At 40.4% G+C, this 144,179-nt stretch overlaps 5 protein-coding genes across 7 annotated transcripts; 3 read left to right on the top strand and 2 right to left on the bottom strand.

Moving 5' to 3' along the window:
• The first annotated feature begins 41,109 nt into the window (after nucleotides 1-41,109).
• Nucleotides 41,110-59,409, top strand: LOC139920323 (snake venom 5'-nucleotidase). Its single transcript, XM_071910320.2, has 9 exons — nucleotides 41,110-41,687; nucleotides 44,362-44,584; nucleotides 47,597-47,785; nucleotides 51,248-51,445; nucleotides 52,295-52,449; nucleotides 52,616-52,724; nucleotides 55,091-55,240; nucleotides 55,984-56,184; nucleotides 56,730-59,409. Exons 1-9 carry the CDS (start codon nucleotides 41,334-41,336, stop codon nucleotides 56,903-56,905), a joined length of 1,755 nt encoding a protein of 584 aa, XP_071766421.1. The 5' UTR covers nucleotides 41,110-41,333; the 3' UTR covers nucleotides 56,906-59,409.
• A 1,983-nt stretch (nucleotides 59,410-61,392) lies between these two features.
• On the bottom strand, nucleotides 61,393-94,767 carry snx14 (sorting nexin 14). 3 transcript variants are annotated; one of them, XM_071910312.2, is made up of 30 exons: nucleotides 94,608-94,767; nucleotides 94,238-94,388; nucleotides 93,152-93,272; nucleotides 91,644-91,720; nucleotides 90,662-90,740; nucleotides 90,278-90,321; nucleotides 90,109-90,196; nucleotides 89,795-89,879; nucleotides 88,912-89,068; nucleotides 87,929-88,004; nucleotides 87,306-87,350; nucleotides 86,801-86,881; nucleotides 86,372-86,486; nucleotides 84,634-84,789; nucleotides 83,874-83,998; nucleotides 80,799-80,857; nucleotides 80,049-80,075; nucleotides 78,824-78,956; nucleotides 78,552-78,738; nucleotides 75,925-76,008; nucleotides 75,669-75,769; nucleotides 74,915-75,026; nucleotides 74,332-74,372; nucleotides 72,820-72,939; nucleotides 69,102-69,225; nucleotides 68,593-68,757; nucleotides 67,661-67,756; nucleotides 64,881-64,972; nucleotides 64,079-64,135; nucleotides 61,393-61,567 (listed from the first exon to the last, which is right to left on the bottom strand). In XM_071910312.2, the coding sequence occupies exons 2-30, from the start codon at nucleotides 94,372-94,374 to the stop codon at nucleotides 61,547-61,549; spliced, it is 2,805 nt and encodes a 934-aa protein (XP_071766413.2). In that variant the 5' UTR covers nucleotides 94,375-94,388; nucleotides 94,608-94,767; the 3' UTR covers nucleotides 61,393-61,546. The 3 variants fall into 3 exon arrangements, with proteins under 3 accessions (XP_071766413.2, XP_078145941.1, XP_071766415.2); XM_078289815.1 differs by having other exon boundaries at nucleotides 61,393-61,564; XM_071910314.2 differs by lacking the exon at nucleotides 80,049-80,075.
• A 5,342-nt stretch (nucleotides 94,768-100,109) lies between these two features.
• On the bottom strand, nucleotides 100,110-106,993 carry syncrip (synaptotagmin binding, cytoplasmic RNA interacting protein). Its single transcript, XM_071910317.2, has 10 exons — nucleotides 106,873-106,993; nucleotides 106,041-106,200; nucleotides 104,416-104,534; nucleotides 103,886-104,107; nucleotides 103,347-103,523; nucleotides 102,788-102,923; nucleotides 102,343-102,548; nucleotides 101,527-101,676; nucleotides 101,079-101,200; nucleotides 100,110-100,831 (listed from the first exon to the last, which is right to left on the bottom strand). The coding sequence occupies exons 2-10, from the start codon at nucleotides 106,198-106,200 to the stop codon at nucleotides 100,222-100,224; spliced, it is 1,902 nt and encodes a 633-aa protein (XP_071766418.1). The 5' UTR covers nucleotides 106,873-106,993; the 3' UTR covers nucleotides 100,110-100,221.
• Nucleotides 106,994-112,264: 5,271 nt separating this feature from the next.
• Nucleotides 112,265-131,467, top strand: bub1 (BUB1 mitotic checkpoint serine/threonine kinase). The gene is made up of 24 exons (XM_078289778.1): nucleotides 112,265-112,338; nucleotides 112,523-112,582; nucleotides 113,829-113,970; nucleotides 114,495-114,691; nucleotides 115,359-115,402; nucleotides 115,508-115,587; nucleotides 115,708-115,757; nucleotides 116,268-116,467; nucleotides 117,159-117,307; nucleotides 118,061-118,542; nucleotides 119,286-119,332; nucleotides 119,438-119,557; nucleotides 120,050-120,160; nucleotides 121,030-121,114; nucleotides 121,508-121,607; nucleotides 122,292-122,469; nucleotides 122,913-122,985; nucleotides 123,527-124,377; nucleotides 125,676-125,776; nucleotides 126,694-126,855; nucleotides 128,100-128,257; nucleotides 129,136-129,313; nucleotides 129,775-129,881; nucleotides 131,144-131,467. Exons 1-24 carry the CDS (start codon nucleotides 112,316-112,318, stop codon nucleotides 131,340-131,342), a joined length of 3,897 nt encoding a protein of 1,298 aa, XP_078145904.1. The 5' UTR covers nucleotides 112,265-112,315; the 3' UTR covers nucleotides 131,343-131,467.
• Nucleotides 131,468-135,184: 3,717 nt separating this feature from the next.
• On the top strand, nucleotides 135,185-143,006 carry LOC139920324 (lactoylglutathione lyase-like). The gene is made up of 7 exons (XM_071910322.2): nucleotides 135,185-135,312; nucleotides 137,016-137,098; nucleotides 138,818-138,958; nucleotides 139,601-139,668; nucleotides 140,018-140,107; nucleotides 141,324-141,559; nucleotides 142,315-143,006. The coding sequence occupies exons 1-6, from the start codon at nucleotides 135,244-135,246 to the stop codon at nucleotides 141,416-141,418; spliced, it is 546 nt and encodes a 181-aa protein (XP_071766423.1). The 5' UTR covers nucleotides 135,185-135,243; the 3' UTR covers nucleotides 141,419-141,559; nucleotides 142,315-143,006.
• Nucleotides 143,007-144,179: the final 1,173 nt, after the last annotated feature.

Genomic DNA, 144,179 nt, shown 5'->3' with positions numbered 1-144,179 from the left:
TGTCTTATTTTTGCATTTATTAAATAGATGTGATGTGGAGAATTGACTAACAAGTAGAGCTGAACATTTAATAAAAAAAGAAAAAAAACAAAAAACAAAATTGTAATATGAATTTCTGCAATTTCCAAATCGCAGAGGCTGCAATTAATTGCTTCAGAGAGAGTTTGGTCCAAAATGGATTTCTGTGTTTTAGAGCTGCAGGTAATCTTTGGTCCATGAGTCAAGTACGAAATTGGTGAAAACCTTTCATCTTACTCAAACTCAGTAAATCCTGCACACTGACATCTATTTTTTTTGTAACAAAATCACTTTTCTGTAAACAATTTTATAGTTCTAAAAAGTTTATGACAAGAAAAACTTGTGATGATATGAATCGCAGGTTAAATCACAATTGCAATATTCTGTCAAATAATTGCAATTTGAGTTTTTGTCAATATCTTTCAGCCCTACTAACAAGGTGAAAATGTCATTTTTTATTTCATTGTGGCGTTAATTGCATGACTCATAAACATCTGCTGAATGGATTAACGGGGGCAGCGCTGCACGTGCATCCTGCCCTCCTGAATGTTTTATGAGCCAATTTTCTAAGCACACATCAGCGTCATAATTAGAAGAACCAATTTTCCTGAAACCTTAATAGTGTATTCCTGCTGTCGGATGAAAACCACATATCTGTAGAGGGTGCATTTCTCAGGAAGGAGGAGGAGAATGTTTATGTTCTGATTGATGACTGTATTTTGTTGTGACAGTTTTCAAAGGCCAAAGGGTCATGAAACTCACTTGGCACATAAATGACCGTGTGAGCCTCCAATTTGAGCAAGAAAAATAAAAACAGGAAAACTGCTGTTACGTGCTTTTTCCACCACAGCAGAATTAGATAAACCACCTGGAGCACTGAGCAAAATGTAATGGAAATCCTCCTTGGATTCACTAGCAGTGGTCCACTCTGGCTCGACCCCAGTTTCACTGCGCCTCTCAGGCAGCTCCTCAGCCGACTAAATGAGGACCTGGACTTTGCAATCAAACTATAGCTTGAGGGAAAGAGGAATAAACACTGTATAATTAAAAGGATTTGCATGCTATTAGTATTCCCTGACATTGTCAGCGATGACCCCGGAGGCTGAGGGAGCAACAACAATGTTCGCAGATACATAAATTAGACTTTCAGAATAAAAACAGCTGCTTGGGAGAGGAACACAGGGGTACGTGTGAGAGTACTGTGATGCCGAGTGGGACTGTGCCTCCCGGGGGGGTCAAAGGTCATCAGATTGCTAAATGAGGTTGGCAATTGCGGCAGAACTCGTTTGTTGTGTTTAGTTTGGAAATAAAGAAATGGGTGCAACAACTTACAATGTTTACCACGCTGTCTGTTGCTGTTTCCCTTTTTTCAGGTCTTAACAAGTAAGGGCTACAGAGGAGACTGTCTTAATTAGATTGTAATCAGCTGTGTGTGTTTTTTGTTAAATATTTATTCATCCATTTAAAAGTTGCGGACAACATACAACAATGTACAAAAGCAAAGTACAATCAAAGATACATGAAAGAGAGAGTAAAGTAAAATTTCTATAAGCGCTCCAAAAGGCCGTAACCTAATATCAAACCAGCAGGGTCTTGGACCAAACCTTTTTTTTTTTATCGTGACTGAACAGAGCAAAGAAAACTCCTTATTCAGTCAGCCACAAGATCCCTCATTACCACTATCAGATTAAACTCACCGAGAGAGACCGGCTCTTTCAGCTGAGAATCGCTTGGATTCATACAGTTACACACACTCACACTGGGAGCTGCCCAGCACAAACACAGCCTTCTATTATTGACCACTGAGTAGATCCACTAGAAGAGTAGCTGTGTGTGTGTGTATGTATGTGCATGCGTGTGTGTGTGGGTGTGGGTGGGGGATGTGGGTTTACTCACTATGGGCTAACACAGGTTTACAGGGCAAGGGTAATTTCCCAATCTCCAACTTTAAAGAATAACTAAACATCTATTGGCTGATCTTTGCTGCCAGGTGATGTCACCACCTGTGCTTTATAAAAGGTGACATCACCTGGCACCAAAGATCAGCCAATAGCAGATGGCAATTTCAGTAGCATGCTTTTTACCATTAGATGTCAGGCTTTACACAGATGTGGGTTTGGGGTTCAGATACTCTTTAACGTGAATTAAGCAGTGCTCTCCTGTAATGGGATGATATTCTGCTCGGACAAGAAGAATCAGACGATGACCACAGAGTAGCTTCTTTATGCAGGTTTAATACGAGCTCGGTTCAAGTCGTTGTTACAGACAAGCAAATAGCAATGAAATGACAAAGAAAAGATTGTAAGGCCACTTATATAGACCCAAGTAAACAGCCTCTGTTCCCTCTCTCAGTTCCAGAGTCTATTCATTAACCTTACATGATGTCCAAACACATATAGATAGTGTAAGCAGTCCCCAGATAAAGAGAGTTCATCATAACAAGGTCCCAGACTTTCTGGCGCCCTAACGCATGTCCTCTTTACATTTCCTAACAACAGAGATAAGACAGGAACGTGGTCAACATGGGAATCTCAGGACCCTATGACCTCGGGAAACTCCTGTCCACATAGATGCATACATGCATGAATGTAAAAACATAATATCATCTCCCAGCCCTCAGCAATCACTGATGCGGTGCCCTTGAGCAAGGCATGTAACCCCCCAACTGCTCCAGTGGAGTGGCCCAGCAGGCTGCCAGCAGTAGATGACTGGTTTTGGTTGTACTGGGCGGCTTCCGTCTGCAATTATAAGTGTGAAGCAGCCTGTCGCTAAAAAAGAACATGCCAGCTCAGCTACAACATCCTTGGATGAATAAAGGCTGAAAAGAAATCATTACAACATTTAAGACGATCGAGGCAAAAACATACTCTTATGTGGAGTGTAAACCACAACAAGGCGTTAATCATTTCTTTGACGTGTGCCATGAAAGCCGCTGTAGTCATCGCGCTGAGTCATCCGCTTGTAATTTCTCTGACATTTTTTTTTGCGTGATGAAAATCGGGAGTCGGAGCAGTTGATTGACTCGGTGAAGTTTCTCGCATCTCATGCAGATTGACAAGTCTTTTGTGCGTGGAGTTGCATGCTAAATCAGAGCCTGGAGTCACACATCACTGCTGTACCACCGGTATCTAAACTGGACCAAGAGAATAAAACCATGCATTCCTACAAGTGTGAATTCATGCTGAACGAGGATTTAATTTGACTGGATTTAAAAATCACTACGGACCCGCAGAATTGACCAGAGCAGCAGAAATGACTGACTACAGATTGATTGGGACAGAGAGATCAGGGGATTGCGGTCTTTATAGCCTGGTTAAACACTTTATTAACACCATCTGACACTGAAGTGGACCTAAGGAATACAATAATGAATTCCTGTATGTGCTATTTCTCTAGAGTGAGGCTGGCTCGTACAGTAGATGCAGAGTAGTCCCTGATGGAGTTTAGCATGTATATTAGTGTCTCCTCTGTATTGATTCAGCAGCGGTGTTGCAACACAGTAAGAAATGTACTACCACTGCGACAAAATGTAAAATGAACAGTACAATACAGCCTTATTTTCCTCAAAAACACAAAGAAGTGCAATGTGCCAGTGTTTACCATTAAACAATAAAGCATCATGTCAAAATGCGCGCACAGTGTGTACAATGCAGTTGTCAGACATACAAAATAACACAAACAACTCAACCTGCTCTTTTAAAAGAACAATTTGTTGCTTTTCTTGAAGGACAATTCAGCCTGATTGGAGTTTCTGCTCATTTGCTGCATTCTTTGCTGCCTTAGCGTTTTACATCACTGCAGTTTTCCAGTGCTTTTATCACGTTATGAAATATTTGCTATTCCTCCCTCGTCTTAGTTGTTTTTCAATGTTAATATTTTGAAATAAATGTCTAAATATTATGAGAAGTTCCAAGTAAAGAAGAGGGCACCAATTTTAAGCCGTAACTGTGTGAAATGAAATTCAAATCATGCTGGAATTGTGCTTTAATGTTACAATAGGCAACTTTGCACACTGGCAACTCCAAATTGCAGGAAGAGGTAAATTTGAACTTCCATACCCAGAAATCCGGTCTGTGATGCTTTATACCAAAGGAAACCAAAGAGACGAGAGGAAAAGATCTAACGTTGGTGAGTCCAGCTTTCTCTGCTGCTGTTTAGGAGACAGTTTGGGTTTCACACTTAAGTTCTGATTTGTCACTTTGTGTAGGCGGAGAAGCGTCCATACCTGACACCAGTAATTTATTAGGGAGAATAGGGTGAATCTGTGGGGTTTCGATAGAGGTGGATGGGATGCTCTTCTCTGTTGCAGCCCCACTTTGTGACATGAAATGATAAGACAGGTGTATTTCTGCATAAAAGTCTTGCCTAGTGTAGTGTTGAACACCTGTAAAAAGCTCTGACTAGTGGCCCTGCTACAGCTACCTGTTCAGACCACTGATATACATAAGAAACAGATGCAGCCTCTGTTGTTTGGGTTTAAAGTAAAGCCTGAGGCCAATTTTCTTCACTACATCTGTATTCATGCAGCTGTTCTGCTGTGGCTTGGTCCTGCTCATTTTGGTATGCAATTTCCAAAAGCCTATAGTCACTTCCACCAATGGCAAGTAATGTAACACTAGTCTGTAGTCAGCTCCACCAATCAGAACTAATGTATTAACACAAGAGTCCTGGCTCAGCTGGCTTGGTCCAGATTATTGGCTGTTGCCTGATTTTGAATCATCCAATAATTGAATTGAGACGTTGAAACGTAAAACCCCAAATAGGATCAAATCAATACAGGTAAATTTAAGAAATGAATCATTCTTCATTAAAACTTCAGCTTCAAAGACACGCCCCCTTCCTGACCCCCTGGTTTGGGACGAATGAGGGACCTGGGTTTGACAAAGAGAGGAAATGTCTGATGTTGCATATAAAATTAAAAAGAGACTGTAAAGCCTCATAAAATTGAAAGCAAACTCTTCAACAGTTTATCAACATATGTCCCTGGTTGATATTGAAAAATAAAACATTAAAGATTTTTTTTTTCCCCATAAAAGGATATAGAACATTTTGGAAATAAATGTTTAGTTTATGATTAATCTGTCCACTCAGTTTAGATCTTTAGGCTTTACAAGCCCATTACACAATCCATCATATTCTGACACATCTCCTCTCAGCATCCGAGCTGTCAGCTAATTGAGACATTTGTACCACAAGGCCTCTGTGAGAATTGGCCTGCGAGTTCCTGTGATGAAGGCCCATTAGGACACAAATGCTGTCATTTGTCGGTGTTGTCTGTATTATATAAACAGTGTTTTGCAACACCGCTTTGTCTCTCATGTTGGTTTCCTCAACCCAACACCTCAGACTGGATGGGTGTAATTACTTTCTTTCTGAATTTAAAGGGGCACTAAAGTAATAATCTGCAACTTTTTCATAGAAGTGTCTGTTTCATTACTCTGTATTGCCGATTGATACCATACAGCAGTGATCCAACCTACAGTATATCCACTTCATTAAAGCTTATACATTTGATGTGCCTATGAGGCGGTCCCTCTTTCTCTGGGAAAAGTGCTTGACGTTAACGGAAGCAACAACAACAGTTTGTTCGGAATAAATATAAGAAGGTAGAAGAAATATAAGAAGCAACAGTCTACATTCAGTGTCTGTATTATTACAGTTTCTTGGGCCAGCGCCTACATTGAGTACAAAACACCAAAGTAATGACCGCTTATCACCAAAGGCGTTGCCAAAATCAACAATTGTGCGGATTATGGGCCACAAAGGGAGTTTTGAAAGCCAGAAATCCCAGCAGCTGGCCAAGTAATCGTTGAGTCGGGTATCGATCAGAAGCCCTTACTTATTGCCCCAGTAAAAGAGGAAGGGTGGTAAGGTGATCCTTGCCATAAAGGGTGGAACAAAAGATGAATGTAGTCAGAATGTCATGTCATTAATCAAGGCAATTATAAGCTTCCAGAAAACACTTTACAACCTCTGCGTGGATATGGGTGAGCACTTTCCTGAATCCCTTTTTTTTGCTGCCATCGTGTTAGGGTGGGGAAAAAAAACAACAACATAATTGTAGTTTTGGCATTTTTCTCTGTCTGAGAGAGACTCCTGTGTCTGGCTGTATTGATCCAGACATCAGTCAAACTCAGAAGCTGGCCCTCCACCTCTACGCTTCACCTCAATATACTGCTGCTGTCACGGAGGAAAACACGTACTGTAACTGCAATTTTAGGGGGGTTTTCTTTTCCTTACTTGAAATGAAAGTTTACACGGTCATATATGTGTTGAGTGAGTTTCATGACCCATGGGCCTTTGACATCTGGTAAAACCCCAGTGTATAGCTTTGAAAGAACGCCTGGGCATCAACAAGAACATAAGCATTCTTTTCTTAATTGCTTTCTGTGCGTATGTTGTTGTAGGAGCCATTTTCCGTTTTTTTGTGCAGAGAATTACAAAGGCCTTGATTATTGTTGATCATGTTTACACACTTCAATGGCCTATTATAGTCTCTACGTTGGAGTACAATGTATTTCTTACTTCATTATTCTGTTGATTCTGGAGGCAAAGTAATCCAAATGTATTTAAGAGTAATCTGATTACATTACTAACATAAGTCGATTATGTCACTGATTACAGTTTTGAGCAGGTCATTTGTAATGGATTAGATTTTGAACAGAACAGAACCTTCCCAATCTTAATCAATGTTGTGCTGTGTAGGAACACTTTGCCGATTTTCAACCATATCTCTTTCTATCCGAAATTGAGATATAGTGTGAAAAACAACAACAGGTTTTTTTTAATGTTCTCTGTATCTCTGGTGCGCAGCTTCAAAATCTGTTGTACTTCCGCGAACCAGTGACGTCATCGGTTCTCGGAAGAACATGCACCGGCTCGCATGGCTGTTATTCGAACTACAGATTGTACTTACTCATTTTTGTACGCCCGCATCCACGGACAGTCGGATCGAGAGCCATACGAGCTGGCAAAACTCTGACAGCAAATGAACGGGGAGCTCTCGGTGCAGGCAACATGGAGGGAAGGTCAACATTGTTCATTTGCATATACTACCAACATTGTAATGATACAAAGCTGGTTGAAAATCGGCAAAGTGTTCCTTTAAATGTCCTTTAATCAAGCACATTTCTTATACTGTTGCAGAGCATTTATTATTCACTGTCCCCATCCAGATTTTCCCAGCTGGTCCGGGATTCAAATCGGCATCTCAAGCCCACTCCTCTAACCTCGAGGCCACACGCCCCAATCTGCTCGATGCACAAGAAAAGCAGTGGCAGTGGTACTTATCTCCCATGCGTTTTTTTTTCCTCTCAAAACCATGGCAACATGGGAGTTATTTTGAAACAAAGTGTGTGTCTGTGTTTTTGTAGGTGGAATATGAAGTTTAGAGCAGCAGGGTCAAAGCTTATAGGCCAGCCATTGCAGGCTGAAGATACAAACAGCACTAATTTAACATTTTTGGTTGACGTGTTTATCCAAAGAGCTTGAGAGTATCATGAGCGCATCGATCTTTGTAGCACGGTCGCCCCAGTGGGAATTGAACCCCTAACTGAGGCAGTGTTAGTGTCTCGTTTTAACCGTTGAGCTACGCAGGAGAGCAATTTCAGTTTGGATTGGGAGTGTCTTTAAATTCCAATGGTGGGGAGTTTTTGTTCCAAAAGAGAGTACGGGCCTGAAAGTGAGTTTTGAAAGCTAGAGATCTCAGCAGCTGGAACTCTTCAGCTCCACTACCAGCGTTGCGTCGTGTTGCCATCAGTGTAGCGCCAATCTGACGTGACACTGTGAATGGATACACCACAAAACAACCAATATCAACTTTATTTTTCTTTATTTCAGTGAGGGAGAACGCGTGCATCAGCATTGAACCTTGGCGATTTTTTTAGCTTGGACGCAAAGCAACGTCAACGCAAGCAGTGGAGCGTCTTTCGGTGCTTTTAAAGGAATCTTTCCTTCGATGGCTGACGGCCGATAGCTGTAGTGGAGCAGGGCCGTAATCTTTCAGTCACTGAAATTGATCAACAACCCTATAGAACCCCCGCAGATATATTATGGCCGTTTGGTGCTATAGGGTAGTACAAATCTTACTTATTATTGCCCCTTTGAATCTCTCAACGCTTTCTGTGGCGTGGAGAGAGCAGGGTGAGAAATCTCTGCATTCTTCTCCCACCAAGACAAATGTAACAATAAATTAGCGGCTGCAGTTTTTCTGTCACGGCATGCATCTCCTCCGCTCCGGAATTACAGAGGACTGATGACAAATCATCGCAATCATCCCATGTCCGCCGCGCCAGGGATCCCACATTCTCCACAGCCTTCACATCATAATGTCCGCCCGCTCGGCTGCCAGGCGGCGGTCTCCATGCATACGGAGCCTCATTGTAGATGTGCCGTTTCATCTGTATAACGTGACTGATGAGGGATATCAAGAAGTCATCCCTCTCTCCCCGCCGCGGAACGACAAAAAGCCGTCGGGCCGGCGCCGGCTTCAAGCGACAAGAGATGAAAGCAGGGAAGTGTAGCGTGGCTCAACAGAGTGGCAGAGACAGATACACAAACCGCCGTTGTCAAACTAGAACCACATCGGCAAAAAGTACATTTATCAGCAAGGAAGAGCGCTTATTTTCTCCTCTACACACTCATGTTTTTTGGAGAACATACAATGGGGCTTTTTTTAACAAGTTTCAAGGGCCCAAGGGTCAGAAAACTCATTCCACACATAAATCACCATGTTAACTTTCAATTCAGCTAATTAAAAAATTACAAAATTACACCAGCATGGTTTTTCCTCAATAGCAGCTTAAAGGATAAGGCCGGTGTTTTTTAATGCATTGCTTACCGTCAACAAATCCTATGAAAATCAACAATGCGTTTGCTCTACTCCCGTTACTTTCTGACTTCCCACGTACCGTTTTTAGCCGTCAACCCGGAAGTCATTGGCTCCAATTGTAAGCTAAAAACCTTTAAATACAGCTCACAAAGACATAGTTTACATTTTAAAACTCGCTAACTGTTACCATGAAAAGTCAGGCTGTTGTAGTTATTACCAAATCAAATTCAAATGGGAACAAATTCTTCATTACGCCGGGGACTATTTTCTGTGCTACGGAACTACTTTCCTGAGATGGAAAACGTGTTTACGGTCGGCTTATTAAGTTGTTTGAGGAAAAAGTCGGCCGGCCCGGTGCATCGTGATGATGAAATATGTTGCCCAGAGCAACGGCATGGCTCTGTGACGGGTTTTTAATAGTTTTTTAATACAATGGAGTTCTATGGCTGCTGGGACATGAGGCTGCATTGGGCACCGGCTGCATGGACGAGACTTGTTGGCAAAACAAAATCATTGCTGATTTTGTTATTTTCATAGGATTTGTTGACGGTAAGCAATGCATGAAAAAAACACCAGCCTTATCCTTTAATACTGTCCTTCACCGTTTTGTTACTACAAAAGGCCCAATCCTTGATCCAAACAGAAATAAAACATCGGCAGTCTGAAGGCCAGTAGAGGAAGTAGAGGGTAAAGGTACGCTGAGATGAGTTTAAATTGGATTTACAACTATTAAAATGAAAAACTGAATGAGATGAAAAAGTACCAAAAAGATTCACGTGACAAATCGAGGGCGCAAGTTACATTTTTACAGTATACATCAGGAAAGAACAGAAACCTGGCATAATTTTAGATTAAAAAAAACACACAAATCATTCCATTCCACAATTGCATGATGCACATAATTAATTATGATATTTACACAATGTTAATAAGTCTCAGTGTCCCCTTTGGTTATGCCATTGCGATGCCAATGCATGTAATTCCATGTCTAAGTAGACCTGAATCCTGCTCCATAGCTGCTGCCTGTAACTGTTTGCCAGCTGGTATTTACTGCAGGATGCTGGGCATCCAAACATGGTAGTGTTATGAAGGGAACTGTTACATACTGTATTTGCATCCAACAATTTTCAGTTCTAGCAAAGGGACAACAAGGTTCAAGAGACACAGGGATATTTGGCCGCACTTCAAGAGCTGCTTTAGAAAGCATAATGAGGTATCCTAAGTGCAGTATGAGCACATTGTGAGTGCTGGATAAACATTATAATCAGATATATAAATATATTGATATATAAACAATGTGCAAAAAATTTGGGCGGTTGAATACTTTGTAGGGCAAGTTGGCATGATATTAAATTGACTGTAATTTTCAGATATTTGATGATTATATTTTAAGAACATTTTACCTCTGCTCTCCACTGGTCTCATAATCTGCTTGTTATGCATCTCAATACACTTCAAGTAAAGCATTACCGGATATTTTGTTACAAGTATTGTGTGGGAGCTGTAACTTTGACCCTTGCACTCTTAGTGTTGGCTCTTGGTAATGATGCAATGTTGATCTAATTTTAATCCCTAATTAAGCTCATTTGACTGGTCCGCTCATTGCAGGTTTTTCTGGATAAGAGTTTATACTAAATGTAAATGTTAGTCCAATGGTGCGATCACACCTACAGTTTGTTTTCTTTGGTGTGAACCATGTTTTTGTAATTGGTTTGTTTAGATTCATGCTGACCAATCAAAACAAATCTAATTTGAGTCCCTTTTAACTTTAGCTAAGCATGATGCGCTCTTCTTCTCTGGTGTTCATACCAGTTAAGAACACAAGAAGAAACAGCTGAATATGAGCATTTTGTTCTGCTAGGCTTTCCAAGCAAGAGGAACTGCTGGCTATCAGATGTCAACATCCGTCTCCTTCTACCCATAATCCTTTGCGTTTTGGGGTGCTTTACTCTAGTTGGTTGGATTACATTCTCACTCCTAACGTACCGCACCACAGTTCTCTTGTTAGAGGACTGAGACGCTGGTTTGCCGTTATTTGGTGCCACCAGAGTTTGAATGGCATCGTTCTCACCTGCAGAAACCAACCAACTAAAGGAGGAAGAGTTTGAATAAACTGCTCAAAACATGCTTGTTGTGAACGCACCCTAAGAGGGCAACAGCCTGACCAAAACCACCATCTTTATCACAGACGGGGTGCCATTTCAGCACAGTACGACTGAAGTTAATATTCCAGATACAGGGGATTTTGTATTGCTGTGAATTTGCTCGGTCTACCAAGACCTTCATCACGCTGCAGTAGAGAGTCCATGTTGAATTTGATTTTGTCAAACGGCAATAAGCCTTCAGTTTCATCACTCCTCTTGTTCTGACTCCCTACACTGCATGTCCTTTTTGATCCAGTCTGCAGAGGCATAGCATGATCGCTTTTCAGAGAGAAAAAATAGTCCCTTCATCTCCAAGGTAACTAGCAGTGTTGAGTGTGTGTGTGTGTGTGTGTGTGTGTGCATTTGTTTGTTTGAGTGTGTATGTGTGTGCTTGTCTACGTGTTTGAGTGTCTGTGTGCGTGTGTGGGTATATCTAATTGTGTGTGTGTGTGAGTGTGAGTGAGAGAGAGAGAGAGAGAGAGCAATGCATGTACGTGTGTGTTTTACCAATGGGCCCGTTGCCCGGTGGAGTAGCTGACATTTTATCCAAAAAAAAAGGCTGTTGTAGTATTTCCCTTTGGAAATGTCTGTGATTGAAAAGCACAGAGTCTGATTTCAATGAGAAGCTCCCTGCAGCTTCATCACATTTCCTTAATCTTGATTATTGATTCACTGCTAATTGGCGCACTGTGGCGGTACTTAGTGAGAGAACATGAACTGAAGAGGTTTGTTCCAAATTGAGATATATTTGAAAAAAAATTACACTTACTGTGACAAAATTAGCGACAGCACAAAATTAAAACAAATAATGAGATTCTTTATTGTCCCCTGTAGGGTAATTCTTTTTATTTTTTAGCCTTTATTTTACCAGGATTCAAAATCTCTTTTCCAAGGGAGACCGGGCCAAGAAATGGCAGCAGGGGTTACACAATAAAACACACAATACAGTAGAAAATACAAAAATAGTAAAATGTGTACAATAAAAAAGAAAAGGTCAGAAACAGGAGCACACAACTTGCACAAGTCTGAACTGATTTAGGAGAATAAAATGGTCGAGCTGGAGCTTTGATTGGAGATTGTTCGAGGACCAGGGTGCAAAATAATCAATCATTGTTTTGTTTGACCCCTCTACAGGGAGGTCAAAGGTCAAGGTCAGAGACACTCAAAGACATTTCAGCAGGGCAGATACTTGCTGACCGTTGCTTGAACCCAGGTTCATCCAACTGAAGGATTCTCTCTCTGACCACTGGGCCACCTGCTGCCTCTAAAATGCATATGTAACGTTTTGGAAATGAACACCACAAGCAAAATAAGCGCTGACAGGGTGAGTGAAGACACAAAGTGTACATTATCTGGCTTATTACACCGCTACTTACCAAAGACATTCATCTTTTGGCATGAAATATTGATTTTTCAAATGGTTTTCTCACATCCTTAAGTAGTCTAAAAGCTTCTGCGAAGAAACTGATTCAGCAGCTGTCTGCAGCGACCAAGGAGTACTGTCTTTCTGTCATAAGGTGGCGCCAGTTAATTTGATTAGAAATCAACAAAAACAGCAGGACTTCTTGACTGCGGAGTGATAGGATTGGATGTGAAACAGAGATCTGTGATTCAGAAGCAGCAGTTGAATTTGAAAATCACTGCTGTTGGGTGAAAACCTTGTATCTCCAAAACATCAACTTTAAAAGGAACTAAGAAAATGAGCTGTTTTTAGCTTGACGGCCATTTGTTTTTTTGAGTTTATCTAATCGTTTTCAAAAGGATTACATAAGTAATGTAGTGGACTGCGTAATCTTTCAGTTGAAGTGAAAACGCGAAAATGTCCAGAATTTGAGGTAGAAGGTTTTTGCATGACAGCAGCGATATGCTGTGTTGAAAAGTAACACGAAAGCATGTTGAAAAAGACAGATCCTGGTCTAAGACGCGTACCATGTAAACACAGTGTCCTGGGTTCGAATCTGGCTCAGGACCTTTGTCACATTTCATCCCCGTCTCATAATAATAAAGGCAACAAATGTCCCCAAAATAATCTTAAGAAAATGCCAGATCCTTTTTAAGAGTGCAGCAACACAGTTTCAGTAATCATTCTGTGGTTTCATGGACGTTGTTGACGACGTCTTGTTTACTCAAAGTGCATCCATCCTGACCAGTGTGTCCCGTCGCTCCGTACTGCCTGCCGGTCCTGATAGGCCGTCATTGGCGGGGTGGGATTGGACTCAGCGGGGACTGATTGACACAGATACCCACTGAGCTGCGGCAGAAAGAAGACTCGCTCACAATCAGCAGCCAGGAAATTGCAGTCAATCAGAGCGTAGCTTAGGTGTCGATCCTAATGAGCGTGGGACTGTCGCATCAGCGCCGTCCCGCCGGCTGCTCCTGGCGGACTTCTCCTCCGCTGCTGTCGGCACCCAGTAAAGCAGAGAGGGAGGTTTGTCTCGGAGGTAGAGGAGTGTTGGAAATGAGGACAGCAGCACTGATCCTGCTGTTGTGTTTTGGTTTGTTTTTTATTGTATTTTCATCTAATTTTGCCTGGTGTCTTTCCAGGGTCCTGCTATAAGGGTTAATTGGATGTTTGCAGGTCCTCAAAAAGTAGGAAATAATATTGTCTAAACTCAAGGCCTTAAAAGGGCTTGAATACAGTTAAATATAGCATTTTAAGTGTTAAATTCAGTTTTAGAGGTCCTAAAAATCTCAAGGTTTCTTGTGCATTGTTTTTCCCAATGAGAAATCATCTCAGTCATGTTCATGCAACAAAACATCTCAAAATGCCCCCAAATTTGACATGCTGCTTCTTAACAAAAATAGCTGGTACTTTACAGACTGTTTTTGATATCTTTTGTCATTTCTATTTTATGGGATATTTTACATGAAATAATGAAAATCTGACATTTTCACCATATACATTGTATTGTGTAAATAATTGATCAAAAAAGACAAAACTTTTACAAATCCCTTTGTAAATTACAAACTGCACAGTCAGTCATCAGAAAGAAACAGGAAAGGAAACTCTCTTTCCACTTGAGAGAAAGTGTTGTGATGTGCAAAATGACTCTTAACGACACTTAATGACATTTCGAATATTAACTAATTTGAATATGTTAATGACAAAATGAATAAAAGTGTTTCTATCTATGCCCGTATTCAACATATAAATTGTCATTCTGATGTGAAAGTATGGGCATCACAGTGTGACAGGCATACTCAGACTGAACAGGCTTTGAGTAACTTTACAGGACAGACACTCCCTTCTTATAAATTCACCGTTTAATACTTCAGATATTTTGCCGATTAATTCAATTTGGGTGAGGATTGCAACACTTTGCGTCCTGCAGTGTGAAAAAACGCATTTTCACCCTCTTGACTCATTGAAGCAGCCTGTTAGTATTCCGGCAGCGTCCCGGCCGAGGAGGCGGCGTCTGCAGCCGGTCGACCGGGGCGGCGCCGGCTCCTCTGATGAGCGTCTGAACTACGAAATCTGGGCTAAATCTCTGGCCCTCCTCCACAGGTCAGCTCCCGGCCCGCAGCACAGTAGAACGCAGCTGAGGGGAGAGAAAAAAAAAAAAAAGAGAGACTTTTGAAGTTCACATCGGGCTTTGAAAAAGCAGAGAAAATCATTAGGATGCGGTTTTCAGTGGCTAAAAGGTAAAGCGGGACGGATGGAGATGGAAAGCGCTCTGCCTTTGTGTCTGCCCTAAACTTCATCTCGACCTCTGACCCGTGGATTCGTGGGAGTTCTGAGCGCCCGTCCTCTGGGAGCCGCGCGGTCGATCTGTATTAACTTCAGAATCGCTCTGCAGAGGGAGACTTTGGATTTCAGTCACGTATTTTATCTTTATTTTCTCACTTGTGATGTCCATTTACAGGATTTATGCTATAGCAAACAGATGCATTTGCTCATTTTAGTTTCCTGCTTTCTTTTCTACCTGGTATATATTATTATATTATTATTATTTTTCTCCAGTTGTTAATTAGCCCGTGTGCTGCTTGCCAAAATGGCCGGCATCCATCTCCATTCATACACTGTGACATTGAGACACATTTGCATAAATATCTTCTTTGTTTGAGTACGTGTTAATGACACACACACACACACACACACACACCACCACACAACAAATCATACAAAACCTTATGTAGGGTCTTTGTGTTTATAATTTAACACACATACACACACACACATAATAAAACATGAATAGATAAAAAAAACCCATCCTTCTGCAGTGTTGTGCTTACAATTTAATGGCTTTATCTCTCTGTCCCACCCCAACACACACACACACTTACATACAAACACACACACTCACGCAGACATAGATACGAACACACACACACACACACACACACACACACACATACGCAACTCGATACAAAACCCCTTTGTGCTTTTATTTTTGTGTTTCTAAGTTAATGGTTGATCCACCACCCCTCTCCCACCTGCCCACCCCAACACACACACACACACACACACACACACACAGAACCATATGCAGTGTTTTTTACATATACACTACCAGTCAAAAGTTTGGACACACCACATTTTTCTTTATTTTTACTATTTTCCACATTTTAGAATAACAGTAAAGTCATCAAAACTATGAAATAACACAAATGGAATTATGCAGTGACCAAAAAAGTGTTAAACAAATGAAAACTATCTTATATTTTAGATTCTTTAAAGCAGCCGCCCTTTGCCTTGATGGAAAGACAAAGGCTTTGGAAAGAAATTCATACATAGGATCAACTTCACTATTTATATTTGTCTAAGAAACACATTTCAAGCATTTAAGCAGAAGCCTTTAGATCAAAATGTCTTTAAGAGAATGAAACACAGAACATTCAGTCAGGTGGGTGCAGACTGGTGACAGGTGGAGTGTGATGTGCTGTCCGGCCCTGCAGCAGCGTCACAGGGAGGAGGGAGGAGTGGAACGAGCGTTGCCGTGGTAAAATGTGGCGCTGGCGGCTCAGACAGGCTGATCGCCAGGCTGGCTGTCTCTCTCACCAGCTGCACCCGCGGGCTCCAACAACCAGTGTGTGTGTGACAGCCTGTGACAATGTGTGTGTGTGTGTGTGTGTGTGCACGTGTGGTGGCGCTGTTAGTGCTGGTATGTGACACTGACTACGTGCACGAATGACTGTGAGACTGTGTGTGTTTGTGTGCATGAATGGATGACTCGGTGTGTGTGACTGTGCAACAGTGTTGTGTGTGAGTAGTCTTTGACTATTTGTGTGTGTGTGTGTGTGCATAAATTGGTGATGTGTGTGTGGCTGTGCGTGACTCTATGACTGATATGACTGTCAGTGTGTGTGTGTGTGTGTGTGTGCATGACACACCCTATCACTGTATACGTGCATCAGCAAGTGTGTGTGTGTACATGTGTATATGGGTGACTCTTACTGTGATGCATATGTGACTGTGCTGCACGTGTGTGGGTGACCGTTACTGTGTGTGTGTGTGTGTGTGTGTGAGATTGTGAGAATATACACATCAAGTCAAATTAGATTCATAAAGCTCTTTTAGCGAACAGGTTGATCATAAAGTTCTTCACAAACAAACAACACAAACACATAAAAACAAGATGATAAAACAACGGAAAATAACAAACTCAAAGAAATAGAGCCAAACCTTTGTTTGTGTGTGTGTGTGTGTGTGTGTGTGTGTGTGTGTTTTGTGTATTTTGTGGCCAAAAAAACAGGAACACTATAACAGAAATGTGAATGTTTTGAAAGGGGGCTTGGTTTGTGATCAGTGGGGGAAATACTGAATTGAATTTTATATTAACTTCCAACTTTTCATAACAGCACGTACTCTGTGTGTGTGTGTGTGTGTGTGTGTGTGTGTGTGTGTGTGCGTGTGCTGGATGACTGTGCATGTGCATGTTTGTCTGACTCCATGGGTGTTTTTGTGTGTTTTGCTCCTAATTACAGCTCGGGCCAAGCGATCTGACTGCGGCGCGGCGCTCTATGAGCCTCACAGCACACCATACAATATGCTTATGAATCATTGTTGAGCTAGCGAGTGGTAACCAGGGAGCTAATTAGCCTTCTCTCTAGCTTCCTCCTGTTTTTTTTATCCCCGTGCATGTTGAGGACAACTTTTCAGAGAATACATATGCATTGCAGAAAAGCAGCAACACCATTGGCATATGTTAAAAATATTGTTTTTAACCAGAAATCAATACCCTACCCACATTTTTCCTCGATTTTCTTGGGGTTTTCGTGCAATGCATAAAACAGGGCTTGTTTGTGGTTTTCAGAGGCTTTTTGGTGTTTTCAGGGGCATGTTGGTGGTTTTTAGAGCCATATTCAGGGGGTTTCAGAGACTTTTTGGTGTTTTCAGACGCTTGTTGGTGGTTTTTAGAGCCATATTCAGAGTTTTTAGAGCCATATTCAGAGTTTTTAGAGCCATATTCGGGGGGTTTCAGAGCCCGGGGGATTTCAGAGCCTTTTTGGTGTTTTCAGACGCTTGTTGGTGGTTTTTAGAGCCATATTCAGAGTTTTTAGAGCCATATTCAGGGGATTTCAGCCTTTTTGGTGTTTACAGAGCCTTGTTGGAGGTTTTCAGAGCCTTGTTCGTGGTTTTCAGAGGCTTTTTGGAAGTTTTCAGAGCCTTCTTTGTGGTTTTCAGAGCCTTTTTGATGTTTTCAGAGACTTGTTGGAGGTTTTCAGTGTTATTTGTGGTTTTCAGAGGCTTGTTGTTTTTTTCAGAGCCTTTTTGGTGTTTTCAGAGCCTTGTTCATGGTTTTCAGAGCCTTGTTCGTGGTTTCAGAGCCCTTTCTGAGCCCCTGTGTAGCTCTGAGAGGATTCAATCAGCCTTGTCTCTCGGTGTGATAGGATATTTCAGCTATCAGCGACAACCCCACAAGTCCTGAGGGCCCCTTTAGAGGTGACGCCATCACCGCGGCGGATAAATGGATCAAAAGATTCAGACAGGGAGGGAATGCACAGCTCGCACCTCAAATAATGACACGCACAGACCCTGACAGAAATCCCATTTTCCTCTTTCAGGAAATGAGGTAGCTCTACATCTGATTCCATCTCAGTGGAGATGGAGCTGAATGATGGCAGTGGACGTCCTGCTGCCGTATGTGATTCATCACACTAAAACACGTAAATGTCATATTCTTGCCGACGCGAAAAAATACACAACTGCACCTCTGTTTTTTCACCTTTCTTGTCTTTCTTTTACTTCAGCAGAAGGTTTACATGGTTGTTTGTTTATATGAGTTTCATGACACTTGGGCCCTGGAAAGCCAGTAAAAATTAACATTGTATAATGTTAAAAATACAACATCAATGAGAAAATAACCTCCTTCCTGAAAAAAAAAAAATAGGCTACTTTTGAAAATACATGTTTTGCATCAAACAAGATCGTGCTTACTTGGGGAGAATAAGTGTTAGCTTTACTCACATTTCCTTACTTTACTGCCCATTATAGTCATCCCCATCCAGCTCATTACCCCTAATTTGGATCTACTAACAACTTAATTTGTCAGTGTACTGTGTGTAGAGAAACTCACAAATGTATTATATCTCATACCCACAGGGAAGCCTGGGGCAGAAAATTTGCCAGATAGATAGGAAAAGAAAAGAGAGATTAGCTTTCTCAACATCAACACTTTGCTCTGTTCGTTATACTGGAAAAAGTCTGAATCTTTAAGAACACATAGAAATAAAGTGACTCATTTAATAATAATGACATACTTTGATCCCCGTAGGGAAATTTTATTCTCTATTGCCCCCCCCCCTCCAGGTCAGAGGTCAGGTTCAGCCTGGTGGGGCTTGAACCTGATCGAGTTTCCCAAGTTCTCCCATGCTTCCAAATTTTTGGGTGATTGGCCTGTTGGTCAACAAACTTCTACCCTGAGGTTCCTGATGCAGGATCATCATTACAAACACGTTTCACAGCCAAGCTTTGTTCAAACTTTATTTTAAATTCAAGTCAAGATCCCAAGGTTTCCAAAGACACCAAACATGTCAGGCTGAATTACACGGAAATGAGTATAAAATGATGCACAAGACATCTAGATTTTCTTCAGTTTGCTGTAATGGTGCAGCCACGAAAAATGGCACCTTGGGTTTGAATATTTCACTCAGCATAAGCAGCTGTAGCTTCAATGACAGCTTCAACATTGTCATACAGTATGGAAATGTATTTTGTATAATTTTGAAGGGTGCAAGGGGTTAAGTGTTGTTATAAGTGATGAAAACAGACACCAAAATAATCCGTCAGATCACTGGCTCCAGTGTTGGGATAGATTAGACATCCAGCATGTTCTTTTCATGTTTTCTACTTTATTATTAGCCCTCTAGATACACATTTTCACTTTTGTATTTTCTTACTTGAATATTCTAAAGTTTTAAGAGTGTAAGAGGCCCCTTGTTCACATTATGTTCGGCAAGGTCGCAGCACTTTGTGAACTGGAGGCAGGTGAAAGGAGATCTCACCCTTCATCTCTCTGCTCCTCCCCAGAGATAAAGCTGTGTGTGCTGAATGCAATGCGCTGTGGACAAAGTGCCTCCATATTATGTACATATTATTCTCGGAGACTTTGCTTTCTCTTCTCGAAGACTGTACTGCACAACTCTCCTTTTAATTGTAGTATAACAATATATGCTCATGACTTATAGGATAAAACATCTAGATCATCTGTCTGTTTTATTCAAGACACTTTAGCATACTCTATGTTGAGTGATAATAGGCGACTAGCATTATCTCAGAAGTGAGAAAATGAGATCTTGTAGCAGCTCTAAAGCTAAATGATAAGTAATCTGATGTGCGAACGATGTGCGGCTAATTCTGGCAGTTTTGTGTGGGAGAGTTTACAAGAAATATAATATAAAAACAATGTATTTTGAACTAGCAGGGAATACTTTCCCTGTTTCCATAGGAAGTGAAGGTGATGGGCGATGGGAGAAATAGTTCCAAAAATAACCCATGGCTACATCAGTTATATCGAGTAAATGATACTTCAGTTTTAAAATTTAGGAGTGTAATATAACAACTTTTGATTACTAAGAGATCAGTCTTCTTACTTTGGATAACGCTAGCCGTATTCACATGGTTTTTATAGTGTATGCTAAAGTGTTAGCATAGAGCACTGGGGTCACATGGGTGATTTCTGTGTTCTCATCACTTAACGGGGAAACTTGACCAATACCTTGGATGATTACTTTAACATGTTATACTGTGTTCCTAGTTCTCAGTTCTCAAAGGAGATGATGCAGACAGAACACTTCACAAAAATCAAATATGTATTCAAGACCAAGTCCAAAATCATGTTAGTTCTTTCTTCCTGTAAATGCTCTGTGAGGAGAAGCTTCCTCACCTGCACTCCGGTCGTAACATTGTGATTGACATCTCTGTCAGAGCACCAAATGCCACGCTGGGGGCTCATTTACAAAGTAATGTGTAAACAATGATATGTTCTTTTGACTTTACCACAGATTGGCACAGAAACTCACTAATTTATACTGCAACTTGAGACGCGAGAATGGAGTTTGAGTTGAGAGACGACGTCTACAACTGATACTTTTTGTAGGTGTTTTAGGTCCAGACGACATTTCGGCTAATCTCTATAAACAGATATCTGCATATGAGACGTCGTCTCTCAACTCCATTCTCGCGTCTCAAGTTGCTAATCGGACTGTAAACAATGACGCCGCACGGAAGAGGAAGTCTTGGCCCGGATGTCTGCCGGCTACACCGGAAACCCCGAAATATTGGCCGCCGCCCCCAGAGTCTAATTGTCGTCAGACCGATAGACGATGGGTTCCGAGATTGGCTAGCTGCTGACCTTCCAACATCATGACTAACATAGTCATGCATGAATGAAAAAGTCATTGCCATTTTAACATTTTTATTCACATTTTGACCAGAGTTCCTTCTTTGCCATTCAGGTTTGCCAGTTAGCTAACTTGTGCTCCAAAAAAATGGTTCTTTGGCTCCGCCCACTGAGGTTTAACTCAACAAATGAGTTTATTTCTGCCTCCAGAGCAGCTCTACCTCTGAGAAATATTGTAACTGAAACGCCAATCTAGGATGGAGGCTGCTCACTAGCCTAATTGCAGTTTAGATAGCACTTTGCATACACTTAGCCTTCTCATATACAATAGTTACACTTCTCCTATGTGTCCTGGTAATATTAAAACCTAAATCCCAACAGTAAAATGTTAGTATTGTCAGTATGTCTCTCCACCAATCCCACCACAAATTCCTTCACATGTATTGTACTTTGTAATTAAAGTGATTCTGATTCTGAAATACACTTCCTAAATCCGTCTCGTATAATTATATTTGAAGCCTATTCTAAGTGCTGAGGTTATTAATCATGTCATGGTCTACGTACCCACGGGTCTCTGACATGCTGGGAGATATTTCCAATGCCTTTCATAAACAGGAGGCTGCAATAGAGCGTCCATATCAAGTCATCTCTGAAGCACTTCACAGAAAGTTACCATCTGGCTTTTGTTGTCCTGATTGAAGGGAGATCAAATCCTTTCCAACAAATTATTGTAATAACAAATGCTGTGGGTCTGTTATGGAGAATATTAGAGGAATGCAAATCAAAGGCGGTCTGGCGTTGAATTTGGAAGGCTGTGTTCGGGGGATGTTTTACAGGAACGGCTTCTGCATGACCCTTTTTCAAGATGACTTTTTCCATCTCATCTCCAGTATCAATCTGACACCCCAAACCCCTCCGGCAATCATCTCCCCTGTCCTCAGAATGTCTCCGCTATCACTCTTCCTTGGTGGAAAGAAATTATCTGTCCTCCTCCTCCTAAATCCTGTCATTTACACCCAAGCTGAAAGGTTAGAGAGGCGGGCGTGTGACCAGGAAGTCGCTGGTTCAAATCCCCAAACTAGCTGGGAATAAATGAATGAGTAAAGTTCCTTCCCTTCCTTCAACGACAACTGTTGTGGTGCAAGAGGCATATCCATGATGTCACTGTTTTGTTGACGCCGCCATATTGACGCCCAGAACAGAGTTTCATTATAACCACACACTAAACAACCAGCGAGAATGAACAAGCAAACGTCTCGCCTAACTTCAGAAGAAAAGGAAAGATTTTTTGGATGTGTCCTTTTCTCTTCTGCCACCAACATCTCTGACACCACTAAAGTCTGCAGATAAACTCCCCGATCTGTCCTTTCATGATATATACATTTATCTTATTCACAATCTCACTCCATGAAACCCTTAAAGTCGAGATGAAATGAAAAATGCATTTTTAACCCTTTTAGATCACATCCCCAGTCATATTGTGCACCTACCGTATTTAACAATATATGCCAAAAAAAATACAAAAAATCAATTTCTTTGTATTCTTATATCAAAATTCAATCATGTTTTCTTCCTGTAAAACAAAATATGCCATATGCTTATGTAAGCATGCTTCAACCAATAATATCATGACATCCACCCATCAATCAATCTTCAACTTTTAGCGCGCAGAGTTAAGATTCATTAGTTAGCTAGCTAGCAACAGCATGGTACTTCGGTGTGTCTTCGGGTGTTATGACACGCCCACTTTTCAACGTTCAAATCAAATTCCTCCCAACGTTATGTCCCGCCTCTCTTACTGTTTCACTCGGAAATACGTCACGATACGAAAGTTAGACACTCTCGAAATGCCGCTTCATCTCGACTGAAAAAGGCGTACAAAAGTACCGATGCATTTCGGTATTTCACTTCAGGGTGGGTGAACTATCCAAAAGTTACGCTACTACTCTGTCCCATCTCTCTTTATCAGCGGGCAAATTAAATTACATGACACGATTATTCCAGCCAACGGCACAACATATGACAGGCATTTTAATTGGTATTCTGTAAGTAAAGGGCAGTATTCAAGTTTCAAGTTTATTTCCATTTACATAAAAATGCATTGGAATTCTTGATCACGAGCTTCATGTCATTCAGGCAAAAAACCACATAAGAGACAAAAGAACAAGTAAATACACTGTCAGCAGAGTGAAATAAAAGGACAAAAGAAACAAGATAAAATTAATAAAATAGCTATTAATAAAATAGCGATGGTAGGCACATTCTCTCAATAACTGTGAATGTTCGTTTTAGGAGTCAATTTGGGACATGGGTAAAAACATTTCACTCCATAAGAGAAAGAGAGAAAAAATAAAGATGAGGAACAAAGACAGGTGAATTGTGCAAGAGGAACCAAATGACAAAACTCAACATAGGAGAGAGTGATAGAAAAACAGCAAAATGCACAAAGCAACTGTTGAACGAGGCACTTTAAAGCCAAGCCTGTGTTAAGGGAAGGGAGCACAAAGTTATGATGGAGGTGAAGGGTGTAGCTCTAAAATGCTCTATATACATTATGAGAATAAAACGTTATTCCTTAAATTAATCACTCGATATTTCAAAATGATGATTCAGTCTTCAAAAAATGTTGCCATTTTGCTGCCAAAGGTCTTGTTTTTTATTAGGGTGGTCTTTCTTATACTTACTTATGTTTTTGGCACTTCTCTTGCTATTATGTATGTTCTGTATTATGTGAGCATCTACCAACGTCCTCACATGGTCTACCTGACTAAGGATTAGCCTAGCCTGCTATATGGCTTGGATTTGTCTCTCTTCCATTGGGATCTTACTCCTATGTACGATTGTCATTAGAGAAGTGGTCAAAATTAAGACTTATTGCCATTACAGAGACTATAACGGCTGGAGCAACATTTCTAGGTGTGATTTAGTTGTGATTTATTCTATGTTGTATAACCTACAGTTTTGTGGTCTTTACCCCTATATTATATATATATATATTTTGGAGTCTTGATATTGGATGCTAAGTATAGATTTACAGATGTTACAAAAAACTTTTCTGATCGTTTGATTGCCATACTTTGCCACCTGGATGGAGTTTTTTTTTTTAGGCACTGATTTGATCCATGAGGTTACCTGATGACCTTGGTCCTATGATTGGACCATCTTATTGCTTGTTCCCCTACATATATATATTATATATTGTATTGTTTATTCAGATACCTGATGAAGGTCACTTGATCAAAACGTTGTGTCATTCAATAAAATTCTTGTAAGTGAAGACAGTGTGCGGGAGTCTACAGATTTCTGCCAAAGGTCTTGAAATAGGCAACCGCTTAGATGCTTTTCTGTAAGGACTTTTACGTTAATGCCAGAAATCGTTTCACAACAGTAGGGATCATCTTCTCCCAAATGGCAAACACTGTAGAAAGAGGAGAGAACACCGCAGACTGTCTGAAAACAGAGGAACGACCACACCCAGGCTTTTATTGCAAAAGTCAGAGCAATTTAATAGAGAAAGTGCTGAGGCAACAAAAAAAGGGGCAAGAAGGAGGAGAACCAAGACGTTTCACTTGACACTATCATCAGTTTGTTCTCAGTTTTTATTGTCTGTTTTCTCACCGTTTTTGTTCCCCCAGGACTCTCATTAAACCCTTCTGATCTTTGCTTCACGAGCCTCTGTGTGGACAATCCCCCTTTTTCCTAAGACTATGTGGCTTCCTCTCCTTTTTCTGATATATAACACAAGATACCCACCATTAGGGCAAACTGCCTACGCTGACAAAACTATTGTTGGCATGGAAATAAAACTTATTTCCCCTTTTTTTTTTTTTTTTTGTTGGAGTGTGCAGCTTTTTCTTCTCTTTGCAATATATAGATTTGGAAGCTATACACCTGTGGCTGACAATTATAATCGACTTTTGGAGAGAACATACGCACTCCATCATTCCTGACATCTCGTTTTGGAATGAAAGCCCTTCTGGTGTTTTATTTTGCGTCTCGTCTCTCGGTTTGATTGTGTTTCCGAGAAGCCTCCCGATGATGTCTTCATTCAGCACTTCGGCGACGGATCGGATGACGCAGATTTAATTAGAGCCGTAGCTTTGCCGCTCTGACAGGATAGGGTGCCCTTCAGACGGATAGCGCCTCGTCAACAGACCTCTTTCGCCGAGCGCTCGCCGTGGGAGGCTCGTCTCTGGCAGCTCGACGTGCCGCGGTGTCCGGAGAGGGGAGCGTGACGCAAATCGCAAATAAGTGGGCGGCGGTGCGGCGGTGCGGCCTGCTAGTTAGAGAGACTGATTTAACTGGAAGGGCTCCAGGTTTGACCGGCGTGGCGTTCCCGCTGGAGATTGGAGAGTTTCTGGAATATCACGGAGTTTGGAGAGGTGAAAGTCAGGGAATTTGATCAATTCTCTGGAGGGGTCAGGGGATATCAGGGTTAGGGGTCAATTCCTGAATGAACTCATCAATTATTTATGAGTTATTTAGTACACAGGACTTAATGCTCAACACCACTTTACACACTTGAGTTAGTTTTATAGTTTTAGATTTATTTATATTGCCTTATATCTTTCCTGTACTATTTTTATTACCTTATTACTGTACTTTGTTCTGCTAATTGCCGCTGTGACACTCTTATTTTATCTTAATTCCAATTTAACTAAGGAATTTGAATTAAAAAAAAAAACCTACAGGACACAGAATTGGAATTGAATTGGAATTTAAGGAAGTTGAATATAATTCTGTGAAATTCCTTTTTTTTTTTTTTTTTGTCTTACCACATATCTGAGATTACATATAGTGTTATATATTAATACATACATTATGATTGAATGTATTTGATTTGTTGTCTTTTATTTCATTCATAATTAAAAGTTTGATTTATAACTCTCTTAGAAGTGGAATTTCATGGAATTTAATAGAATTTTGTTTACTGTCATTCCAATTAAATTCACATTCTGTTTCCTTACAGCTGGGAGACTTTCACACTCACACTGCAGGAATTGAATATGAATTTACCGTACATTCTCAATTCAGTTCATGAATGGACCCGACCTTGCAGGGAATATCAGGGAATTTCTTTACAGTACAGGAATATAGAAGAATGTATTTTATAACAGAAAACCAGCATTAACAAGCCAGGAAGGAAGAACATTTTTAGGACATAGAAGTGCTCCAACTTCACTTAGTTACAGAAAGTCAGGGAAAAGTCATGGAAAACATCAGGGCCACCGTGGGAATCCTGTCCCCCGTTAGCTCCGGCATCCGAACCGGCCGGAGCGTCCTTGAACCCGAAGCCCCTGAACCCCTCCCAGCTCCGGGGGAGGAGCCGCTGCGTGGGCGACCCTGACCTCCGACCTCCGACCTCCGACCTCCGACCTCCCCGGTGAGAAGACGAGCGTCCTCCTCAGAGATCAGTGGAGTTTCACACAAATAAAATCGAGCGGACAGCGGGCCTCTGAGAAAGCATCTGCTGTTAGCGGGGTTCGGTGTAACCGGCCGCTTCGGACACAAGTCGCTCAATCGTTCTCATTATCATCAGGATCGTTAGAGCCGGAGCAGGAAGAGGATTTTCCATTGATTAGTAAAAGGTTGAAGTTTAGAGAAGCAGCTCGTAATATGAAGGTTCAAAGATGAAGGTTGAAGCTGGTTGAAATCAATAAGTTCTGTCAAAGTGCTCCTGAGCAAGGCAATGAACCTCAAAATTGTTCAGCAGTCAGGCTGGACAATTATTATTTATCATCTTTCAGTTACATGCAAAATAGTTTTTAATTTTAGGAATTTTACTTCATCAGAGGTTATGGATTAAATGTGTTGTACTAATGTCAAATTTCTGATGTTTTTCGCTGTCATGTATGTTTTTTGTGTATTGTTTTGTTCTGATTTTTGTATACTATCGAAGACCATGTTGGAAACAAGTGTTTAAGTTGCTTTTTTACGTGTTATCCTCTGGGCTGTACTGTTGCTTGTACCTATTTATACCAAATCAATCAATCAATCAATCATATCATGATGAAATAATATATAATGAGTTAGCGTGATACACAATTCTGTTGTCTAAATGAATGATAAACAGTAAATACTAATTAAAATCTTTCACGAAATGAAGAGTATAAGGGAATGTTATTTGAAAATTACATGCAGTTCAATGCCATGAATGCCAATTTGATTAATGTGTGATTTTGCATACGTTAGCAGGAATTATTTAGATTGTATGTTAATGCCTTACCTCTGCAATAGAAACGTTTAATTAGGCACTTAACCCTCAACTGCTCCAGTGGAAGACTGTGGTTGTGCTGCACAGCTACCAGGTATGAATGTGTGTAACCATATGAATATGAAGCAGGGTGTTGCTTAAGAGTGTGGTTGCGAGAAATAAAACAAACCCTTCCCTGGATAAATAAAGATATTTTAACTTAAAGGCATTCTCCATGTTGGAATCTATATGTAGCCAGAGCTCTTTTCGCTGGATGTTTGCATTTCTGACTTTTGCTTCTTCCCCAAGAATAATTGTTTGTAAGAATTCAATTTTGCTGTCTTTTCAGGGACAGACTGGTAAGTAGGAGAGAGAAGAGTTTTGTGTTATACTCAATTGATTCTACTGCATAATGTGTTGTTGTTTTTCTTTTTTTAAAGATTATTTTTTGGGGCATTTTTGACATCACTAGACAGCTCAAAGTAGAGAGAGACAGGAGAGACTAGAGCCAAGTTTTATTGGTGAACATGCCCTTCACAATCCCTCGGTACCTCGGTGATACATACCACCATCTGTCACATGAGTGGCCATTTGCAGAGCAGCGGGGGCGGGGTCAGAGCGGGGGGTGGGGTCAGAGCGGGGGGGTGGGGTCAGACCAAGCGCGAGCAGAGGATATGAAACAAAACGCATTTGCCCTTAAACAGGTCTAATATGAAACTGTTAATAAAAACTACACAGAACAAGAGATAATACAATATTGCAGATGAGTTAATTCCATAAATAAGTCTAAATCCTCTACATTATTGTTTGTTTACTTACACTTACATATCACTTGTTCTGTCATGGTGGGTCGCACACAGGAAATGACGACTGATCACAATGCATTCTGGGCAGGATGCGCTCCAGAAGTCTCCATCGTTGTCAGTCGCTTCCCTCGGCCCTCGAAAGGTTTCGATCTCAGAAAGTTCACTTGAGTTATCAGAGTAACGGAACGGCACTTCAGATGGCAGCGAGGATTCGTCCGATTTGAAATGACAAGGGAAGGTAAACAAGGCAGAGAGAGAGAGAGAGAGAGAGAGAGAGAGAGGGGGAGGGGGAGGGGGAGGGAGGGGAGACGGACGGGACAAAGGCCGGATTCAAACCCGGGACGCCACAGCCATACAACACGCGCCTCATTCATCTGAGCCACCGGGACGTCCCGATCCTACTGTATAATATTCAAGAAAGAACTGTCTGCTGTATTAATGCAGGATGAATACATCAAGGAGACACTTCTACATTCACTACCACAGTGTTCAGCACTAAAGCAGGATGGATGCGGGATAAATGCATGCAGAGGGACTTGTGTTGTCTGCAGACTGCGCGCCCTCTGCAGTCCCGTCCTCCAGAGACTCAGCAGGTCTCTGAGGACCCGTCCTGATCCGTCATCTGGAGTAAGCGGGGCTGAGAACGGCTGTGTCACTACGCTTTTCTTCAAGCCCTCGCTCATTCCTTTTCTTCCCTGTGAGCACCTGTCAAAGTAAGAAAACATTTCTCACTATAACTAGTCCAGTTTTTTTGCCGTTTCATTTTTCATAAAACATCAACAATCTTAGCTTCATTTCACATGTATAGAGGGGCCTGGTTTCTATTATTTTAGCCTGTCATGTTTTGCTGTGTGAGAGATGCTGACACGGAGCAGTAAAGCGTGACTCCTGTGTCGATTCATTTCTTGCGATCTGCTGCCCTCTTGTGTGATGAAGCCTCGCCGCAAAATTGCATAACAGGAGCCATATTTGAACAGGAGGGAGCGGGGTGGGAGATTACCCACAAGACACCAGCCAAATGCTGCTAAATCTTCCCTGAGGCCGATTGTATTTGTCTGCCAGACGCTGTGGTAGGTGTGGTGAGCGTAGGTGTGGAGGAGGACTGACTGGACTGATGAGACAACAACCTGAACCCATTAACCCTCTTCAACCTGGACCAGAGGTGGGACTAAGTACATTTACCCAAGTACTGTATTTCCATCCTGTGAGACTTTCTACACACAAAAATATAAACACAACACTTTTGGTTTGCTCCCATTTTTCATGAGTTGAAATAAAAGATCTAAGACTTTTTCTAAGCACACAAAAGGCTTATTTCTCTCAAATTTTGTTCACAAATTTGTTTAAATCCGTGTTAGTGAGCACTTCTCCTTTGCCAAGATAATCCATCCACCTGACAGGTGTGGCAAGATGCTGATTAAACAGCATGATTATTGCACAGGTGTGCCTTGGGCTGCTCACAATAAAAGGCCACTCTAAAATGTCCAGTTTTATCTTGAAAAAAGACATTTATTAGGCACTGAACTATGGATCTCACATGACTAGGGCTACAGATATGCATTTTTTGAAACCCAGTCAGTATCTGGTGTGAGCACCATTTGCCTCATGCAGTGCGACACATCTTCACATAGAGTTGATCAGGTTGTTGGTTGTGGCCTGTGGAGTGTCGGTCCGCTCCTCTTCAATGGCTGTGAGAAGTTGCTGGATATTGGCAGGAAGTGGAACACGCTGTCGTACACGCCGATCCAGAGCATCCCAAACATGTCTGGTGAGTATGCAGGCCGTGCAAGAACTCTATTCTTTTATGCTCTTTGTGCAAAGCAAATTCCCCGAAGGGCAATAAAGGATTCATTCATTCATTCATTCAACTGGGATGTTTTCAGCTTCCAGGAACTGTGTACAGATCGTTGCAACATGGGGCCGTGCATCATCATGCTGCAACATGAGCTCTGGTGGACATTCCTGCAGTCAAAACTTGCGACATCTGAGGCATTGTGTTGTGTGATAAAAGCTGCACATTTTAGAGTGGCCTTTTATTGTGAGCAGCCCAAGGCACACCTGTGCAATAATCATGCTGTTTAATCAGCATCTTGAAACGCCACACCTGTCAGGTGGATGGATTATCTTGGCAAAGGAGAAGTGCTCACTAACACGGATTTAAACAAATTTGTGAACAAAATTTGAGAGAAATAAGCCTTTTATGTGCATAGAAAAAGTCTTACATCTTTTATTTCAACTCATGAAAAATGGGAGCAAAACCAAAAGTGTTGCGTTTATATTTTTGTTCAGTATACTTTTCCTCCTCTACATCTCAGAGGGAAATCTTGTCCTTTTTCCTCCACTGCATTTATCTCCCGGCTGGAGTTACTAGTTACTTTGCAGAATAAGGTTTTACATGCAAAACATACGATAAGCTCATAAAATATGTTGCATTGTTAGAGTTTAAACTCCCCAACAGTATATGGAGCAGTTAGACCGACAACATTAAAATACTTCTGACAGGTTAAAGCTTCAATAATTTAACTCTCTGACAGAATGACGACTTTTACTTTTCATTCTTCACTACATTTTACTGCTAATACTTCTAGACTTTTACTTCAGTAAACTTTTGAATGCAGAACTTTTACTTTTAATGGAGTATTGCTACTTTTACTTAAGTAAAGGATTTGAGGACTTTTACCACCACTGACCTGGACCCATCTGTTTGTTGGTGTGTAGGAGAGACTGGGAGCTGTGATGAGGAACAGCAGAACTAGGACTTTGGTTTTTGAGTGTTTCATGTATATTGGTAGTACAGCAGCATCTGTAATACTCTTATTTTCCCTCATTTGGGAAGTGCTACCATACACGGTTATGTAAAATAAGGGTCGACTGCAGCCTGGAGTTTACAGGATCGTGTTTGTGATTGTAAGGTTGCCGGTTTGAATCCAGGACCAAGTGGGAAGGAAAAGCTGGGTTCCTACACAAGTCTGGAAATGTATGAAAAAAGTATTTTCCAGGTGTTGAAAAGTGTGTAAATCACACAAAAGTTAGGAAAATTATGGAAAAATATCCTGATGTACATGCAACTACACATTTTCTGTTGTTTGGACCGCTGTCATCTCAAATATTCTGGTATTTGTCACTGAAGAATAATCTTCACCATCCATGGAGTGATATTGCAGTTAGTAGAGACAAGACGACGATCAATGTAAATTGTATTGAAGACCAAAATCGTCAAAATCCAATCAAGAAGATCTGGAAAGTCCAACAGCAGAAGACTGTGGTGCTACTGGCAGCTCCAGGTGTGAATGTGTGGATCTGTATGAATTGGAAGCAGAAGAACAGCGTGGAGCTCAGTCAGCCTTCCTTGCATATATGATGAGATAACATGAGAGTGTAATGAATCCCTGCAGGGAGGTCAGAGGTCAGGGTGAGGTCAGAGGTCAGGGTGAGACACAGAACGGGGATTAAAGGGTCGTATTTACCAAGAGGCTCGGTAATTACTACCGTGTGAAAAAAACTCGGGTGCAGCTTTCTCCAGTTTAGCGCCTGATTTATTAATGCACTTATGCAAATTAAGTCAGTTGTAATTTTCCAATTTAGAATACTTGATGTACAACAGAAGTGCTGAGTGTGCATGTTAACCACATGAAACATGTATGACCGTTTTAACATTGTGCAGCTGAGAGAGGAGAGTGATTCTCCACTGTAGCTGACCAGAGGCCTGGAGACGCCAGCTTGGTTTGGTTAATAATAATAACAATAACAATAATACATTTTATTTATAAAGTGCTTTACATGATGAAAAAGAATATATATATATATATATAAAACAAGTAGTCCAAACAAAACTGCATATATATGAAGATAAAACATGAAAATTTGAATATGGATTTGACTCCTCTTGGTCCGAGGTTCCAGTTTGTTTTTGTTTTTTTTCTCACTTTATTTTTCTCACACAGCTGCATTAATGCCACTGTAAAACACTCAGTGTGTTGCTCAGGGGCGTTTCAGCAGGGCGGATGCTCGCTGTCACGCAGGTTTGAACCCGGCTTTCCAGTTTCAAAATCTGTCTGTCCAAACCCTGAGCACCACCCTGCCCCAAAACTATAACGCCTAAAAAACTGTGTTTGTATACAAAAACATCAAAGATCCAAGCATGCAAATAGTTACCTACCTAAATATGTATATATATATATATGTATGTATATATATATATATATATATATACATATATAGTCCACAGTGTGTTGTACGTCCTCCGGCGATGTCACCAAGACAAATTCCTTCGCCTCCATGGTACTTGGCCATTAAAGCGATTCTGGTTGACTGACAAACGGTTGCCATGGAAACAGTGATGCGTATCGTCAGTGGGAACCTTTTCATCAGCGTCTTAAAAAAAGGGGGGAACTAATCCATATCAAGGGGTTCTTGCATCACCCAGGAAGTGTTAACAGCACCCACACTCAGCACCCAGGAGGGGAGAGATCAAAGCAGCCATGAGGGTGTCAGGCTGTGTTGCAACATCTGTATTAAATAGGACAGATCTTCACACACACACACACACACACACACACACACACACACACACACACATATACACTGAAAACACACACCAGAACCACAGACATAAAAAAACACACTCATATACATAGAAAAGGCACACCAGAAACACACATATGGATAGAAAACACTCGTACATGCAGAAAACACACGCACATATACATATAAAAATCACATATACATGAAAAACTCATATATACACAGAAAACTCACACATACACACAGAAAACTCACATATACACGAAAAACTCACATATAAACATAAAGCTCACACATATACACATAAAACTCACATATACACACAGAAAACTAACACATATACATGTAAAACTCACATATACACACAGAAAACTAACACATATACATGTAAAACTCACATATACACACAGAAAACTAACACATATACATGAAAAACTCACATATACACAGAAAATTCACACATACACAGAAAACACAACACAGCATTATATGTATGGACTTCTCTGGTGCATATTTTTGATATTTACAGCTGTTTATGCATCGTTATGTATGTAATTCACTGCTTGGTGAAGATACAAGTCTAGATACGATGCAAATTTATAAACACACACACACACACACCCTCAGAAAAAAAAAACACGCAGCCACAAACACATGGTCACACAGAAAGCCCTCCTCCCTCCCACACACACACACACACACACAAACCACAGTGCTTATAGTGTAAACACCAGATAGAGCGATACAGGAGGAGCAGCCAGAAATAATAAGCAGGCGCGTTTCTGTGTCATCACATTAAAGCCGGGCGCCGGCCTGCAGCCTCCTCCCATGATGACTTGCAGACCTCAGTACTGTGGTTTGAGACTCAGTGAAGTGTGTGTGGGAGTGTGTAACCCTGCAAACTATTCCTGACTGAAGTGTGAGCTACAGGCAGCTGGACAGAGGCAGAAAACCACTGATATGAACAGAAATTACAGTTATATTTTTAGAAAAGAAAACATTTGAACATCATTTATAGCTTCACATCAGTTTGACACTACTTTCCATGACGCATGCTATGATTCACACACCAGAAATACACACACACACACACTCATACAGAAAAAACATGCAGATATAGACAGTCAGAAAAAGGCACACATGCAGCCACAAACACACACCACCCATACAGATACAAGCATATACACAAACCACACACACGTACACGGAAAACACAGACGTACACACCTGCAAACACACACACACACACACACACACACCAAAAGACACATTTCCCCCATAAAAGACACTATCATCATATAGGCCTCACTTAGGCTACAACAGTTTGATATTACAATTTTTACCATGATTTTACCTCTAAAAGATGCGTGAAAACTCGATCCTGCAAATAAAAAGAAAGGTTAAAGGACTACATCGACTTTCTGGCTCATTGATCACCTTACCCAATATGTGACAAGAGGATTGGCACCAAACCACCTGCTTCATTTAGTTTCCCAGAATGCCTTTTGGCAACCTCCAGAAAACCTGCCTGGACTTGTTGCACCCAGCTGTTGGTTTTTGTGTTGGAAGACAGAGCAATACCGACAGATAGTGAAAGGAACGGCGAGAGAGTTTTTCCAGTCGAGAAAAAGCGAGAGTTACTCAAACACCCAACCTGTCTCTCTGCTGCAGTGCATTCTGGTCTCTCTCCTGCTCCTGTGGGTGGAGAAACTGGTCTCTCTCCTCTTCTACGATGGATTTCTCCCTGTATGATTGTTGAACGTCTCTCGGTGCAAAATGGCGGCTCTAGAAAGAAGCCCTCGCTCTTTGATTCTGAGGGACTGACACCAAAACCTGACGTTTACCGCTGATGTTTTACATCCTGAAACATTTTCTCATATCAAACTCCACTGTAGCTGCTGGAAACATCTGGAGGTGACGTCACCTCGTCTACGATTGGCCGGCTATCCACCAAGAAGAGAAATACAACAAACTACTGAATGGAGCCAGAAATAGAAGGTACATTACATTACATTACATTACGTCATTTAGCACAGTGGTTCTCAACGTGGGGTCCGGGGACCACCAGGGGTCCTTGAGGGGGTTCCAGGGGGTCCCCAGCAAATTGATGAATTGTTAAACTTCACCATTATTTCATTTACAAGAAGTTAACACAGTTAGAGAATGTAGAAGAATGACTGTTTTGATCATAGTTTCTCTGTTATCTCTCTACCTGCAATACAGACAGTCATGGGATTCTGGACAAAATCATATCTGACGATACAAATATTCTCAGATTTGAGTCTGAGAGACAAAATTTCATCAAATGGGGGTCCGTGGCTCTAATATGTATAATATGTACATTTGGGGTCCTTGATATAAAAAAGGTGAGAATCACTGATTTAGCAGACGCTTTTGTCCAAAGCGACTTACAATAAGTACATTTTGTCAACAGTAGTAAAACCAACTGTGCATCACATCATCAGCTAAGACTTTTAATAGGAATAAGTAGCATTCGTTGAATTTAAAAAAAAAAAATTTAGTTTAAGAAGGGTAAGAAGATAGGTTAGTTCAAAACATTACACTTTGTTACCACAAGCTTCATGGTGTGAGGTGATAGTGTTACCCACGGGATTCAAACACACAATCATTGGCATTACAGACACACACATTAACCACTAGACTTTAGAAACCTGTGTGGTACATCACTACAAACTGTTTTTTAACTCGAGTGTTTCAGGGAGTCGTGGTACATCACTACAAACTGTTTTTAACTCGAGTGTTTCAGGGAGTCCTGGTACATCACTACAAACTGTTTTTTAACTCGAGTGTTTCAGGGAGTCGTGGTACATCACTACAAACTGCTTTTAACTCGAGTGTTTCAGGGAGTCGTGGTACATCACTACAAACTGCTTTTAACTCGAGTGTTTCAGGGAGTCGTGGTACATCACTACAAACTGTTTTTTAACTCGAGTGTTTCAGGGAGTTTTCCTTTAACCTCTCTGCTTGCTTCCTCTGTCAGTCTCAGTGTGTTTGTGAATGTTTTGTGATACACATGAGCTTCAAATAAGGTTGTTTTGATGTGAAAATAGATGGAAGATTAGAAATGTTAGAAACTGAAGGCCTCTCTTACTTTCTTCTTCTCGATCTCTCTCTTTCTCTGTTATCTCTCTGTCTCTCCCTTTCTTTCTACCCATTTATTACTTTCTTTCTCCTATCTCCCTCCCTTCCTCCTCTCTTACTTTCTCTTTCTCTCCGTCTCCTTCCTCTCTTACTTTCTCTTTCTCTCCGTCTCCTTCCTCTCTTAGTTTCTCTTTCTCTCCCTCTGCTTCCTCTCTTAGTTTCTCTTTCTCTCCCTCTCCTTCCTCTCAGTTTCTCTTTCTCTCCATCTCCTTCCTCTGTTTCTCTTTCTCTCCATCTCCTTCCTCTCAGTTTCTCTTTCTCTCCATCTCCTTCCTGTTTCTCTTTCTCTCCATCTCCTTCCTCTCAGTTTCTCTTTCTCTCCCTCTCCTTCCTCTCAGTTTCTCTTTCTCTCCCTCTCCTTCCTCTCAGTTTCTCTTTCTCTCCCTCTCCTTCCTCTCAGTTTCTCTTTCTCTGCCTCTCCTTCCCTCTCTTACTTTCTCTCTCTCCCTCTTTCTCTCTGTCTCTGTGAATGCTTGGCAGCAGGTGAGCTTCCCCCGGGCTGTACTGACTCTGTTGATCTGAAGAACTGGAGACCTGTCGCTCCACTTTGTGTGGATTTTAAAATCTATTCCAAGACTTTGTCCAGCAGCCTCCGGACCTTGAGGCAGAGGTGCACAGGATCAGACTCACTGCACTGCAGGGCGCTCAGTGATGGACAACTTGTTCTCACTTTGTGATGTGATGGACTGGGACGAACTTTCGGACACAAATTTTGGACTCTTAGCCCTTGATCAGGAGAAGGCTTTTGACGGGGTGGACCATCGGTACCTGTTTAGTACACTGGCTGCTTTTGGTTGTGGGGAGTCCAGGGTTGCCAGGTCTGTGTGACAAAACCAGCCCAACGGCCAATAAAACCAGCCCAATACCAGAACTCAAAATATGCCTCTGCCAAACCATATACACTGCTTTTAAAGTCCAACAGCATTGCTATCAATGCCAAATGTATTGTAATATCTACAAAGTAACACCATAAATGTTTAGTGTGCCAGCATTAAAAGCAGTTTTCCCTAAACAGTTCTTTCACCTAGGTCCTAAAATGGCCTTGTGTAATCAGTATATTATCATAAATAAAATAATGCTCTGTGGTGTAGACCAGTGGTTCTCAACCTTTTTGTAGTCTCAGGGATCGTCTGATAAGATTTAGTTATTCCATAACTGTCTATACTGTAGATTGGCAGATTAACAGTGAAGAGTGTGAAACCTATGAACAGAATAGTCATTATTATACATTCTCTCATTGGGATAACTTCTAGTCAATGAAATAATAGTGAAATTAAAATATTCCCCATTTTTCTGGGGACCCCCTGGAACCCCCTCAAGGACCCCTGGGGGTCCCCAGACCCCAGGTTGAGAACCGCTGGTGGAGACCAGTTCACTGACGCACAAACTAACCTGTTGCTTTGTCGTTTCACTTTCTCTTCCCTTTTCCCTTTCCCCTCTTCCTCCCTGCCTGCCTGCGCCGGGCGGCGGAGAGCATTACAGCACGTGTGTGTGCTGTGTGTGTGTCATAGACTGTGTGTGTGTGTGTGTGTGTGTGTGTGTGTGTGTGTGTACACGTGGGTGGCGTGTTGGCGTGTGTGTACGTGCTGATCTGGAGTCAGTTTGGTAGGATTTGAGTATAAATAAACAATTTCATTTAAAATATGGATTTTTATTTCTAGATATTATTGATGTAATTTGCATGCAAAATAGGTCGTCTACCCAACCAGCGGACAAAAAATTCAACCCGCGGCAACACTTCAAAAGTAGCCCAATTCTGCGGGAAAACCGCAGACCTGGCAACCCTGGGGGAGTCTTTTATTGCTGGTATTAAGTTGCTGTGTGCAGGGGCCTCATGCTCAGTGAAGGTGGGTGTTGGGCGGGGCACTTTCAGGACAGTTACATACGTTAGTTAGTAAGTAAGTAAACTTTATTTATAAAGCGCCTTTCGAAACCAGAGTTACAAGGTGCTGTACAATGAAAACATTAAAAATAGAAATAAAAAAGAAAGTTAGAAACCTAAACCCTAACCCTAACCCAGCAGAAAATAACAAAATAAAAACAGTAAAACTGCACAGAAGGCAAACACACATTACAAAACAAAGTGCTTACGAAACAAATGAGTTTTTAAAAGCTTCTTAAAACTATCCACTGACTCTGCGTTTTTTATGACTAAAGGAAGACGGTTCCAGAGAGTTGGAGCTACAACTGAAAAAGCTCGGTCATTTTTTCCAGATCTTGAAACGATAATACAGATTTGATTTTGGCAATGTTTCTTAGTTGAAAGAAACAGGATTGGACGACTTTCTTTACATGCAACTCAAAGTTCATATGTTGGTCAAAGAAGACTCCTAGGTTTTTTGAGGCTTGCTTGACATTTGCTGCTAAAGGACCAACACACTGCTGTATTTTATCAGAAATGCTCTCAGGGCCTATAATAAGGACTTCTGTTTCGTCAGGGTTAAGCTGGAGGAAGTTGTGTGGCATCCAGTCCTTGATAGCTGTTAAGCAGTCTTGCGAGGTAGAGAGCTGACTAAGGTCATTCGATTTGAATGAGAAGTACAGCTGGGTATCGTCCGCATAACAAGGATAAGAAATACACTTAAAACGACTATTTAAGAAACCAAGGGGAAGCATGTACAGGGAGAAAAGAATAGGACCAAGGATTGAACCCTGGGGCACACCACAAGTCAACAGAGCAGATGAGGAGACATAATCATCAATAGCTACAGAGAAACTCCTATCTGACAAATAGGAGGCAAACCAGTCAAGGGCAGCCCCAGTTTACCCACACATTGCTGAAGCCTACTAAGGAGAATAGAGAGGTCAAGCAGCAACAGAACTGAACACTCCCCAGCATCAGCACGCATTAGGATATCATTTGAAACCCTGAGAAGAGCAGTTTCAGTACTGTGCCTCTGACGAAAACCAGACTGGAACTTATCAAAGATATTGTTGTCCAGGACATGTAGGAGTTGCTTACAGACTACTTTCTCCAAGACTTTGGAAATGAAAGGAAGTTTGGATATAGGTCTATAGTTACTGGGAAGCAAAGCTATTTACAATGGAGAGAATGTTTGGGCCTAAAGAGCTGAAAACATCTTTTAAAAGAGAGGTTGGAACAATGTCAAGAGGACTAGAGGAGGGACGCATTTGGGAGAAAATGGCTGTGAGTTCTTCCAAAGAAACGGGGCTAAACTGGCTTAATAGAGAAACATGGGCCGGACAATCAACCCCAGGGGTACAGGAAGGCACTATCTTAGACCTTATGACAGTGACCTTGTCCACAAAGAATGATAGAAACATTTCACAGTCATCATTTGAAAAGACCGGTACAGGGGGAGGGGCAGGGTTCACCAATCTATCGATTGTGCTAAACAAAGCTCTAGGATTTTTCTTATTAGAGTAAATCAAGTTGGAAAAATAGGCAGTTCTCACCTCTTTCACTTTCTGATTAAAAGATGAAAGTAGTTCCTTCATGTAAGTACAGTGAACCTCCAGCTTAGTGTTTTTCCACCTGCGCTCAACCTTTCTGCACTCTCTTTTAAGACAACGTATGTTATCATTGACAGTACCAATCAATTTGTTTTTAAAAGGAGCGACCAAGTCTAAGGTTGGGGTAGAGGAGGCCTTGAGGTCCTTGGGGTGTACCTGGGCTCGGAGGGCTGGAAGAAAAAAGGACTGGGAGGAGGGCATGACTCAGTCTGTCATTTCCAGGCTGGCTAAATGGAAGTGACTCTTGTCTCAAGTGTCGTACAGGGGGCGGAAGCTTGTAGTTAATAATCTGGTGGCATCTTCTTGACATTCAAAGGAAGCTGGCGGACTTCCTTCGGTCAGGACACCACCGGCTGAACGCTGAAGTCCTTTACCTGCCGGTGCATGAAGGAGGGCAGGGGCTTATGGACCTGGAGAGCAGGGTGGCTGCATTCAGACTCCAGGCCGCCCAGAGATTTCTCTTCCGTGCGGATAGCAGTTGGGGGGGGGGGGGGGGGGGGGGGGGGGGATCTGGCAGCTGCTCTGCTGAGGAGGGCTGGTGGTTTGGGGCTGGACCGCCAGTGGTTCCTGATGAGTCTGGAGGGCCTGAAGATCGCAGGGATTCCTCCTTTTTATGCGTCTATGCTGAAAGCCTGGTGTCTGCTTCGGTCTAGACGTGTGGGGGGGGTGGAACCAGGGCCATGGGTGTGGTGAGGAGGGGAGGAGCCACAACCCTCTTATCCCAGTGGAGTCAGTGTTTTGAACTGGGTGAACATACTGATGGAGTGGGTCTCTCCCTCTCTCTCTCCTCTCCTTCCTCTCTTACTTTCTCTCCCTCTTTCTGTCTCCCTTTCTTTCTATCCCTTTCGTACTTTGTCTCTTTCTCCTATTTCTCCCCCTCTCCTCTCTTATTCCTCTCTCTCTTTCTCCCTCTCTTACTTTCTCTCTGTCTTTCTCTCCTTTCTTACTTTCTGTCTCTTTCTCCTACTATCTCTCTTTTTCTTTCTGTCTTTCTTTCTTTCTCTCTTTCTTTCTCAATTAAATTCAGCAGGCTTTATTGGAATGAAAGTTAAGAACAATTTTGCAGAAGCATTAGTGTGTGTGTATGTATGTGTGTGTTGGGTTGACACTCCACCATACTTTCTCTCTCTGTCTGTCAATCAGAACGGCTTCATTAGCATGACAAGTGTGTCGTGTTGCCAAAACACTCACACACATAAATCACATGCATGTACTAATATATACTGTGATAAAACAATATACCAAGACAAAATAACACACAGATTCAGTTCATGTCAGGGAGTTTGTGACTCTGATGTCAGTTGTGTGGCGTTCCTCTCCTGATACAGTTTTCATCTTTTCTATGTCTGATAGCTGAGAAGCTGTTGAGAAGTTTTCTTTCTCCCTCTTCGTCTCAATTTTGCTTCATTTCTCTCTCTTTCAATGTCATTTCAACCTGCTTCATTGGCATAGAAGTAAAGAACAGCAGTACCATAGCGTGTATGTGTGTGTGTGTGTGTGTGTGTGTGTGTTGCATCTGGGTTTCTTTGTAAGAATTAGTAATATACATACACCATCTCTGTGGTCATGTGGTCATAACTCAGCAGCTATTTCTGCTCCCGTCTGCAGACTGCTCTCTCTCTGTCTCTCTCTCTCTCTGTCTCTCTCTCTCTCTCTCTCTCTCTCTCTCTCTCCATATGCAGTCTTCAGAATAAGATTGCATTGTAATTTTGTAGTTTTTATTAGAATAATGTTGCTATAAAGGCACAAAAAGAGAAGGGAAAGGGCGAAGAAAGGAAAAACGCAACAGCTATTTCTGGTTCCACCTCCAGATTTTCAGAGGCATTTCCATGTTTAAACTGCTCCCCCCCCCCCCCCCCCCCCCCCTCTCTCTCTCTCTCTCTCTCCCTCCCTCTCTCTCTCTTTCTCTGTGCGTAGAAATCCTCTGTACACACGCCTCCAGCGCGTACTTTGAGTAGAAGAGTGTCATTGTAAATGTGGAAAAAGACATAAATAAAGGGGAGCAAACACAAGAAAAGGGCATGTAAGGAAAAATACCTCAACCAGCCAGCCATCTCTGGTTTACTCCTCCACACTTTTAGAGAGGCGCCTCTCTCTCTCTCTCTCTCTCTCTCTCTCTCTCTCTCTCTCTCTCTCTCTCTCTCACACTCTCCTTCTTTTCTACAGTGGCGATGAGAGTGTGCGTCAAAATCCTTCATACGCACTGCTTCCAGCATGTAGTTTTAGTAAAATAGTGCCATTCTGAATCCTAAAGGAGACATAAAACGGATTAAAAAAGGGAAGAGAGAAGGAAAAGGAACGGATCCCGGCGGGTCATGTAAGGAGAAGCAGCTCCTCACCTCCTCCAGCAGCCTCCGTCTCTGAGGTTTCCAGCTCCAGTGTTTTGCGCACCGTGGGGAGATGGGAGCGCTGCGCCCGGGCCGGAGCGTCCTGCCGCGGCTCTGCCTCCTCTGCCTCTGCGTCCTGCTGGACTTCTCCATCCTCCGCTCGGCGGCCTGGGACCTGGTCCTGCTGCACACCAACGACGTGCACGCCCGGGTGGAGGAGACCGACAAGCGCTCCGGGAAATGCACCAAGGGCGACTGCTTCGCCGGCGTGGCGAGGCGGGCCGCGAAGATCAAGCAGATCCGGAGCGCGGAGCGGAACGTGCTGCTGCTGGACGCCGGAGACCAGTTCCAGGGAACCGTGTGGTTTAATCTGTACAAGGGCGCCGAGGCCGCGCACTTTATGAATAAACTGGATTATGATGCCATGGTAAGAGGCCGAAATCAACTGTAATTGGATTGGGATTTACTCATATGCTTCTAACGCTTCAGGATGGCAGGAGTGACGATTTGTGGTTTTGAGTTATTTGTTGGTTTCAGTGTCTGTGATGTCTTTACTAGCCTGCATGTTGTTTTATGTTCTCATGAGGATTTTAAACCCGGGCTGCAAACCAGACTTCCCTCAGGACAGTAAAGTTTAAAGTTGAAGTTAAATTGCTCTTTAATTGGTGGTAAGTAGCGTTTGTTTACCAGCAGCGCAGTCCCCATGCTTTATGGATCAGCTGTTAGTTTATTCCTATTTAAAACAGCAGAGAATGGTAGAAATAGTCATTTCTGCTTATTGCAACTTACCCTAATGGAAAATCACTATAGTGTTCCCTATAGTGTGTCTCTGATACTCAGTAGTGAGTTTATAGTGTGACATTATTGTACTTTATGGTATTTTATTTCCTATAGTATCACTATAATATTCCTATAATGACTTATAGTGTGTTGCTGATACTCAATAATGAGTTTATAGGCTACTTTATGGTATTTTTAATTCCTATAGTATCACTATAATATTTCTATAGGAGCCTATAATGTTGTCAATTTATAGTGGTTTAGTTTATAGTTATAGTTTTTTTAATCTCCTATGATATCACTATCACATTCCTATGATACTCAAAAGTTTTGCTGTGATATTTGTATAATATCTCTCTAAAATGATTATAAGAGTGCTATAGTTCTTTGTCATGAAGGTACACAAAGGATTAAGATGGTAAGAGGGAAATATAATGTTCTTTATATCTTTGGATATAAGTTTGTTGTCGAACCTTTTGGTCTAACACGAAAAAGAACTAAAGTAACCCTGTAATAAATCTTAGGAGGATACTGTACAAATATTACAGCGGATCCATAAGTCTTTTTAGGAGCTTTATAGAAATATTATAGTGATACCATAGGAGATTAGAACATACAGTAAGGTACAATAAGATAACTATAAACTCACTTTTGACTACTGCAGACACACTGTATGTCTCTATAGTAATATTATAGGAAAATTATATTAAGAAAGCTATATGAGGGGCTTTGGGTTCATACTTTTGTCTTAGAGAAATCAAACATTACCAAACCTGTTGAAGAAAAAAAAAGAAGTTTTAGTGTTAAACGTGGATGAATCAGTCCAGTAGCCAATGACAAGTAATTTATAGTCTTGGGTCTCAAGGCCTCAGTTGGTTTTAATTAGTCTAATAGGAGTGAGTCAGAGGGAAATGGATAATGGATCAGCTCTCATGGGAGACATTGATTTGCCCTCTGGGACATTTTTTTTCCTGTTTGCAACAGAATTATAGGGAAATGGTTTTGGATTTCCAATCTTGAATGGGATAATTGAGACTGAATGCTGTGTTGTTATCTGTTGAAGAGTTTTACCACAAAATGATTTATCACCATGTGAAAAATGTGACTTTGACACACAATTCACTCTCAGCCGCTGTGTCTAACAAACCTGAGCTGTAACTTTATCTCTGCATGACGGACTTGTCTGTCTCTTCTTCTGTGGTGTTCATACCAGGTAAGAACACATGAAGAAATATCTGAATATGAGCATCAGTCCAGACTTCATTTTGTTCTGCTAGGCTTTCCAAGCATGAGGAACCTGCATCGTCTCCTTCTACCCATAATCCCTTGTGGTACGGGGTGGTTTCCTGAACCGCACCGCAGTTCTCTTGTTAGAGGACTGAGACTCTCGGTGCCACCAGAGTTCAAAGGTCATCGTTCTCACCTGGACAAACCGACTGACCTGCAGGAGGAAACACTGCAGAGTTCAGATAAAACGATCAGAACAAGTTTTTTGTTGTTTAATTCAAATCAGGATGATAAGCTTGGCAAGTTTTGACAGTGTTCCCATGCAAGTCTGAAAAAAGAATTGGAAAATGTCCTTATCTAGAAGTTTAAAAAATGATTATAAAAATAAGAATAATATGATTACCCAGCAACTATCAGTATACATCATATTGAACATTATCTAACGAGACAAGAAAGGAATGTGGGGAAAAGTCACTCAGTTAAGGTTAGTCACTCAGTTATGTGGGAAATCATTTATAGTGGTGTGAGACAAACACACACACACACACAGACAGTGTGTGTGTGTGTGTGTGTATAAGTATAATCTGATAGCAGAAGTCTTAGAAAAAGGAACTGTGTGAGTTCAGTGGTTTTCTTTGGTGCCTCATACTGGGAAAAAGTAAGCAGATTTCTATCAGATGATGGAAATTGAATCCAACCCCAAAAAGAGGAAGGAAGGTCTACTGACTAAAACTTTGTTTTATTGTCTCATAAATGATAGATCAGTTGTCAAAATGTCAGTGTGTTTGTATCTTTCCATCCAACAAAGACGAGTAATCAAAGGCTGCAGGGAAAATTTAAAGAGCTGTTTTTGCAAAAAAGATAGAAACCCGTTTTGGAAAGTAAATCATTAGCTGAAGTTTTATCATGCAGTATCTTCAAAATCTGGAGGATCCAGTCTGTACATAAATGTGTTATTTTGTTAACCAAGGACTTGAGCTACCTCCGATCCTTTGAATGGTACTTGATATTTTTGAATTTAAAGCGTGTGTCCGCCCCTTTCATCAGATGGTGGATGTCTCAGTCAGTTTTTCGTCTCTGTGTGTGTGTTTCAGGCGTTGGGAAATCACGAGTTTGACAACGGCGTGGACGGCCTCATCAAGCCGTTCCTGCAGGAAGTCAGGTGCGCCGTGCTCAGCGCCAACATCAAGCCGGACGGCACTCTGGCCCCGACGTTTGGAAAATATTATTTACCTTATAAGATACTTAATGTGGGCAGTGAGAAAGTGGGAGTGGTGGGATACACGTCACAGGAGACTCCTGCGCTGTCGCAACCTGGTAAATGAAACTGAATGGGCTTTCTTTCTGTCTGCCTGTGTTGTCTCTCTCTCTCTCTCTCTCTCTCTCTCTCTCTCTCTTTCTCTCTGTCTTTGTCATGTCTTGTCATGCTTGTCTAATCTAAAGGCCTCCAGATTATGAATATTACAACATATGATCTGATTTACTCTTTCTCTCTTTCATGGCTTACAGATTTATAGAATAAGCTGTTTTTCCACCAAACTGTCAAGCTAATTTTAAGCAAACCTTTGAAATGCAAATTAGGTTGAAGTGAATAAATTGGCTTCCTGAAAGTAGTTCAACCAGGAGACTTAAATCATTTGAATAAATGAATTCAAGTCAGACTCAAGTCACAGTTTTAATAGCTTGAGACTTGACTTGATGCATGAAGAGAAGACTTGAGACTTGACTTGACTTGGGTTCTGGTGACTTGGGACTTGACTCTGACTTGTACTTTGATGACTTGAAAAGGTTTCTAAAGTCTTGACTTGAGATCTTGTGTTTGTGTAAATGACTTAGATTGAAAGTGATGAGATTTGTTCCAGCAGACGACTGAATTTAAATTCTGTTTTCTGAATTTGTATGGAATGATTGAATTTATTGAAGTTGAAACTGATTATAGAAATCAAACTCATGATGCTCTTACCAAGTTTTTATCCTATTAAAACCATACTGCATAGAAAAGTCCTAGATATTTAGTTTTCTTTAAGATATTAAATTGATACTGGACTCTTGATTTGTTCTGACTTGACTTGCTGTTCTACATTTAGACTTGAGACTTGACTTTAATGACATGGACTTGACTTGGTAATCTACATTTAGACTTGAGACTTGTGCCTCAAGACTTGGAAGTCAAACAAAGTTGACTTGGTCACACAAAATTAGAAACATTTTTGGCATCGACCCCGTCAAGCAAAGACATCTTCAAAGGGAAAGAAGGAATTTACCCACAATCAGTTAAGAGAGGAAGAGAGGAGAATTATGGTGATTAGCTGATCTAAGACAGAGATATTTTAACAGAGAAGCATTGGAGCAAAAAGGAAAACTGATGCAGGCAATCTCAAATCGGAAAAACCGAGATCAAAGGAGGGGTTAAAATGAGAGAAATTTGTTGTGAACTCACCAAAGTGCAAAAGTGCAAGGAGAAAAAAGGAGAGAGAGGAGAAAAACAGCCTTTTCTTAAAGTCGTCAGCTTGCAGAGCATAACAGAGAGATATTGGCAGCCTATTATCAGGAGTCAGAGAAACACACTTTTGCCTGGCTGGATTAGAGAATAACAAGGGAATGCAGAATCAAAACATCCAGCAAGAAACTTAACGCCCTCCACCATGCTGGGAATATAGTGCGGTTTGAATTTAAGATAATCCATGCAAAATATAATAAAGGTGCATACAGTAGGAATAACCATAGGAGGATTTTGCAATATCTTGGATGTGAGCAAGCTTGTCCTTGCTCCCTCCAGGGAGAGAGGCTCGCATTTTAATATCGTCCAAATTAATACCCAGAAATCCTAGGGATCTGCAGGAGCTAATGGTTTGGCTAAGCATCCGTACAAAAAACATGAGAGGCTTCCCATTGGTTAAGGGAAGTTATTGATTATAAAGGAGTTGGATGTGCTATCTAAACATGGTGAAAGGGTAACACTTTAGATGAGGGAACACATATTAACTATTAACTATGGGTTTTCCCTCAATAGTTTAATAATTTCTCTCAATAATGTGATACTAGCACCTTATAAGCCCCATACTGAGCAAAGCAGACTAAAAGCCCAATTCATATGCAAAAACTTCTTTACTGACTGCTGTAAGCACTAATTATACATACTAAATACTTGAGGGAAAAGCTATAGTTAATGGGCTATACTTGTAGAATACGATTCTGCATACGATGCAGAATAAGGTGCTAATAAGTGGTTTGTAATGACTAATAATGAACCAAAACACTACTAATATGCATGTTAATAAGCAATTTATTAATAGTTAATATGTGTTCCCTAATCTAAAGTGTTACCAGTGAAAGTATCAAAACGCACGGTCGCCAACTAAATCCACACAATCCATATTAGAAAAGCGAGCCTCTAAACGAGCCGTTTGGACTTCCGTAACTTTGTGGCGTCACAAAGGTTCGCTCATTATCATTTCTGTAAGAAATAATAGACTAACAAAGTGTTTTTTTCAAAGCGGTCGAGCGGTCGTCATCGTTTATTACCGGAGAGTTTTCCCTACCTGTAGCCGCCGGGCCGCGGCGTCTCACGTTTCACTCTCGAAATGGTTAGCCAATCGGAACAGAGGGATCGTTAATATTAATGAGCCTTAAAGACACGGCGACAGAAACGGCCTGTTCTTGGTAAGGCTCAGAGAGATGCTGGAAAATGAACGTGGAGAAATGGATTGAGAGTGTTTTTGGTTCATGACACCACACACACAGCTTTGAATGGACCTCAAGACACAAAATAAAACTCTGGAGAGTGGAGAATATGGGAGCTTTAATAGGAACAGGTGAACAGGTGTGAAGAGGGTGTGGCAAGAGGTCAGTCTTCAGTCGTCAGTTTGAACTTTCACCTAAGATACAGAAACATCACCGACAACATTCCAGGAAGTCCAAAGCCACTTTTCGACTGTTGTGCAATGAGACTGAACAATGTGTTGGGATGGTTATGCCAAGCCTACATCAGAGTTTATTCAGCAAACGTGTTTCCGTCTCTATTTATTGCATAATTTCATAACTCCGTGAAGTTTCTGTTTCTTTGTTTTCATGCGTTTATAAACTTTCCATTTTATCAAGGCCTTTCCTTTGTGTTGCTTTTAATGGATCTTTGTTGTTGGTTTGTTTTACCTTCTGATATTTACTTGTAATAAAAAGTGCATTACAAATTATTATTATTGTTATTACATTTCTTTATTGAGCATGCATCATAATTTGCATAAAAATACTTGGATGGAAACCCAGCTGTTAATTCAAAGTTCAGACAGTATTGAAAAGAATCCCTCTAACCTGTTTGGTGTGTTGCAGGACCAAACCTGCGGTTCGAGGACGAGGTGGGGGCCGTGCAGCTGCAGGTGGACAAGCTGCTCACGCTGGGCGTCAACAAGATCGTCGCCCTCGGTCACTCCGGCTTCACCATGGACCAGGAGATCGCCAGGAGGGTCCGGGGGGTCGACGTCGTGATCGGAGGACACACCAACACGTTCCTCTACACAGGTACGGAGGGGAATAACACTACCGGTACTACTACTAGATTCCTCGGGACGGGACGATCCGCTTATCTCACGATACAATTTGATACACGATATGAGGCTCAGGATTCAATACAACCACGATACGATGTAATAAATAAAAGTTCAGTGACAACAAAGTCTGACTGTGCAGAATTCTGAGACTCAAATCTTTCTAGCGATGCCATTGGCTGCTAGAATGTAAACAACAATTTAAAAATGTCATTACAAAGTGACAATAATAGAATTTGGATGGAGAGCTTGTGAAACTGTGATGGTCAAGCGTCTCATTAGTGATTACTACAGCAGAATAACATGGAGCTGATATCACCATTCATTTTTCTGACCCACCACACGTATTGGCGCATTTTTGTATTGTAATATATTGAATTTCGATATATATCGTCTCATCCCTGCTATACATGTATGGAGGCTACTACGTTTCTTTAGGTATTGAGGTGAATAATACTACTGGTACTACTACTACACTGCTCTATACAAGTATGGAGGTGAATAATTCTAATTCCGACCAACATACCAAAAAGCTTGTCCAGTCACTGCTTTTTCATCTCAAGAACATTGCAAAAATCAGATTCCCAAATATATGTCCAAAACACGCTCCAACCCAAAAAAAAAAAAGGGGTGGATTTGGTTCTTGACAGTAGGACAATAGGTAAACAAAGCTGTTTTACCTTCACTTCATATACGCAGAGAACTCATTCAAGTCTGCATGTTTACTGCAGATCCGTCCTAAATTTCAGTGATACAGAGAGGATTATAGATGCTTTTATTTCATTTCCTTTTTAAGGCTTTGCATGGCCTGGTCCCTAGTTATTATTCCGGTTTTATGAGCCTGCATGCAGCCTGAGATCCTCAGGCAGGAAAACCTCTGACTGTTCCTGAGTCCAGGCTGAAGACTAAAGGTGACCAGGATTTTACCGTCTGGGCTCTCACAGGCTTTGGAACGACTTGCCTGAAAAACTCAAATTTTATTGTTAAACCTTTTGTAATCTTTCATTCATTTTCATCCCTGTTGCATTGTTTGTCTGTTTATTTATTCCATTTGTTCTATCCCTATGGCTGGATATATTCATTTTATCTTATTTTATTTTACTTCTAATTTATTGTTTTACCTCATCTGTATTTCTGTTTTATTGATCCTTTGTCAGTCTTTTATCTCCGTTTATCTCTCTCTTACTACTACTACTACTACTACTACTACTACTACTACTACTACTACTACTACTACTACTACTACTAATAATAATAATAATAATAATGAACTGAAGGGTTTCTGCTAAATATACAATATATGTCCACTTTGGGAACAATATTGTCATCTGATGTTCATTGCTCAGTATTTTTATTTAGTAGAACTTGATTATATCATCTAATCCATGAGTTAATTTTCATCAGAGTAGGTGTCAAGTTTTAAAATGTCAGAAGCTGCTGGATCTTGTCAGTGCGTTTTGTTCTTGTTCCTCTAACCTCCTCCAACACTGAGTCTGCTCAGCTGTGTCCTTGCTTTCGGAAGGGAGGAAACTGAGTCTTTGAACCGCATGTTTCACCAGCCGTTTGCCCCAGAGTAAACACGCTGTTGGACCGCATAAATAATGCTGCAGTGTTATATATAAACAGCAAGGAGTAGTCACTGGCCGAGCCGAAGAAACGTGCTGTCGGTCTGGACCTCAGCACCATAGAAACTCAGGGAAAATAAAGACGTTTTTTTTTCGAAACAAAGCACATGCAGTGTGGCAGTCTGTGAGAAGTGCACAGACGCTGCAAAACTGGCAGCTATGTCGTTTATTTCCCCCCAAAACCTCACCGATGACTCACCAGATCCAGAGGACTTGGCACGGTGTTGGTCATCAGCAGAATGGATGGTAATGTTGACAGCCGTACAGTTGTGAGTCTCGCTGTGGGCTCTGGCTGAGCCAAGTCATTCTTTGGCGAGGAAGCGAGTTGTTGTCTTGAAGCTGAGACTAAATGATGTGTTCAAGATCTCCCTTCAAGCGACTCAGTTTAGTCTTCACTTCAGAGGAGACAAAGTTTGCAATCAACTTTATTCCTTAGCTTTTGTTTTCCTTTTCTTTTCATATTCTTTTACTTATCTTCTACTTTCCCCCCCATTTATTTAACATTTAACGTTTGTTTTATTAAGGAAGACACTTTGGTCTTCCTTGCACATGTTTTTTTTTTTTTTTATGACTTGTGTTTTTGCTCTCGTTGGTATACATTATGCATATTTTGTTTGAATTACTCTTTTGTGCTAAATAAAGTAAAAAAAGAAAAAAGTGACGCCTTGACCTTGTGCTGTGCATACTGCAACCAAGTGTGTCAGAGAGCAAAGAACACAACATTCTCTGAAACAATGTTCTTGGATGAAATCCATATGTGCAAGAACGAACCGTGCGTTCACACTGAGAGCAACACGATCAACAAGTCACTGGAAGTCCATTCGTGTCCTGTAGAGCCGAGCGCCCGGGGGAACTCGGGTGACGTGTGGACGCTCAATAAGCGATGAACTTTTCGCGGTCATCGTCCGTCAACAGCCGATCAGACTTTTGTGCTTACTCGTTTCCCTACTGATGTGATTTAATTCTGCCCGGCAAGCACAAAATGGAGGAGTTGATAACGGCCATTCAAAGGTTCCCATCTTTCTAGAACTTCCATTTGAAAGACTACAGGAGTAAACGTCTCAAAAACAATGCTTGGAGAACGGTTGCATCCATCCAATTTGAGAAGAAAAATTGCTAAAATAACCATATTCGCTAGGGTATAATATCGCCTGGGACGTCCAGTGATTTGTACTAATTGTGGAGATCGTTTGTGATTTTAATACTGTGCAAATCTTCCATATATAAGTAAAAATTTTGATGCAAATTACTGATCCCCTGATAATGCTAAACCTGTGCAAATCGAACTCTCAGTAATTACAGCCATTATGTACAGTATATTTATGACGCAGTTTCTTTCTCTTCTAGACGCACTATGATGAAAAATGGAGGCAGTAGAGGAATCTATAGAGGAAGGTTTTGAATACATTTTTGGCGCAAACTCTGCTGTCACCTTTTTGCTAAATCAAAAAGTGACAAATAGTAAAATCTCGACTCCATACGGATGCATCTGGGACACCAGTGATTTTGGCTTATTTCATTATTCCAGAGCTCGGGGGTCATTCATTGATTACAGGAGGTCCCTACATAATACTTGCACAAATAGGACATAAGTTTCATCTAAAGCATGTTGTGGTGAAGCGTGGAGGCGGTCGACCTGCTTGTCTACTGTGTGGCAATGTGTGAATGAACTGTACTGCACTTGTACGTCTTTTTTATAACTGTATTGTTGTCAGCAGGCCTCTCTTGAAAAGGAGATATTGATCTAAATGAGACTTCCTGCTTAAATAAAGGAAGGAATTGAGTAATGACTGAATCATCTCTCCGGCCAGGTTCGCCTCCCTCCTCTGAAGTCCCTGCAGGACCTTATCCCTTCATGGTGAAGTCAGCAGACGGGCGGGACGTTCCCGTCGTGCAGGCCTATGCCTTTGGAAAATATCTGGGTTATCTCAAGATGACCTTTGACGAAGCTGGCAACGTGCTAAAGTCAACAGGCAATCCCATCCTGCTGGACAGCTCCGTCCCACAGGGTGAGGAGCGGAAAGGGCAATAACACTTCATCTTTTAGCTTCATTGGCATCAGTGCTGTTTTAGTTTTAATACGTCATTTCCATCGCATATTGTGCGTTTTGTTTATTTTTGTTGTTTTTGATGTGATTTGATTTCTGTCGCCTGATTTACCTCCTTGTTCTTTGTCTTGATTTTTTTGCCTTTCTGTTCTCTTATGGGCTGAAATGTTTTTATAAGTCACTACAATGGCAGCTGTGTATGGACGGAAGAGCATTTCTAATTTGCTCTCCCCACCCAGATTTTCTGAGACGGTGCAGAGCTTTAAACCGCCAACCTTCTGGTCACAAGCCTGCCTTCTCTAACTTCTAGACGACCTCTATCCCCATTTAGGCACATTTAGGCATTTAGCTGAGACTTTTTCAGAGTGAGTTGCACTGAAGGCAGCAGGTTGGGATTCAGTGTCTTGCTAATGGACATTTCGCCAGGACACATGGCTGATGATGGACACATGTTGGCCGTTGTGGGGTTTGAACCGATATTTCTGGATTGAAGCCGGTAGAAAGCTTCAATCCAGTTCCAAAGAAGCACCTGTACTCACTGTTTCCCGAATTTGATTCTTGTCGGGGTAGAAAAACATCTGAAACTGCATTTAGACAAAAGGACACTAAAACTCTCCTGGGAAACAGCTACCAGACACCTGGTGTTTAGAACAGCAAATGTAAAAGCTTTCATGGAATGGATATAGGTTGAATCTACTTGAAACTGTTGTGTGATATCAATTGGCGAGAGCGTCAAAACGGACATTTATTTACATGAAAATGTTGTGGATTATTACTTGAAGTCTTCTAAAATTGACTGATTCTCTCTAGATCCAGCTATTCTTGCCGAAGTGGAGGAATGGAAGAAGCGCCTGGCCAACTACTCCTCTCAGTATGTCGGGACGACTCTGGTCTACCTCAACGGGACGTTCGAAGAGTGCCGATTCCGTGAATGCAACCTGGGGAATCTGATCTGTGATGCCATGGTGCGTATTTTACTCTGAAGGCTTCTCATGGATCATTAGCATTGCAGTGCCCTATGATAAAGTATTTTTTAAAGGGTCAGAGAGTGAGTTAATGTCACATTCGGTGTGTAGAAGATTAGAAACTGTGTGTAACTGACCAGATCTGTTGTCTCTCTCTACCATTCAGGTTCAGAACACCATCAAATTTGCTGATGAGCTGCAGTGGAACCACGTCAGCTCCTGCCTCTTAAATGGAGGCGGCGTCCGCGCATCTATCGACGAGCGCAGCAGGAACGGTACGTTGGCGATTTTACTTCTATGGAAGTAAAGGTACAACACAGCAGTAGGTACACAGAGAAAGGCAGGACTAGTCAGAACAAAAAGAGTAAAAATCTAGGCTGAGAAAGTGAATGATTAAGTATTCTTTCTCAACAACTACTGACGAAGTTCCCTTGAGCAAGGCACCAACGCCCATAGTGTTTTAGTGTTGTACACTTTGACCCCATTGCTTGATTCCCATCCAAACCATGTCCTGTCCAATCATGTGCCATGGAGTCTGAAAAAGTCTTAAATTATCTAAATGTTTGAATATAGCTTTTATAGGTCTTATTATTTCGCTATGTTATAACTGGTTTTAGCTTTTAATTAATGGCGACCTTACACCAAACGACTTTTCAAGCGATTTCACTGCCGCATCCAAATTTCCAATGTCGGAATAAAATCAAGAGAGTTTTGCTAGAGTTGTGGCGCGCTCCCGTCATCTCGATCGTTCGGTGTAAGGTCAGAAAACTCAGTCCAAGTCGTCTTAAGTCCGTCTTTTTCTCGTCTTGACGTTCCGATAAAATCGAACATGTTTAATATTATCGGAAGTCTTTAGTCTTGGCTCATGCAAATAGTGGTGTCAGACTTTAGTCTTTTCAAAGTCTTCTAGTGTATGATAGGCATAAGTTTAATTTTGGCAGACAAAATAAGGCAAATGTCATGAATTATGTAGTTTCACCAAAAGATGTGAATGGGATCAGCGGTAGTGTCGGTTGTATTTTCTCATGTTTTATTCAATTACTATCACTTCCAGTTCGCTGTTTTGTTTTCACATCTGCTTTAATGAACCCAGATGGTCATTAGGCTCCGAAACAATTAATTTCCTTTTTCTCATTCTGCCCATTTAATAGTTTTAGAGCTTTGATTAGTGATGTTCAACTGGCTGTTCAATTGTCTGCCAGCTTCTCATTTCTTCATTTCAATGGTTGTTTAATTGGACTTAAATTTAATTCCAGTAATCACTGAAAAGGTCTTAAAAAGTCTTAAATTTGGCTTTCTGAGAATAGTAGATTCACCAGTGTGTTAGCTCGACTCTGCAAGTACACTGATGGTCTGTGTGCATCTATAGATAGTGAGATGAGCTGCTGCTGTGCAGCAATTACAGCCGTTTGACACTTCAAACCACAACAGGCCAATTTTAGATTATGGTGAAGACAGACAGAGTAAGATAAGTACACACACACATTTTTTTTTCAGTTTATCATGTCCTCTTTTGTTCTTAGTATCCCTTGTTTTATCATCTCTTATTATTTATCTGTATTTACATCTGCCATTTGTTGGACACTTTCATTCAAACCATGAGCACCATGAGTGCCATGACAGTTTCGGGAATCAATCCCCTGACTTCGACAGTGTTGGTGCCTTGCTCAACACACAGAGCTGTGTCTTTGTTTTCTCTAAAGCACTTCATGATGAGTCTGTTTGTTTAAAGCATTTTATGAATACAATTTGACTTGACGTGTTGGTTATCATAGCTGTCGAGTTGGACAGTCCCTACCCCCCCCCCCCCCCCCCCCACACACACACACACACACACACACACACACACACGCACACAGCTACACCCAGTTAGATACACATTCACACCACAGTCAAAGGCACACATACATGTTTAGCAGGTTGTAGTTTTAGTTATACAAACATTTCTCAGAGACAGCTGCTCTGGAGGCAGATGTATCCAAATTAGACTGAAGCCCTGTGAAGAGTTATCTAGGTTAGCTAGTTAGCTAGCTGACCTTCCAAGTTCAAACTAGACATACTAGCCTATAGCTATCTAGGTAAGCTAGTTAGCTAGCTGCTGACCTTCAACATCATGATGCCACATAAGTGGATGAAAAAAAGTCATTGCCATTTATTTTATTTTTTTTTAACTAACATTTTGACCAGACTTCCTGCTTTGCCATTCAGGTTTGCCAATTAGCTAACTTAATTCAATTCAATAAATCTTTATTGTCCCCGGAGGGCAATTCTGGTGCAGCATAAAAAACATGGGAGAAACATACTGTACATACGACAACAACAAAAACACTATAAACAGCAAGTAATAACAAACATCAAGTTAGCAAAGTGCAATGAGTATAAAAAAGTGCAAGTACTAGAATATGCAAAGTGCAACAATAAAAGGTGGACTATAATTGATGGTTGATGGCAGCAATTGCCTTAGGAATTAGCTAACTTTGGCTCCGCCCACTGAGGTTTAACTCAACCAATGACATTATTTCTGCCTCCAGAGCAGCTCTGCAATGTTTATCTGACTAAAACTCCAACCAGCACAAATATATGTCCTTTGGTTTTCTGTAAAGCACTTTGTGGCAGACCTTGTGGTTGACTTGTCGTTCAGGTACGATCACCATGGAGGACCTGATCGCCGTCTTGCCCTTCGGAGGAACCTTCGACCTGCTGCAGCTGAAGGGCTCCACGCTCAGGAAGGCTTTTGAACACTCGGTGAAGAGATACGGCCAGAACACCGGAGAATTCCTACAAGTGTCCGGTATCAGGATTTTACACCCATTTCCATCTGTATATTGTCATTAGGATATAACATCTCGCATTTATAGGGAGCAGACGTGGGTGAAAGAATGTCGGGAAAATAAACACAGTCTCAAAATGTCTGGACATGAGCACAAAACTGAAACAGCAATTTTGGACACACAATTTGTGATGATTACATTCCTTCACCATGAAAGGATTATGTGACAATAACATGAACTGGACACATTTTCTCCTTTTCATCATGTTCAAACATTGGCTAACAGTTACGTTTAGGCAAATAAAACAACTTTGGTTAAGGTTAAGGTCAGGTTTAGGTCATGGTTAAATAAGAAAAACCTTTGCTAAAAACTTAAGCTTCAGTCACATACACTTCACTCTTGCCATGAGTTGGGAATTGAACCTGGGTCATGGAGTTGAAGGTTTCTAGTCGTGTCTCCCTCACATAATCTTCTCGCAGTGGGAAAACACATTTTCTTGACTCTTCATGCACAGAGCAGGTATTTGAAATTGAAGACATCTTGCTCATTTCACGAAATTTCAGGATACCAGGCTCCAAATAATGCCAAACCTGCTTGGGAATGCCAGACGAGTGGGAAGTGATACGATGCAGTGACTCCAAGAGTTTAGACTATTTGAAAGTCACTACTACGAGATACTAAGCAAACTAATGACATTACTTTGACATTAATAAAACACTGCTCACCAGGGCTGAAGCTGCCATGTTTCCATGTCCTCCAACAGGATTTCATGTGGAGTTTGACATGTCCAAGGAGCCGTGGCGGCGGCTGAAGAGCCTCAGCGCCCTCTGTACGAACTGCCGGGTTCCTCAGTACGAACCCGTCGAGGACGAGAAGGTTTACAAGGTGGTGCTGCCTTCCTACCTGGCGGACGGAGGAGACGGTTTCTCCATGATCAAAGAGGAGAAGCTCAAACACGACAGCGGTGAGTCTTAAGACTGCTGGTTTTGTTCGTTTTGCTCTATGGGAAGTTTAAGAAATGCTTCGTATATCAGGCATGGATTCAGCAGAGAAACCTGAGATCTGTCTAGCAGGTTGGGTTCAGTTTACCTTCAGTTCAGGAAGTGAACTTTCTTTAAAATTCAAATTGTGATCTTGTCATTTTAAGGTTCCATCTAATACTTTGGTCAAAATTCAGTTTCCATTTTGCAGCTCTGCAAAGAGTTTTTTTAAATGTGACTACATTTCCATTTTTAGAAATGTTTTGTTTGATAAAACGTACAAATTATAAAGGTTGTAGTAGTTTTACTTGTATGGAACATTTTGGACACAAAATATCATTATCTGAATTTTATCATTAAATGTTTTAAAAATCTGGAGGAACCAGCATTTGGTCAACCAAAAACTTAGTGACTTACATTTTTGCTATCTGTTTTGTAAGAGTATGTGTCACTTTTTTCAAATGGTAAAGATTTGATTTTGGAACCAAACACTTCAGTTCTTTTGCTTTTTTTTCCCCTCTCTCTCTAGGGGATTTGGACATTTCTGTTGTGGGTAACTACATCACGGAGAGGAAGAAGGTCTATCCATCTGTTGAAGGACGCATCAAGATCTTCAACTCAGCCTGTGGACTGCAGGGACGCTCTGCTCCACCGGTCCTGCTGGTTTTACTGGGGCTGCTCTGGACTCTGTGTGGGAGCGTTTAAGGCCAAATTCACTCAGGAACACAAGACGACAGAAAGGAGTTTTGTTTTTTAACCAGATTTGATGTTTTCGTTGCCGGTAAACTTGAAAAACAAACAGCTCCGGCGGATATACAGAGCTAAAACATCCTCCTTTATGAAAATGTGCTTTGACTTTACTTTAGATTCTATTCTACCATCGTTTCAAAGCATAAAGTAGACAGTAAAGGGAAATGATATCTACAGACGCTAAAGCTCGGCTTGGATGGTGTTGCAAGTACAAAACGTGCGTATAAACCTTATATAAATAAGGCAGCAGATTGTTTTTGTTCTCATATAAATCCGATTGGGAGTGTCTCGAAACACTGGGTGGGGAGTTTTCTTTCCACAACAGAATCCAGGGTGGAAAGTGAGTTTTGAAAGCCACTAATCTCAGCAGCTGATGAAGGAATTGTTGAGTCATTGGTCAAATTTACTGTTAGGCCATCTTCCCCTGTTAAGTTCTGATGTTTAGGTCAAAAATGGGTTCTTCATATATTGTGCTCTGCAAACGCATCTTTAAATATGGCTGTAGTTCCATTTTTGAAATGTTTACATGGGTAAAAAAGTTCATATTAGTTTTGCTGTATGGGATATGAAGAAAAAAACTCAGTATCTTCAAACTGCTGTGAACACAGATGGAGCCTTACTTCCAAACTCAGAGTGTATCAAAAGACTTTTGGTGTGCAAAGGATTTCATCATCAACATATTAAGAAATAATTGGGAGTGAATTGCAGTTGACTGATATGACACACGCACTGCTGCTGAAGCTTACTCAGAACAGGTTTAACAGACCTGACCCACACAGTAGTTGTGAAGAATTCTTAATGTTTGTTTAATTTACCTGTAGTATCAGATGGGTGGGGTTTACCACATCGGGACAGTTCAGATGGTGTCAGGTAAGTTGTCAATCACAGAAAAGTATACCGAATTATCTTTTCAAATACTTCCCTGACATTGTCTAAACTTGGCACAGTTGTATGTGGCAAACCCCACCCATCTGGCACCTGAAGAGACAAAAACAAACCATGAAGTCTTTGAAGAGTTCTGCTCCACCATTTGAAAAGTGTGACACCTACAAAATGACCAATTCCTCCAAAATGAACACAAATAATGCTACTTTTTTAAAGGATAGCAGGTAGCCTATGTCGTTGACTGACAAAATTACAAACTTTATTTTAAAGATATTGAATTATAAACTTCAGGTAATGATTTTTTTTTCTTCCAAAATAGATATAGATTTTGTTTTGCTATTTTTTTTTAACTATTTAACCCAGGTTTGAGTATCTTTATGATACACAAAATCCTTAATAATAAATATTTATCCAGGTCGTTCTGACCAACTGTAAATCAAGCCAAGTGGTAATGGGGGTCTGCTATCTGAATTTCAGTGTAAATACTCTCATCTTGCTTTAAACACTGGGATTCCTCACGATGCTGAGCGGGTCCAGCGCTGCAGCTCAGAGAGCAGATGAAGGGTTTCTCTCCATAATGTTATAGGTGCTTTCTGGGACGATGAAAAAATTTCTTAAATTCATTTGTAAATATTTAAAAACAACAAAACAAATGTTGATCTTTATCTATCTGTAAAAACGTAACAAGCTCTTCAATATCTTAACATATACTAGTGATCCATAATGTGCTTTACCTTCATGCCAGCAATCATTTTGTAGGAGCCGGTGTCATTATTTTCAAATGGTGGACATCATATTTTTGGAATTTATTCCACACTGAAAAATACAAATTATGCAAAATGTTTTGCTAATGAATTGTCTCCAGATATGCTTTTGCTACATGGAGAGATGGACACCAAAAGTTTTGCTAAAAGGTCAAATACAAATATTATTTGGTAAGAAGAGAATTTTTCAAAAAGTGTTCATGTAGCCTATGCTGTGGATAACATAAAGCATCATTCATTATAATGCCGTTTATGAAAAAACTGAACATTATTGTCACTTTTTTTAATGATAAACTGATGAATTAACTACACTATGTCTGGCTCCTTTTACACCACACTGACAGGAAGACTCTAATGTGGTCTTCAGTCTTCCCGTTGTTCCTTTAATTTTGCAGAACTTTACTCTGAATACATTCAATATACAAGTTTTTGGGAGATTGGTCAACTCGCCTGTTAAGTGATGAGAACAAAGATGCCAAAATGATCCATGTCTTTCTATGGTAGTTAATTCACTTTGGTGCTCCATGCTAACACTTTAGCATACACTATGTTGAGTGATAGTAGGCAACTAGGATTATCCAAACTAATTAGACTTACCTTTTAGTAATAAAAAGTTGTTAGTGGTTTTATATGGTATATGGTTTTTATGTTTTTTTTTTTTTTTTTTTTGGTATTTATATGGTATTATATGGCCTGTAGATTCCTCAGTTTTAAAAATGAAATATCATTAACTCAATATAGCTCATTTACTCATCCACTGTGCAATGATTTTTATCTGTACAGTCTCCCATCGCCCACCACATTCACTTCCTACAGGGAAACAGGGACTCTTTTTCAAACTAGTACTAATTTTTGAATATTTTGTGTAAATTCTGCAAATCTGCTGCTCAGAACTGCCCGACTTGGACCGATATCGTTTGAGATTATTTACCATTTAGCTTTAAAGCTGCTACAGGTTCTCATTTGCTCACTCTGGAGTTAATGCTGGTAGACTATCACTCAACATAGTGTATGCTGAAGTCCATTTATTCCATTAAGAAAATTGCTATACAAATGCAGTAGTTATTATTATTAGACAGCAGGGCGGCCTTCAACCAGAGAGCCTGAGTTCAAATCCCCATGTTGGCAATTATCTGCCCTGCTGAAGTGCCCTCGAGCAAAACATTGAATCCCTACCAGTTGCAGGGCTTCCTGTTCTGTAGCTGAGCCTGACCTCTGACCTCCCTGTGGAGAGGGACAAGAGAAAAGAGAGTTTCCCAGCAGGGATCAATTAAGCATCACATTATTAGTTGTAGCATTAAGTAATCCCCATATACTTCACTTCAGGAATAGAAACTGATATCAACAGTGTTTAGTTAACACTTAAAGAGCAGAATTTCGCCTTAGCATCCATCTGAGTGGCAGTAGTAGAGTTTTCCATCCTCAGCAGGGTTAATAGAGCCGCTGGGTAAAGCCTCTCTGAGCCCAGGGAACAAGGCCTTCTCTGTGTCATGGATCTCCCAAACAACACTACCTTTTTTTCTAATGAACGGCTGATTAGTCGCTCCATTGGGCTCCGACACAGCTGGCATCGGCAGCACAGAGAAGCGTTGCCAAATGCCCCCAAACACCCACACTTAATGGAAAGTATTCCCCCTCCCCTCTGCTTTATTTGGAGCGCTGCGAAGAGATTAGCACAGCACCGACTTGGCAGCTATATGATACATGGAAATCAGTGCGGGTCATACGCAGGACGCCGGTCGATTTTTAAATTTAAACTTTTTTTTTTTCCACCTCAAGGCAGCGGCCAGATGGAAACGGATGAAATTTGAATATGGATCCGCCATTCTTTGTGCGATTAGAATGCAAAACGTTTTTGAAAAAAGGCGGGTGGATAATCTGCAAACGGAAACATAGATCTTGACAAGCGCTCCTTAAACTCCTTACTGCCATTCTCTTATAGCTTGCTAGCCAATGAAAATAGCAGTATCAGGATTCACGCTTTCAACAATTCCAAAGTTTTTCGTACTCTGTAGCTCGTATTTTCGGTAAATCTGTCACAGCCTGAATGCAGCATGTAAAGTACCGATATGAACGGGTTTCTGGATGTGGGAGAGGAGGAAGTGTGTGACGCTGTCCTAACCACATCTGCTTCCCACCAGACAAACCCAGAAAGAAATGGAAGTGATCAAAGAGTTTCGTTTCAAAGTGAGAGATCCACCGTTTCGCGTTAACAGACGTGGGAAAATAAAGCTCATTATGAGTCGGCATTAAAGTTATGAGACAATTGAAGTCCTTGGCTGACAAAGTAGTTGTTTCCGAGGATGCGATCATCTGTGTTTTTGTAATATTGACTGATGAATTTCAGGTGGCACTTTTTTTTGGCAAGGTGTGATCTCAAAATTGTTCCTCAACCTGAAACAGATTACACAGACTAGACAGAGACAGAGATAATTTTGAATACCGAGTGCCATGTAACTCTGTAACTAAGTTGAACTGTTTTGACCCCAACATGTTAAAATGTTAAGAGTATGTCATCAAGGAACAACTGAAGAGTTTGGTTTGATCAGAAATGACTGATAGCACAAAATTAAAACAAATTATGGTACATGAAAAGGATAGTAAGCAAGTTAAATCCATGGCTGACAGAATCATCAAACTTTTACTTTTACCTCTATATTTTAGCAATATTCAATGATGAACTTCAGGATTTGGGGTTTTCCCAAAGCAGATGTATTGTGTTTTAGAATTGAACTCTTCAACTTTAAATCATTAATTTTGAAAGAAAGCACAACAGACACCAGACAACTGCAGTAAACTCAATAAATATATATCTTTATTAGTCGGTAATATACATCGGGAATGCTGAGAGAGTCCCAGAGACAGTGGAATTTGTTAAGTATTGCACTTCCATAAGCCGGGATATGAGACAGCTGGTATATAGTGTACATCCTCTGGTTCACTGGGTTCACGGCTCCTTCGGTCCCTGCTGCGGAGAAAACACATTACCCATCAACCATCTGGCCTCATAGCTTTACATTTGTGCTGTTTGTTCACTCCTGGGTTTTTTTTTGTTACTTCCATCTGCAGACGATTTTTAACTTTGGTAATTTCAAATGTGACCAAGTGCAAGACGTTCAAATTGGGGAAGCACATGCAGGGAGAGCGAAAAAAAAAAAGGGCTCCAGTTGATTTAAAGTGTATTTAGAGCCCAAACACAGCCGACAGTTTCCAGAATCTTCCTCAGACTGAGTGTTTTGTGCTGCTGCTTCCTGTTGGGAACGCACCGCCACCTCACACTGCTTTCTTGACTGTGAGGATTTTGTAAAAATGTAAAAATGTTCCTTCCTTGCGCATTCAAAAGCCAAGTTTAAAAATTCAAGTCACACTCTGGTCCTGGGAAATTTAACAGCGATGACTCCAGTACCGTACAAAAAAGAAGCATACATTTTTAGCAGCTGGGTGGGAAATGAGCACCAGGCCATAAGCAGGTAGATTTTCTCCGTCTGCTACCTCGGCCAGCCACTTTGGCAGGAAACCAGCCGCTGTTTGGAGGCATTATCCTTTTCTAAAACACGACTTGGCTGGAAAAGTGCTGAATTTTGGCATTCACCAGCCGCCGTGTTCTGCTGCAGAGCCAAGAAGTAGATTCCTGCACCGAACTGGAGGCACGCTGAAAGTGCTGTGCAGTGGAAATGTGTGGCAGTGACAGTTCATGTTAAATATCTTTAATCTCCCTGAGGGGCAGTTTGCTTCACAGCCAGGAGTCGGTGAGAGCAAACAAACAGTACAAACTCCATGATCCCAAACCCTCAGGATCAATGGCTGAGAGAAATACACTGAAATACTGAGGCGAAGCTTATTCACAGGATGATGAATTCATATACATGTAAGTTACAGTTAAAGATAAGTAAGTTCACATGATTATGCACATTGAAACTTAAAGAATAGCTGAGTGGAGACAGAATTTGTAGCAAATAAAAGTGCGATAAAAAATAGTAATTATTCTTCTTCCCACTGTGTTGTATCTACTGCAGATGCCTAAATATTTTGACACAAACTGAAAAAGATGCGGTCAGTCACCCCTTCCTGTAAACAATGTGAATCCAAACCTGGTTCAGTTGTGTTTGCTGAACAAGGATCCGAGCAGAGTAATGCTTAGGATAAAGTCGAGTGGTTCTGGCCGTTGTGTAACTGAACTGAATTAGGTCATTCATCTTTACAGCAGTAGTTACAGGAGCTTCCGTGGGGGAGTTTTCCGCTCTATTTAGTTACATTTTTTTTTTTTTTTTTGCACGGTTTTGTGGTCCAAAAGAGGCAAATTCAGGTCAGTCACGTTGAGATGATTCACTATTTCACTATCAAACTCAGAGGTGGGGACTCGAGTCACGTGACTTGGACTCGAGTCATAGTTCTTAATTGCTTGAGACTTGACATTTTTATCCTATTAAAACCATATTGCATTGACAAGTCGTAGATATTTCATTTTCTTTAACATTAAATTGATACTGGACTCTTGATTTGTTCTGACTTGACTTGCTGTTCTACATTTAGACTTGGGACTTGACTTGAGACTTGAGCCTCAAGACTTAAGACTGACTTGGGACTTGAGCACTTGAGAAAACCATTTTCTACAAATCTCATCTGTCCAGTACCTAATTACTTAAAGGAGGCCAAATTGCTCTATTATACATTTTACAACAACACCCAAAATCTCCTCTTATTCGAAGATCTACTGTGCACGTTGTCGCCACTGATGCATCATGGGACGATACAGCGTGTGTTCTGGTTTAGCCGTAATGAACCGACATCTGAGCAGAGCAACAATTCCCCACTAAGCCTGTTCTAGTCATCAGGACGCTGTCAGGGCTAAAACTCAATTAAAATCTATTTTAGTGCTGAGTACTGATGTCTAGAAACTATCATGCAACACTCACTCCCTCCCCCAATGCACACACACACACACACACACACACACTCACCCCAATCTGAACATGCATATGCACATCATATACACACACTCACATGCATAAGCTGAATAACTCATTTTTAACCATATTTATACACTATTTAAACATTACGTCTCCTGTTCTTCTCAGCTTTCTTTTTCATGAGCCTGAACTGGTTTTAACCTTGTTTTGTAAAGCACTTTGGCTTACATTGTTATATGAAATGTGATATATAAATAAAATTCAACTTGATTTACATAAATGCACATGCACAAACACGTCCATTCAGATCTTTTTGCAGTTATAGTACAGATGGTTTTAGTAATAAACTTAAAAATCGTTGTAAAATCTGCAAATAAGCGAGCATTATTCCAGTGCACAAACAAAATCCTACACCAGAATAAGCATGAACACACACACACACACACACATATATACACACATCTGCGGCCGACTAAACACACACACTCCCATACGTCACCGAACATAACACACACCAAGCCACGTCTTCCTGTGTTATCCCTGTACATTCCCCTCTGTCAGTTGTTTACCTTGCCGAGTTCAGGAAACAGCTCCTGCATGGCGATGTCCAGCAGGACGTAGGTCACCTGAGGAGACACGTGACATCACAACACCAAGTTCAACTCACTGCTAACGGTCAGAGAGGCCGGCGTGAAGCCAAAAGGCCGTGGGTTCGATTCCCCTCTGCCCCACACAGTCCATGTGTTTGAGGAGTTTATATCCACTACAGTTTGACAGATGTGGGTCTTTTGAAGGTCGATAACCTGCTTTTTTGATTGAAGCTGCCGATATTTTGTGCTGGTATCCAATATTTTTAAATGAAATTGATAAATTCCATAAAACTTTAAAGTATTTAGTGTTTCTCTCCAAAATGTTATTCTTGGCAGGATGGAAAAGCCTCTAAAACAGCATTTATCATTGTTTTTATTCATATTTTATTGCTCTTATTGCTGTGTTCTTTTTCTTTATTTATCTTGTGTTGTGTGTTTTTATCCCTTCTAATGCTATTTTATTACTTGCTCTTATTACTATTATTTTTTATTACATTACTGTGAAGCACATTGAGCTGCTTGAGCATGAAATGTGCTCTATATACATACACACAGGTATATTTCACTTGACTTTACAGCATGGGGGATCTTTTTTTTGTCCCTCCGAGGTTTGTTTGTTTTTCTCTCCGTTTTTTTTTTTTTTTGCTTCTAAATTACATCAAATTTCAAGGCTATTCAATATTCAATACCGCAGAAAAGATTGTGATTTTTATGAAATATCGCAATATTATCAAATATCGGCCCAAGCCTATTAGATACAGTCCTCTGGTTCGGGGTTTACCTGCTTGTTGAGAAGAGGCTGCTGGAAACCGTCAAAGAGAAGCCGGATGCCCTCATACTTAGCCTCTTCACCAATGCACTTCCCCACGAAGTCTGAAATGACACACACACACACACACACACACACACACACAGACACTTAGCAACCCCTTCAGTTTGGTGAACATGTCAGCACAATATCTTTCCTACATGAGCCAATTCATTTCTCTTAGCATGCGTCTAAATCCTTGGCAGGGTGTGTTTGGGTACAGCCGGCACTTAGCTGAGGACAATGAGGAAGGAGCGGTTTACAGGATATTATTATTATTATAACTCCATGACCGATTAGGTGTGTTTGGATGCACACCAACATCCCAGTGTGTTGCGAGGCAGACCTGGCCAAGACAGCAGCAAATAAGTAGTAGTAATAGAGCAATTAAACATTATAAAAGACAATAAAATAAAACAAAATAAAACCGTTAAATACATCATAAAAACAATAAAACAGTCAGTTAAAACAGAGTCACAGAGACAAGGAGCATTGAGGAAACTAAATAATCAAGAACAGAGTCCGACTGACTTGGATACCATATGCTGTGTTTAAAGCTGCAATATGCAACTTTTTTGACATTAAAATAACAATAAATAGGATATATTCTACTTTATCAGTGTGTGTTCGTGCCTAAATCCCCCAGTTTGCCTGAAATTGGCTTTTCAGTGACGTTGGGACGTTTTGGGGCGTAAACCATTTCCTGTGGGCGTGTCTTGTGGGCGTGGCCTGCGGTCACAGCAACAACAACAACAACAATAACAATGGAGGAAAGCAGGAAGAAAAGAAACGACAGCGAAGCTAAACTAAATTCAGAAACACGGTGAGCATCGGCGTCAGATCGGCTGTGGAGGCTTTACGCTGCCGGTGACCTCAGCCTCAGGAGACATGACATCATCAAGGTGACTGACAGGTGTTTTGGGGCGCGGACTTGACCAACTGAAGAGGAGGAGGAGGGCGGGACTAACAGAGGAATGTTGCATATTGTAGCTTTAACCTTTTCATTTTCTAGAGGAGTTGCTGAGCCTGCATGCCCTTTTTCCAATAATCTGTCTTCATACTGATATTCAGACAAATATTTTTATTCATACTTTATATAACAGGGAGTTTAGCCAAGCAACCAACTAACTGAACTAAACTGGTTGTTATTCCAACTCTTGTGGCGATCTTTCCTGGTTTATATTCTTATTTACGTGCACTACTTTGGAGGAAACTTATTCGTCAGTACACATTTATTGGTAGCAGTTGTATAAAAGCCATAATACCCTTCAGGACATTCTTTACTGTGATTACAGGGACTTTGTTCACTCATATGCTGTACAGAAACTTATCTTTTAGTTCTGTATAAACGATTGGTTTTCACTTGCTTGGAAAGAAAATGTTTATCATGCACACGAGATACTAGAAACTGGAAGTGTATTTCTGAAAGGACACGTGGTGAAATGGGGACCACAAAGACGCAGGTTTGAATCCGCAGACCAGCTGGAGGAATCTAAGCCGGGGGAAGTGAAAAGAGGAATAATCTCCCTTTCTTTAACCAGACCGTGAGACTTGTTGTTGTTTTTGTTTTGTTTTTTATTTAACCTTTACTTTACCAGGAACTCCCACTGAGATTCAAAATCTCTTGTCCAAGGGAGACCTGGCCATGAAATGGCAGCAGAGGCGACAAAATAAAACATACAGTAGAAAATACAAAATTAGTAAAAATATGTACAAAAAATAAATAAACAAAAAACACAATTTAGATGAGAAACAGGAGCACACATCTTGCATAAGACTGTGGATAAGTTGTTTGAACTGATTTAGGAGAATAAAATGGAGCTGGAGCTTTGACTGGAGATTGTTCCAGGACCGGGATGAAAAATAATCAAATGCCTTTTCACCAAAAACAGTTCTGATAATGGGAATAATTTTGAGAAGAATGCAGGATTGTGATCTTAGACCATTGGCATGTACTGGGAAACTCCCAGGAGTCAATGCAGGTAATCCTTCCTCCCTATGTAAATGTTCCCCTAGGCCTTTACTGGAATTAAGCATGAGTTCTTCGTCAATAATGATGTCTTCTTAGTCATCCAGCCTGTTCTTAGTCAACTGATCTGGTTAAGTCAGGATTATGAATAAAGTTATGAAAGGATTTTTCAGGGAAATTACCGAGTCTCCAGCCAAATGCTAGAGGAAGTTCATCTGTGGTTGGTAAATCAGTTTGTACTGTCAGCTAATTTGATAAGTTACCAAACCTCATCTGGAGCTTCTCTTTTATTCAGAAAAACACAAAATGGCTAACAGTGAAAGTGTCTGATGAGTTTTGGGATCCATAAAAAAAAAGTATCTTTGTCATGGAGTTCTTAGACGACTAGCCTGGTTATATCAGAGTGTGTTCTCAGTGAGCTAGCCTGATTTAATAAGACTGATAATAATAATAATAATAATAAAAAAAGGATTTAGGGTTTCTGGGGAAATAAAAGTCAAGTCTACAGAGAGGTTCAAATGCTCATTTGCTCCGAGAAACTGTGATGAAACTGTGGAATGATCATAATGAATTTTTGCTTGATCTGTCCGCTTCGTATCACCATGGATGGTTGTGAATATGCATGTGCCGTATGGTTTTTTTGTATTCCACAGTTATGCTTGGTACGTGCACTGCTTGCGATGTTTCTGTGATAAAGAAATTCCTCACAGTGGCATTAATAAAGTACTACTACTACGACGTAAACAAGGTCATGGATGATGAGATGGTTGGTGTTGAAACTGACCTGGTAAATACTTCATCATCTCCTCAAACGTCTGCTTGGCTCTGATTTGTTTGTCCTCTGTTGTTCGCTCCTCGCAGGTCTCACAGAACACAGCATCTGCAAGTCAAGTCAAGTTTATTTATATAGCACATTTCATACGACAGGTGTAGACTCAATGTGCTTCAAAATAAAAAGCAAAAAAAAAGGCAGGCAGAAACGACAATATAAAGAATGCAGGTAGAGAGAAAAACCATCATATGTCAGTCTCTTCATAACTGTTTTTTATTCCTCCTAGTTACCACTGCTGCCTCTTTCCTTCTCTCTCTCTCTCTCCCCGTCTCTCACCCATGGAAAGGAGGAACAGACAGTCGGCGCATTTACATGAATATTAATATTTAAATGTTATTGGAGGTACTCAAGTATTTTGTTTGTGAGCTGTCACACATGAATACCATAACCAGGACAGGAAACTAACTTTTTTTTTTTGGCTGGTACATCTCAGAATCCACCAGCCACTTTCATTATTTCACCGGCCAACTTGGTTTTTAGAATAGATTAGGACATCCAAATGATGCATGGTTACCTGCCAAAGTAGCTGACAGAGTTGACTAATCACAGCCAAAATTAATCAGCATTTAGCAGGTGGCTGGTGATGTTTATGTCCCACCCTGGCTATAACCCAACTACAATAACCCTGCCGCTGTGGCTGGAGGACAGAAAAGCGAAATGTCTTGTGATGACTGGGAGAAGCAGACAAAGCCTTGGTGGAGTCAGGGGAAGGAAACAGGGAGGTGGAGCAGAAGAAGGCGAAGATAAACACGTTTTCCTACCGAGCTCCCTATCTTTGGAACCAACTTCCTCTTGCAATCAAGGAAGCTTTTGAAATCTTTAAATCCAAGTACAAGAGGGAGCACACACACACACACAAACCCACCCACACACACCCTTCCTACCTCTGAGCTGGGTGATGAGGGAGACCATGCGGTGCTCCTGAAGGATCTGGTCCAGTTTGGACTGCATGTACTGGTCCATGTAGGCTTCAAACGTGTTCTTGAAGAGGATTCTCCCGGCGGCCATGATGTGATGCAGCCAGTCCGGCATGTGGAAAACCACTCGGCCTGTCGGTCAAAACACCAGTGAGACCGAGGCTGCTTTAACACTGGACAAATAGCCAGTGCTTGTGTCTGTATCTGAATCAACAGTCGCCCATGAACATGTTACAAGCAGCTAGGAATTCACTATAGTGTGCTCACAATAAAAACCGGGACAGACATACAGACAAACACCTAACAATATATGAATATCAAGTGCAAAATTGGATCCCTATTGGACTATTGTGGTATACTGGACAAAAAGGACAGGGCAAAAAGCGACAAGTCCCTTGCAAGAAATCTAGTTAGGCTGAATAGTTTAATAATAATCCCTTCCCAGAGGATCTCTTGGCATGGTCACCGCCACTTACCGACATACGTCATGTAGTCGTACATGCCGTTAAGACTCATCATTTCCATGAAGTAGTTCTGGTTGTGTCTCCTCTCTGAGCTCTCCGACAGGTTAGCGTTGTTCTTGAACAGGTTATTGAAGAGCTGCAGATTAAAGAGAGATTTATAGTTATGCTTTCAGAAAAGTTAAAGATCACAGAATACAGGAATCTTGGAATTGAATTTGAATTGTGCAACTGAAGAGTTTCAATCCAAAACATCCATAAAATGATTGCTGACATGAAAATAAAGCACATTATGAGTCACTATTAAAGGTATGCAGCAATCTCCCTTGATGCGTTTGATTACGCTCAAGCGAGCACCCAGTTTAAGTCCATGCGGACCAGGAGGAAGGTTTGAGTTCAGGCTAGGCTACAGCAGGTCAATTGAGTTCAATTTAATTTCTTGCAAATGGTTTGTTCATATTTTAATTGTAATTGTCTAATTCTGTAAAATTGCATTGTTCATATTTGCCTCTTTAGGACGGTCGGTGTCTCCGCTTGGTCATCTTTTCTCTCTTACTAGTGCAGTGCCCGTTCGCCCCGCTGCTGCACAGAGCGCTGTCCGCTTGTTTATTCAAAGTTTATTAATATTGAACGTGTCGAGTGTCCAAATTGCACCAAATCCGACACTGCACGTCCTTGGGTCCCCAGCAATACACCCGCCAAGTGTGAAGTAGATCGGACGAACGGTTCTCGAGATATGCGAAGGACAGACAGACAGACAGAGATTCCTTGCTTTATAGTAGCCTATGATAAATGCATAATCTAAGTTTGTTATTCTGTATATTAAATATTATTGTGATCGATTGTTTTTGAAAATTAAATGCTATTAAATAGGCTATGTCTCATTATCATTAAAAAAATGAAAATTAAAACGAGGGGTAATAATAGATTATGGCGGAATTTTTACGACCCTGTCCGTCAAAATGACGGACAACGAGAAAGTCTAACGCAACCACTGGAGAGGAGAGCATTACTCATTCACTTTCCCAGCGAGTTTGTGGAGTCGAAAAGGCAACATGGTCACAAGGCGATCATCCCCAAACTCATCAAAACACTGATATCGCAGCCTGAATATATTTGGTAACTTTTCCCCACAGTAGAGAATTGTGAAACAAGATTTTGCTTGACAGTGTTCCAACAAAATCAGCCACAAGCCAAATGCTGGAAAACTGTAGCTGGCAAGTTTGTCTACTCTACAAACTTTGGCAGCTAACCAACCATAATTACAAGACTCATTCTATTATAAAAAATTGTTGGCATCATAGTGAAAGTGGTTGTTGAATGTGGGATTTACAACCCACTGTGTTGTGTTGACAACAATGGTCCGGGTCACACGAAACGGGGAACATGAAACGGGGAAGTCAATACAGTCCACAATCCTCATGACATACAATCTGCTCCATGGAGAACCAGAAATAACTGCCAATAAACTTTGTTTTATCATTGCAAGGACAGTCTTTATTTATTGAACATATATAATTAATGTGATTATTAGGTCAACTTAAAGGATTTTGGTGTCTGCAAAAGTAAGTGACAGCACTTCCACCGTTTTTGTAGAATGACCCAAGATGGTTTTCTCAGCTACATTGGTAAGCAAAACATTATGATGTCACAGTGAAGTTGACCTTTGAACTTTTGGATATAAAATGTCATCACTTCATCATTTTATCCTATTAGACATTTGTGTGAAATTTTGTCATAATTAGCGTATGAATTCTTGAGTTATGGCCAAAAACATCTTTTGTGAGGTCACAGTGACCTTGACCTTTGACCACCAAATCTAATCAGTTCATCCTTGAGTCCAAGTGGACGTTTGTGCCAAATTTGAGAAATTCCCTCAAGGCGTTCCTGAGATATCGCGTTCACGAGAATGGGACAGACGTGAGGTCACAGTGACCTTGACCTTTGACCACCAAAATCGAATCAGTTTATCCTTGAGTCCAAGTGGACGTTTGTGCCAAATTTGAAGAAATTCCCTCAAGGCGTTCCTGAGATATCGCGTTCACAAGAATGGGACGGACGTACATACGTACGTCCGTCCCATTCAAGGTCACTGTGACCTCACGTTCACAAGAATGGGACGGACGTACGTATGTACGTACGTATGTACGTACGTATGTACGTACGTATGTACGTCCGTCCCATTCTTGTGAACGCGATATCTCAGGAATGCCTGGAGGGAATTTCATTACATCTGGCACAACCGTCCACTTGGACTCAAGGATGAACTGATTAGAATTTGGTGGTCAAAGGTCAAGGTCACTGTGACCTCACAAAAGACGTTTTTGGCCATAACTCAAGAATTCATACGCTAATTATGACAAAATTTCACACAAATGTCTAATAGGATAAAATGATGAAGTGATGACATTTTGAGAATGGGACGGACGTGAGGTCACATGACCTTGACCTTTGACCACCAAAATCAAATCAGTTCATCCTTGAGTCCAAGTGGACGGTTGTGCCAAATTTGAAGAAATTCCCTCAAGGCGTTCCTGAGATATCGTGTTCACAAGAATGGGACGGACGTACATACGTACGTCCGTCCCATTCTTGTGAATGTGATATCGTACGGACGGACAACCCGAAAACATAACGCCTCCGGCCGAGGCATAAAAACATGAGGATTTATTGTACTAACATACAGTACATGACATATCCTCCTGACACGAGGAGGACCGAGGAAGTCAAAACATCCTTTTCCCTCAAACCTGATAAGATGGGATCGAGTGGAATTCTATAGGGTGACGGTACAGATCCAGACAGAAAAAAACAACTTTTCAAACACAGTGTGAAATCAAATATACAGGAATCTGTCTCGGTGACACTGGTGCTGAAACATACTGACGAGATATGGAATATACTGACACTGACAGCAGATTTGGAGTTTTGATTTAAAACTTGCTCATTCACTGACAGAATGGATCTTTTTTTCCACATCATCTTCGTTTTTTCTTTTTGGTGGCCTCACACATGCTATGGAGCCTGAATGAAACCAAAGTCCAAGGCTCTCTTCTTTGAAAAACTTTAAAAAGCCTTTATTTTATGGCTCATCTAGAGACTTTAATAAACATTTACAACACTCCTTACTTCATCAGGGCACTTCAAACAATTCATGTTCAAAAACATAATGCTTTTTAAAGTTTTTGAAAGAAGAGTGCCTTGGACTTTTGTTTCATTCAGTTACATACTAAAAATCAAAGAGCACCTTCTTTTGAAGGTTTTTTGATGCTTTCCACCTTTTTTTGTAGCACTCTGTTTTTCTTCTTTGTTCCATTCTATGGAGCCTGTTTGATACAGAGCCATTGTTTTGTTTTGCTTTGATTTGATTTGATTAGGTTTGATTGGCTCATGGTCAGAGACTGTGTACGGTGGCCAGCAGGGACAAAGTTTGGAACAGGCAAAGACCAAAGACTGAATATAACCGAGGCATTCAAAATATTAATGTCCCAAAATTTGTTGTGATGATTTATTCGCAAGAGAAATATCTGACTGGCATTTGCCGCTTAGTGGATGTTAATTTCAGATGCTGCATATCACTCTTATTTTATACATTCAACATGCTATATCTGTGTGTGTGAGTGGCAATATAAGACACTCTGGCAGGTAACCAACCATCATTTGAAGCTCCTACTCTCTCCTACTCACCAAGCTAATCTAGTAAAAAGTGAGTGTCTAGTGAATTGTCTAGTACCTTCTTGTTGTTCTCGGCAGTCGGGCTGAGGATGGTCAGCTCCGGGCGGCTGGGTTTGGGTTTGGGCGACTCGCAGGAATTGAAGAAGGACTGGATGAACGGCTCCAGGTTCTGTCCTTTCTGGAAGGCAGAGGTCAGAGGTCAGAGGTCAGCACAGCCAGTTGTACATTGTGTATTGTATAATATCCTCATCCTGTTCCAACTAGGGTGAGTGCTGACGTAGAAACACTGGATGTTAGGGGAGGGGTGATGATGGGGATATGGGGGTGTCATGTGGGAACCTGGGAGAGAGGAAATTCAAGAAACATGTGCAGTACTGAGAGAAAGAAAGAGAGTGAGAGAGAAAGAGGGAAAGAAGAAAGAAAGAAAGAAAGAGATAGAGAGGGAAAGAGAGAAAGAAAGAAAGAAAGCAAGCAAGCAAGCAAACTGATGTGTCCCAACCCCGATAATGTGACTCTCTTTATCTCCACGGTGGAAGGTCAAAGGTCAGGTTCAGCTACAGAACAGCGACCCTGCAGCTGGTAGGGATTCAGTGTCTTGCGTAAGGATACTTCAGACTTTGTACAATGTTTTATTGTCCTACAAAGTCAGTTGTATCTGCACATGCGGTTACTGTGTGAATCATTGCCTTCCAACATAAAACTGTGGATGCGACTCATTATGCACAGTGCGAGGATTTCAATATCTCCAAAAACGGGAATTTAACTTTTAAAGGGACATTATCTCCTTGGTGGTGTATTTGACGTAACTGCAAAAAAGTGGGGAATCTGCACACCAAAACATGTAGCACAGGTGCAATAGAGAAAAACTGTATGCCGCTAGCTATGTTTTTTGCATGGAGCTTTTGTTCTGACATTTTGGTAGATTTGGGGTGCCATTTATTTACAGCTCTGTAGCTCCCGAACAAGGACATAAGTTTTTTTATCCTCCTCTTCATCTATTATGATACTGTCAGGGAGCAGCGGGGAACACACTGCTTTTAAAAGGAAGGAGAGGAGCCGATCTGATTGGCCATGACCAACGGCAGCCCCTAACACATCTACTGATAGTTTCTACTAATCCAACCACAACTGCAGCATAGCCAAAACCACTGGTCACGAAATTACCAAAAATATGCACCAGCGCCTGTGCTTGTGCCTTGATTCATAAAAGTAAGGCCCAACATCTAAATTTACACTTCCACTGCAGCACCACTTGCTCCTGTCATACCCAGGAGATACTAGATATACAGTATGTTTCAAAAGCAGTTATACAATTTTTAACAATAATAATGAAAAACAAAGCTGTATAATTTTTGTCATTTTTTACTTATTTAGTCATTTTAACAAAATAATTGAATTCAACAATCATCAATAGTCCACATAGGTGTATCTGGAAACAGGAATTCAGTGAGTATTAATAATGTACATAAAAAATGAATGCCTACTTTTGAAACACCAGGTATATGAGACTTCCTGGATTATTTTAGCAGCATTTGTATTATAGCAACATTTCAGTCCAGGAGGGCCTCACCTCTTTTATCAGTTTCCCTGGTACAGACTTGAAAATCTTTCCTGGAAAAGAAAAAGGGTCGGTTTACAAATCAAACAAACAGTAAAACTTATCTGGGAAGACGAGGAGATGGTACAAGACATAACAGGCCTCACAAATCACACTCTGACAAGAGATTATGAGAGCAAAAATGGTGATATTACTTCTTCGAATGTGAGAAGACAGAGGGAGCAGACTCTCATTCAACAAGCAAGGATTAGATGATAGACAGAGCAAGTTCATTCATGAACTGAGCTGTTTTTTTTTCCTATGGAGAGGCCACAAACTGAAAATGCACACTGCCACCTAGTGTGGAGTGCACTGACATTCATGTTTGACTCTGGCCAACCTTGTAAATACTTACAATCCACTGACTTTGCTAAGATGAATATTTATGATTTAAGTATATGCTTTGTATACAGCCATACTCAATTTAGAAGTTTTGGGGGAATTTTTGAGCACTCCGATTGCCATATTTCACACAGTGTACACAGACAGACATACATGTAATCATGAAATAATGATTAGGACAAATGTATAGAGTGTACAAGCAATCTGTACGCACCTAGATTGACATCAGGCAGCATCTTGTCCAGGAACTGAGACTCCATGCTGTGAGGAGACAGGAAGTCAGCGAGCAGCTGGCTGTTACTGAGCTCTGGATGCTGCAGGAGCCTCTGGACACACACACACACACACAGACAGGTTAGTACATTTACATTTCAGATATTTAGCTGATGTTCTTATCTTTAAACTGAGAGTGACTTTAAAGCTTAACTTATCACAAACACATGCAAATGGTCCGTACATTTGGTAGCTACCACATACAGTATATACTGAGTACAGAACTGAGAATGCCTTCTCCCATCGATCGTGAAATAGTTTAATTTTCATATAAATACCTGTTTGTTTTGCTACTGTCTATCACAAATTGTTATAAATTGTTCTAACACAATAGTGATTCAAGTTATATTCAATTCATGAAAGCTTTCATATTGTCTGTTCTAAACAGCCGGTGTCTGGTAGCTCTTTCCTGTAAAAAAAAGTGATGGGTTTTACATTTCCAGTTTGTTTGGAATAAATAGAAGAAGAACTGGGTAGTTAGCATGAGCAGCGATAGCCACCATGACTGAACAGACAAAGAAAAGAGAAACTCAAACTGCATCAACAGAAAATCCAAGCTCCACCCACACTGTTTGATTGACAGGTGATCTGTGGGAAGTGCAGTGCAAAAAAACAAGAAACTCACACATATTGTAGCGACCACAGTCTAGAGCCATACATCCACCACACATATACCTATTATCCAGTGCAAATACCTTTAAATATTCCTCAAATTCTTCCCTTTTTGATGTGAGGAATTCATAGTTCTTTGGTCCAATGATTCTTTTGGATGGAAGCTGTGCGTCTGCAAATGAGCCTGCAAAAAGAGGTGAAATTAAAAATTCACAAGTAGCTCATTAAGACAAAATAAGGAAGCAACAGATTGGTTTCCATTTTTTAAACATTTGCAAACTTTAGAACTTTAATTAGAATGGGGAAGTTGGCTTTTTTTATTCAAATAAGTCGCTTTACCATGGAACTCAGTGAGTTTTGATTCTAGTACGTAGAACTCAAGGTATCTTCTGAAGACCGACCACTTTTCAGTTTCATGACCAACTGCAAGAAGAGAAGAAAACGAACACAAGATCTCAGACTGACATAAAAACTGGTTCAACATATTTCCTTTCACCAAAACATCTATGACCATCATGCTCACATTCTTCTCAGCTTCAAAAGCAATTTATTCAGTTTGAAAGTTAATAAGTCAGAGCTTTGTGGTTTTGAACATAGAGGATTATTTATTGCGTCCCTGGATCTGATGCTGCATTCAGGTCATATGGGAATAACCGTAGGTACGACTAGGTGGTTCAAAGCAACAACTTGGAAGTGTTCATGTATTTAAACCCCAACTCATTTGAAGCCGTTAAACTAGCTTGAACCTGTCAAGACGCCGTGATTGAAGTTTTCTGTTTACTTGGGTTGCTCTATTTGCCCTATTTGTCTGTTTGTTAGCAATATATCTCAAAAATAATGAATGGATTTGGATGAACTTTGGTGGATCCTTTGCCTATGGATCAGTTGAAGTATTTTCTAGTAGTATTTACCACCTGAAAGCTGATATGAACAGTATTTTCTAGTCGTATTTACCACCTCAAAGCTGATATGAAAAGTATTTTCCAGTAGTATTTACCACGTGAAAGCTGATATGAAAAGTATTTTCTAGTAGTATTTACCACCTGAAAGCTGATATGAACAGTATTTTCTAGTAGTATTTACCACCTGAAAGCTGATATGAAAAGTATTTTCTAGTAGTATTTACAACCTGAAAGCTGAGTGAACAGTATTTTCTAGTAGTATTTACCACCTGAAAGCTGAGTGAACAGTATTTTCTAGTAGTATTTACCACCTGAAAGCTGAGTGAACAGTATTTTCTAGTAGTATTTACCACCTGAAAGCTGAGTGAACAGTATTTTCTAGTAGTATTTACCACCTGAAAGCTGAGTGAACAGTATTTTCTAGTAGTATTTACCACCTGAAAGCTGATATGAAAAGTATTTTCTAGTAGTATTTACCACCTGAGAGCTGAGTGAACAGTATTTTCTAGTAGTATTTACCACCTTAAAGCTGATATGAACAGTATTTTCTAGTAGTATTTACCACCTGAGAGCTGAGTGAACAGTATTTTCTAGTAGTATTTACCACCTGAAAGCTGATATGAAAAGTATTTTCTAGTAGTATTTACCACCTGAAAGCTGATATGAAAAGTATTTTCTAGTAGTATTTACCACCTGAGAGCTGAGTGAACAGTATTTTCTAGTAGTATTTACCACCTGAAAGCTGATATGAACAGTATTTTCTAGTAGTATTTACCACCTGAAAGCTGATATGAACAGTATTTTCTAGTAGTATTTACCACCTGAAAGCTGATGTGAACAGTATTTTCTAGTAGTATTTACCACCTGAAAGCTGAGTGAACAGTATTTTCTAGTAGTATTTACCACCTGAAGCTGATATGAAAAGTATTTTCTAGTAGTATTTACAACCTGAAAGCTGAGTGAACAGTATTTTCTAGTAGTATTTACCACCTGAAAGCTGATATGAAAAGTATTTTCTAGTAGTATTTACCACCTGAAAGCTGATGTGAAAAGTATTTTCTAGTAGTATTTACCACCTGAGAGCTGAGTGAACAGTATTTTCTAGTAGTATTTACCACCTGAAAGCTGATATGAACAGTATTTTCTAGTAGTATTTACCACCTGAAAGCTGATATGAACAGTATTTTCTAGTAGTATTTACCACCTGAAAGCTGATATGAACAGTATTTTCTAGTAGTATTTACCACCTGAAAGCTGATGTGAACAGTATTTTCTAGTAGTATTTACCACCTGAAAGCTGAGTGAACAGTATTTTCTAGTAGTATTTACCACCTGAAGCTGATATGAAAAGTATTTTCTAGTAGTATTTACCACCTGAGAGCTGAGTGAACAGTATTTTCTAGTAGTATTTACCACCTGAAAGCTGATATGAACAGTATTTTCTAGTAGTATTTACCACCTGAGAGCTGAGTAAACAGTATTTTCTAGTAGTATTTACCACCTGAAAGCTGATATGAAAAGTATTTTCTAGTAGTATTTACCACCTGAAAGCTGATATGAAAAGTATTTCTAGTAGTATTTACCACCTGAGAGCTGAGTGAACAGTATTTTCTAGTAGTATTTTCCACCTGAAAGCTGATATGAACAGTATTTTCTAGTAGTATTTACCACCTGAGAGCTGAGTGAACAGTATTTTCTAGTCGTATTTACAACCTGAAAGCTGACATGAACAGTATTTTCTAGTAGTATTTACAACCTGAAAGCTGATATGAACAGTATTTTCTAGTAGTATTTACAACCTGAAAGCTGAGTGAACAGTATTCTCTAGTAGTATTTACAACCTGAAAGCTGAGTGAACAGTATTTTCTAGTCGTATTTACAACCTGAAAGCTGACATGAACAGTATTTTCTAGTAGTATTTACAACCTGAAAGCTCATATGATAGGAAGCTCATATCTACTGTCTTTCCCATATGAAATGAATGCTGCACAACATGTATGTAAATCTACGCTCACATGGCTGTCCAGGGATGCAGCCTTGTGTTTTCCCTCCCTGCTCACTCACCTTCCTTCCTGTCGTTGCGTTCCACGTCGATGCAGAAGACCGGCACCCGCTCCCTCTTGACCTCGTCGTCGTAGAAGTCGATGTAGGGGATGGTGATGCTCCAGGCGGACAGGTTCCTCAGGGTGCCGGGGGTGCTGGCCAGCTCGGCGGGGGAGTCATCCTCCACCACCACCATCGCCTCCTCCACCTTCATAAACCCGCATGAGAATGACTGTATGGACAACAGGTGGTGATTCGGTTTTTTTTAACGGTCACGAAGATGAAACACTCACCAAATCCTCGTCGACGTCGTTCATGGCGCTGGGCGGCAGTATGGCTCCCTCCATGGTCGTGCTCTTGAACACTCCCTTGATTTTGCTCCCAATTCTGCTGATCCCGAACGACTCCCCTCGTTTCGACGTGTTTCTAGGGTGAACAAAGAAATACGCTGGTACATGTAGTTGTAGAAGTTCCCCCTTCAGGCGTCTATCCTGCATTAATACTGCACTATCCACTAAATCACATCCTCTCTCTATTCGCTCTAGCTGTTCTCCAAAAAATCCCTTCTACCTCTCCCATCAGCTTTACTTCTTTTCCTAGCACTTCTCTTTCATGATCATTTTAATTTGCTCTGGATAACAGCATCACCTAAAGGCCTACAGTGTTATGTAAATGCAGCCTATTCTCCCACTCACTTTTACTTGCCAGATCATTCTTTGCGTCACCTGACAGCTGAAATAGTCCAGAAAATGTTCTGAATTTTCTTAACCAAATCCTCTTCACAATGCAGCAGTAGTGCAGCAGGCATGCAGCAAAAAGAGGAACTTGTATGACAGCTACATCAGTACACACAGCCTCGGGAAACCAGCCTCTATGATATGCTATGAGCGACTGGGTCAGAGGACATTTCAGCTACAGAGGCTGAAAAGTCTTGTTTTCAAGCCATAAAAGCAAATGACAAAGCAGTATTATTATTCCAGTATTCTGCAAGGTGATATATTGCCTCTTCACCGGATGTTTTTGTTGGATCTCTGCTCTAATTAGCTAGCTTGCTTGTCTCTGTAGTGACAATGTGAGTTTATTGTTTGTGTCAAGGGGACAGAAGTAGTGTGCTGTGTGTGTGTGTGTGTTTGTGTGTGTGGAGGCAGGTGTGGGTGGGGGGGGGATAAGTTCTGTCAATGTCAGTCTTCAATCGAGGTTCATAAAGTTCATAGATTACTTTAGTGAATTTATCCATAATCTCAAATATGAGGTTAAAATCAAATGCAAGCATTAGCATAAAATTTATACAAAGACACAAGACCAACGGTGCTGCTGCACCTCAAAAAGCTTAAAAAGAATCTTTTGGTTACTGTTAAGTATTTATTGTTAAACATATTTTATTTACTCAAGCAACATTTGATTTACTGCATAGCTCGCAGTGATGCATCTACATGCACATATGGTTGCGGATCTTGCATGCAGCAGAGGGGGCAGCACCTGGGCAGCCAGGTGACATGCCAGCAAAAACCTACTTACCTCATTTCTTCCAAATTGAGGCTATTTCTGGAATAATACGCACAAGGAGTTTTAGGCTGCTGGGTAACTAAACATGACAGCTGGTTGTAAAACTGACCTTTAAAGGGATAGGAGAGAAACTTGCAGTTGTGGGAGGGATATTCTGCCCAGTACTTACAGCTAACAGTGTACACAAAGGCTTTTTATAGTACAGTAATCAACAGTATTTTTTGGTATACTGTATATTTCTTTTTCAAGAGATATTATTCACTTATTTTTAAGCACATTATGAAAAATAATCAGTCTGAATGAATGATAAACCTAAGTCAGTCCACTGGTTGGCACGTATAAGACCAAATCACATCAAATATTGTTATATGAACAAAAATAAAACTATTATTGTGGTACATTTTGGCCATATACACCTGACATATACTGTATAAATCAGTGCTGGAGCAGTGACAACAGGTAAGAAGAGCAGGTTTACCTCATCATTCAAACACTTGCTGTTGACTGTAGTAATGTAATGTGGATGTCATTTGGACTGGTATCCATTAAGAATAAACTCTTTGACTCCATTTTTGTTGCACTTTCTTAGTGATGTTCATACAATTCAGTTTTTTTTTTTAATCATCTTGATTTATTTTCAGCTGTTTTCATAAGCCCCTTGCGGTATCTTTATATCATCTTTTCTCTCTTGTTATGTATTCTGTCATTACTGTGTGAAAAATAAACTGAAGTCATACTCAAAAACTAAAATATGTCACAAACCTGTTGATCCTCGAGTTCCTGGTTGGAGACTCCACTCCCCTCAGCAGGTGTCTGAAGTACTGAACACAAGACCAGAGGCACTGAAGTTAAATTGTAAAATAGGCAACTCAGTCAGCATGCACATTATGACCGATGAAATATGGATGATTTGAAGTGCTAAACACAGAAGAATGAAACCGAAGGATATTATTAACGAGGCAACCTGCAGTGCTGCATATGAGAAGTTTTACTCCAAAATGCTACGTATTCATTTTGGCAAAAAGTCACTACCTGAAGTTCACTATTCAGTATCTCTAAAATATAAAGGATATTGTCCATAAAGTTGGTGTTTATTTTGTCAGCCAAGGTCCTAAATTATCCTTCAAAAGTACCCTAATTTCTATAACTTTCACTCCCTTATTAAGTGGATACTGCTCAATAAGGAACAGAGATGATTTGTAGAAAATTAATTGATTGACAATTGATGTAGTTTGATAGTGTACAGGTATAGAGGAGTGATGTAGTTTGATAGTGTACAGGTATAGAGGAGTGATGTAGTTTGATAGTGTACAGGTATAGAGGAGTGATGTAGTTTGATAGTGTACAGGCATAGAGGAGTGATGTAGTTTCATAGTGTACAGGTATAGAGGAGTGATAGTGTACAGGTATAGAGGAGTGATGTAGTTTGATAGTGTATAGAGGAGTGATGTAGTTTGATAGTGTATAGAGGAGTGATGTAGTTTGATAGTGTACAGGTATAGAGGAGTGATGTAGTTTGATAGTGTATAGAGGAGTGATGTAGTTTGATAGTGTATAGAGGAGTGATGTAGTTTGATAGTGTACAGGTATAGAGGAGTGATGTAGTTTGATAGTGTACAGGTATAGAGGAGTGATGTAGTTTGACAGTGTACAGGTATAGAGGAGTGATGTAGTTTGATAATATACAGGTATAGAGGAGTGATGTAGTTTGACAGTGTACAGGTATAGAGGAGTGATGTAGTTTGACAGTGTAAAGGTATAGAGGAGTGATGTAGTTTGATAATATACAGGTATAGAGGAGTGATGTAGTTTGATAATATACAGGTATAGAGGAGTGATGTAGTTTGACAGTGTACAGGTATAGAGGAGTGATGTAGTTTGATAGTGTAAAGGTATAGAGGAGTGATGTAGTTTGATAATATACAGGTATAGAGGAGTGATGTAGTTTGATAATATACAGGTATAGAGGAGTGATGTAGTTTGATAGTGTACAGGTATAGAGGAGTGATGTAGTTTGATAGTGTACAGGTATAGAGGAATGATGTAGTTTGATAGTGTACAGGTATAGAGGAGTGATGTAGTTTGACAGTGTACAGGTATAGAGGAGTGATGTAGTTTGATAATATACAGGTATAGAGGAGTGATGTAGTTTGATAATATACAGGTATAGAGGAGTGATGTAGTTTGATAGTGTACAGGTATAGAGGAGTGATGCAGTTTGATAGTGTACAGGTATAAAGGAGTGATGTAGTTTGATAGTGTACAGGTATAAAGGAGTGATGTAGTTTGATAGTGTACAGGTATAGAGGAGTGATGTAGTTTGACAGTGTACAGGTATAGAGGAGTGATGTAGTTTGATAGTGTACAGGTATAAAGGAGTGATGTAGTTTGATAGTGTACAGGTATAAAGGAGTGATGTAGTTTGATAGTGTACAGGTATAAAGGAGTGATGTAGTTTGATAGTGTAAAGGTATAGAGGAGTGATGTAGTTTGACAGTGTACAGGTATAGAGGAGTGATGTAGTTTGATAGTGTACAGGTATAAAGGAGTGATGTAGTTTGATAGTGTACAGGTATAGAGGAGTGATGTAGTTTGACAGTGTACAGGTATAGAGGAGTGATGTAGTTTGACAGTGTACAGGTATAGAGGAGTGATGTAGTTTGATAGTGTACAGGTATAAAGGAGTGATGTAGTTTGATAGTGTACAGGTATAGAGGAGTGATGTAGTTTGACAGTGTACAGGTATAGAGGAGTGATGTAGTTTGATAGTGTACAGGTATAAAGGAGTGATGTAGTTTGATAGTGTACAGGTATAGAGAAGTGATGTAGTTTGATAGTGTATAGAGGAGTGATGTAGTTTGATAATATACAGGTATAGAGGAGTGATGTAGTTTGATAGTGTACAGGTATAGAGGAGTGATGTAGTTTGACAGTGTACAGGTATAGAGGAGTGATGTAGTTTGATAGTGTACAGGTATAAAGGAGTGATGTAGTTTGATAGTGTACAGGTATAGAGGAGTGATGTAGTTTGATAGTATACAGGTATAGAGGAGTGATGTAGTTTGACAGTGTACAGGTATAGAGGAGTGATGTAGTTTGATAGTGTACAGGTATAAAGGAGTGATGTAGTTTGATAGTGTACAGGTATAGAGGAGTGATGTAGTTTGATAGTGTACAGGTATAGAGGAGTGATGTAGTTTGATAGTGTATAGAGGAGTGATGTAGTTTGATAATATACAGGTATAGAGGAGTGATGTAGTTTGATAGTGTATAGAGGAGTGATGTAGTTTGATAATATACAGGTATAGAAGAGTGATGTAGTTTGATAGTGTATAGAGGAGTGATGTAGTTTGATAATATACAGGTATAGAGGAGTGATGTAGTTTGATAGTGTATAGAGGAGTGATGTAGTTTGATAATATACAGGTATAGAAGAGTGATGTAGTTTGATAGTGTATAGAGGAGTGATGTAGTTTGATAATATACAGGTATAGAGGAGTGAGTGTCTCACCCTATCTAACTGACCTGAATTTGCCTCTTACTGTACGTTCGGCTGTAATCAACTTCTCCACTATTTTACACTTGCCAGGCAGAACTACTGTCCATATAACTAAATCACATTGAAAGAGAAACAATGAAATGCGTAAATCTGATTGGCTGTTGACAGCTGATCACCGTTAAAAGTTCAGTCGTGACCAACTTTTCTCGTCCGACAAGCTTTTTTGAGCGTCCACACATCGGCAGAATTTCCCCGGTCGTGGTGTGAACGCACAGTTAGTGTCCAGGGTGCTGTACTGGTCGCGCTGTGGGACAAACTAGCCTAAAAACAGGTCTTACCTCATCGCTGTGGCAGAACATGGGGGTGAAGACTCTCTCCAGTAGAGACAGGACGTGTTCGTACGCCTCAAACAGACAGCGCATCGTCTGCAGCTTCACCACACCGGTGTACGGACCCTTGGCAACTGAGAGGGAAGACAGGTGTTTACTGGTGCTGCTGGGTGAAAGCTTTAACATCTTCAAAAAAAAAAAAAAAAAAGACATAAAATGGCTATTTTATTTTATTTGTTTTGTGTTCGTTTGTTTTTTAAAGAGCTTTTTGGCATGTTTTGCTTTATTAGTTCACAGTAGAGAGAGACAGGAAGTGGTACACAAAGTATTATAATAAGTACTATACTCTAAATAGTTTATTACTATAAATTTAGTACCATAAACAGTTTATTATTATTACTTTCAGACTTCAGGGGTTCACAGGCTTTGAACCAATTAAAAAAAAAAATACTTAAGGCATTAAGGAAGAAAAACTTTCAAGTAAAGAAATTACTGTTAGATATATCTGATGTACAAAAAAAATTACAATACTTTATCCATAAATTATGAAAATAAACTTAAACTTCAACGACTGCTGAATCTGATCCTGGAACAGGCCCAGGAGCAAATCATATATTTGGTCCTCAAACTGATTAAAGAGATTCTGATTAATGAAGTCAAGTGAAAAATGAAAAACACAGAAATTGGACGTATGAAGTTATTACTCCACTGCTGCACTACTTCAAAGCCGGCTGTGAGATAACGATGTGTTAGCATAACGGTCTCTTACTGTTCTTTATCTCCTCCACGATGAACGGGTCGAAGCTGATCTTGTCGATGCTCTCCTCCAGGCAGTAGGTCTCGTAGATGTGCAGCACCTCTCCGTGTAAACGCTGCAGCTCCGAGTCGCTCAGCTCCGGACTCAGGATCTTGTCGTTGAACTCCTCTGGAGAGGAAACAACGAAGAGGTTTCATATGGTCAGCCTGACACGGAAATGGTGAGGCAGGTGCCGGTATATTAAGGTTACAGTGTGAAGTGTGCGTCACCTTTGCACTCCAAAAGGATTTTCGATAGTTGCATTTAAAACGGCAGTAAGCAGCGGTCATGCCAAGGTTATTATAGTTTTGCATTTTTCATTAGTTTTTATTTTTATTTCGTTTTGACTTTTTGTTTTCAATTTCAGTTTAGTTTTAATTCGTTTTTAAAGTGGGTTTGCTAGTTTAGTTTTTAGTTTTGAAAATGCTTAGTTTTAGTTTAGTTTTTATTAGTTTCAGTGTTAGTTTTAGTCTTTTTTTGTAATATGGGGTATTTGTCAGGGGCGAGATTCAAAAAGGTAAAAAAAAAAATAAAAAAAATTGGAAGATAGATTTCATATCCACCCAAAATACTAGGCTTATGTATGAAATAAATTGACAAAGACGAAAACTAAAGACATTTTCTCTATAATTTTAGTTTATTTTAGTTAGTTTTGTAAACACACAATACAGTTTCAGTTAGTTATCGTTTTTTTTGTAAAGCCTCGTTTTTATTTTTATTTCAGTTAACGAAAATGTTTTTTCACACCTAGTTTTCGTTATTTCGTTAGTTTTCGTTAACGATAATAACCTTGGGTCATGCCTTGGTGGGTGTTCGCTGTCTGCCTGCGTATACGCTCCGCTACATCAGTGGTTATAGGTTTAACATATTTCACTGCAAAGACTCCTGCACTTTAAACAAGTTTCCAATAATTGCAGAGCCACAGCTAACGCTCCCCCAAGTAGGTGTAGAGTGCTGCCATCTAAAAGAAGGCAACAGTAAATCGAATCAAATCGAAACCAACAAATGATGCAGTCCCCCTTTGGGCCAATCAGTAAATAAATGAGAAAGCCTTGGGGGGGAAAGGGGGGTACTGCTTTTCAACAAACTCAAACTAGTGGAATATCCAATATGGCGTACACTGATGATCCTGGAGGTTAAGGATAGCTGGATATATGGTCCAAATGTCATGTCATTTAAAGTTAAGGTGTTGGACATATGACTGCAGATTTTTTTACATTTTGACCTCTAACTGTAGCACACCCTTTCGACCAATAAGTGAAATACTGACAGAATGCAATGGTGAGCATTCATCAATACTATTCATCAATACCCCCCCCCCCCCCCCACCACCACCACCACATAAAACACTGGGCTCAACTGCATTTTTTCAGTTAGTAGCAGAACGCTAGGCTTCAAATGATTAGCTTCCTCCTCTCTTACCTCTTGTCTTTTTCACCGGGCTTCAGTCTAATGTTACTTAGCCAGAAAAACTGATTCTTTGGCTCCGCCCACCGAGGTTCAACTCAACCAATCAGATAATTTCTGCGTCCGAGAAAAGTTTGTGTAACTAAAACAATCTATGAACAACTGACAAAACAAGTGAATAGAAAGAGACTGATGGATCAGCCCTCCCACCCCTCCAATTTAATCATGGCGGATGATAAGACGACTGTCCTTATGCCTTATATCCCTCCAGTTCTTTAATAAAAGGTACGGGGGTGGTTCTTACCCACGGCGAGGCAGAACTGCAGCACGTGCACGGCGCCCTCCTGCTTCAGGAAGTTCATGAAGCGGAAGAGGAGATCCTGCTGCTCCCTGATCTCCTTCAGGTCCAACTTCAACACCTGGACAACCAGAGAGGCAGACGCTTAGTATCATGTTCAGTAAATATGATGCAGATTAAAGGAAATGTTTCAAGAATGCTCCACGTTGCTTATCCTGTACTAAAAAAAATAGATACATACATAGATGGATAGATAGGACAACTGGTTCAGGAACTGCAGTGAACAGTGCATGAAATATTTCCCTCTCCCTTATTTTAATTCATTTTTCTGATTTTTCACAGCAGAAATATGTCAAAAGAACAGAGTAGTAAATTACGTTTGTGTGTGTGTGTGTGTGTGTGTGTGTGTGTGTGTGCGTTTCCAAGGCTACTTACAGATGGCTTCTTGTTGCTAAAATCAGCATATTTCTGTAAAAATGGAACCAGGGCAGATGGAGGCTCTGTGGCCGGCTCCGGCTGGAGAGACAATACACACAAGATTTACCAAGAGTAATGGGGTTATTTAAAAAATTATTTATAAAAGATTTATAAAAGATAACTCCATTCATTCAGCTGAATTTAAGATATGTAACTTGTGGTGCAGCTTGACGAATTTAATTCAGTTTGTTTAATTCAATTGAAGTGTTCTGTTCCTAAAAGAGATATCCACAGTTTGGTAAAAAAGTGACACGTATTCTTGAAAACCTAAAATTAAAACCAACCATAGAGCTTTTCAATGTATAGCAGGTAAGTCTTTGGTGACCAAAATGACCGTCTGTATGAACTCCAGGTAGGGATTTTTTCCACATTTGATATAAGGCGTTTTGGAAATGAACTATTCAATTATTCACAAGTTAGGTAATCATATCAGCTTCCCAGTTGAAATGTTCTTTTCACTTACTGGAGTGTCATCAACAAATATGAGCACCATGAGGTTCACAGTATCCTGAAACAGAAAGGAAGAGAGAGCATGTTATCTGTAGCACCTGAGTTAGTTGCCTTCAACCCAAACGCTGTAAAACTTTAAATTAGTGCATCAATGCCCAATCACAGACCGGGAAATCTTGACTATAATATTTTTTCATGTTATTGTTTCTGTGTAAAAAATGTATCCTGTATCCATGTAAGCATTCCAAACAAGACTTAAAGTTTAAATAAGACTTTCCACAGAAACACACAGAATATTATTACCATAGGTTTGGTTCATAGCAGGTATTATTAAACTGTAGCATCTCAGCTTTAACGGCCAGATGAAATAATAGGCCTGTCTTCAATAATAGCCCGTCTCTAATAAATGGCTGATCATTTTGTTGAAGTAAAATAAATGTACTGGCCACCAATTGCAAATTTTACAGTATTCAAACACAGTATGACCTGCTGATTCATATCATTGTCTTCTTGTGCACACGACTAGATGTACATTAATATTGTCCTAGAGTAGTAGAGAGCACATAAGTCTTTATTATTCCCAATGAGACCATTTGTTAAGCAGCAAGCAGTTAAAATACACAAAAACATACTTACAGGATCAGCCATGAAGTCCATGGTTGGCAGGATGACAGACCCGGCCATCACTTCCCGCAGCAACAGAGCCAGGGATCTGAGCACAGATAACACACAACCGCCGGGTACAACGACTTTTACTATCTGATCAGGACGGGAGGCACAAAACTCTGATGCTGCTCACACTGCTATCAGATCTTCAAAACCAGATACACAGGCTTGCATTGTGATCGAAATTCTATGTAGTCTGGACACAATGCAATTACAATGTAAAGAGATGAGAGGGAGAGTGGGAAAAAGTAAGACGCAGATTTATGTAAATGCAGCCATTTTCAGGTGTGGACATACAGGGATGAAATCTCAAAAATCATGCTGAAATGACAAGTGTAACTGTAATCTGAGTCAGTTCTTTACTAGCACCAAGGGTGGCAGGACTGGGAGCAATTCAATTTCAATTTGATCAGTTTAAATAAATATAAATATAAACAGAAACTGCCGTTCATTTACTACTGACAGAGCGCTCTATTATTTCTTAATAGGTTGGGGATTACAATGTCCTCATGTTAAGTCTGTCAATTTTTGACATACAAAAATAAAATCATGAACATAGCTATATGTAGGTTTACTGAATGTGTATATATAGAGAGATATGCACACTTAATATGTAGAGAGATATCTATAGTCTTCTGTTTATCTTATATCTCTTTGCATTGTACATGAAATTGTGTCTGTCTGTGGTAAGTTAGTCTCCTCTACCAGACACTTTGGCAAGTGGACAACCATCACTCTGCGATCCTATTCAATTCTAAACCCTAGTTGGCTGGTAAAACAGTAAAATTGGTTGGCACATTTTGGAATTTACCAGCCACTAAGGCCTTTGGACAATAAAAGTGAATTTCTTTCCTGGTGTAGATTTATCATACTTGGAAATGAAAGTGATTAGTACTCCTGAATTTAAAATGAACTTAACCCAGTGGGTCTACAGGTTGGTTCAGTGTGCCCACCTGCAGTCTGTTGCTTTCGGAGGCATGACGAAGGTGAACAGCATCTCCGTCAGCTTCCTCAGGTAGAGCAGCTCGTCCTTGCGGCTGCGCAGGGCGATGTGCAGGTCGGGGCCGTATTCATCCAGCGCCGCCTGCTGTAAGCCCTCCAAGTTCTTCACTGGAGACAAACACACACAGTATCAGGACCACCGGCCTCACCAGTCACTTTCACTACTTTACCAGACAAGTACGATTTAAGAATAGAGTAACTCATCCAAATGATGCTACTAGAGTAGATTTACGCTCCAGCCACAGTCAAATCTGACCAGCATTTGATGGCTTGGTGTAAATATCCCACCCTGACTACAGTACAATTGTGATACCATACATTTGATATGTCTTTCAATGTGTCTGTATCTGTCCTAATGTAAATACAAGGAACAGACGCACAGCATGAGTATGGGATAATAACATGAGGACCATACACAGAGGGTTCCTACACATTTGTGGCAATCAAATCACTTGCCTTTTCTAAGGCTAAACCTAATGACATACAGCGCAATTTGCATCATTAATATTTGTCAGTGTCAATGTTAACATGTTGTTTTTTTCGTTGTGGAGCCAATTTTAAATGTTCCAGGTCTTGTTTTGGGTAGGTAAAACTCACTTTATGCCATCAGGAAATGTGTTATTATTACTTTGATGTGAACTACTACTTCTGACTAGACCTGCTGGTAGCAAAGTCTGATGTCAAAAATCTTGATTAAAGCATTTTTGGATGTGCACTGTTTTCAATTACTATTCCAGTCCTGGAAAACACAATTTCCAAATTCCCTCACCTTAGGAACCTAGTACATCATTTTGAAGAGAATGTTAAGTCTCATGATATGCCATAGATGCAAACCTTTTAGTCGAGCTTTTGCGATAACATCAATATGCTTCATTGCAGCTTTCATCACTTTGTCAGCAAATACGGTGGGGACATCAATCTGCATACAAGTTGGACAAAATTAATGAAGAGCACAAAAAGAAGCACAGAACCCATAGCACTTCACAGTTAGCCTGCAACTCCTCCAAAAAAGGCCCATCAACAATGAACACAGAGATTCAGGACACTGAACACAGAGAAGTTGGACTTGTGAGTTGATGTCTGGGTCTGCAGGCCTTTCTCAAGAAAAGTCAAGTCAAGTCAGGTTTAATTATAGAGCGTTTTTAAACCTTCTGAGCTCGGCGGACGAGGACCGATGCAAAGAAGCGAAAAGTCATCCTCAGTTCATCCACGCACGCCTCGTCATCTGTGATGTCCCTGCAAACCAGAGGAAGAGTTCAAAACAAGTTCAAAACAATACTCACTCAAATCCTTTAAAACAGTCGTATTTCTCCTCACCTGTACCAGGGATACACAAAGTTCTCCAGAACTAACTCGAACACCTACAGGTCGAAGACAACAGAAAATTAAGTAAAAAATGAGTCTATCTGTAAACTTAATCGATGATAGTCATATAAATGAAGGGTTTCATCCCAAAATGCTATATACTGTATCTATTTTTGGAAAGAAAAATGATCTGATGTTCATTGTTATATGTTTGAAAAAAGAACAAAAAAATAAACAGATGATTACATAATCTAAAACTATTTTGTAAGTAAAGAGCACAAAATAGCTTATAAACTCTATAATAGTCAATCGTATGTTTTACAATCTTTCTGTCAGAATAAGTGTCATATTTTTCAAATATTGAAGCTATTTAGATTTAAAAATCCATTACGATACCTCGGCTATCGAAGCGTCCACTTTTGAGTAAACTTTCAAGTCCAACCATGGCTGATAGTTTTCAAGGAGCAGCGTTGGCCTGTAAAAAATAAAACATATATAAGCATGACTCTTGAATGTATTCCAGCTTGCAACAACTGAAACATACATTCACCATCAGCAGCACTAAGGTGGGAAATACTGGTGAATGCTGGCCAAGAACTGGAGATTAATTTGGAGTCTAAAAGTCATATCTGGCTGAAGTTATGGTGACATCATCCCATCATTCAATGTGGCTGGTGAATGAAAAAGTTAGTTTCCTGCACTGTGCAGCACTGCTTAACAATATCCACTAGGTGGCAAACTAGTGGGTCCACACAAAACCACAGGAACAGCCTGGCAAAACCCAGTCCTGAATTCAGACAGCAGGAACATAAACTCTAATATTAAAGTTTGGTTAAAAGGGAAGAGATGCTGACTGTACCACTGACAAGTTAACAAGAAGACAACCTGGTGTACCAAACATTGCTGTATGACCTATTTGATAAGGAGTAATACATACAGTATTCAATTTTTGATTTAATAATAATCTAAAAAGATAATCTTTGCACACCTGTATGCATGTGCCAGGTGCATCAGAGGGGAAAAGATAAAATCAAAATCTATAGACTCCCGCACACTCTCTTCACTTGTAAGATCTTTATTTCAGGTTTCAGTCATGTGACTTTTGTGTCTTTGAATAAAGCTCTTGTAAGTGAAGACAGTGTGCGGGAGTCTACAGATTTTGACTTAATAGTAATAAAAAATAAAATAGTAGTATGGCATTCTTCCTTAAATTACAAAGTGTTGTGAAATGAAAGGTACAAAGCAATCAACTCGCACCGCTGGCTTCACTGAGGCCCAACAGAAATAAAACAGAAATGCATTTACATACTCCCGGTCCATCCGTTATCTTTACATTACGAGTTCATCCACTGGTGAATCTCCTGTGGGTTTTACATACCGGTGACGTTTGCACTTGACCTTCCCACACACCGCGCAGCTGTGGCCCAGAGGAAACAACTCCTGCTGCTCCTGCTGCTGTTGGGGGAAAAAACAACAACACTTGATCATCAATCATCTTCATCACACCCACACTCAGTGTATTGTAGTGTGTGATACTACCACCAGCTGTATACTCAGTGGCCACTTCAGCTACACCTCTCCATTTATAGTATGTCACATATACAGTAAATAAAGCAGAGGTATAAAGCCTGCAGACAGGGCTGAGGTAAAGCTAGTTCTCTGCTAAATGTTAGAATGGGAAAGACGTTGATTTAAGCGACTTTGAACGCGATATGATGGTTGATCCCAGACACACCAGCTCCAGCATCTCAAAAACAGCCGTAAACAGCAATGTGCAGAAGAGCATCTCAGGATACACAACTTGCCACCGAAAAAATCTGCAGAAACTGCATGATGCTATCGAGTCAGCATGGATCAAGATCTCTGTGAAACGTTTCAGTGCCTTATTGAATCCAGGCCTTGAAGAATTCAGGCTGTACTGAAGGCAAAAGGCCGGTCCTACCTGATACTGGCTCGGTGTACCTAATGAAGTGGCCACTGAAAAACCCAGCAAACTTCAATTTACAACTAACATTTGTCACTCTTGGTAGGAGCTGAGGCTCTTACCAGGAGTGACTTACAGTGAGTATAACAGCAGAATAACTTTTAATTCCTAGATCTCCAACATTACAAGCAGCCAACAGTAAGAAGTGTAAGGGTTGGAGCCATGATGTCCTGACAACAATCTCATGAGAGAAATGAGAGAGAAATCAAAAAGGAGAATGGTAGACAGGCGCGTAGGCACGCTTTGGCCAAAGCAGCCTGTGACCAGATAGTTTTTCATTATGCCACCCAAAACTTATGCTATGAAAATTTAATTTGTGCCTAGGGGCGCAGGAAGCACAGGGAGCAGAGGGAACATGTTGCCTGCAATACTAAAAGAAGTCTGACAGACTTGAGTTGATATTAATTGCTAGATGACCTATACAGTGCTTTGATGTTCAACACTAGCAGGTAGACCTTGTCTGTGACCCAGTGTTAAATAATAAATCTATGTGGAATTGCAAAATATATGTGATTTGGCTATTAATGTGTCAGAGTCAAACTACAATGCTATCACACTGAGGAAATTCACTGTTCATTCAATGGTGAAATTCAGTGGTGAAAAATCAACCTAATTCAATTTTATGGCGTACATTTTTAAGATTATTGCAGGTCGCCCACAAATTCTATTTGGCCACTTAGTGATAAAATCCCGGCTATGCCGCTGATGGTAGAACACATTTTTTACTATGAAAGCAAATTAGAACAAGTAGAGAGAGACATGGGAGAAGGTGATGTGAGATACTTTTTGAAAAGTTTTCAGCCGATGAGAGAAGATTGAAGACAAAAGACATACCAGGCAGCTGTTACTCAATTAGCTTTTTTATTTACTGGTATTTTTGTATGCGTTTGCTTCTGACTTACTTTGTTCCTTGGCTTTATAGTGAAGAGGATATTTGGGAGAAGGGACTCTGGTCCAAGAGAGCAATAGAAAGTAATGATGCCGGCCAGGAAAGACCAGAAGACCATCAGAATGTGGATATACCTGGAAGTGAAATAATTTCATAGTATTAAAAGTCATGTAGATGAACTAACAAAGAAACTGAAAAATCAAAGTGTGCATATTTTGCATGTGACAGGAGAGAGGAGGGAACAGTCAGTGTTTCCTCCGTATTCAGTCTGCAGCAGTTACCACGACTGCTGGAGTAAAGGTCGAGTTAAAACCACTGAGCCAAATTCCCCTATTAAAGATGAAGAAGTCTATTTCTCGTGTGTAGAATAAACGTTTCTTACTATCATTTAGTATCCAAGAAGTTGGTACAAAAGAAATACATTTTAGAACTGTACCCAGGCATATCTGAGTCAAAATTCCCTCTAAAAGACTAAAAAAAAAGTCTAGTCCTAATGTGTTTTTTTATTGATAACGTATTCAAAGGTTTGCTGTGTAAAACAGAGATAAAGACATTTTAGCAGTGCACCCTGCACCTCAAGTGTATCTGGGACCAGACAAAAAAAAAAGTCTAATCCTAACGTGCAGAATAAAGGTTTTATGTAAATGTATAATTTTTTTTTTTTTTTTTTAGCTCTGTACCCTGCACTACAGGTGTTTCTGGGACCAATTTCCCCAACAAAACAAGTGTAGCCCAAATATGCAGAATAGTTTCAAGTTTGATAAAAAAACAAAAAACGGATATTTTAGCACTATAATTGTAACTTGTCCCAAACCAAGGATGAATGTGGAACCAAAGCTGGAATTAACCTCAAGCATCACTGCTATATCACACTTTTGCATGATACATACCAAGCTCGATTTGTCGTTTTAAACCTGCTTTACCTCCTCTATGCAGAGAACTGCCTTTAAAACATGAAATAAAAAGGTACAAATCCATAAACTAAACAGACAAACAGCTCAGCAGCAGGTCAGACTCACCAGACATCACATGACCCACACACACACATATAATCTCACATGAATCTCCATTCCAGGCAACAAGACTTTTCATTATTTACCTGTTGAGCAGGACAGTGAAGGAGAGCATGGACAGCAGCAGGAAGCAGAAGACTGGATACTGACGGCCGACTTCTCTCAGGGCGTCAATCTTCAGCCCCTGCTTCAGATTCTCCAAATACGTCTGAATGCCTGCCATCCTTTCAATGGGACCTGTTGACAGGAAGCCGACATGAAAACACATTCACTAAGACAAGTTAACGCTATAAAGGAACGTTTTTAGTCCTGGTCACTGTAAATGATGTGTGATACGGGACAATAGTAGGGCTAACCGTTTAAAAATACATTTAGGAGGACGATGCCGAAGCAAGCTAACCCGAGATACTTTAGCTAACAGTTATTTTGATGGCAGAATATAACGATACAACTTACAGCGACAAAGCTATCGAGGCAGCTCTTCATATAAAAATATTCATTTTATCCACACGCTTAGTCTTCGGTTAACAACCAGACTAACCCGAAATTCAAGTTACTTTCTTCAAATTAAAAGTTTTTACTCCATCTTTTCCATTTTTATTTTTTTTAAACTCCCGACCGACTTCCTTGACAGATGGAATGTTTTCTAATCCAACGAACGTCACGTCCGTTAGAGAGGTCCATGGGTTTCTTGAATTCACAGCTCGGCGTGTGCCGAGTGAGCGGGGCTAGATGTGAAAAGGCGGTGCCGCGGCCTTTAATAGTTAAGATTTTCACCCCAGTTCCCCGTTTATTATTCAATTGCATTTATGTAAATTATTTATACGTTCCTATGACACGTCTGATGCCTCGTTATATGGTTTGTAGATGTGGGGATAAACTGTGTGATAAATCGAACGGGATTCCCCTTTAACGCAAAGTAAAGGACCAGTCATAAAGCCAAGTGCAGATAACAGACTTACATTAACAGCTGTGAGATATAAAACAATTACCACAACGTCAATAAAGCTGTATTGACCGGAATAACAGCAGTACATGTGTATTTTATTTTATTCTTTTTTAGTAATGGTCGAATTAATAGCAGTAACCCCAAATTAGCTGTCTCATTAAATGATAAACCATACCATGTGTGGGTACTACAGGTATCTAGATCAAAATAGAAATCAGACTATCAAAATAGAAATCAGACCATCACTACACATGCCATTATTTGCTGATCAATTTTAAGACAATTTTAATGCTAGATTTTTTGCCATAAAAATACACCTGGAAGTAGAAAAAACATTAAAAAGACCTCTGAAACTGTATTTAAGGCTTACCGGCTATATTTATCTCTATTTAAGACCTTTTAAGGCTTTTAATATGATAGTTAAAGACTGCATAAACCCTGTGTCAGCGACCCAAATCATACATATTTACAAAAAACAATGACATTCACTTTAAAATCAAGCACACAACCCAGATCCAAGTCAATAACTTTATTAGAAAAATAAGTTTAACTCACCTCACTGTACAGTATAAAACAATTTATTTGCAAGAATGCAAACACACTTGTTAGCCACAACAACAAAAAAAGAAATGTTTTGACCAGTAACATCTTTTCAAATAATTGTGATGATACAGACTGAGAGGGAGTGAAAAGTACAAAAAGTTAACAAAAAAACTGTGTTCTGGTTCTTTTTTTACAGTCTGAGGAGGAAAAAGGAGAACAAGCTGCAGAAACCCTTTAGAACTTGAGATGTTCAGCTGCTGCTGACATGCTAAACATGATGCAGGTTCAAGACAACTTGTCCCATGTCAATGTGACCAAAAGGCCGGGTTCCTGCACATTTTCATGTTAGAAATTCTGCACCTTTTTCCTAGACATTAAAGGAGAAATCCACCCTCAGCTATTTAGTCAGTTATTTATCATCAGTCTGTGATGTTCAATGCATTCCAGCAGATATTTTTTGATAAAGTGTTGAAATTTACTTTTTTGGTGAACCCACTTTCCCTCAACCTGCCTCATCAGGGTCATCCCTATGTTCCCTCAGCCCCATGTTCCCTCAGAGGGTTAGGGTTAGGGTTAGGGGGCAAAAGGGGCAAAAACATTACCTCATTGGCGGAGGTACTGATCTGAGGGAACATAGGGCTGAGGGAACATAGGGTTGAGGGAACATAGGGCTGAGGGAACATAGGGTTGAGGGAACATAGGGTTGAGGGAACATAGGGCTGAAGGAACATAGGGCTGAGGGAACATAGGGTTGAGGGAACAGTGTTGAGGGAACATAGGGCTGAGGGAACAGGGTTGAGGGAACAGTGTTGAGGGAACATAGGGCTGAGGGAATATAGGGTTGAGGGAACATAGGGTTGAGGGAACATAGGGCTGAGGGAATATAGGGTTGAGGGAACAGTGTTGAGGGAACATAGGGCTGAGGGAACATAGGGTTGAGGGAACATAGGGCTGAGGGAACAGTGTTGAGGGAACATAGGGCTGAGGGAACAGTGTTGAGGGAACATAGGGCTGAGGGAACATAGGGTTGAGGGAACATAGGGCTGAGGGAACATAGGGTTGAGTGGTCCAAGTTTCGAGTCCTAAAACCCAGAAGCGAGTTAGCATTTTTGAGCCATGGGTTCCCCCGGCTGAAAAGTGATTATGATTTGATGGGGTTTTGGTTAAAAGCCAGAAGATAAGGTCTGGCTGTAAAGTGCTGTGGGGAAACCCAGAGTGTCTTGCATACGCAAAATTTAAAATGGCAATAAAAATGTGCAATAATTCCCACCGGCGATGTATTACTAAACAGCAGCTTGCATCACTCTCTCCCCACTGAACCTCAACTCCAGTTTTGGTGATTTTCATGATTTGTTTTTGAACTTAAGAGGGTTACAAAGTCGTTTATAGGTAAATCAACTTTCATACCACAAGGCCAAATTCAAAACTCATGGGGAATAAGGAACATACAGCAAACAAAATAGGCCCAGAAATGCAAGGTACATCACCCATGTTCGTTTTTTAACAGTGTTTAAGTGTTTTAGGGTGGATTTTTCCTTTAAATTCTTAACTATCTTTGAAGAATTTGCTCATTAGCGTTCAGGTATTATGTATGATGTTAGTGGAAGAGCAACAAGACTGTTAACTAGACCATTTTCACTAGAGGATAATTTGTCACAACCACAAATATGTGACAGGACAGCTGACCTACAACCGCATACAATACATGAAATCTGTAGTCCTGCTCTTTGGACTTCTTCCATAGTGTTTTGTGCAATTCCTAAACTTTTCAGGACCTGGAAGTGATCAAACTCACTTTCTCTACTCTTCCAGACCTGCATAGGAACCCTAAAAAAGGCAGCTTCGTTGGATGTCAGTGAGCACACATCCTTCCACTGATGGGAACAACCACAACACAAAGTTAAGACCGTTTCCTCGTCAAAGAAGGAAACGCAACACAAAATTAAGACTCGTTGCCCCATCGAGGAAGGAAAAGGAAGACTGTGGTTCCTCTGTAGAGGCGGCTGTTTCCTGGCGTTCAACATTTTACAAAAACACAAAAACAAAAAAAAAAGAAAAGAACATGAACAGTTTTTCCTAGCTACTGTACAATCCGGCAACTACATCATCACACAGTTCATTTATAAAGACAGCAATGCTTGTTCAGGCTCATTTCAGGAGGATTAGCTAACATGCCCAGTGTGGCTGCACACCGAGTCTCACTCAACAGCTAAAATTCATCAAGTGCTCAGTCGTCGTTGCTTGTGCATATTTCTGAGGTGGGGGGGGGGGGGGGAGAGGGATAGGGGGGTTTTGGGGGTGGGGGGGTCGAACCCTGCCTCAGTTTCCTTAAGTACAGTTTGGGACAGGGCGGGCGAGTCCTCGAAACTGAGGTAGTTAACCAACCCTTGGTAGCTCAAGTTCTCAAAAGAACTATTTTCCTGGAATGCCCGACCTGCAGCGGCGGGGCGATCTCGCCTCAAACGCCGCTAACATTCTCGTAAAAAACACCAATCCTATCCGAGATTTCATCGATTATCATGTCTAGTCCGTCGTAAAGCTGCAGTTAAAGAACCCAAAACAAACAAAAAAAAAAAACAAATAAAATAAAATACATTAGCATCAAGCTCCACTGAGCCACTCCAAACTTAGACAAAAAATAAAAGTGCAAAGACATTTCCAGAGGGATGCCCACCATGAACTCTTACTCAGCAAGTCTCAAAAAATGGCATATTGAGGAAGAAAAGGGGCGGGGCACAGAGGAGGAAGAGGTGGTGGGTGGGGCTTATAAATGTATATATAAAAAAAAAAAAAATGTTGACTCTGAAGCAAGCAAAGCTCAAGTTTTGCTCTTCTGATTATCTTCGAACGTGGCAGTTTTTTTTGGGAGATCTGCTCCTGTAAGGCTGGAAAACCATTGGACCACTGAGTCAGTCGACCTTACCATCCCATCCATTGGCAGCCTGCAGTGTGTGACGCCATACACTGGTCAGTCTTCATAGCGACACGTCAGGACCGGCCTCGACCCCTTTTCCCTGCTAGTCAGGTAACAAAAGGAAGCAATTAGAGAATGGAAAACAGGATCGTATTACATCTACACACACATCTACTGTTCTCTCTCTCTCTTTCTCGCTCTCACACACACACACACGATAAGACAAGTTACTGTAGAGGAAAAGCGTGTGTTTAATAAAAAAAAAAGAAATGAATTCTGCGTAAGTTAGAAGCCAAACTTATTCAAGCATTCTCGAAAGACTTCCACGCTTAGTTAACATGCACATGGCAATGCCTTAAAGGACGACAAGAATTGGGATCGGGGTTTTAATTTTTTTTTTAAAAAAGGGTGGTTTGAGGGTGCAGTGGTTGGACGTGGACAAGCTTCTGGGGGGGGGGGCGTGGGAGGGGCGGGGTTAAGAGCAGCCATTATTTCTATAAAAGCAAAAAATTAAACAAAAAGCACTACAAGCAAAGTCATGCATGCCGGTTATTTCCCACCATTGCACAAGAGCACAATATTAAAACTTTCCAAAGATAAACATGCAAGATTAGTATCCAGGCCTTCAACGGCTAGGTAGATCCTTCTGGGACAAGGAAAAGCTTCACTATCAAAAAGTAATGATCAAATTGTGCTTTTTTTTCTCCCCCCCCCTGTAGTAAAAGGGACTTGAATAACAGACTTGGAGGTGGCGGTGCGAGTTACTCTTTCCACTGCATTAACAATTAGTGAATTTAGAACACCAATTTGTGAAACATCTTATTAATCAGTATGTTTTCTGACATGAGAGGAACTCATAAGGATGAAGTATGTCACTACACATACAGAGCACTTGAGATGCCAACTAGAGAAGTAGGTGATTTGGAATTTGACGGCATGCAAGGTGACATTGTAGCATGTGGCCAACATTGGCAAACCTTTGGTCCATTTTCTTCCACAAGGAGCCTTAAATTTGAAGGCAATTTGAAGAGAGAATTTGCCGAAACATGAATTTGCAACACAATTTGAGGTTTTGTACACGTGTGCGTGTATGTTTATTAAAGCAGACAAACAGCAAAGAATACAAGCCAAAATGTAAAGCCAAAAAATAGGACTGCGGTGGTCCTTTTTTTCTTTTCAATAACAAGACACGCATTACTTTGTGACAATACAAATTGTAGTTTCATTTGTTTTAAATACATGTTTAGGAGACATAAGCTTTGTTGCTGTTAGCTACTTAAAACATGGAAACCAGAATTTCTAAAAACATACATAAAGCTATAGCCAAATAGACAGCTCGAGCACATGATTGCAATCTAAAAAATTTTTTCAAACTTGGTTATGGAAAATCTTTAAACGACCAGCTTTAAAAAAAAAAAAAAAAAAAATAGAAATAAAAGAAAATAAAACCAGTTCGCCAGAAGCAGGTGGGAGTGTGACTACTGTTTGAGTCCAAGCGGATTATTAAAATATGTACAAAAAGATACCTTGCCAGATGTCACCAATTTTGAGGAAAAAAAAAAAGAAGCAGGCAACCGTATGTGATTTAGGGCCAATCAGATCAAGTCTCTAAATAAAGAGAAAAAAAAAAAAAACACGGATTTTGTTATCAAAGCCCTACTGTTCTACTTCCACTGTTGCCCAAAAGAATCCTGATAAAATTCCTGGTTGTCAGATTTGTAACCGGAATAGTTACCAGAATGATCACCACCTTGGAGCGGTTGCTGAGCAATGGGTTGAGAGCCCCAGTTCTGATTATTGGTCTGGCGACGCTTGGAATCTGGCTGGTTGTACCCATCAGCTTTGCGCTTTCCTCCTACATTTCCACCGCGGCCACCCCGCGCACCACGTACCCCTCCTCGCCCTCTCGGCTGCACGCCTCCTCTGGCGCCCCGCCCGCCTCGGCCCGGTCCGGGACCGCCCCGCTGGGAGAAGCCGGCCCTGCCCCTGGGTGCCCCGGCGCCGCCGCGTCCTCTGGCCGGGGAGGACCCGCCCCGGGAGCCCCTGCCGCCGCCCCGCCCCCGGCTCGGGGCCTGGAAGTCGTCGTAGCCGTAGTACGGGTCGTCGTAGCCGCCGCGGTAGTTGTGATAGTCATAGCCGTAGTAGTCGTAGTAATCCTCGTAGCCGTAGTAGTCAGGGGGGTAGGAGTAGCCGCCCCGGCCTCCGCCTCTGCCCCGGCCTCTGTTAGGAGGGGGCATGTGGGGCGGAGGGGCGTAGTAGTAATAGTCATCATACCTGAGGAGACAACAAGGAGGCAAGACAACATCTAAGAACTGGGAGAACAAGGTCTTCAAGAGATTCAATGTGACGACTATTCTGACAAAATGATTCAAGTAAAACTCAAGTTGGATATTATATTGGACATTTTCCAAAATGCCGTCATTTAAAAGGATGTAATCTTTAGTTGTTTTTAAATATTAAGCAACGAACACCAGATAACCCTTTGTATCACTGAGAAGCCCTGATCATAGACGCTTCTTACATTTGTGTTTTGGCTGCTTGTCTCTGGGCTTTGCGCTCCTTCCTCTTCTGATCCGGTGGCTTGGCGAAAACAATCTCAATGTGTTCTCCCTCTAGCTCCTTACCATTCATTTCTTCCAATGCCTGAGGAAAGCAGAAAATCATGCACATTTGCAACCACATCCACAAATTCCCTTTCATTAAACCATTACAAACAACTTGAATTACAAACAACTTGAATTAATAATCAGAAAAGGTGGATTCTGCGTGACAAACTATATGAAAATCCAGACAACATGCTTAGTATGCCGAAATAAACATGGGTAATGTCTATTTACAAATGTTATACACAAATTGTAAAGTGATATAGATGTGCTTTGTATCTGATGTCCTGGGCTGGTAAACAGAGTGCATGACACTTAACACCTAAATAATAAAATCTCTAACACAGTTGAGTTGAAAGGAAATACCTTGACTGCACCGTCTCTCTCGTCAAAGTGAATGAAGGCGTAGTCTTTCAGCTTCTTAACTCGCTCCAGTTTGCCAAACTGACTGAAGGTTTTCTCCAGGATTTCTTCTGTAACACCGTTGGCAAGGTTTCGCACAAATAAAACCTTCACCTGCGGGGTGAAAAGAGAGGTTAAATATCTCAGGTCCGTTTCACCTCCTGCAAGTTTATTTCAGGTACAATAACTTGAAGATTCCTCCTCAAGATATCAGCACCAACACTTCCACTGTCGATACACATTTTCCATTTCAAAAGTCCACAAGAGCCTAATTTCTTGATTATATATATATATATAAAGATTCTGGTTGCAGTTTGTTGATATGATAATTAACTACATGGTACACTCCAAAGAGATTTAACAACAACAAACACCACTGTATGTGAAACAACAGTCTACACCTAAACAAACTGTGTAGTCATGTATTGGGACTTCCCAGACTTCTTGTGCTATCCCTATCTTTTTCAAAGTAATCTTGTATAATCATATAGCAATTTTAGTTTCTACAATTAATAATCAGGATATTGGCAACTGTGAAACATTCTGTTTTATCAAGAACGCCCCTGTAGTTGATAGTCAAAATGTGTCAAAAGTGTAGAAAAATAATGTTCCTCAAACTCACAAAAAAATAACCATAATCAATAATCCTATTCATGTCTAGCAATCATTTTAGTCATACGGTAATTGTGCCATTTTCACTATTTATAAAAAGGTGCCACAAATTAAACTCAGCTTGTTGTTTCAAAATAAAAGCTGTAACTCCGGACTGTTGAGGTTTACCTTGGCCATGACCTCGGGGTCGGGGTCCTCGATGGGGTCGGCCCACTCCACCGTCACCACGTTGCCCCAGACCTTCACCTTGCCGCTCATTAGCCGGCGGCGGGCCTGAGCTGCCGTTTTGTGATCTTCGTACTCCAGGAAGCAAAAGCCTCGGTTCTTCTTCTTGTCGTCCGGTTGGTGGTAGAGTATGACGTCGCTGAGGCCCTCTGTGTGTGTGTTAGGATGAAAGGAAGAGGTTTGGTGAGAATTTACACACAAGAATAAACTTCATCCAGCACTATTAAAAAGCAAAGTTTAAGTGCTTCACAGTGAGCAGAATAACTAGGAAGCAGAAACATTTACACAAAACCAAAATCAATAAGAGTGAGTTGTGAGGAGTGTTTTCCAAGATTGCAACTGTTCCAACTGTGACTCATCTCACACACCAGAAGAGAAGGGAGCTTACCTGTGACTTTAGCAAACTCTTCAACAATCTGCTCCTTTGTTTTACTTTTGGGAATGGAGCCAACGAATAGCCTGTTATTAGCGACAGATATGCACACCCCGATGTGCTTGCCAGGGCGAATCTCATGATTATTACACTGTGGAAAGAAAGGAATAAAAGGTTATCAAGTATGTATGAAGTAACACAATGGTTGAGGGAACAACAAATGCAAAAGCTCAACCACCTCTAACAAGGTTTCGAGACCGAGTGTCACGCAACTCCAATACCTGAAAAGTCACTTCTTACAAAACAGCAGAACAGGGTGGGAAATTATCAGACGCTAGTAAATTGCTGCCGTGGCTGTTACATTAGTTTACTCTTATTACACCATTATTTGGAGTCGTATTTTAAAAGTCTAGTTGGCTGGTAAAATGAAAGTGGGCTGGAAATTTTGGGACATACTAGCTCTTGCTGCTGCACAGAAACTAGCGTCCTGACTTTCCTTCATTCTTGTTTATGGTTTTCCAACTCAGTCTGTAAAGGTTACCAGGAAGGTGTGTGACAGCCATGAGAAACTTACCAACTTCACCGCCTCCTGGGCAGCTTCTTTAGTGCAGAAAGTGACGAAGGCGTAGCCCCTGTTCAGGCCGCTCAGAGGGTCCATCATTAGCCTCAGGTCCCAGATAGGCCCCGCCTTCTCGAAGAGGGGGACCAGCTCGTCCTCAAACAAATCGCGAGGAATCTTCCCAACAAATATCTAGAAAACAACATTAATATTAAGAACAAGAACAGAAACATCCCACCTTCTCAGACAGGAACAGGTTCAAAAACAAGAAATGTTTCCAAAAACCTAAATAAAAATAAGATAAGTTCACCAAAAAACAAAATCATTCCTTTGAGAATACAATCTTGACTTTTCTCACTTGTTAAAAAGAGGGAGTGACTACGCTACTGGCTATGAACAGGCTCGAGGCAATGAACTTCAGCCATTGATCAAACAAAAGCCTACAGGAAATACAACAGCATAGCTAACAGCGGCCATTAGAAAACAGTGAGTTAGATTCCTATCCTGTCTGACAGTAAAGTTTACTCTTGGTAACCCAAAGTGAAGGACCGTACCTCTGTTCCAACAGTGGGCTGGACGCCGGAGTACACCGACTCGGGCGGGGGGCCGCCATACTTGCGCTGGCCTGTTGTTACGTCAAGTGTGTAGTTGGTTCTGTCCAGGAGTTCTTTGATTTTAGCCTCGTCTGGTCCTTTAGTGGAATCTGAAACTTTAGTCCCTTGTTTCTCCCTCTGTCTGTAAGTCTTCATTACTCCACAGAGAAAGGCACTTTTGTTCTGGAAGAGAGAAGATTAGTTTTATTTCAACGCGAGATATCCACCATTTGGGAAAAAAGTGACACCTAAACTAATAGCACAATCCGAAAATAAATGATCATCCTTCTCTGGAGGATAATAGGTAACTTAAGTACTAGGTTGACAAATCATAACACATTTACAGAGTCCAAAACATTGAATAAAGAACTTTTTTTTAAACCAAAAATGTGCAGAGTTTTGAAAACTAACCCGTCAGATCTTCACTGATGCCAAAGCCAGGCATGCGATTAAACTATAATCAAAAAGGCAGAGCACCGTTGTGAACTTACTTGCACATGTGACAGATCACTTTCTTTGAACTGGACCAGGACTTGCAGCGCTCCCTCTTCGTTGAATTCTTTCAAAGCTTCGATCGCCCTTTCATCTAGGTCACTATGCGCTACCAGGCCTGGACAGGAATACGACGACAAAATGTTAATGTGCGGTTCAAAAAAAAAAATATGCTAGTACTAAAAAGGATATTCAAATAAGTTAATTCCAAGCAGGTAAAAGCAGTGAGACAGAAGACAAGATGATGTGATTCACGCAGCCTTGAAGCAATCACAAAATATAAGGGAGGGAAAAAACTAATTATCAGTGCATTTGAATTTTTAAATCCCATTCAAACTTTGCAATTCTTATTTTTGCACCATTTGACTACATGATACCCAAGAACATAACAGCCTCCTCTACACTTTCATTAGGTAAATAACAGTCAAAGAAAAGCAACTAGTGCCGTTTTCACTCCAACCCACACTGCAATAGATCACATATAGAAACCAAACATGTCCCTAAAGAGACTTAGTAAGAACGAATATTGGCCTGTACCGGAAAGAGCCAGAATAAAACAAAGTGGCTGAAGGCGTGAAGCCCTGCTTATATTGAGGTTTCGCCGTTATGCTGCACAAACTGTTCACAGCACCACAACATGCCAAGTTTCAATACAAAATAACTCCCCAGGGTTTAGGGACAGGTTGACGACATTAACTGACAATGCTGACACTCAACTGATTTTTTCTATCAAATATTAAAGTGTTGTGCTGGAAATGAATAACGCAGCACGGCGCCACTGACGAGAACCTTTAAGACAACTGAAAATTAGCACTTCTTAAAAACTTCTTAAAAAACACGCTTCGGCTTAGACAAACAAACGTACACCCACTTCGGGTCCTGTTGGACGGGTTCAATTCACCAGCCAGACAGCTGCTCTATTATCTCTGTGTGCCACGATACCAGCTGGCCTCAAACTGCCTTCCTTGAACCCTATATGGCTACACCCATCTTTTCACCTATTGAATACTTAACAGCATGACAGTACTTGGACTGGGCCTGACACAATTGGCATGTACAGTAACAAACACGTAAAATAAGGAGAGTAGTCTGTGTCACTGAGAAGAGACAGATGGTAACAGAGGGAAATTATAGGACACCTACAGTAGAGCTGGTAGAGACACAGTGTTTGTGTTTGAAGATGCTTGCCAACACAGGGGCTTGAACCCAGGTCCTCTGCCTGTCTGCTTTGCCGCCCTGATGCTCCAATCAATCACTTAATAAGCCTTCATCTACAGTATATACATCTACAAGTAGCCCGTCTCCCTGATGCTTCAAAGCCACTTACAAGGGATGCAACAGTAGCATAAGATTCAATTCCAAGATCAGCAACACGATCACACAACATCCTTGTGACCCTAGAATGAAACATATGATAGGAAGCACTATTCCAGGAAATAAGATAAAGCAGAGCTTAGAAGAGAGATAGACTGTACTTTTTCCTTCCAGAGGAGGAAATCAGATTAAGTTGAGGAGGGATGTGTGTGTGTTGTCAAGTACGCCTTGAAGAGCATGTTTACCATCTAAGCATTTAAACACAGACCAGACAGCGGCAGAGCAAGAAAAGTTCAAAAGCTTGACTCACCTGCTACGTAAATTTCATCTAACTTTTCAGCAACTTTCTGTGGTAAACCTGCTTCCAATAAAGTCTCGAAATGTTCCGAGTGGGTGACCTCTGCAGTCGTATCCATTGGTTCTTCTGTGCCATTCCCGTTTACATGATCTGTGGCCATGTCTGCAGACATCTGTGCAGATGAGATTAGAGCAGAGTTAACAACAACACTTCAGTGAGAAGAGAGGGTGTGTTTACCAGCAACTCAGTGGTACGGATTGGCGCCACTGTTTAGGACTGGGCACGGTTTGCTAGCTGAGTGGCTAACGTTGACGGTAAAAGCCAACTGTAAACTGTACGAACACAATTTGTCGGCGCATTTTAACAGTTTTCACGTTTGCTATAAACTTGGTAAGTGATTGCAGTTGAAGCTAACCTGGCATTGTACAAAATCCATGCCCAACGCTAAGCTAGTTTCCATACACATCCACCACGCCTCTATAGACACTAGCTAGCTAGCTTGTATGGATCCCAGGCCCGAGTCTTCGCCGGGCGCGTGGAAGCGTTGACTTAAACTTAACTAGTGCAACGTTAAGGAAATGCCACATGCAAATGATTTTGGCTAGTTGGCATTTCTCTTCCTGGACATCGGTATGCCACAATTGTTTAGCCAACCTTCAATCATAAGTGCGCCTATTCTCAAAATGCCGGCTAGCCGAGCGACCTGGCTGCTACCTTGCTAACAGTGTAGCCAACATTAGCCGGCCGCGCATACTCCCCAACATTTATTAGCATCGCGCACTAACGGAGCAACAACAAACAGTATTATGTTGACTAATGGGTGGTCATCTCGGCAGGTACGTACCGTGCGAATCTTCACTTGGGTGCGCGATGCCGATTCGCAGTGTTAAAGGTGCTTAAAAGAAAGAAAAATATTCACGCCGGTGCTGCTTCGGCTGGTTTCTTTACTCCCGGGTGAAACAAAATGGCGGCTACGTAACGTCGCGAGTTCTCGGCCGTATGTAAGGGGTTTCTTGAACTGCTCCTCACGGGCTGCTCAGTTTTCACCATGGATGTCAGGGACTCACCTGACGGCTGCTGGAGAACTGAGCAGCCGGCAGGTGAAACCCTGACCGGACGGTGACAGAGACAGAAGCTGCTTTCTGCAGTGTTGAGGAGCAATTTTACTACTAATGTGGATTAAATTGACTTTTTTCAATATAGTAGACATGCCTATAACTAGCCATGTAAATATTTCGTGTAATTTTGATATTTTGACACATTTTTTTACTTACAGTCAAACTTTACAGTCAAAAGGCAACCATGTAAGCCTACATAATAATAATGCTTGCTGAGCACCACAAACAATGAAATGTATAACAAAGAGAAAAAAGTACTGACTATAAATAGCAATATTTTTTGAAATATGAATTTTATAGAACTGTATTATCGGGGGGCAGACTTTGGTCTGTTTCGATTTTACTATTATTTATTTATTTATTGTTAACTCTGGTGCCAGAGAAACATGATCAAAGATTAAAAAACACAAGTAGACTCGTGGAGAAAGCTGCTGTTAAATGTTGTCACATTAATATTGAATTAGTTTCTATTTAAAATACTAACTTTACACCATAGACGTAAAAAATCCCTTAGACCTGACCCCCACAACGATTAACAAACATTTTAGTGATTAGGGTTTAATAAATACTCATGTTATGTTCATGATTACAGTATTTTTGCCCCTTGATGACAGATTGCTTAGCTATAGCCTATATATAACTATAAATTAACTAGCAATCCTACAATAGGTTTTTGGACACAATGCAAATATCACAGCAGCTTTAAACCCCTAGGAATATGAGATACCATAGGAGATAAAGAAAATGCAGACACACTCTGAGTCCATACAGCTTACTATAACAATATTATAGTGATACAATAGGATATAAAATACAATAAAGTACAACAAGGTCGCTATAAACTCACTATTGAGTACCATACACACACACACACACACAATGTAAGTGTAACCAGTGAAGTACTGCATTGTGTGAAGGGTGAAGGAAGGATCCAGTCTCAGGATATCTTTGGAGCTGACGTCCGTTTTGTCAGTTTACTTTGCAAAGCATCTTCAGCACTTCCATGATGGTCAGTTCAACCAATCCAGGAAGCAGATCCTCTTTTATAATTCAGACATTTGCGATACAAGAGTTTTGTTAGATTAGAGCGATATTAGAGCTTCATTACAGAGGGAAGACAAAAATGTTCTCATGTTGATCTTGTCTGCTTTTTCTGAGCCATTTGAACAGCAATCAGTGTATGGTATTATAATACATATAGTAGCCTATGTATTATATGCATTATAGAGATGACCAATATGTGGTTGCATTGTTTTTGAGAAACTGTTTTATACTGTTTAAAAAACATTTCAGTGTTTTTTTTTTTTGTTTTGTTGTTTTTTTGTTTGTTTTTTTAAAAAGAACGTTTACATTGTATATTCCAAAAGTGTGCGGCTTTACACTGCAAGTGTCTGTTTGCCAGAAAATTTTGAAATAAAATCTGAGGTGGATTGCATTTAAACTCTCACTGGTGTTCATGAAGCTCTGAATTGAAGTAAAATGTTACCTTCAGTAAGTGTTAAAGTTCAACACTTAAAGTTTGCGATTTCACACCATAGTGGTGTAATATATAACCTCTGTTGTGGTACATTTAGACTCTATAGAGAGTTGGAGTACATTTTTACTGTTTGAGTGTTATAATCGTACACGTATTGGTGGATTACTCTAGGAAAATGGTCAAATGGTGGCTGTGAAGAGAACATTTTTACACTCCTAGTGTCAGTCAATCAACTCTAGATTAGTGTATATTAAACTCTGTGAATAGTGTTGGATGAACACTGTGTCCTCGGACACACCGAGTTCGGTGTACATTATCCTCTAATAGAGTTAAATATACACAATCAATACTATAATCAAGTCAATTTTGCTGTGAAGCAGCCCTCCCCTCCCCTCCCCAACCCACACCTCCTCTCTCTCCCTCTCACCATCTCTTAAACTCAATGTAGTTTTCTGATGTTTGTCTGATTATATTGTAAGAAAAGTTTGTCTGTGCTTCTATTGGATTTATAATCTGTTTGTAATGCCTCGCTGTGCTCTTTAAGCAAAGTGTTTCTGGCAATTAAGAGTTTAATTAAAGAGCGTTACAAAGTGACTGGGTGGCTGTGGGAGTCCTGGGCCCTGGGTGTGTCCTGGAGGTAAAGAGGACCCCGAATGATGCCTGATTTGGGGCTCCGTTGTCATGGACCGGCAAGAGGTAGGAAAGTGCTGGTCGGTGAGTCGAACCCTGCCCTGCTCTCCCCTGCCCTACTTCCTCTGGTTCTGCCGGCAGACCTCTTGCACTCTGGTAAGCAGGAGGTCCACACAGCACGTCAGCACTTAAAGTCATATTTTTATATAGATAAATGTCCGTTTTGCTACTCTATATCCGGTACAGTCTATCACCAACTACCATAACGCAATAGTGATTCAACCTAAAGCCAGTTTATGAAAGCTTTAACATTTGCTGTTCTAAACACCCGGGGAACCGAACAGCATCACTCTACAGCACTGTCTCTGTCCATCTGTCTTAAATGCATACAATGTTGACTGCAGTGACACTTACAATTCTCTACAGGAATAAAACAATACAGGCAGCGCATTATTTTATTTGATATTTTATTTAGTTAGGGGTGTGTGTGGGGATGATGGGTTTAGACAGCAGAAGCTTAAAAAGTAATTACAAATAAGCAAATTATCTGCAGTATACATATTTTATACTATCAACCAAAGATAACACAAAGTGTCAATGCAGTGTTGGTAGCTGTTCTCAGTGTTTTCTGGGTCAGTGAATAACAGAATACCTGACCAAATCCTCTACTCAGCTGATGACAGTATGCTGTTTTGGTTGACTTATTCAGTTTTGGGACATGTCTTCATTGTTTTGAGAGCTTAATTGCATCTTGTGCATGGAATTAACTGTTTGGTTAAACAGTGTCATCAAGAGCTTCAAAATCTCAGTTATATCACAGCAGAAGGGGTGCTGTTGTACTTTATATCAGCATGACTCTGATATAAGGCTGCAGACAGTTTGTCATGTCTACTGTCATATTTATGACACTAGACTCAAATGCCAAGGAAACATGTCAGCAGAGCTCCTGGTGTCACACACACACATGACATTGTTGATGCTTCCTGTGCTGTAGTGTCGTGTTTATGCCGCCAGGCGGAGCTCCAGAGACATCGGTTCCTTAACATTGAAGTATTAGTTTAGTTTAGTTTATTTTATTAAGTTTATTTGTCAGGGACCATGTGCAAAAGAGAACATTGATCTCAGAAAAGAAAAAAGATGGTTTGCACCAGATTATAGCTATTTGCTAATTTCCATCTGCAGTCCCAGGGGCAGGTCGACATAAAATACAGCACAAACAATACAATAAATTACAAAGTACATGTTGAAGTACAAAAAAATCACATCTAGTCACATCACCACCTATTCAGTCATTTGTTATAGTCACTTTCTGTCATTTTTCTAGGCTGATCCAGTTATTAGTCACTGCAACCGTCTGCAGCAGGGCTTCTCAAACAAAGGTCCGGATCCAGACCGAACTACAAATCAATCCGGACCGGACCTTGTGTCACATTAGATATTTGTTAATGTAACATTAGCTAATGTAGGAATATATTTTCTTGTGTCTGATGCGTTGTGTGATTGAACATGCATATATTTACTTTACGCATTGCAGAGCGCACGTTAACCATCCTTGATTTTTTACTTTCACGGAGCCGCTTGTGTGTGTGTGTGTGTGTGTGTGTGTGTGTGTGTGTGTGTGTGTGTGTGTGCGTGTGTGTGTGTGTGTGTGTATGTGTGTGTGTGCCGCACGCCCATCGTCAGTTTCTGTGGATGCGTTCATTCTGGTCCAATCGGTTACAGGCAAACAGTGCCATTTCTCCCACTGATTCAAGCCACCACACTGTACTATTGAATGTGTGTACTTTAAGACCTTTTAATAAAAAAGTTTGAGTACCCCTGATCCACAGTGTATTTTCTCTAAGATACACACACAGCTCTCTATCTCTCTATTTGGCCCTCTGTGACCACGCTGCTGCTGCAAACACCAAGTCAAAGTGACTGTTGCTAGGACAGCAATTTTCTTCAGAAAATGTAGCCTTTTCTAGTATTTTATTATACACCATGGAAGAGGTGTGTACCACATTCTTGTTACATAAGTTACATACATGTAACTATTTGAAGACAACTGCCATAAAACAGAAGATAAGAAACCACATTTACGGCACGTTTTGCTCTTATTTCGCAGCGATTGTGAAGATTGCAGACATCCAGAGCGGCACAGTAAAAAAAAAAGAAAATATCAATATCATATTCCTATATGTTTTACAGTGTAATGCTCATAAACGAGTCAATAATGATCATGGTATTTTTCTCCTATCGCTGTAAAATGACTATATATATATATTTTTTTTTTGTAAGGGATGTCACTCGAGTCACTGGAATTTGTGTAATCGGCTCACCCGACCTGTAAATAAAGCGCACCCACTGTCTGGGTTCATGATTCCATGATGCGTTCAAATGTTATTGTAAAATGGTTGGTAGGAAAAGCAATTTTTGAAATACCGTTCGCGTCAGTTTTCTGGTCATAAAAACTATTTGAAAATACACACTCAATTAAATATCTAGAGCCAAGTGTATGTATTAATTTCTGATAAAATGAACAAAATGAACTATTGTCACATAAGTAAATTGGTGAGCACAACTCTTGAGACACTACTGCAGGACACAGCTGTGTACATGATGGAGTTTTCTGTGAAACGTGAACTCAAATATTTGAAGAAAAAAAAACTCAGTTGAAAAAAAGATGAGATTAGTTATCACTGGTAACCAAAGTCTACAGAACACTTAAATCGTGGCTTTTGGCGGCTTCCGTCGATTCTGAACCATAGATTTGAACGTGTGAACACTCCGAAATCGTTTGGTAGTTTTCTCGATTATTTCCATTCCCATATGACCTGAATGCATCATTATGAGTGGAGCCGATACACACTCTGATTGGCGCTTGTCTTCCAATAGGACACCATGGAACGCACGGGACTCGCGTTGCTATTGGCTGAGCGCGAAATTTCAAATGTAGTAGGCACAGACAACAGCAGCTCGCAGCAGAGAAACAAAACTGATGCTAGTTAAAGTTAGCTAACGTTTACCAACTAGTCAGCTAGATAGGAAACAACACATGAGTTGACTTCATTGTTTGCAAAATGGATATTTCCATGCATTTACAGTAAGTCCGCGTTGCTTGAAAATTAGCTGACGTTAGCTTAGTGTTAACGGTTAGCTGAACTACTAGCCACACGGCTAACGTGAATTCAGTGTCTCAAAGAAGATACAACTGTTATTAAATATGGTAGCCAGTTATACTCTTTAAATTTGCCTGCCTTGACTTACATGTACATTTACTCTTTCAGGAGTTTTGAAAACAGTTTGGCCACATATTCAGGAGACGACCCTCTGGATCCATGGGACAGGTCAGTAGAGAAGTTTGGGTTTCCGCCTAGTCTTTTTTTTTTTAAATGCTACATCTGAAACAAAGTTCGCTGCCCGCACCAGTCCCATATTTGTTCAATATCTCATTCTATATAACTTTTATCTTTAATGCCAACGTTAGTTACGGAGCAGGTTACAACAGAGGCTTAATTTCTGTTTCTTCTTCGAAATTGTCATCTGTCAAGCTGTTATTGCTCTAACTGTCTCAATATTGAGCTCAAACCGAATCATACGAGGTTGTGTTAAGTCTAAAAGGTATACACAACATCACCTTGCAGTCCAAACAGCTGGGTTTCACTAAATACAATCAAAAATTATAGAACAAGATTTTCCAAAATAGCTGAAGTGGACTTTACTGAGCTGGACAGGGTCCTGAGTGGATCCTTAAAAAGTTTGAAAGTAAATTATCTACATTTAAGGAGTATTAAAATGTTTTAAATGCAGTGATTAGAGGTCTTATTTTTTCACCATGGGATGACAGGTGTTAGTTATGCATCCTCTCTGCTTTACTAAACACAGTTGAACTTCATGTACCTTACCAGTTAATTTCCCGTTGTCCTTTTTCTTATACTGACCCATTCATAGCTTCCCACCTTTCATTAGCTATGTTCAATTGTAAAAGTGTGATTCTGCCAGCTTTGTTTATTTTCTTTAGTCTTAAATTCAATTCCAGGTAGCATTACAACATCGTTAAAAGTCTTGAATTTGGTTTTCTGAATCTGAAACCTGCAGATATCCTGGCTAGTAATCAAATTTGACTGTAAGAGAGGTCGAGTTTGTTAGTTAAGAAGTGGATGCCCTCTGGTCTGAGTGTGTGTGTGTGTGTGTGTGTGTGTGTGTGTGTGTAATGAAAACAGACCTTACTATCCTGTTTATAGTGATCAGGTACATGGCATATGAGCCTAAATTTGGAGTGTTTGTTACCTACTTTTACCCAATTTCCCCACAAGGATGATTAAGGTTTCATGTTGTCTCACCTGGTAGCCCAGTTTCAGGGTTAGTGGTTATTTAATGATGCTCTTCCCCTTCTGTGGTTACTTAACATGTACACACACATGGATACACAGGCTTTGCTCTCATATTGTGATATGTTTTTCTGTGAGCGACTTGTTTTGTGAAAAGAACTATAAGTAATTTGACCTGAATAACCGAGCGGGAAACACATACACATGACTGACAACTGAGAGTACTAAATAACCAGCTAACAGACACTTTACATTGTCCTAGGTTTGTTGAGCACCTGGAGAAAAGACTACCTGCGGACGATGCCAGCGGGATGTCGGTGGTGTTGGACCGACTTGTACAGAGATTTCTGCAAGTCGAGCAATACGCAAACGACATCAGATATGTGAACTACTGCATCAAATATGTAAGTCGGGTTCAAATGTTTCCCAAACTGATTTACTTGGTAAATGATTATACAGCAGCGGTGCTTGTGGGTAATTTTAGTGTCTGCTCCTCAGCTGATGCCTATGTATGAATTTCTTTCCAAAGCCTTTGCCTTTCCATCAAGGCAAAGGGCGGCTACTTTAAAGAATCTAAAATATAAGATAGTTTTGATTTGTTTAACACTTTTTTGGTCACTGCATAATTCCATTTGTGTTATTTCACAGTTTTGATGTCTTTACTATTATTCTAAAATGTGGAAAATGGTAAAAATAAAGAAAAATGTGGTGTGTCCAAACTTTGACTGGTATATGTCTTATGGAAATTAGACTAAATTATACTGTTAATTTCACTTTTTCTCAAGCAATGATGGCAATTTTGAATACAAGAAACACTGTTCATCATGGTTTTGATCACATAACCGCCTTTCACCTCTGAATCAATTCATGTTATTCAGCCTGACAGAGTCTCACAAGGATGTTAATTCATTGTAACTCTTTGTTGCAGGCGAGTTATTACGCCGAGCCCATCGATCTGTATAGTTACATCTACGGTAACGGCATCGGCACCCGGACCGCAGCGCTCTATGTGGCCTGGGCCCAGCAGTTTGAACAGCGGGGGATGAACGACCAGGCCGACGCCGTGTACCAGAGAGCCGTGGAGAACCAAGCCCAGCCGACTGACGCCGTGCTGCATGAATACAGGTGACTCCCTTTCGCTGTATAAATAACATGGAGCTGCTGTGGAGGAGAAAGTACACCTTGTGACTCCAGTTTGGCTGATTTCCTTGCTTCTTCGTCAGTAGAGCAAATCTCATGACCCGTGAAACCCATTAAAAACCCATGATAATATTTAAAAAATGCGCAGACATCAATCTGAATTTATGGCTGTGTTTCAACTAGGGTTAATCCTGCAATTCTGAGCCGGGGACACACAGAGTAAAACACATAGAATAAACAAAATTTCACTGCAATGGTCTCATTTTTCTCCAGCCATTATACTTCTATGCAATCAAAATTGATTTGAGATTAATTTGAGAATGATATATTGAGGTAAATATTCTACATTATCATGCAAAAAAAAAAGTCAGGGTTTACAGAATGTTTTTCTGTAGCTGAGGTCAGGGAGGAATCTCCATCATATCAACAGTGGACGCCACTGATTGGCCGATATTTAATGAAATGCCAATATACGTTCCTAAATTGACTTTTAAAGATGCAAGGCTTTCATCTGTCAGCAGCTGGACTTAACTCTATTAAACTAATAGTAATCAAGTGGACATTTCAGGTACATTCAACTCTTTTACTTGCCATTCATCACCAAGACAAACACGATACCTTCCATCGTACTAAACAAAATTCTGACTTGCAGGCAGTTTCAAACGAGAACCTCGAGAAGTCAGACGGCAGCATCAGGTCAGAGGCAAAGAATTCTGTCACATTTGTTTTTTCCAGTTGCAAAATTTCGATTTGTTCTCTATCTCATGTCCACTGCTAACGGTAAACTTTTGTTTTCTAAAGCAGGTAGTCGCAACCCTCTTCAGAACTCCCATTTGGTCAATCAGATGTCGTCCCACAGAGAGCCTGTCGCTCCGATCAAGGTGACTAGTGTGTGTGTGTGTGTGTGTGTGTTAGAGAGAGAGAGAGATACCCATAGTAATCGTGTAATGACTCCACAACTGCTGTCCAAGCCCACAAATCCCCATTTCTCTCTGTTACAGGGACCCGTGGACTGTCTGTCCCACCTCCCTGCAGATAAAACCATCAGAACGTAAGTTACTTTTTGTCGTTTCCATTCGTTTTCTTCAAATAGCGTTTGATTTGGTGCGGATCTCACGATACGGTTGGATCCGCGATATGTGGTTCACCATTCAGTACAACCACGATACGATGTGATAAATAAAAGTTCGGTGACAACAAAGTCTGACTGCAGAATTCTGTTTATTTCTGAGCCACAAATTGTACTAGCGATGGCATTGGCTGCTAGAAACAACAATTTAAAAATGTCATTACAAAGTGACAATAATATAATTTGGATGGAGAGCTTGTGAAACTGTGATGGTCAAGCGTCTCATTTGTGATTACTACAGCAGAATAAAATGGAGCTGATATCGCGATTCATTTCTCTGTCCCACAACACGCATTATCACATTTTTGTATTGTGATATATTGAATTTCCATATATCGTCCAATCACTACTGTCAACTATCAAATAAAGCAAAAACGACCACTCAAAATAAAAAAAAAAATAGCATTTGATTCGGCGTTTGATGTTATGTTATTTGACCAAGCGTCTCGTCCACAGAATCTCTCGCTCTGAGAATTCGGGGGTGTCTGTCTCTGCTCAAGCCGGCCCTCAGTCCGTATCGATGTACAGGAAGGAAGACCTCGAGTGTGAAGGATCTGAACTGTGCTTCGAGGAGGTCAGAGCGGTCAGATACTTCCTCAAGCTCCAGCAGGAGAAGGAGCGCAGAGAATTCGGTAAGCCGATGGTTTATAAAGTCCTCCCTCGGGGGGACTGGCTGGGAAAACCTGGGCAGGAAAACGTAAATAAGTAACAGCTGTCTTTTGGCCGGGAAAATTCACTTATTTTTGTATATATATTTATATTTGTTGGAGTGTCTTGGTGGCACAATGATGTTCCTGATGACGAGTGATGCACTTAATACATATTTTGTCATTGTCCTGTGCTCATTCCCTTTGTTTTGTTTGTTGTTTTTTTAACTGTTCACCCGTTGAACCAAAATTACCCTTAGAATGACTTTTTTTTCCCTGACATTGACCTAAAGAGTTTGTTTTTGGTAGAATTGTTATTAAAAATGAGCATTAAAACACAGATTTTTCAAACAAAAAAAAAAATTCAGTCCAGCATACAGCAGACCCCCATCACTATTAGGTGTATTTAGGTTTTAGTCACTGTTTTTTTTACTCCTGACGTGTTTGAATGTAAAGCAGAATGGCGCTAAAAAATAACATTATCCTCTGTGATAAACAACGTTTAAAAAAAAAAAAGATGGCGTCTCAAAAAAATGCCCCAAATGTTGGAGAAATTTAAAGTAAGACGGGGATAGCTAGACTCAGATGATGTGTTTAATGCCGTGTGTGCGTGTGTTTTATGAATTTAGTCAGGTATTTTTAGCTGTAACATCCCTTTGTTTCTGTCATTAACCAGAAGCCCACCAGAAGATGGTGAGGGAGCAGCAGGAAGACATCCTGAACATGAAGCAGACGCTGGAGGAGCTGAACCAGGATCTGAATCAGGATCTGAATCAGGATCTGGGAGCCTGTGGGAGTTCAGCCAGCCACCCTGCCGCACAGCAGGTGAGACGACGACAACAACTCAAAAAGACACCAAAATAAAAGCGTCTGCCAAATGACATATTGCTGCATTCACACTGTGGCGGTATGCGGTAGACGGCAAACCAGATGTTCATTGTTTTCAGTGTGGGAATGACAGTAAACTCCACCAACGCTGTGTCTCCTGTCACGCCTGCAGATGAAACGTTTTCCAAATTTTTCCAAATTTTGTCTTCTACCGCTGTGGTGAAGACAAGCTGGATGTTGAAATATCCAGCAAAATAGATGTAGCCACATACGTTTGTCTTAACTCTTCTTGTCTCATCTTCCAGTGAAGATAAAGTTGTGAATAAGCAATATACAGTATATTATTATATATATGATTATTATAATTCTATATTTTATTATTTTCTTCTCCAGTTTGAAGTCCAGGAGAAAATCATGGACCATCAAAACTTTGGGATGCGCTATTCAAATTTCCTGCTTGGGAATAATTCATACAAACTGTAACCTATTACACATTTTAAATTGAATAGAAATTAAATTAAACAGTCACACAGTGCTGTTTACAGATCGGCTTTTATTGTATTGGTGTACATAGAATGCTCAAACTTTTTATCAAAATCACCATGGCAACAAGTTGGAAGTTTGCAGTTGCTTTTGACTGACACCCCATAGTGCAAACTGATATATTTTGTTGTTGTTGCTGTCGGACACATTTTGAAAGCAGCAGCAGGTGTGATGTTAAACTAGATCCTGCTGTTTTCTGTGTTTCAGGTATCCGGAGCAGAAACGGCAGCCAGTCTGAATCCCAATCTTACCCAGCAGTCCTTTGGGCGTCCTCGACCCTCGAACCGCCTCAGCAGCAGGCGCTCTCTGGGCCTCAGGCTGCACTCCGAGCCGACCTTCATCCAAGAGACCGGCGCCGCGCCCGAACCTCAGGAGCAGGAGAACCGCACGAGGGCTGCTTCCGCACACGCTCACAGCTCCCAGATATCCCATCATCCTTCTGTCCCGGCCGACGGGAGCGTCTGTTCGTCCGAATCGGCGCCGGCTTCGGTGTTCGCCGCCCAAGCGCCTTCCGTCCAGACCTCGCTGGTTCATCCCCAGCCGGTTCAGCGGCCTGCGGCGTTTGAGCGGTCGTACTCGATGCTCCAGACTCCTGCCTACGTCTCCGGTGTGAATAATGATGTTTTCTGCCTGGGAGATCGTGTTCAACCCGACAGTTTGCTGAACCGGCAACACGTCAACACAGATCAGTGAGTCGCCTCTAAATCTGCTCACATGCTTTCAGTGTTTCCTCCTGTTTTGTGCAGCAGTAATGCCCGGATCATATCGGGAGAATGGGATGACGTCTTGTTGCTACAACATACCCACAGACCGCCCTCGTTATTAGGTGTATTTAGGTTTTAGTCAACTTTTTGACCCCCGATGTGTTTGAATGTAAGGCAGAGAGGCACTAAAAAATAACATTATCCTCTTTGAGATAAATAACGGGTTAAAAATCTCAAAAGCCCCAAAATGGTGAAGAAATTTAAAGTAAGATGGGGATACTTATGGGATCACATGATGTGTGACATGATTGCATGATGCTGTGTTTTGTGTGTTTTATAAATTTAGTCAGTTATTTTTAGTTGGCCTGAAATATCCAGCAAAATGGATGTAGCCGCATATGTTTGTCCACCTGCTCTTCTTGTCTCATCTTGACAGTGAAGATAAAGTTGTGATTAAGCAAAGGACTTCTTCTGTCCAGTTTGGAGTCCGGGTCCAAACTGTATATCATGATCTTAATATCCAAATAAGAGCCGTTCTTAAACTGCAGCGCCTACTGGAGCTGATCCTGGAATGGGTCTAGGAGAAAACCTCTGAACTAAAATGTTCCTCACAGGGAGAATATGGTGGGAGAACGCTGCCTGCTCTTCGTTTTTTCATCTGGACGCCTTCCTCCAATAGATTAGGAATGTTTTGGAGGTTAATAAGGATTACCTGCTTTTTTTTCCAGGGACGTACATGCCAGCGAGCCTCCAGAGCCTGAGGAGAAATTAGATGGTAAGCAACCACTACACAACCACAGCCCTATAAAGACACAGATTCTGGTGGATGTTTTCACACCCTCTCTCTCTCTCTCTGTCTCTCTCTCTCTCTCTCTCTCAGTGTCACAGGGCGGCACAGCCAACCTGTCTCACATCACTCCTAACAATTCACTGGGATTGGTTTACGCCACACCGTCAAGGGTGCTGCCGTCACCCACTGTCAACACACGTGAGGCACTGGGTGAGCACAGATTCATTCGGCGATATGTCAGGGACACAGAATACTGCTGGTTTTCTAGCCTATCAGGGAGTTAATTGTATTCATCTTGTATCTAGGGGCCTCTAAAATCCACTTCTTTTCTCAAATTTTGTGTTATTTTTTTCTCATTAGTGTTTTTTTGTTTATTTCTCATTTTTATTTTCAGTGGTTTCATCCACAACAATACAGACTTTGGTCAGGACCACAGTACATATGTAGCCGAAAACGTTTGGTGGGATAAATAAAGCACAAAACTAAGAGAGAAAAGAAGAGTGTGCGCCTTGAATTTTCTTTATAATTCTGAAACACTTAGCAGAAACTCCACAACACAGCCAATGTTAATCACGGCAAATACACAGTCTCCTCTGGATTTTAACTTTGAACTGAGGTACGGACCAGAAGGCCCTGGTCAGAGGACCAGAACCAAGGTTGTGACCTAATGCTGTCATCTGCCGTTGGTTTTGTCCCGTCCAGGTGTGATCATGGACATGTTCCAGGCCCCGACTCTCCTGGAGGACCCGTTCAGCAACACATCGATGCACCACGCTGCTGAGAAGGAGTTGGACTCTGGCTGCCCGAGAAATGGTAACTATTATACCTTTTGGATGCTTTTGGGCAAAGTTGGGATCAATTAATATCGCATTAAGGTGCTTTGTGAGTTCTCTGTTCTGCAGCGCTAAGTAGAAACTGGAAAGGGTCTAAGGCTAGAAAAAGTCATTGAAAATGTACTATAGACACACTGAGCTGTTGTCATTTGAAGCTTTAAGTTTTGCCTTGAAAATAAATGTAATGCTTTGAGCTAGTACCTTTGTGTAAGGTTTACATATGTTTAATTATTGCTGACTGAATCAGTTAAGTTACTTTTTACAAATTACATTTGAGTTCTTATACTTTTTTGGAAGTATCATGGCCAGAATGTTAGATTTTATGATGCATTGAATCTTTGCTGAAAGAATCAAAATCAAATCGCTTTTGCATTGAATCGTTACACCCAGAGTAAGTGGTCCTGTACTATAAATTAATTAATTAAGATGTACAATCATAAACCCCAGAAGAGTATGGTGTCTTTCCACAACTGCAGCTCTGACTTGTAGGAAAACTGCAGGTTTGCTGCTCACTTAATCATCACTAATTGATTTGTTTGTTTTAATATTGTTTTAAATTTTTCATAATGCAATTGAAAAATTGGAGTGAACACCAGGTTTTCTTTTCTAATATTTTAATTGAAGCATTTCTAAAATAGAAATACATGCACAACAGTATATACATGTATTTCGTATCCCCCCCACCCCCCCACCCACACCGTCCTGTGTGCAACAGAGGGAAAAAAAAAAAGCTGTGTGACAAACTACAGTTCTTAAATAAATAGAAAATTAGCATGCTGACTGTCTTGGCCTTAATGCTGTTTCCCATCCTGTTGATCTCACTCCTCTGTCTCTTTCCATCATGTGAAGGAGGAGCCTCTTCATTCACCAAACCTCCCGCCACTACAGTCCCGTTCACCATCTTCCAGGACGACAACAACAAGGAAAACGGCAGGTAAACATTGAATTCCAGTCCATGAATTTGCATCCTGTCATGAAGGGTTTGAATTTATAAAGGTTTCCTCTCTGCAAGCCAAAGTTGTGATTTATGAAAAATGCATCTTGGTGTGTTGCAATGATTTTCTCTTGTGATATCAAAATAGTTTTAATTATCGAATTATTCTCTGTGTTGTCCAGTGCAGGCCCCTAATCTCACTGGGATCACCCATGTTTAAAATGTATTTCGATAAAAATGTCCAACAAATGCCCTATGTTATGTTATTAACCAAGATAGGAATGCACAGAATTTTTTTTTTTTTTTTTTTTTGTGATGACAGTATGATGAAATTGAGTGATGTCACATTACATTTAGACCAATAATATCCCTGTTGTTTTGTATTTGTCTTAGTCTGTCCAGTGCTGCTGCTGCTGCTCCCCCTGTGGCTGAGATGGCCAAACCAGTCAGGGCTCTGGCTGTAAACCCTGCGTCTAAATCAGACAAGCCTAATGTAAGTACAGCAGTGCTGAAACCGTTAATCGATTAGTCGATTGCCAGAAAATTAATTGATTATAATTTTGATAATCGGTGTCGATGCAGAGTTTCAGGCAAGCAGCATAAGACAAGTCATTTTCGTCATCTTTATCATGACTCTGACTTGTACTTTGATGACTTGAAAAGGTTTCTAAAGTCTTGACTTGAGATCTTGTGTTTGTGTAAATGACTTAGATTGAAAGTGATGAGATTTGTTCCAGCAGACGACTGAATTTAAATTCTGTTTTCTGAATTTGTATGGAATGATTGAATTTATTGAAGTTGAAACTGATTATAGAAATCAAACTCATAATGCTCTTACCAAGTTTTTATTCTATTAAAACCATATTGCATTGAAAAGTCCTAGATATTTAGTTTTCTTTAAGATATTAAATTGATACTGGACTCTTGATTTGTTCTGACTTGACTTGCTGTTCTACATTTAGACTTGAGACTTGACACTAATGGACTTGACTTGGTAATCTACATTTAGACTTGAGACATGACTTGAGACTTGTGCCTCAAGACTTGAGACTGACCTGGGACTCGAGCAAAGTTGACGTGGTCTCACCTCTGCTGCATATATATTCAGTGTTACTCTGCATTGTGCTGTGTGTGTGTGTGTGTGTGTGTGTGTGTGTGTGTGTGTGTTGTTGATCAGGAGACTCCTCCGGAGCTGATGCCAGATGAAAGCACCATGTGGGGCGCTCGCTACAACTCCCTCCACTCGCTGGCCGCCTGCCCCAACAGCACCACAGACTTCGCCATGTTGGCCCAGATGGTTTCCACTCCCTTCACACACAAAGCTCCGTACTTCACCGACTCCTACCAGGACCAAGGTAGCTACTGGCTTGCTCTGCACAGCCAACTACATTCAACTTCCTTCTGGTTCTGTTCTACTCCACAATTAAGCAAAACTTTCAGTTGTAACAACAAGTGCAATTTACAACTCGCAAAAGGCAGCAAATTTTTCCGATATGGAAAGGTTTTTAAGACTTTCTAAGGTTTTTCTGTGCTGTGACTGGCACTGGAAAATCACTTTATATCAAAGTGTTTCCTAAGCAGTTGCAGCTCCTCCCTACACACCTGCAATTTTAAAAACATTTTTAAGTGTTATATATCCATTTAGGCAGATAAGTTCATCATTCAATATCTGTAAAGCATGGAGAATTCAGATTCAAATCTGTGAATTAGCCTTTAAAAAGTAGTTTTTTTCAAATTGTTGTCCAATCTCATTTTGGATTGAAAGTCTTTATTCATTGTTTATTTTTTCTGTGTCCAGAGAACAGCTGTGCTGCAGCTTTTGGTGTTGCTGAGGACAACCCTTACATCGTACGACAGCCCAAAAAACTCAGGTAACAAATCTGTCCCCACTCACTTCTCAGGTTTTACTGTTTACTGCAGTCAGAGTGGTGCTAATGAGTCTGTGGCTGCTGCTGTAGTTGTCCCAGTGTCAGTTTTATTATCCGAACATGCCAGGATGCATAAAGTAACGGGTCTGGATGTACAAAAATTTATGTAATGCTGATGCAGATTTAAATAAATACAGCCACAGGAGGCTTATCACAGCCATTTTTATGCTAAGTGTATTAGGGCTGGCCCCAACTATTTGGCCGACAATTTGGATATTTGTTTGTTAGGCTGACATTCAAACCTACATTTAGGATTCAAATGATTTAACGTTATTTTATTGAATGAATAGGTCTATTATTGAGAACGAGTATTTGAGTGATCGTTTGGAAATCACAACAAGTATTTTAAGCCTGTAAATGACATTCAGGTCAGTCCTACAGTGTAGACATACAACGATAATATCTCATAAAATCCAATCTTTATTGACATCAGATTGACATCAGAGTTGTTCTCTCGTTTGTCGTCTCCCCCCCCCCCCCTCAGTCCGATCTTGGAGCAGAGCCCAGCTGATGACACGCTCTCTGAAACGGTATTGGGCCGGTTGAGACACCAGGGCTCCGCTGAGCAAGGCACCATCGTCGGTGAAGGTCTCGCCACAGCGCAGCATAGCCTGGTAGCCTCCTCCATCACCGTGGTGCAGCCTCCGCCTCCCGCCACGCTGTCCTTCAGAGACCAGACGCTGGTTCACACCGAACCCTCCGTCCCCAGGACCGCAGGACCCAGCTGGGACGTGTACATGAGCCCAGAGCGGCCTCCCAAACCGGCCTCTCCGCTCCCACGGAAACCCGAAAGCTCAGTCAAACCCAAAAGCCAAACGTTTGCCGTCCATAACGATTTCGACGAACCCGCCAACCCGGAACGAGCCCCGAGGCCCGTGTTTGACGTTCCCATGAGCCCAGAGTGCGCTCCCAGACCGGACTGGCTGGCGATGGGAAGCCCCGAAGTCGCGGCCGAGCCGGACCTGGACGCCTTCATGAGTCCACATCGGGCCGAGAGAGCGGAGGCGTTTCCCCAGAAGAGCCTGGAGGTCTCCATGAGTACAGAACGGGCGCCGTTCTGCTCCGACGTTCCCATGAGCCCCGGGGAGCGGCCGCAGTTTGACGCCGTGGACGAAGCGATGAGTCCAGACAGAGGGTTGAAGATGAGCGGAGACGTGTCCATGAGTCCAGCAGCATCCGGGTCAGCCGCCGCCCAGCTGGTCTCAGATCCCTGGGACGCTGAGCTGATAGCCGGTCTGCTTTCTAGACTGACCCCCCCTCTCACCTCTCACCCACGCTGCATCACCTGGCAGTGTACAGTCCCCCGCGTCGCCCCCAAGACCACCATCACCATGGGTAAGGAGAGGTTTTTACTGTCGCGTCTGTTGTTGCAGCCTTCAGAGGGAACTTCTTTCTAAATTCTGTCTTTTTCTTTCTGACTGTTGCTGTATTTCTGTTAAGCCCTGATACACATATGGCTATACATGTTATGTTGTTCAGTAGGGCTGAACAATTAATCAAAATTTTATCGAAATCACAATATGGCCTACTGCAATTTTCAAATCGCAGGAGGTGCAATATTTGCAATATACCATTTTAAATTAAATATTGTCGTGGTGCAGAGATGTCCTGCCTACACATCATATTCTACAGACTTAAGAAAACATCTTTGTTTGGTACAGATCCCCGCAAAAATCACACCATAATCATTTTAATACGTTTTTCAATGAAAATGAGAATAATGATGTAAAAATGATCATTCCCTCTAATATCGCAAATTATATCGCAATTGCAATATCAGTCAAAATAATCACAATTAGATATTATTTCAAAATCGTTCAGCCCTATTGTTCTCATATAGTGAAATTTGTGGTGTGAAAAAACATCTTCACTCAGCTGTTGCCAAGCCACTACACGCTTTACATCATGTTTAACACCAACCAAATCTTCCTAGAATTTAAATTTATAAAAAGCATGGAATTTAGACGCGCAAAATGTCCCGTTTCATTTCTTATCCCCTTTCATGAGCCGAGACATAATTTTGTTGTGATTTTTGGAAAAAGTCAATTCCAAAATCAAGTTAGATTTTTCTTAAATTTTCTGTGATGTCAAAACGTCATTCTTTGTAGGGCTGAACGATTTTGAAAAAATATCTAATTGCGATTATTTTGACTGATATTGCAATTGCGATGTGATTTGCGATATTAGAGGGAATAATAATTTTTACATCATTATTCTCATTTTCATTGAAAAACGTATTAAAATGATTATGGTGTGATTTTTGCGGGGATCTGTACCAAACAAAGATGTTTTCTTAAGTCTGTAGAATATGATGTGTAGGCAGGACATCTCTGCAGCAGGACAATATTTAATTTAAAATGGTATTTTGACACACATTTTGCCTTTTAACAAATATTGCGCCTCCTTGCAGTAGGCCATATTGCGATTTCGATAAAATTTCGATTAATTTGTTCAGCCCTAATTCTTTGTGTGGTAACGTGTTGCTCAGTGACCTGTGTGTCAAGTCAAATTGCATCCACGAAGCACTTTAAACAAACAGATTTGTCACCAAGTGCTTCAACTGTAAGGTGTTTTGGGTACAAGTGTCCACCAGAGGGCGGTGTGTTAAGTTGAAACTGCCTGACTGCTGACAGGAAAGGCGTCTTTACGAGTCGACTGCATCCTGGGAGAAGGAGCCTTCGCCACGGTCTACCAGGCCGCTCACCCCGTGACATCAGAGAAGGTCGTTTTAAAGGTGAGACGAGAATATTGGTCGGCTGAGATTTAAAGCTTTGTATTTAATCGGGATGCATCGATATATCAGCATACTATCGGTATCTGCCTGATATCAGCTTTTAAAAGCAATATCAGTATTGGTCCAATATTATTTCTACTGCTGATATGTGGCCAATTGTGGAATTAGCATTTTTGTGACCTTTTTTCCCAGGAGTGTGTCATTTAATACAACTGTCAAATTGGTAACAGAATAAAACTAACATGGTATTTTGTTTAACCCTCCTATTATGTTTGGGGTCAATTTGAACCCATTCAACATTTAACGTCTCTAAAAACACGATTAACATTATTTTTTCAGCTTGATACTCATTTTCAAGGTCCTGTACACATTTTGTGTACAACGGTGTTGTTTACAAAAACACAAAAGCCTTATATTTTGCTGACTAATTGGTGTTTTTTCCATTATTGACTAACTGCTATGTGTTACTTGCTGATGTTCTGAAGTGTAAACTTGGGTAACACTTTCAATTACAATCATTTTTTTGTAGGTTTAAATTGCTCGGGTCAATTTGAACATACATACAAACAAACACAAAAGATGTCTGTTAATGTTAACATAATAGGAGGGTTAAAAAACAAGTATCTGAAGATAGGCTTGTCTGAAAAGCTGAACCTGTTTTGCACCTGCGTTTGTACTAAGATTCTTACAAAAAATGCTTATCATTATCAGCCGATAAGGGCGGGAAAATAGATATCGATATATAAAAAAACCCATAGTTCATAGTCTGAGTCTAAAAATCAGGTTGTCTGGTAAAATAGCAAAAATATCAGGTGCATTATGGGGATTTACCTGCCACTGTAGACAAAAAAAACTAGTTTCCTGCCCCGGTTCCCCCCAGCTCACACTGTGTGTTCTCTGTCATCTCGTCATCGTAGGTCCAGAAGCCAGCCAATCCCTGGGAGTTTTACATCGACACTCAGCTGGACGCTCGGCTGCAGCCCGCCGTCCGCCATCTTTACAACAACATCCACTCCGCTCACCTCTTCCACAACGGCAGCGTGTTGCTGGCCGAGCTTCACAGCTGTGGCACTCTGCTGGTAGGTTCACATCGGTACTGATCACCTCAGACTGGACTGGGGTAGCTGGAGAAGTCCTGAATGTAAAACAAGAAACTGAAATGACCGTAAGCGCTACCTGCTAGTTCAGATCTCATGGTAAATCATAATATGGTGATTTTTTTTTAGGTGAGATATTTTTCTAAGACCCTCGGGGGGTTGTTTTATTTTATATTTTATTATTTAATTTTATTTATTTATTTAATTTTTTTTATCTTGCCTGGACAAATTGGCCATTTTTTGTCTTCTGTTTTTGTTTTGTTTTTTGTTTTTTTTATCATTTCACTTCTTACTGTGCAAATAACTAAATTACACTAAACTAAACATATTTGAAACCAGCTTTAGTGTCTCAAATGAAAGCAAGAAGCAGCTCACTGAAACAACAGAAATTGCATTTTTTATAAGCATAATACACCCCACATGCCTTCAGTTAAGGCTGCACAATTATGGCAAAAATGCTAATTCCATGATGTGTGATCACAATTGTTAATCAAGATGATTTGAGGAACCAAATTATATTACAGCACCTTTGCCATCAACATCTTGACTATTTTCAACTATAATGGACATTCAAAATGAAATGAAATGCTATTTTACGATTAATATTTGTGGAAACTAAAATCATCATGTAAGATTATACACAATTAATTGTGCAGCAGTCCCCAGAATGTATTTAGAAATCTGACGCACTGACTTTCATTACATATAGTCACATCTTGACTGTAACCACAGATTTGACTGCTCTGCAATCAGAAAATACGATTCACGCTAGAGCTGAACAATTAATCGAAATTTTATCGAAATCGCAATATGGCCTACTGCAATTTTCAAATCGCAGGAGGTGCAATATTTGTTAAAGGCGAAATGTGTGTCAAAATACCATTTTAAATTAAATATTGTCGTGCTGCAGAGATGTCCTGCCTACACATCATATTCTACAGACTTAAGAAAACATCTTTGTTTGGTACAGATCCCCGCAAAAATCACACCATAATCATTTGAATATGTTTTTCAATGAAAATGAGAATAATGATGTAAAAATTATCATTCCCTCTAATATCGCAAATTATATCGCAATTGCAATATCAGTCAAAATAATCGCAATTAGATATTTTTTCAAAATCGTTCAGCCCTAATAAATTAATTTTAAAGCTCCTACAAAGCCAGTCCGGTGTGCTTGACTGAGCCGCTGTATTTGACTGACACGCTGTGACTCCGCCCACCAGAACGCAGCGAACATGTACAGGAAGCTGAGTGACAAGGTGATGCCCCAGCCGCTCGTCATGTACTTCACCGTCTGTATTCTGCACATGGTGGAGCAGCTGCACAGCATCCACATCGTCCACGCCGACATCAAGCCTGACAACTTCCTGCTGGGAGAGAGGTAAAAAATCTCTAATAACTACATTTATTACCTTTCTGAACGACACAAAGTACTGTAAAACTCACCTTTGAGACAGTTTAAGGGAGACAAAACTGAAGTTATAAGATCTCTCTGCTGCATCCTGAACTAGTCACAGGTAAGGAGGCAAAATCCCTCCAGACAACATCAATTTTATCATTTCATGTCACTGAGAAGACAAAATTGTATGTATGAAAAATGAATTTTGATAAGTCTTTCAACAGTTTTAAGTTGCACAAAAAGGTCTGGGAAAAGAAATACTGTTGCTCAGTCTCAATACACACAACTACACCCGTTAAGTAGTTAAGACTTTTTTTATTTCCCTGCCACTATCAGTGTACCTCATATGGAACACCAACCAAAATCTTAAGATATAGTCTAGAAATTAAGGTCTAGAAAAAGTTTTGAAAAGGAAAAGAAATGAAAAATTTTGAAAAGGAAAATGCGTACAACTGATTTTATAAATAAATGTGGGGAAATGTGTTCTGCATATGAATATCGAGCATATAGCAGAGAACTGATGATAATTGTGACGATATTTTTACATCTTCAGCCCTTGTAGGGTTACAAGACACTCAAGACAACCCTGAACCCTACTAATAAATATTTGTTCTTAGTGTTGCTGGAATTTACTCTTTTCCAAGACACACACATCCATCACACTGCAGTTCAGTGCAACACACCCATACTTCTTAACACACTCGGGTATAAAGCACACACAGCTGACTTTCCCCAGCCTTTTACAGATAAGAAACACATTTTTCTGAAACACACCTCAAGTCTTTTTCATAATCACCAAACCAAAAGAAGTGTGAAGCTCATCAGAAGTAAGACCGCTTCACTTGTTCGTGGTGTTTCAGGTTCCTGGAGAACAAGAGTTTCGATCCGGAGAACCTGCAGCACGGCCTGGCGCTCGTCGACCTGGGCCAGAGCATCGACATGGAGCTTTTCCCAGAAGGCACCGCTTTCACCGCCAGGTGTCAGACCTCCGGCTTCCAGTGCACCGAGATGCTCAGCGGCCGACCGTGGAACTATCAGGTACAGATGTCTTTATTGTAACTTCAACTGCTATAATTATTATATTATGATATGTAGATTTGTTACATTAACAACAACAATAATTTAATGTTACAAATTTAATATTAATAATTGCATGAAAATGTATAAAAATGCATGAATAATTAATGCTATTGTTGGGTGGGGGATGCAGTAGTAGTTGTAGTATTAGTAAGAATACGTTTATTTTGTACAGCTCTCTTAAAAATGGTGACAAAGTGCTTTACAGGCAATAAAACATTCAGTAGTCACACATCCAGTAAGATAAACAATACAAAACACTGTGAAAAAGGGAATAAAGTAGGCAAATACAGGAGTAAAATGTGTTTAAAACATTTTTAGGAGGACGTTTCTGCAGTTTTTAAAGAGTGAATTAAAAGATATCACGATGTTATGGGAGTCTGGCAGCATGCTGACTGAATCTGTCCGTGTTGCTGTGTCAGACGGACTACTTCGGAGTAGCGGGGACGGTGTACTGCCTGCTGTTTGGGACGTACATGCAGGTCAGGAAGGAGGACGGCGTGTGGAAGACGGACGCTGTGTTCAGAAGGTAATTCCTCCACAGATATCTGACTGTGGCGAGCTCAGAAAGTCATATTTGTCTTTGGTAGAGCATTTACATATTTATTATACACGTCCAGGCCAATTAATTATTCACCGTCAGACCTGTTCTGGGCGACCTGCAGTCAGCACCACTTCCTTAGTTTCATTCTGAAAACCTCATCTTAAAAATATTGCGCTGCAATCATATTGTGATTATTTTGCAGAATATTACAATTGCGGTGTAAACTGCATTACGGTTTACAGACACAGATTTTTCAATATTTCAGATTTTTCAGCAAAGAAACATTTTTAATAGAAAACTGAGACATTTTTTTCTGTCTGAATACAATTACTGTTTTTTTTTTTCCCAATGTGCAATTTAATTTATAGACCAGAAATTGGGCTCAGCACCAGAACATCATGTTTAGGAGTCCATTTTGAGCAGCCACCCCTCTTATAAAGTAAATTATAAGATAATAATGCAATAAAAGCCAATGCATTATTGCATTAATAAAAGTTTTTCTTGAAGAGTATCCATCGGCTTCCAAGAGTAGCTGAATTTATTCCTTTTCTAGTTATTTCCAGTTCATGCACCGTGGTTTAAAGACAAAGTTGCAACAGTTTTGTTCTTCTTGAGCCTGTTGCAATTTGGAAGTAGTTCATATTGCGATTTTCCTTTTTTTTTAATCAGAATCAGGTTTATTGCTAAGTAAGTTTTCACAATACAAGGAATTTGCCTTGGTATGCAGGTGCATACAATAAACAAAAACATGGAGAAAAATAAGAAAGTAGAAGTAAAAACCACAAGTACTGCAAGTCAAAAAGTCAAGAACATAAATATAAAAAACAAAAATAGAGATATTTACAATACAGAATATGAAAAAATATAATAAAAAATGTGCAATATATCTGTTCTGTAAAGTGAAATGAAAAAGCTGTACAGTTTGTGCAGGAATGTGCAAAATATTGACCAGAGAATGTGCAACGGTTAACAGTATGAAGTATAGAGAGAAGTATAGAGAATATGTTCACTGTACAGAGATCAAAAGATGTCCAAAAAGATGTGCGTTAATGTAGCGTGTAGTGCCTACGCTATATTAACACAATATATTAATCGTGCATGTTACACGATTCCTGGCTATTAAAATCCTCAGAATTCAAACAGTTAGGTGTCGCTGCCTTTTGGGGCCACCAGCCTGAGAAAATTACATCATGAAGAACACCTAACAAGAGCGTCTGCCTGTCTCTTTTTTAAACCCTGATCAACAGAAACCCCCACAGCGACCTGTGGCTGGACTTGTTCCACACGCTGCTGAACGTGCCGGACTGCGGCTCGCCGCCCGGCCTGGCGGGGCTCCGCCGCACGCTGACCTCCGTCCTGCAGCAGAACTACAGCCACAAGCTGCTGGCGCTCAAGAACCGCCTGGTGGTTCTGCTGCTGGAGAACCTCAAGTCAGCCAGGAGATGAGAACACCGCTCCTCCCTCTTCCTCCTCTTCAGTCCTCTTTTCTTTTCCCTCTCCTCCTTCCCTCCTCCATGAACCAACGATTTTAATTTTTAAAACAAACCTTGCAGTCAAATTGTCGGCAGAGCGGGAATTACAAATGAAGAGTTTCATTCCAAACGGAGATTTCCACCGTTTTGTTGAGGAGGAAAAAATTGACGCTTACTCTTATGAAGTGATTGTAAAACACATTATGGGTTCATAAGATCTTTTCTTACAAAATTGTGTAGTTTGAGCATGAAAGCGCATGTTTTTTTGAGATCCTGACTGAATGTAGGTAGTGTTTTTTTTTCTCCCAATCTAGACACTGTATATAGCATTTTGTAATGAAACCCTTCAAGTGGTTCCTGCTGGCTGAAACTGATCCAGATTTAATTCCCTGGCCTGATTTCCCTGCTGATCCTCATTTAAACTCATAGTGAGAGCCTTCAGGTTTTAACGGTGTGATGAAGTCACCGGAGGAGGCTTTTAACAGTTGGTCTTCATTTGTACATACAAAAAATTTAGATTATTATTCAGTTTTGTGCTGTTGTTTTTTTTTTTTCCTATTATATTTTAATGTTTGCTCCCAAATTGTGACACTTCTAACGAGTGATATCCATTTTTTTCTTTTGTAAAGAATAAAAAGTTTGTGTTACAAACTGTCGTGGTTTGTCTCTTTGTTGGTTTGTCTCTATCTGTTTTTCTTTTTTTCCACCTCCAATGGTATCACTATACTATATATATATTTATATATATAAGAAAATTGTGTAATATATTTGTAGAAAAATGGGAAAATAATTCTGCACAGTGCAAATAAAAGGCTAGAAATGTTACTTAAATACAGAAAAACTAATTTATTACATAAGTGCCCAACTTAAAGGTGTTAAAGTGAAAAATATATAGAAAGGAACTAAGGAGTATAAATGTTTTCACTTGTCTGCAGAATTATTTTCCCATTTTTCTAGTTTACAATACTTTAATTCTTGCACCTGCATTACAATTGATCTTCATCTGAGCGCAACCAGCATCTTTACTTCTCTGTGTATAATATTGTTCTGAAACTGATTATAGGATTACTCTAGTTATTTTTCTTAAGGGCAACTGAACTGACTTAGACGAGCCTATAATGTGTTTTTCATGAACTTTTTATTGTACGGTAGATTTCACAGGTACAGACAGGAGAATCAAATGTCCATGGGATCTGTATGTCTGGATCAATATTGTGTATATACAGGATATCCAACACACACCACACCTCAGTACACTATACGTTTAGTATACAATGAATAACACATGCACACATACAGTATCTGGACATACACTTACCATATACACCCTATAATTACTATATATGAATATACCCATAACCCATACATCAATACAAATACACATACATTCCCATTTTGTCACATTCACTATGGATAGTATCATACATACATAAACAGCTTATATACATATACATTATTATTATTATAATAAACATGCGTTCACACATACACATGCATGCATACATTACACATGGATGCAAATACAATGTGTTCACCATGTAAAACAATCACATACATAACGTGTGTGTGTATATAATATACATGTGTGTTTGCAGACTGGTATGTGTGTATCTGACTCGTCTGTATCTTTTAAGTCTCCTTTAAACTCATTTTTACAGACGAGCCTTCTTGTGATTCTTTTACTGTTCCTCTGTGTTTCTATTGTTCTTATTTCCTTTTACTGCTGCCTTGTTTTAACTTGTTTTTAACTAATTTCCTTTTAACTTTTTTGTGTGTACTGCTTCTTTTATTTTGTAAAGCACTTTGTTTTGGAAAGGTGCTATATAAATACAGTTTATTATTATCATTATTATTATTAAGCCTAAACCTAGACTCAGCACCACACCTGTCAGCAGTTTGGAGTGAATATTGCCCAAATAGAGCTGCACAATAAAGTTTTGTTAAGGGGTAAACAAATAAAATCATACACTTGTGATTTGTGAACAGCAAACAAATCTCAAATCTTGCTGTTCACGAATATTTACTCACACAAGTGTATGATTTTGTTTATTTCTTTATTCACATTCTGTGTGAACAGTATTTGCAGTGTCTCTTCAGGGTGTGTCGCAGTAAAACCTCTCCCCCCCTCCTCCCGTTCCTCTCATGTCTTCTTCTCACTTGTCCAGACCTGCAGCTGCTGTCTCCTGCTGCATATTTCTACCTGAACGGTGTCGTGAGCATCCAGGTTCCCCCAGAGTCCCCCCCCCCTCCCCCCCTCCTCCCCTCCTCCCCTCCTCCAGGCTCCACTGCAGCACATCAGGAATGTTTGATTGTTCCTGTTGAAACCAATGAAAGCTGCTCCACTGCCGTGCTGCGTTCAGGGGAAGCGTCCAAGCTCGAAAATCGCAGATGTTTAATTCTCAGTGGCTGAAGATGAAACTTGATGCTGGATTTGATTCCCGTGGGGAAATTACATTGTTGTTGAAAAGAAATTTGAATCTAAAATGAGCAATAAAAACCATAAAGCAATAAAATAGAAGGTAAACAATTTTGGGGTCCTATAAGTGTATGCTGGTGACAATAATTTAAACACGTTAAGTAGACTTCATTGGTTGGAAATATGTATAAGTTAAGTTACAGCTACATTTACTTACAGTTGTTACTTACAAATGTAATTTGCAGTTATGATTGCTTGATTACTAAATAAGGAATATGTGCTATATACAGAAGCTATAAACATAACAATACAATCTAAAAATATCAGTTTGTATACAGTATGAAATAGTAAAGGCCTAACGATTATGAAAATGTCATTAATATATGCAGAATATAGGCTAACAATGAGAGAGATGTAGTGTGCATGGTGTGCAAATGTGCATCGTATTCACATTGTGTCTTTGTTAGGAAAAGTGCTGTATAAATATACGTTATTGTTATTATTAAAGGGAAAGGAATGCAATCTCATTTCCATATTCCACAGATTAATCTCCCAGTTCCAGCGCTGATGTGACGCGTTCAGAGCAGTTTGACTTCCACTTTACTGTCATATTTGCCATTTCTTCAGGTCGCTCCTGTGCGCTCGACTTGTTTTTAGGATATTTGTGACTGAAGGTAGCAGCAGACCCTGCGGCCGCGCCCCGGACAGGAGCGCAAAACTCTCCCAATAAAACCAGGAGCCCCGGGCGGGAAGTCATGCTGCCTTCAAGTGCTGTCAGAAATGTCTAATTACATGTATAATTATGAGTTTAGCACAAATAACCAAACAAAAAAAGTGGTAAAATAAAACAGGGAAGTCTGAATTTTCTGATGTTTTGAATTTTCCCAAGTTTCCGAGATGTGGCGTTTAGGGGACAGAGAGCACGGAAAAGGTGTCAGCAACTGATAGTAAAAGTGATGCGTATGACTTATTGCTACTACTTTAAGATTAGGTGAACCTTTAATGAGCCCTGTTGGAAAAGTCGTTACAGCAACAAATAGCAAGAGGAAACATCAATGAAAAATAGAATATAAATAAGAGTAGAGTAAAAGCTGATGTAAGCATACTCATTTGACAATTTCAACACTAAAGTATAGGCCTACTATGTAGAAATGTGTGAATGAAAGTGTGAAAAAGTATGGATTAGAGCATGAAGAGATGAAATAAATCAATAGTCAAGACATCAATTACATTTCCATTACATTCCATGTTGTCATTATTTCCAGCCAAAAGCCCTTGAATGCATCGACAAGCGTTCACAACTGAGAAGTAGGAGTTTACGAGGAGCACTTGAAGGCAGCAGCAGGTAAAGGGGCAGGGAGTGTGTGTGTGTGTGTGTGTGTGTGTGTGTGTGTGTGGGTGTTCATTCCAGCAGCCGGTGCGCTCTGCTGTGTGTCAGACTGAAGGCTGAGCGGTGAACATGGCAGAGAAGGGACTGACGGACCAGGCGGTGTCCGACGCCTGCAAGGACGGAGACCCCATCACCAAGGTAACGCACCCTGGAACCAGGACCCTCACAGGTTTTCATGGAGGTTTCTCTTTCTGTCTGTGTGTCTGTGTGTCTCTGCTCTCCAGCCTCTCCCTCTCCAAACCCTGCAGTGTTGTAATGCGGTCTAACCTGTTGCAGCAGAGTCCTGCAGCGGCCTGCAGACCGGCTCTGTGAGCAGCTTAGACCAGGACCTGCTGTACTTTTACATGCCAACGATCCTTAAATAGTCGGTTTCTACACATCTGATTGAATTTTCTGTGTTTCTCATTCTCTTAAATGCTTGAAATTAGTTTCTTAGACAAATATAAATAGTGAAGTTGATGCCTGTGTATGAATTTCCCTTTGCCTTTCAGGGCGGCGACTTTAAAGAATCTAAAATATACGATAGTTGGATTTGTTTAACACTTTTTTGGTCACTGCATAATTCCATTTGTGTTATTTCACAGTTTTGATGTCTTTACTGTTATTCTAAAATATGGGAAATAGTAAAAAATAAAGAAAAATGTGGTGTGTCCAAACATTTGATGGGAAAGATTTACTATTTTCTACTACAAGAGAGTGCTGCACCTTTCTCTTTCAGCATGTTTTGGGGGTTTTACGGTTGCATCTCTCCTTTTTGTTGCTTGAGCATGGATTTCTTTTTCAACAAAGGATCCCTGAATAGAAATATGTTGAGCTGCAGCTTCCTGTTCAGTCAGATTTTATCCCAGGATCCCTCATCTGAGGAGATTTCAGTGTTAGGTATTGATTTAGTGCAGGAGTCAGAGTGTAGTCGGGTGGGAGAGGTTGAACTCTCTGATCAGAATAATCATTTACATTTTCATTTACATTGTATAAAGAATCCAACTAGAACTCACACACTGATAAAAAAGTAAAATAAAATCCAAGGGAGGCCAACTGATGCAAAAAATAACTGACTTTTATTTACATGAGATGCAAAAGTGACAAAAAAGTGTAAAAACAAAAAGAGCAAAAGCAATTTGAGAAAAGAAATGCACTACTGTGAAAAGTTTCCTGTTCTGCACTTCTTTATTTTTTGAAGACTGAAACCTTTTTTTTGTCACTTTATGTAATATTTGTCAGTACTTTTTTGCATCAGTTGGCCTGTTTTGGATTTCTTCCTTTTTTATCGGTGTGTGTTCTTGCTGACTTTGGGAAATCCACATGTCTGATCTGGAGAAATTTAGCATCTCATCTTCAATCTCATGTCTTATTCCAAAAAAAAATACCAGATAATTTCCAAATTGTGGTCTTCTATTCAGACAAGTGTTTCTGTTGGATTAGAATTTCTTTTCAGAGCTTTTTAACTCCTAGGTTTAGGGTTTATTTTTAAGGTATCAATCAATCAATCAAGTCTGGAAAAAGTCTTAAATTTGTTATAATAAGTGATCTAAATTTATGGCCTTACAGGTTTGTTAAATGTCCTAAATACAGTAATTAGAGGTCTTATGTTTTCACCATGTTCAATCAGAAATAGGTTCATTTTGCCAGCTTTGTTTCTTTATTGGTTGTTAAATTGGTCTTAAATTCAATTCCAGGTAGCAATAAAAAGTCTTAAATTTGGCTTTCTGAAACTTGCAGAGAACCGGGTTTGCATTTCTTTAAGCCAGTTACAGATATATCTGGTTTTAATTTCTTTATGAACTTGGTTGTCTCTCTCTCTCTCTCTCTCTCTCTCTCCCCCTCTCTCTCTCTCTCTGCAGGACTACATGATGCAGCAGACCATGCTGAGAGTCAAAAACCCGGTCAAATCTCTGGACTTCTACACCCGAATCTTGGGAATGACGTGAGTCCTGCTGTAAACCTGAACCTCTAAACCTGCAGTGTGGCTGAGGGAATACACAGGTTTACAGGGAAGTCAGGGTGCGACGTATCTGATGGCATATGATGTAGTATATGATGTGTAGTATGTACTGTGTATGGTGTAGTAAACAATCTAGTATGTACTGTATATGACCTAGTATATACATTATGTGTATATACTATATATGTAGTATAGGTAGTTATGATGTAGCATGATATATGATGGTATGTAAAGCACTTTGAGACTTGACTGTGATAAAGGGCAATATAAATAAACAAGACTAGACTAAACAAGACTAGACTAAACTAGACTAGACTAAACTAGACTAGACTAGACTAAACTAGACTAGACTGGACTAAACTAGACTAGACTAGACTAGACTAGACTAGACTAAACTAGACTAGACTAGACTAGACTGGACTAAACTAGACTAGACTAGACTAGACTGGACTAAACTAGACTAGACTAGACTGGACTAAACAAGACTGGACTAGACTAGACTGGACTAAACTGGACTAGACTAGACTGGACTAAACTAGACTAGACTAAACTAGACTAGACTAGACTGGACTAAACTAGACTAGACTAGACTGGACTAAACTAGACTAGACTAGACTAGACTGGACTAAACTAGACTAGACTAGACTAAACAAGACTGGACTAAACTAGACTAGACTAGACTGGACTAAACTAGACTAGACTAGACTAGAGTAAACAAGACTGGACTAAACTAGACTAGACTAGACTGGACTAAACTAGACTAGACTAGACTAGACTAGACTAGACTAGACTGGACTAGACTAGACTAGACTAGACTAGACTGGACTAAACTAGACTAGACTAGACTAAACAAGACTGGACTAAACTAGACTGGACTAAACTAGACTAGACTAGACTAGACTAGACTAGACTGGACTAAACTAGACTAGACTAGACTAAACTAGACTAGACTAGACTGGACTAAACTAGACTAGACTAGACTAGAGTAAACAAGACTGGACTAAACTAGACTAGACTAGACTGGACTAAACTAGACTAGACTAGACTAGACTAGACTAGACTGGACTAGACTAGACTAGACTAGACTAGACTAGACTGGACTAAACTAGACTAGACTAGACTAAACAAGACTGGACTAAACTAGACTGGACTAAACTAGACTAGACTAGACTAGACTAGACTAGACTAGACTGGACTAAACTAGACTAGACTAGACTAAACAAGACTAGACTAAACTAGACTAGACTAGACTAGACTAGACTAGATGACACCTAGAGTTGGTTTTCTTTGGTCTGATCCAGCTGAGAAGTTAACTTTGTTTTATCTTCTCACTGCCCAATTACAAGAGAACCAGAGGGTTTGTAAACAAGAGTCACATGACTCACTAGCAGCTTGTTTATTGGACAGAGTTTTCACCTGTCATCCTGCCAAGTCAGACATTTTGGCTGCAAGAGGGAATCAACACAAACCTGATTCCAGTTCCTGTAACTTTATCTAACATGACGGACTTGTCTGTCTCTTCTTCTGTGGTGTTCATACTAGTTAAGAACACATGAAGAAGTAGCTGAATATGAGCATCAGTCCAGACTTCATTTTGTTCTGCTAGGCTTTCCAAGCATGAGGAACCGCTGGCTGTCAGATTCCAACATCCGTCTCCTTCTACCCATAATCCCTTGCGTTTGTGGCTTCCGTCTCTCGCAGCTTGCTCCAGAAAATCGACTTCCCCTCGATGCGTTTCACCCTCTACTTCCTGGGGTACGAGGACAAGTCGGAGATCCCGGAGGACATCAGGGAGCGGACGGCCTGGACCTTCTCCCGCCGAGCGACCATCGAGCTCACACAGTACGCATCACCAGCACACACACACACACACACACACACACACACACACACACACACACTGCATGACCCGCACACACACACTGCATTACAGGATAACTACACTGTAAATTAATGAGTTTGTGTAATTTTACGGTCTTGAAATGTTATTCAGATTTAAATAATTTTACTGTAATTTTATGTTTTACTGTAAAATCACAGTAAAATTTTGTATTATAATCACATTTGTAGAATGGAGTAACATGCAGTCTATATATTTACAGTATCTGACACTTTTTTACATTAACATATATGACATAACATACATACGTTTTTTTTTTTTATTTTTTTTTTTTTTTACAGTGTATATGGATATGTATATTCTCTTCTGCTTTGCATTGTGTGTGTGTGTGTTTGTGTGTGAATTAGTGCCCCCTTTAAAATTTTGGTTGCACCTTTAAATTAAGCTGTGAAGTTCTGCCTCATCTAATTTCACATTCTCTCTCTCTCTCTCTCTCTCTCTCTCTCTCTCTCTCTCCCTCCCTCTCTCTCTCTCTCTCTCTCTCTCTCTCTCTCTCTCTCTCTCTCTCTCTCTCCCTCCCTCTCCCTCTCTCTCTCTCTCTGTCTCTCTCTCTCTCTCTCTCCCTCTCTCTCTCTCTCTCTCAGTAACTGGGGATCAGACTCAGATGAAAGCCTGTCTTACCACAACGGGAACTCTGAACCACGAGGATTTGGTAAGAACCCGCATTCAGTTCATTCATTTAAATTTTTCGAATTCCTTTCATACCTCATTTAGTCAGAGTTTTTAAATAAAAGGTGCTTGTTGTCATCAGTTCAGACCCAAAATCACCACATCATCACCATATGATTCCACTGAAAGACGATAAACGATACTATTGAATTATCACCCGGCCCTAATTACAATGTACTACTGTTACATATACTTGATTTGTTCAGGAAGATGTTTGTTGATGTTTGCTCATGTGGACCGGACACCTACAATACATATGTGTGTGTGTGTGTGTGTGTGTGTGTGTGTGTTTTCTGGGTGTAACACTGCCTGCTCTCTCTTCCTTGTTGCAGGTCATATTGGCATTGCTGTTCCTGACGTGTACGCCGCCTGCAAATTATTTGAAGAACAAGGAGTGAAGTTTGTCAAGAAACCTGATCAAGGTTGGTGCCTCGTTGTCTTCTGACATGTCGTAAGAGAGAAGAGAGACGGACTCGGGGTTCCTGCTGGTCTGGAACAGTCTGGAAAATCAATTTGGTCGTTTCCAGGTCTTGAAATGTTTGGGAATTGTCTGAAAAAGAACTGGGAGCAAAACATCTTTTGCTCGTTCCCCATACAGGTGATCACTCATCTTATGTAGCTGTTGACTCACTGTCATGTCACATATAGTGATATTTCTTGCTGTGAAAAGTAATCTTCATCTGTAAAGTGATATGAGCTGGTTCTCAGTCAGCAGACAACAAACTGAACACTGAACAAAATCCTCAAATCCAGTCAGGAAATTAAGGTCTGGAAAAAGTCTGGGATTTTGAAATGGGAAATTTGTAGGTACCTTGTCATATTTAGTCTTTACAGAGCAGAGGTGGGGACCCGGGTCACATGACTTGGACTCGAGTCACAGTTTTAATAGCTTGAGACTTGACTTGCTGCATGAAGAGAAGACTTGAGACTTGACTTGACTTGGGTTCTGGTGACTTGGGACTTGACTCTGACTTGTACTTTGATGACTTGAAAAGGTTTCTAAAGTCTTGACTTGAGATCTTGTGTTTGTGTAAATGACTTAGATTGAAAGTGATGAGATTTGTTCCAGCGGACGACTGAATTTAAATTCTGTTTTCTGAATTTGTATGGAATGATTGAATTTATTGAAGTTGAAACTGATTATAGAAATCAAACTCATGATGCTCTTACCAAGTTTTTATCCTATTAAAACCATATTGCATTGAAAAGTCCTAGATATTTCGTTTTCTTTAAGATATTAAATTGATACTGGACTCTTGATTTGTTCTGACTTGACTTGCTGTTCTACATTTAGACTTGAGACTTGACATTAATGACATGGACTTGACTTGATAATCTACTTTACTTACTTGACTTGAGACTTGTGCCTTGAGTAAAGTTGACTTGGTCACATCTCTGTTACAGAGTCATGGAAGTTGTGGTTTTTTTTTTTACAAACCTCTCTAAAACACACACACACACATGCTGTTGGCCAATATACATTTCCACCAGCAGGTGGAGCTCAGGGCCAAGTAGAGGCAGCACCGCCTTCATGTTAGAAATTTTGGTGGGCAGTGTGTGTGTGTGCGTGTGCACGTGTGTGTCCGTGCACGTGTGTGCGCGTATGTTCTACTAATCTCTTCTTTCCCCTCCATGCAGGTAAAATGAAGGATCTGGCTTTCATACAGGATCCGGACGGCTACTGGATTGAGGTTTTAAGTCCGAACAACATGGTCGACTTGATGTCAACTTAGGACAGGAACACATTTACCCAGACAGATGCTTCACTTCTCTTACCGTGTTTACATAGTTTACTTAGCCCAGATAAACTCCACTGTACATTCTGCCTTCTGTTTCACTTCAGCTGCTGTTGGCCAACATGTTGCCATGTTACAGTTTTTTCTGATTGCTTAGGCACTATCTTTGAAACTATAGGCTATTTTTGCAAAACTCTACACACTAACCACAAAACCTTACACCAAACCAGCAAAACATTATACATCTCTTGCAAAAGCAAACAATTCTGGCAAAACTCTTCAAACTCTTTTAAAAAATTGTGTTTTTGCGTCAATACAGTACACACAAACCATCATTTGAATAAGCACACGAAGCACCAACTACGCACTGATAGTCTAAATGAAAAACACTTGTGGCTTTTGCTTTTTCTGTGTGTCGGGCATAGCAGTTTGCAATACTGTAAAGTTTTGTCATACATGTAGTACCGTAAACACACATACATACAGGTATCCAAATGTGTAAAGTATGGATGTGTATTCCGAACATAACACACTATCAATACAAATAAGGGGAAAAAGTTTTTTTGTTTTTTTCTTACTGTAAGAAAAAAAATAAATAAGTTTTTCCCCTTATTTGTGTATGTGTATGTGTGTTTACGGTACTACATGTATGACAAAACTTTACAGTATTGCAAACTGCTATGCATCAAATGATGGTTTGTGTGTACTGTATTGACGCAAAAACACAATTTTTTAAAAGAGTTTGAAGAGTTTTGCCAGAATTGTTTGCTTTTGCAAGAGATGTATAATGTTTTGCTGGTTTGGTGTAAGGTTTTGTGGTTAATGTGTAGAGTTTTGCAAAAATAGCCTATAGTTTCAAAGATAGTGCCTAAACAATCAGAAAAAACTGTAAGTTGCCGAAAAATGTGTCTGGTCTCAGAGTTTTTAGAGCATAACTGTGGCCATTTCCAACCTGGACCCTGTTTCCCATCTTTTCCCATAAATTCTGACAATTCTGATAACTCTGATCTCGTCAATTGCTTCACTGTAGATCCATTTATGTTTGTCTGTAATGTAGTCCTACAGGGTCAGTGGACACCAAAAATCAACCCTAAAAACACCCAAAGCACGTCTTTTTCATCAGATTGATCGCTCACTCCATAATGAGACATGTTGGTAAAAAGATGTAAAATGATCTAAAATCATTCCTTTCTCCTACAGTTTTGATGCTGTCTCCATGCGCTGCTGTGTAAAGTAGTGCAGAATTAAAAGTGAAAGTTGCCAAGTCATGGATTAACTGAAAATCAAATATAAATGTCTCATTATACAGAGTGAGAGTGTTGAAACAGGCTTTGGGGTGGTTTTGGGGTTTGGGACTGTACCGGAGAGTCCTGGCAAGAAAGACACAAGAAGTTTTATAGTGAAGCAATTGAAGAGATTTTGATCAGTATGATGGATAATGGTATGAAAATTAAGTCCAGGTTGAAAATGATTCTGCTTTAAGGTCTGAGTCCAGCGGGCTTCATCATGACTGTTGAGCTACAGCCTGTCTGAAGCGTCAAGGACATGCAACAGCTCCTCATTTCCACTGAAAATCAAAAAGAAGCCAGTCCTGTTAAAGGAACACGCTAAGTTTTTGGGTAGATCGTCCCGTTGGTCGACTTACCTGTCAAGTGATGAGAACATAGACACCAAAATCATCCACGTGTCCCCGGTAGATCGTCGGCTCTGGTGCTCCATGCTAACACTTTAGCATTCACTGTGTTGAGTGACAGTCCGTCATGTTCCCCTTTCCACAAGTTGTATTCCAGTGATTCATAACACAATTGTTTTGTTTACTGTTGAAAAATATGATATTTCAATTAAAATGAAATTATGTCATTTCTTTCAGTCTGCATCCACATTGTAATGTTATGAGATTGATATTTTATGAGATTTATGAGATGAGAATTCTTTCGAGTTTGTGCTTGAATCTAACCTGATGATGTCATAATCACAAAAGGCTTTGAACCATTGTGTATTTTCCATCGCGCAAATGTTCAGTCACAGTGTTTAGTTGTGTTGTAGCCATGCTGGAACCACACAGTAATATTTTCCATTATGTTCAATGCACAGCACAGTATGGGTTTAGGGTTAGCACAGGTTTTCAATGGAAAATCAAAGGGTGCTCACACATAACCTCATATCAAAGATGAAAGGAGGAGAGGTTGTGTTGGGAAGATAAAGTGAGATAAGTGCAGATATTCCTAGAATCGGTTTTTATTAACAAAATGACATTCATGCCAGAGCAACTTCCCTGATTTCAAAGCATTAAAAATACTAGTAGGCAGCATGTTTTTAATAAAAAAATAAAGCACTTTTTAAAAGTATTCTTAGGGCATTCTTCGTTAAAGTTGTTGGAGATATCTTTCTCATATCTCTACAAAGATTTTTTAAGTTGGCTCCAAAATGAGGTATCCACTATTTGAAAAAAAAAAAAAGAAAAAGGTGAGATTTACTCTTTGGTAATGATTGGTAGCACAAAATTAAATGCTGGTAGTTTTTAAAGGATAGTAGGTAACTTAAGTTCTTGATTGGCAACAAAATGCTAACACTTACAGGCTAGATCCTCTATATTTTAGAGAGACTGAATGATCAATAACCCAAAAAATCCCGACTCATACTGGTACTATGTGTGGCTTAGCAACTACTTTTTTTAGCTACTGTTCAAGAACTGTATTTACTGGTGGAGGAATACCACTTTATCATCATTATTATTTAACTCCTAGCTATTAAACAG

The sequence above is a fragment of the Centroberyx gerrardi genome, chromosome 18, assembly GCF_048128805.1.
Source record: "Centroberyx gerrardi isolate f3 chromosome 18, fCenGer3.hap1.cur.20231027, whole genome shotgun sequence".
NCBI classification, from domain to species: domain Eukaryota; kingdom Metazoa; phylum Chordata; class Actinopteri; order Beryciformes; family Berycidae; genus Centroberyx; species Centroberyx gerrardi.
This window is presented reverse-complemented; position numbering and strand designations above follow the sequence as displayed.

What these genes read in the sequence shown, in the direction of transcription:
- LOC139920323 (XM_071910320.2), top strand. Translation starts at nt 41,334, where the DNA reads ATGGGAGCGCTGCGCCCGGGCCGGAGCGTCCTGCCGCGGCTCTGCCTC. An exon ending in CAACACGTTCCTCTACACAG is followed by an intron (nt 47,786 to 51,247) that starts GTACGGAGGGGA and finishes CTCTCCGGCCAG; the next exon opens with GTTCGCCTCCCTCCTCTGAA. An exon ending in CGACGAGCGCAGCAGGAACG is followed by an intron (nt 52,725 to 55,090) that starts GTACGTTGGCGA and finishes CTTGTCGTTCAG; the next exon opens with GTACGATCACCATGGAGGAC.
- snx14 (XM_071910312.2), bottom strand. Translation starts at nt 94,374, where the DNA reads ATGGCAGGCATTCAGACGTATTTGGAGAATCTGAAGCAGGGGCTGAAG. An exon ending in CGCAAAAGCTCGACTAAAAG is followed by an intron (nt 89,069 to 89,794) that starts GTTTGCATCTAT and finishes GTTTGTCTCCAG; the next exon opens with TGAAGAACTTGGAGGGCTTA. An exon ending in TATTTGTTGATGACACTCCA is followed by an intron (nt 86,882 to 87,305) that starts GTAAGTGAAAAG and finishes TTGTCTCTCCAG; the next exon opens with CCGGAGCCGGCCACAGAGCC.
- syncrip (XM_071910317.2), bottom strand. Translation starts at nt 106,200, where the DNA reads ATGTCTGCAGACATGGCCACAGATCATGTAAACGGGAATGGCACAGAA. An exon ending in AGATGAAATTTACGTAGCAG is followed by an intron (nt 104,535 to 106,040) that starts GTGAGTCAAGCT and finishes ATTCCTGTCCAG; the next exon opens with GCCTGGTAGCGCATAGTGAC. An exon ending in ACCCCGAGGTCATGGCCAAG is followed by an intron (nt 101,677 to 102,342) that starts GTAAACCTCAAC and finishes TTCACCCCGCAG; the next exon opens with GTGAAGGTTTTATTTGTGCG.
- bub1 (XM_078289778.1), top strand. Translation starts at nt 112,316, where the DNA reads ATGGATATTTCCATGCATTTACA. An exon ending in GCCGTGCTGCATGAATACAG is followed by an intron (nt 114,692 to 115,358) that starts GTGACTCCCTTT and finishes TCTGACTTGCAG; the next exon opens with GCAGTTTCAAACGAGAACCT. An exon ending in GAAGGAGCGCAGAGAATTCG is followed by an intron (nt 116,468 to 117,158) that starts GTAAGCCGATGG and finishes GTCATTAACCAG; the next exon opens with AAGCCCACCAGAAGATGGTG.
- LOC139920324 (XM_071910322.2), top strand. Translation starts at nt 135,244, where the DNA reads ATGGCAGAGAAGGGACTGACGGACCAGGCGGTGTCCGACGCCTGCAAG. An exon ending in ACGGAGACCCCATCACCAAG is followed by an intron (nt 135,313 to 137,015) that starts GTAACGCACCCT and finishes CTCTCTCTGCAG; the next exon opens with GACTACATGATGCAGCAGAC. An exon ending in GCGACCATCGAGCTCACACA is followed by an intron (nt 138,959 to 139,600) that starts GTACGCATCACC and finishes TCTCTCTCTCAG; the next exon opens with TAACTGGGGATCAGACTCAG.